This window comes from Symphalangus syndactylus, chromosome 7, assembly GCF_028878055.3.
Source record: "Symphalangus syndactylus isolate Jambi chromosome 7, NHGRI_mSymSyn1-v2.1_pri, whole genome shotgun sequence".
Taxonomy (NCBI): domain Eukaryota; kingdom Metazoa; phylum Chordata; class Mammalia; order Primates; family Hylobatidae; genus Symphalangus; species Symphalangus syndactylus.
In genome coordinates, this window is record NC_072429.2 from 27,188,332 (window position 1) to 27,332,510 (window position 144,179).

The following is a 144,179-nucleotide window of genomic DNA, read 5'->3' on the forward strand; positions in this document are numbered from 1 at the left end:
TTGTGGTTTTAATTTGCATTTTTCTGATGCTTCAAGATGTTGAGAATTTTTTCATAGATCTGCTGGCCATTTGTATGTCTTCTTTCAAGAAATGTCTATTCAGGTCCTTTGCCTATTTTATTATAGGGTTACTTGTTTTCCTATTATTGAGTAGTTTGAGTTTCTTGTATATTTTGGATATTAACCCCTTATTCTATGAATAGAAGGTGGCAGGAGGATGTGAACGGGGACAAGGGAGATGTTTGCCAAAGGGTACAAAGTTTCCATTAGACAGGAGGAATAGGTTCTGGTATTCTATTACATAGCACGGTGACTACAGTTAATATAATGTATTATATAGTTCAAAATAGCTAAAAGAATGGATTTTAAATGTCAGCATCACAAAAAAGGAAAGTTTCAGTAATGAGTATGTTAATTAGCCTGATTTGATCATTCCACAATGTCTACATGTATCGAAACATCACATGGCACCCCATAAATATATACAATTATTATCTGTCAACTAAAAATAAAATAATAAACGTTTAAACTAAGGTGTTAGAAAAAAGAACCCAAAGGGGTAGTGAGATTCAGGAGTTGTCAGATGCTCAAAGGGTCACCTGAGGTGAAGAACTGGAGAATGCCCATGTACTGTAGTAGCTAAAGATATCACTGGGGACCTTGGTGACAACAGTTCAACAGAGCAATGGGGCTAAAGTCAAAAGCCAGTGACATGAGGGTATAGGAAGAGAAGACAGTGGGTGTGAGTCACTCTTAAGGGAGTTTGGATGACAGAAGACAGAAAGATGTTCAACAGCAGCCATGGGGATTTGGGTCCTGACTAGAAACACTTCATCCCTCATCTGTCAAACCTGAGTGTATTTTATCTGCCAGTCACTAAATAGACACACAAGAAATTAAAGCAGTGTCTTGCCTTCAAAAAGCAAGAAGCTCTGCTTTGAAGCTCTGCTCTGAAGCTATTTTCAAACTCGATTTCATGGAACCCTGGGTTCTAGAAACACCATTAGGAGAGGGGAGCAAAGGGAATGCTGAGGTCTTGGGACTGTGACTGCTGTCTCTTCTCTGCACTTAACTTTTTCATGAGTTTCCACATTTAAAATATTTTTCACAGAAATGCATTCTGCGGCTAAGGAGACAAGTTTGTAAAGTGCTGCATTATAGGATGCAGCATTCTACAGCAGAGGTTGGCAAACTTTTTGTCTGTAAAGGGCCAAATAGTAAATATTTTTGACTTTGCAGGCCATATGGTCTCTGTTACAGCTACTCTTGCTGTTGAAAGGTGAAAATTGCTGTAGAGAATATTAATGGCTGTGGCTCTGTTCCAATAAAACTTTACAAAAATAGGGGGTGGACTATAGTTTGTTGACCCCTCTAGATGTTGATGAGGTGCAGCAGGGCTTTTTCAGCCTATTCTTTCTGAAGGTATTTCTGTAAGACATAGCGTACCATAAAAGAGTGACTATTCTGGCCAGTCTCAGTGTTGCTTAGTTCTCAGGATTCTCACCCTTGGCTCTCTGACTTCGGTTTCTCCCCAGCTGGAAGGCCGACCATCTCCCATCCCCCACTGGGGACTGCTAAAATACTAGTCTTTCCACAAGCCTACCTCCCATCTTTATCTTTTTACCCTCGGGTCTATTTTATTCTTCCTCTCAATTTAAAAGAAAGTCAAAAAAACCATTCCTCAAACCAGGCAAAAACAATCTCTAAAAATGTTGGCTGAAGTGAAACCCTGTCTCCACTAATAATACAAAAATTAACTGGGCGTGGTGGTGCGCACCTGTAGTCCCAGCTACTCAGGAGACTGAGGCAGGAGAATCGCTTCAACCTGGGAGGCGGAGGTTGCAGTGAGCCGAGATCGTGCCACTGCACTCCAGTCTGGCAACAGAGTGAGATTCCATCTCAATTATGTGTGTGTGTGTGTGTGTGTGTGTGTGTGTGTGTGTGTATATATATGTTGAAGACAACTCCCTTCATAGAGCAAAAACTCATGGAATGGGTTCTTATTAATAATTACTTGGGGAAGCATCAGCCTTGATAATTCTGATATTATGAGCCGAATGTCACAGCAGAAATCAGCAAACAGAAGAACAGGGCTCCATGGGCCAGGCCCTGACTAGAAGGGAAGCTGCCATCTCCCTGGAAAATGAATTGGAGGCATTAGGAAATCTAGGTCGCGATCTGAGATCTGGAGCTGGGTAATAGGAAGAAGACAGGCCAGGGGAAGGAGGCTTATCCTATGCAGAAAGGAAACACCCTGTTTGCTTGCTTTAGAAAGTAGAGGAGGGTAGGAGATGGTAGAGGATGAAGGAGTCCAGGAATTGGCCATTTGGGAATCAGGCTGTCAGGTATGAGGACCTGCTGGCATGACTTGTGATGGCTACACAGGCTGGGGAACGGGGCCCTTGTCTCACAGTATATTCCTCACTTACCTGGGACAGATGATAGATATTCTTCTGTTGGAATTTCTCTAGGAATGCCTTGATAAAAGTGATAAAAGTTCTGCTTAAAAACAAAAACTGAGACTTGAGAGTGCTGGAAGCTGTAACTGGCCCCTTCATGTGAAATTGGTTGGGGAAAGTCAGCTCGAGCCCTGGCAGGAAGGAAATGAGTTCTGATAGAGGAAGGCGAGCAGAGCGCAAAGGCTTCAGGAGTATGTAGTTGAACCAGGCAGAGGGGAGGCAAAAAGAGTAAATAGGATAGAGGAGAAGGGTGGGTGGAGGGAGGAGTGGGGAAGGAGAGAATCGGGCACCAAGACACTTTTTTTTCAGTGCCAAAAGAAGTAGGAAAGAGGCCTTCAAGTTCACATTCAACTCTGAAACCCCCAACCTTTGTGACTACCATGCCCAGTGACTCCTTCACTTTTAATATGTTAAGAATGATCTCTGGCATTATTACAATGGCAAATTCCCACCCACCTGCAGAGATTCTCAATCAGGAAGGAGACCCAGCGTTTTCCCATTTCCCATATGCAGCTGGTGATTCTGAAAACCACTGCCTTCCCAGCCACAATGACTGTGTTCAGGGAACCAGCCCTTGCACTAGAGCAGAAATCCTTGGATTTATTGAATGAAGGTATTTGGGTCTGGGGATTCTGAGTGTCAGTGTGCCATCATTAGATCCAAGGGAATAAACATACAGCCTCTCTATAAAAATATTGTTACTTCTAACATGTAATGTTTTACAAAGTTATTTCTCATTTGGTCCTCATAACCCAATGAGGTAAGCAAGGCAAGAATTATAGTCCCCATTCTAGAGATGAGGCACTGAGCCTCTCAGAGACATTTGTCCGAGGTCATACGGCTAATAAATGATGGAGCAAAGACTGGACAATGGACCTTCCCATCTCTCATCTGTTATCCTTTCTTTCCATTCCCTGCTTCTCACCCCATTTACCAGAACACTCATGAATGGCAGATAGAGGCCACAGAATGAGCATTTAGCTTACTTGGAGTTGCAATTGGACCTGAGACTTTCAGACTTACTAATATCACATTTTGATGCAGTAGTAGCAGGTTACACTCACCAAGGTTCTTGTTCAAAAATACAGATTTCCTGACACCAGCCTAAATGTGCTAAATCAGACCCTCTGAGGGTGGGATCCCAGAAGCTGTAATTTTATAAAAGCTCTCCAGGTGATCCTGATGTTCAAAGGTTTGAGAAGCAATGTAATAAACTAAGCAAAGCAACCACAGGGACTGCCTAGTTCAAAATCGACTCTCAACTATTCCTGGACTCATTACCTAGGGAATGGATTACTCAGTGTTTACATTCTGCCCTCACTCCCACCTCTGCCTCTAATTCTACATTTTCTCATTTTGGGGGTTCATTAGCAACATCTCTTAAGAGAAGAGAGAAACAACACAATTTAAATTAGTCTTTCAGTTTGGGAGTGCCTCTGATGGTTTCTATAAAGGAGATTGAACTTCTCTTCCCCACCCCCAAATCACGGGTAGTCTGCCAGAAACCTTAGAGAGTAATAGTGTGGTTCTGAAACCTAATTAAAAAAAAAAAATCCTGACTTTCACAAACAGCAGTAGATGCTTCAAATACACCTGGCGCAATGGCTCATTCCGTCAGGGTTCTGCATGCAAAAGATCAACTCGTTCTCAAAATAGAATCTAGAGACACAAAGGAATCAGCAATAGCCTCACGTATTTGTACACAATGCAGTTTAGCTTCTGGTATTTTTATTACCAGTCAGAGTAGGCTTGTCACCATCAGCCATCTGCTTGAGTCACTGCCCGGCTGCAATGGCCATGGCTTTAGAGAAGAAACACTGAAATCAAAGCCCCAGCTCATGGAAGAGTCGCAGAGCGGGGAGTCATCTGTGACCTGCAAATGACATCCTGCAGTATCCTGAAGGACCTAGTCATATTCTATGTCAAGAAAACTCATCTACACACTCGGATCCTTAAAGATAACAGTGACTATGACATCGGATGGAAGCTGTTATATTTGTTCTCATGGAGGTGTTCGATATTTCAAAGTGGTCTCTGCAGTCCCATTAAAATTACAGACTCTTCTACCCCCCACCCCTGCTGCTTTCCACATTCTAATATAGGCTTCTGGGGAAAAAATCTGAGTGAGTTAGCATGGGATTTGTTTCCAGAGAGTCAGAGAAATCCTGACTCTGATTATTGGCCTTACATCCAAGGAATCAGCTTATTTTTTGTCTATTTTTTTAAATCAATATATGAAATCCTTTCATACAGACAGAAAATTTTCTGAATCTGAGATTATTGTTTGACTACCAAGTTAATAAGATGCTTTAAACTCTTTATTCCACATCTAAGCCTGACACCAGAGCTTTAGGAAGCAGAAAACAGCCTCTTGTGTCAGAGGCTGCATCAGTGAAAGTCTATAGCCTAAAATCAAGGCTCTTAAAAAACAAGATAAAAAAAATAATAATTCAACTAGCACCAAAAAGAAAGGTGTTTGGAACTGGGGGTCACCAAAGAAAAACAGATTGGGAAAAATTATTTCGTGATCTGGAAACAATAATGAGTAGGCCCAGAAAGGGAAAAAAGTATGAGTGAAATTCTAATAGGTAAAGGAAAGAACAAATGGCTGGTGTTGATGAAAGTGTAGTCAAACTCTTGCAAATACAGTCCGCCATGGAGAAGAGCAGTGATGATCTCAGAGGGTCTTAATTCATTGTGTAAATGTTCCTTGGTATCCATGCTGTGTAAATCAAGGACAAATTTGGTGGGGGAATATAATGGCTATTTATCTAGAAAACTCTCCCAGGTTTTTGGGAGGAGGTCAAGGAATAAGCAGAGGATAGATCCACTTCAGGGAAATGGCCAGCCTTGTACTAGAAAACACACCATTGACAGAATCTGTCCTCATGCCAAACTTCGAGCCAGGCAAAGAACTTGAACTTGAAGATGGCTGGGCTTGGACCAGCAACTGTAGCTGCTGTTTCTGTGCTTTTCCAGGCCATAACAGCTAGAGGTGATCAGGAACACTTTACACTTGTGTGGCTGTATCCCTGAAACATTGTACAACTAGTTTTCTATCTGTTTTCCTTTGGGGAGGGAAAATACAAAGTCTATTTCAAGCCAACAGCCAGATTTAATCTGTTATTACTATTTCTTTGTGGTAGTCATCAAGAAGCAAAAGATTAGAAGTGCAAAATATCAATTGTGCAATTTTAACTGTTTTCAAAGGAAGACAAAATAAATGTCAGGTCCAACAAGGTCACGTGCCCCTTCAGCAAATAATTGTCTCCACGAGCCTCTTTTGATGTATTGAAACTGAAGTAGATTGTAATGCCTTTCATTTACAGAGGAGAATTTATGCCTGTGCAATATTATATATTTTAGAGTCTAAAGCAAGCCCCCCAGGCATTAGACACCCTTTCTGGGTGTTCATCTAAAAATAGGAATGGCCTTTCCAGCTACCCTTTGTAGAACACTGAAAGTGGTATGATAGAGGTGACTTCTAGGTCCATTTCATAGACTCTCTGACACTATTTCTTTTCTCTTTCAAACTTTCATGTTTTGGGAGAAGGAAGAATCTTGTATTAAAGTTAAGAACATTGGGATATGTTTTCCAACTTGTATCTTAATCAAGACTCTTTGATTCTATGTAAACAGAAACTCACTCAGACCAAAATAAAAAAGAAGGAATTTAGTATAGGAGTAAAGAAATGAAACCCCAGAACATGCAAGGGGGAACACAGGGGCTCCGTGGAACCAGCAATGGCTTTTCAGTGGAAAGCCACTGTGAAAACCAGAGTTACTACTTGTAGCAACTCTATTAGTTTTGTGCAAAAGTAATTACGGTTTTTGCCATTGACAGTAATGTTAAAACCACAATTACTTTTGCATCAATCTAATAATTCTCACCTATTGCAAATAGGTGCAGACAATTGGAATTGATCAGATTTTATCACTCACTATGCCAAAGATGCTGTTCTATAGCCCTCAACCACTGGAGACTAGTGCCTCTGAGTATTAATTCTAAATTCATTGTGGAGAAAATATAATGGACTGAGGTGAGGATCAGTGTCCACCTCTGTTCCAATGACTAGAACAAAGAAATAGAGTTGTGTAGTACAGACATGGCTGCTAGGACCCACCAATGTAATGTGTGGTAGAACTCGAGAATGAAAGGCTATGAGGTACGTAGACACCTCCAAATGCACCTACTAAAATCTATTACTAACTTTTCTCCTTCAACAGGAAATATTGAGGACTGTTTGTGCCCAGTAAATTTTAAGAAGCCCTGGTCTCTAGTCGAGAAGTTGACAATCGAAAGAGGGACCAACACGCGCAAGAAAATACAAGATTCAGGCAGTGTGAAAAGTCCTGTAGAGAAGAATCTTTCAACCCCTGCACTCTGGGCATTTTGGGCTGAGTAATTCTTTGCTGTGGGCTTAGGGTGGGAATGAGGGCATTGTCCTGTGTATTGTAGAATGTTCAGAATATCCTTGGCCTCTGCTCATTAAATGTCAATAGCACACAGTCTTCCACATCAGTTATAACAACCAACTATATCCCCATACATTGCCAAATGTCCCCATACATTGCCAAATGTCCCCTTGGGACATTTGCCCCCTTGGGAGGGGGCAAAATTGCCCCTTGGTGGGAACAACTACATGAAGCAATATGAAATCACAGAAAAGACACTAAAATCAGACCTAGAGATCCAGAAAAGCTACCTAGAGAAGAGGTGCTGAAATGCAGTGTTGACATTTTGAAAGACAAATAGGAATTAGCTACAAGAAAAAGGTTTGCTGGGTTGGGAAATGACAATGGGAACTCATGTTTTCTAATTCACACTTCAACATTTTGTTCACTGCACCAGTGTTTTCAGAGGTGTGTTACTCAGGACACTAGTCCTTCAAAGTCTTCCTAGACATTCAGTGAGTAGAGTTCTCTGATCAATCATTTAGATCCTTCTCTTGGAGATTCTAATGCATCCAATACATTTTACTGTATTTACTGTAAATGTATTGTCTAAAATAAAATGCATTGGAATTGGCTCTGAGAAGTCCTGAGGCAAGGGAATCTTTTTGCAGCACTCTTTGATAAAGAATGTAGGCTTTGGAAAGAGATTCCTTTGATCTGTGTTATGATTCTACCACTGACCAGTGGTATTGTCACAAGATTCTCAGGGTGATGCTTTTCCAGCTGGAAACCTCTGTGGCCAGTGACATCTTTGCCTGAGGTTTGCTCGGGCCCACTGGGCTCATTCTGCCCACTCAGCCTGGCAAGCTGTGCTTGGCTTACACTACTGTCCCGGATCCTATGCCTGCCAAGGGTGAGTGGAATGGTGAGGGGTGTGTGAGCCAGCAAGCATGGGGTCTGGCCACTGCACACAGCCAGGCATGCTGACTGAGGCGGGGCAGGCAGCTCCAGGTGCTGGCGAGGGTGCCAGCTCCCTGAGAGGCTGTGGCTGGACCAGGTATACAGCAAGCAGCTCCCACAGCTGGCACTAGGGAACGTGGTGACTCCCAGAAACTTGGAGATTCCAGGAACCACAGAGCCCCAAAGAGCGTGTCACAGCCCTGGCTTAGGGAGCTCCTAGGCCTAGACTCCCCAAAGAGCCACAGCTCTTCCTTCCTTCGTTTTTCTCTCCTTCTTGCTACCTGCAACATAGCAAGCAAGGGGCATGTTTCAGCCCTGTTTGTGATACAGCTCTTTTAGCCCTGCCATTCTTCGGGTTCCGAGTTCTTGTCCTACACCCAGGAAGAATGAGGCACAAAGAAAAGTGGAGGGTGAACAAGGTGAAGAGGAGCTTTATTGAGCAATAGAACAGCTCAGAGGAGATCTGCAGTGGGTAGCTGCTCTCCACAGGCAGGGTATCCTGATGAGTATTCAGCTCTCAGCAGAAAGAAGACCCTGGAGTGGGTAGCTCCTTTCTGCAGGCAGGTCATCCTATTGAGTGTTCAGCCCTCAGCAGAGAGGAGACCCTGGAGTAGGTAGCTGTTTTCTGCGGCTGGTCATCTTGTCATCTCCCTGAGTCTGGGTTTTTTATGGGCTTCAGAGGGAAGGAAGTATGTGCTGATTGGTCCATGGACAACCATGGGCAGGCATGGAAAAAGCACCATAAGTTCCCACTCTGGTCCACTGGACTGGCAGCCTGGCCTCCAGTCTTTAGGCCTTCCTGGGTTTGAAGGTGGGGCTTCACTGGGTACTCACCCCTTTCTGCCCTGGAGCCTGTCTGGTTCCTGTGGCTGTTCATGGCACCCAGGTAGTTTGTGCTGAGGGGCACCTGCAGGCCAGTGCCAAGCTGCCTTTAGCCCGGCCCCCTGCCAGCCTCCCTCCTGTGCTCATTGGCATCCGAAGTCTAGAGTCAGTGCTGCCCTGAGTGTACACACACCCAGTGGGTTGCAACAATGTCCAAACTCAGCCTCAGCTTTGCTCCGAGATTGGAGCAGATGCCAGGAGCTGGGAAAGGCCAGGCAGTGGGAGCAGGCACTTCCAAGCCTGCGGGGATCACGGGGTGAGCTGTGCCTTCCTGGGCGAGTGAGAGTGCAGAAATTCCTGGGTCTGCAGCCACAGCTTGGGCAGCTGCAGCTGCATCAGGAAGGGTGGGGATCCTGCCTGCTCCTGGCCCCCAGGAACATGAGAATGCCTGGGTCTGGAACCATGGCTGGGCAGCTGCAGCTGCACTCAGGGAGCACGAGGCTCCCACCCTGCCAACTCGGAATAGGGTGGGGTTTCTGCCTGTTCCCAGCTCCTTGCTGCACCTCCCCCACTGCAGATGGCATCATGGCAGCAGCCACTCCAGATGAGCCACTGCTACCGTTAGTATGTCACTGAAAAAGTTATTTAACCTTTCAAACGCTTGGGTTGCTTATCTACATAAACAAGATGACCATAACAGGACCTATGTCATCTGCTTGCTGAAAGGATTAAGTTGGATAATACATCTAAGGCATCTAGCACACTTCTTGTCTTATAAGAGATGCTTAAGTGCTATATGTTTTAAACATAGTATTTCCTCAAAAGAATTTAACCACAGAATTAAGCTTTCATTCTGAGAAATATTTTAGAAAGCTTTGTAGAGCACTCTGAGCCGCTCACTTACTAGAGTCTAACTTTACTTATCTGTGACACACAGAACCCATCTAACTCCTTGGGAGACTCTAAGAATGGGATCGGATAGAAGGGAAAATAGCTCACGGAAAAGAACATTACATGGCATTTGTGGTAGACACTGTGAGGAGCCCAACCAACAGCCATTCTCAGCTTCCTCCCTAATAGAATCCTGATTTTGTTCAAGGAAGTACTTTTTCCGGCTTCAAGAACTAGATCATGGTTGTTTTAAGCCAATCTTAGCAGCCTTTCACTTTTACTAATCAGCTTTTTCTCCAGCTTTACTCATATTTAGGGATGGCTGTGAGACCCAGTTCAGTCTAGTCGTATACAGTTGACCCTTCAACAGCACAAGTTTGAAATGTGTTTGTCCACTTATACATGGATATTTTCCTGACTCTGCCCCTGGAGAAAGTAAGCCAACTCTCTTCTTCCTCCTCCTGCTTGGCCTACTCTGTGTGGCAATGATGAAGATGAAGACCTATGTGATGATCCACTTCCACTTAATGAATAGTAAATATATTTTCTCTTATGATTTTCTTGATGACATCTTATTTTTCTCTTGCTTTATCATAAGAATATAGTATTTAATACATATACAAAATATGTGTTAAATAACTGTTTATGTTATTGGTAACACTTCTGGTCAACAGTAGGTTATTTGCAGTTAAGTTTTGGGGGAGTTGAAGGTTATACACAAATTTCCAACTACATGGAGATTAGTGCCTCTCGCCCCCATGTTGTTCAAGGGTCAACTATATATGCAAAAGTCTGCTGAGAGTCTTTGGGGGAAATAATTTGTTGTGTTTTTTTAAATAAAAGATACAAATGAATGAAGAGTTTGTTGGTGTTCTCTCTTCTTTCTTCCTGCTTTGAACACAGATGTGATGTCTAGGGCTGTAGCTTCCGTTTTATGATAACGAGGCAATGAGCATGAGGACAAAACACCAACAGTTAAGGATGATGAAATAAGTAGAAATATGTTAAATCTTTAGTGCCATTGTTGACCTGATGAACCAGCCCAGGAACTGACTACCTGCAGGTTCCTTGCTAGGTGAGATAATAAATGACTTTATTGTCTCAGCCACTGTTCATCTGATATTCTATTATTTATGGACAAACGCATCCTAACTGAAACAACACAAATATGAGAGCTAATTATTATAACTTTTCTCTAGGAATTCCTTTTAATTTAAAGTTCTGAGTGTCTACAAATTGTGGCTTGACAATTGTAAATCATTGAGGGAGTGCTTGAGACATCCTAGGAATTCTGAACATGAATGGATATGAGGAAAGAAATACTGTTTCTTCCAAGAAAGTCTGAAAAACCAACAAAAATTAATTTTCTTCATATTCTTTTTCTCCACACCATCTATGTTCTTTCTCTATACTTTTTCTGAGGCCAAGGGCCATTGTGCAAAATGATATGTACATTACAGTTGTTGTTTTCTCTGAATTTTTCAGAAAAAATTTTATTTCTACCAGCTCCTCTCCATGCAGCTGACTTCTCAAGCTGCATGCACACTAGCATGAGATGTATACTTATAGAAGAGGCTTACTTCCCCAAGAAGTGTGTTTGTGAATCAGAAATGGAGGCAGAACTGCATTGAAAATAGAAATTTTCCTTGTTTTGACTGAAAATTAGATTTCCTGGATTTTATGTTATTAGATTCAGTTTGCTAGCATTTAGTTGAGAATTTTACACTCCTATTCATGAGAGATAGTCATCTCTTGTTTTCTTTTCTTGTGATGTCTTTGTATGGCTTTGATATTAGGGTAATACTGAGCTTTTTCTTTAAAATCATTAAATAAATACTTAAATTTCTAGAAAATATTTAAATTTTTGGAAGCTTTTAAAGAGACAGTATTAATTCTCCTTTAAATGTTTAGTAGAATTCAGTAGGAAAGCCACCTGGACCTGGGCTTAACTTTGTGGTTAGGTTTTTATTATTTTTATTATTAATTTGATCTTTTTACTTATTATTATAGGTCTAAGTCAGATTGCCTAATTCTCAAGTTTCAGTTATTTCAGTCTTTCTAGAAATTTATCTATCTAATCTAAGTTATCTAATTTATTGGCATACAATGATTTATAATATTTCTTTATAATCTTTTTTATTTTTTCTAAGGTCAGTATTTATATCCTCTCATTTCTGATTCTAGTATCTGAGTCTTCTTGTTTTCTCGGTCAACTTAGCTAAAAGTTTGTCAATTTGGTTGATGTTTTAAAACAACTAGATTGGCATCATCACTTTTTCTCTATTGTTTTTCTGTTCTCTACTTTATTAATTTCCACTGTAATTTTTAGTATTATCTTTCTGCTGTTTTCTGTAGGTTTAGTTTGTACTTCTTTTTCTTAGCGTCTTAAAGTAAAAAGACAGGTTATAGATTTAAGACTTTTTTTCTCTCTTAACATAGGCATTTACAACTATAAATTTTCCTCTGAACATTGTGTTAGCTGCATCCCATAAGTTTTAGTATGTTTTGTCTTAATCTCATTTATCTTGAAGTATTTTCTGATTTTCCTTTTGATTCTTTTTTAATCCACTGGTTATGTAGGAGTATATTTTTTAATTTCCACACACCATGAGTTTCCTAATTTTTTTCCATTATTAATTTCTAATTTCACATGGCATGTGATGTGTCTTGGATTACATTCCTTATACACTTGAGAATAATGTACACTCTCTTGTTTTTGGGTAGACTATTCTGTAGATGTCTATTAAGTCTAGTTTATTTGTAATATTGTTAGGAAGCTTCTATTTCCTGTCGATTTTGTTCCTAGTTGTTCTATCTATTGTTAAAATGAGGTATTAAAGTTTCCAATTATTATTGTTGAATTATTTATTTCTGCCTTTTCTGTCAGTTTTTGCTTCATGTATTTCGTGCTGTATTATCAGGTGCATATATGTTTATGATTGATATATTTGCCTGAACGATTGACTCATTTATCATTATAAAATATTTCTCTGTCTTTAGTAACATTTCTTGTTTTAGTGTCTATTTTGTTTGATATTCATATAGCTACTTTAGCTTTCTTGTGGTTGCTGTTTGCATTGTATATTTTTCCATTCTTTTTCTTTTGATTTCTTTGTATCTTTGAATCTATAATGTGCCTCCTGTAGATAGCCCATACTTGGATCTTGTTTTTTATTCAGTCTGACAATCTTTGCCTTTTGATTAGATTCTTTAATAAATTTACAATCTTATTGATATAATTGATACAACTGGACTCATGCCTGGCATTTTACTTTTTATTTTCTATGTGTCTTGTGTTTTTTGTCTTGCTAGTCTTCCTTCACTACTTCCTTTGCATTAGGTGAATAATTTTAATGAAGCGTTTAAATTTCTTTAATAATTTTTTTTACTATTTTTTGAGTTTTCTCCAAAGTGAATCCCATTGGCATGCCATATACATTTTAACTTAGAGCAATTAGATTCAGAGTTATGCTAGCTTAGTTACAGTGATACATAGAAATGTTTTTGTACATATACAGCTTGATTTCCCTTTTTGTGATATTATTTTCATTCATATTGCATCTTAATGTTAGAAACCCAACACTACATTGTTATAATTATTGCTTTACCATCTGTAGTCATTTATTTTGCCCAATACAGCTCTACTACCACTCATCTCCTTTGTACTGTATTGGCAAACATATTACAAGTATATCACATATCTATATGTTATAGACCCAATAATATCTTATATACATATTATTTTTACATTCTATTTTGAATCAGTTAAGAGAAGAAAAGAGTAAATATGCATTTATACTGTTTTTTATAAGTACAGAACCTTTATCAGTTTTCGTGTGTGTGTGTGTGTGTGTGTGTTTGTGTTTGTGTGTGTGTGATGTATTTGAATTAACATCTGGAGTCACTTGCTTTCAGCCTGAATAACTTCCTTTAGTGGAGAGAACTTCCTTTTGCATAAGGTGGGTCTGCTAGCAACACATTTCTCTCTGTATTTGTTTATCTGTGAGTGTCTTTCTTCTGCCTTCATTATCGAAAGCTAGTTTCGTTAAATATAGAATCTTTGGTTGACAGTTCTTTTCTTTGAGCACTTTGAATATGTTATCCCATTGTCTCTGGTCTCCATTGTTTCTGCTAAGTCAACTTTTACTTTTATTGTGATTCCCTTGTAAGAAAGGAGTTGTTTTTCTCTTGCTACTTTTGAGATTATTTCCTTGTCTTTGACTTTCTACATTTTTACTATGATTCATCTGTTTGTGGATCTCTTTGTGTGTATCTTATCTGGAGTTCATTGAGCTTCCTGGATGTGTAGGTTAGTGTTTTTCAATAAAATGGAGGTATTTTCAGCCACTATTTTTTCAAATAATTTTTCACACCTACCTCCACTGATTTGAGAGCACCCATAGATCTCAATTTCTTCACACTCTATGGCAAGCAAAGTTGATTCCTTTGGGAAGAGAGAAGCAGCCATCTGTAGTGTGGCTTGTTTCTGCCCCAGGCAGAATTTCTGAACCATAGCTTTGGAGCTAGGAGTAGAGAAACTTTAGGAGCTGAGCATTCAGTGGAGGGGGTTCAGTAAATTAAAGTCTTCTTACTTGCTTCTTCTGTCATGGAATCTCCAGCTTACAATCCAAGGCAAGAGCAATCAGGGCTCCAGTATTCTCAGCACACTGTGTCCAAGCTAGACCCTCATTTCATGAGTGGGAAATGGGGTAGAACAAGGGAGCTTCCCAACTCCTTGACCACACTAACTTAGGACTTAGCCATAGTGACAGGTAGCTGGGGGCAGTATGAGAAATGCTGATGTCTTGTTTCTCCTAGGAAGAAAGCCCCAGACAGGGAGCTGAGGGTAGAGAGTGCCTTATGTGTTGACTGCACCAGTCTGGAGTAGAATTTCCACCTCACTGAGTTGGGAGAGAGGATAAAGGAAGTAGTCTTTGTTCAAATATCAATACTTGGTTCACTTTTCTTATTGAATTTTCTTTTCTTTTTTCTTTTTTTTTTTTGAGATGGAGTCCCACTCTGTTGTCCAGGCTGGAGTGCAAAGGCGTGATCTCGGCTCACTGCAACCTCCGCCTCCCAGGTTCAAGCAATTCTCCTGCCTCAGCCTCCTGAGTAGCTGGGACTACAGGTATGTGCCACCACGCCTGGCTAATTTTTTGTATTTTTAGTAGAGATGGGGTTTCACCATGTTAGCCAGGATGGTCTCGATATCCTGACCTCATGATCCACCCACCTTGGCCTCCCAAAGAGCTGGGATTACAGGCGTGAGCCACCACGCCTGGCTCTTATTGAATTTTCATAGATTGTCTTGAATAGACGTTTCTTCATTTGTTATATGCCCTTAGGGCCATTTTCAGAGGCTGTAGATGTTTGCTTTAAATAATTTTCACTGGTTTCACTAGGTGGTAAGCCCACAAAGCTCCTTCCACTGTCATTCAGAAATCAATTTTATGGTCTGCATTTAAGATCTTTTATTTGATAGTTTTAGATCTGTGATATGTGGTACTCCTGATCATTAGAGAAGACTTACACTGATTTTCAAAGAATAACTGATACTATTTCATTTTAAAATTGGTGTTTATTAGTAGAAACTAGACACCTGAATATTTTCATGGTTAATGAGATGTCTGGTTCTACCAGCAGTTCATTTATTCATTCCACAAAGTTATGTCAAATGTCCAGAAATCCCTAGCAATGTTCTAGGTGCTGATGATTCTCAGCTAAATACACACACACACACGCACACACACATGCACACACATGCACATGCACACACACACGCGTGCACACGTGTGCACACACATGCACACATGCACACACATGCACACACACATGCACACGCACACACACACATACATGCACACAATTTTTTTTGTGGTTGTTGGAACTTGAAATCTAGTGGGTGAAGACAAGTAACAAACAAAGAGAAGGCTGGGCATGGTGGCTCATGCCTGTAATCCCAGCACTTTGGGAGGCTGAGGAGGGTGGATCACCTGAGGTAGGGAGTTCGAGACCAGCCTGGCCAACATGGTAAAACCCCATCTCTACTAAAAATACAAAAATTAGCTGGGTGTGGTGGCATGTGCCTGTAATCCCAGCTAATCAGGAAACTGAAGCAAGAGAATCGCTTGAACCCAGGAGGCAGAGGTTGCAGTAAGCCAAGATCGGACCACTGCACTCCAGCCTGGGCGACGGTGAGACTCCATATTAAAAAAAGAAAGAAAAGACAAGACATATATAAACCAGGTGATTAGATAAGATGATAAATCCTATGAAGGAAGCAGGATCACCTGATAAATCTGAGGCTTTCTAAGGTGGTGCCTTAGGAGCTGAGACTGGAAAGACTAGGAATCAGTCCTGCAAAGAACCAGAAAAGAGCATTCCAGGGAGAGGAACGAGTAATGCGAAGGACTCGAGTCAGGAGGAAGCCTAATATGTTGAAGGAACAGAAATAAGACCAGTGCGGCTGGAGGAATAAAGGGGAGAGTGACAGAAGAAAGGCTAGGAAAGCAGACAGGAGCCAGATCCGTCATGGTATAGAGTTTGAGTTTTATTCTAAGGGCAATGGGAAACCATTGGAAGGTTTTAGGCAGAAACATGGGGACAGTGACATGAGAGATACTGTGGGAAGCAGGATTCAGATGTTTAAAATCAAAATTTTCAACACTGACCTCTACCCTCAGTTAAGATTCCACATAAATTTTTATAGGTTCTTGACCCTGTTTTCTAAACATCCTTCTCCCTAATGTAAGTTGATCTATTTCTTCAGTCCACCATCACAGCCAGATGTACATCTGACTTCCTTTTGAATCTCCCACCTTAACTCTGTTTATAGGCTCCACTCTACTCCCAGAAAAAGAATGGCAGGTGTACTTCCATTTTTTAAAGGAAGCCCTCTTGAATTTGCCCTGTGCAACTCAGTTTCCTTTCCCTACTACCTTGTACACCTGTAGCTATTCCTGCCTGTGAAGCAGCTCCCAAATCTACAATTACAGAATGCCTCTCTGGCTCTCTTCCAAAGAAGAGATGTTTTATCCTGGTTTCCCAATGATTGCTGTAGGCTAGAAGTTCCCTAACACTCTGGTTGAGTTTCTCTGACTCTGCCAAGCCCCCAAATCTAGTAGTAAATTCTGTAAAAACAAACATTTAAGTGCTCCCAGTGGAGCTCTGGGTTTGAACAGTTTTCCTCCTGCAAGAAAGCACATCTGCTTTATAGCTTCAGATTTTCCTTTATATGGCTTTCTTAAAGAAAGGCATGCCCTGAGCCAGCATTTTCTCCCTACTCAATCCCATGATTATAGTTCCCAGTAATGGAGGCTGCAGAGTCATGGTTGAGAGTGTGGCCTTGACTTCTTGGGTTCGAGTTCTGGCTCAGCCACTTCACAGTGGGTCTGGACAAGATGACTTCTCAAAGGCTCCCATGCTCTGTCTAGCAAATGTGGATAAAATGATACCAGCCTCAAAGGGCTATTGTGAGCATTGAATGATACAATGCCTTGCACATAGTAAGCACTCAGTAAGTGTTGTTATTATGCTCACGTAGGAAAAAGTGACTAGACCAGTTTACTGACAAAAAAAGATGCATAAACAGAAGGAGAGGGCAAGAGAGAGACAGAAAGAGAAAGCATAAATCACCACATTCTACCCCAGTGTAATGTCATGGCTCTGTCTGGGAACTAGGACAACAGAGTTTCAGAGCAGATGCCAAGGCTGGTAAGAAATGAAATTTAGGGAGGCTTCTGGAAGCTTTGGGATGCAAATCTTACCTCAAGCTGCAGGCAGACCACAAGTTTGGGAAGTGCAGCTCATTCACTCTGTCTAGAAACCTCACCATCATTGTCCTTACCACCCAAAGGGATGGGCTGCATGGGTGAGTGACAGTCCAGACATTGGCTAATACTTATCATATTGTCCAAAGAATATCCTCTATTGTTGGGTTTGGCAGTGAAATTTGGAAGAAGTTATAATGGAGAAATAGCACAAGGAGGCAGATAAAGCAGTAGACTCACCACGGGCACCTGAGTCCTAGTCCTGCCACCTGGGAAGTAGCTGGCAAGAAGATTCTTCAGAGCTCACTTTCCCCTGCTTGGTTAGTTTTCTCGTGTGTATGATGGGGAAGTGAGATAGATAATCTTGAAGGACACCTCTTCAGTTGCAATATTCTACAATGGTAAAGAAGAGAGTTGTCCCTATTCTCTAAAATTCTCTGGAAGAGGGTTATATAGTTTGGATATCTGTGGCCTCCAAATCTCATGTTGAAATTTGATCCCCAATGTTGGATATGGGGCCTGGTGGGAGGTGTTTGGTTCACAGGGTCAAATCCCTCATGAGTGGCTTGGTGCCATTCTCATGGGACTGAATAAGTTAATCACTCTTAGTTACCATGAGAATTGGTTGTTGAAATGAGCCAGGCACCTCCTCCCCTCTCTCTCTTCTCCTCTCTGTGATGCCTGCTTTCCTTCACCTTCTACCATTAGTGGAAGCAGTCTGAAGTCCTTACCAGAAGCAGACGCCTGCACCATGATTCTTGTACAGCCTGCAGAACCATAAGCCAAGTAAACCTCATTTCCTCATAAATTATCCAGTCTCAGGTACTCCTGTATAGCAACACAAATGGGCTAAGAAAGACAGAGAGGAGGAGGGGATTGGGCTACCTGAAATAGGGAATTACATAGAAAAAGCCTTGCAGAGTCTTGAAATTAGCTCCTCATTACTTGTGTTCACCCTAGAAACATGCTGACTAAAATCCTAACAAAAATTAGAACCGCCAGAATGAAAGATAATCAATACCAAATGTTGGGAAGAATGTAGAGAGACTGGCACCCTCATGCACTGTTGGTGGGAGTGTAAATAGTACAACCAGCTTGGAAAACTGTTTGGCAGTGTCTGCTAAAACTGTACCATACAGGTACTGTAAGACCTAGCAATTCCACTTCTAGGATTATCCTCAACAGAAATGCCCATCCATGTGCACTAAAAGACATGTACAACAGTGTTCATGAAGCATCCTATGCACACTGCAAATAGCCCAAATGCCTGCTTAGAATAGAGCAGATAAATCCTAGTATATTCATATAATGAAACACCTACAGCCTTAGAATGAAATGAACTATAGCTATGTGGGAAGCCATAAATAAATTTCATGAACATGATGAGCAAAAGAAGCCAGACATGAACGAGTATATTTTGATTAACTCCATTTATATAAGGCTTAAAAACAATAAAAACTAATCTGTTGGAAGTCAGGAGATGATTACCGTTTGGGGGGGATTAGTGATTAAGAGGGGGGCACTACGATTTCTGCAGTGCTAGTAATGTTCTGTTGCTGTGGGTGCTGGTTGCACAGGCAAGTTTACTTTGTGAATATTAATTGTGCTATATACTTTTGATTTGCACATATGTTGTACTTCAATAAACTTACCAAAAATAAAAGCTCAAATATGCAAGTCATGTTTGAGCTTATTTCCCCTCGAGGGAAAGAAAAGAATCACATTCTTGCAGCAGGTACATATCTCCATGCTCAACCTCGGAGAGTTAAAAAAAAATGCCACTTTTGGCTCTCTATACTGAACTTCATTTGTATTCTCAGTCCCTCTTCTCACACTGTCCTCCCATACACATCCCATTCTGCCAGTAGTAGAAGCAATATCAGTCAAGCCTATGTCTCTCTCTCTCTCACCTCCATCTCTCTGGATTGTGTCAGAGCTTTAGTGGTCCTGTACAAGCTACAGTGAGCTGAGGAGGGCTGATCTTGGTGCCATAGCCTGGCACTCACAGGAGACATGCACTGAGAGGGCCCTGTCCTCATCAACCTCTGGCTATTTGCCTACACATGTCACTGCTTTGTCCTGTTTTCCCATCATAAGACCTCTTCAGCTTTACTCGGTAGACTCAAAACCAAGACCTGACTTGTGCATTCTTCCAAAGCAATGAGAGCTGGCACCCACCTGTCCAAATGTGGCACGGAGGGGAGGAAGGTTGTGGTTACAGAAAATACCATGGGAAAACCACAGGCCAATATCTCAAAGTTACAGTCTTCTCACCTTTTTGTCTGACAAACATGGTGTTCATTTTGGTAGCCTGTATAACCTATTTTGTGAGCAGATTTCCCAAAGAAGGAGGAACAAGAGGCTATTTGGGGTGGGATGGGGTGGAAGGAACGGGCAAGATACAGACAGGGTCAGTGCACTCATTTCCTAGGGCTGCCATAATAAATAGCCATAAAGTGGGTGCCTTAAAATTCATGTTATTCTCTCATAGTTATCTGGAGGCTGCAAGTCTGAAATCAAGAGATTGGCAAGATTGGTTCCTTCTAATGGGTTTAAGGGAGAGTCTGGTTTGTGCCTGTCTCTTAGCTTTTGGTGGCTGCTGGCAGTGCTGGGCATCCCTTGGCCTGTAGAAGTATCACTCCAACCTCTACCTCCAGTATTACATGGCATTCTTCCCTGTGTGTGTCTCTGTGTGTCCAAATTTCCTTCTCTTATAAAGACACAAGTCATTGGATTAGGGCCTACCCTAATCCAATATGACCTCATTTTGACTTAGTTACATCTGTTTATTAGTTTGCTAGGGCTGCCATAACAAAATACCACTAAGTGGGTGACTCAAACAACAAAAATTTATTGTCTTAAAGTTCTAGAGACTAGAAATCCAAAATCAAGCTGTCAGCAGGGTTGGTTCCTTCAAAGGGCTGTAAAAGAAAGGTTTCAGGCTCTCTCCTTGGTTTATAGATGGCTGTCATCTCCTCCATCTCTTTACATCACCTTTTTCATGTGCATGTCTGTCTCTATGTTCAAATTTCTTCTTTTTATAAGGACACCAGTCATATCAGATTAGAGCCTACCCCGAAGACCTCATTTTAACTTTATTATTCTACTTACCACTGTAAAAAGCTTATCTTCAAATAGAGCCACATTCTAAGGTATCAGAGGTTAAGACTCTATATTTTTGGGGTGGACAGATAGTGAGGGGGACACAATTCAACCCCTAATAATCTGCAAAGACCCTATTTCCAAATGAGGTTGCATTCACAGGTCTTGGGACTTAGGATTTCAACATAAGTTGTTGAAGGACACAATTCAACCTAAAATAGTGAACTCCCATGAATCTCTGAGAATTTCCAGAATAATTTCATCATCCCTCAGGTCAGGATATGATTCTAGGAATCCTTTGACTGTGCCCTGAGGTCCCCCAGGACTCCACATGTACCTCTAGCACAGTACTTATTACATCATATTGAAATTTGTGTGACATCTGTTTAGGTTTCTGTCATCAACCCCCCTACACACACTGCTTAGGACTGCAAGCTGCTCTAAGATAGCAACTAAGTCTTATTATTCATCTTTGCATTCTCAGCTCAGAGCCTGGCATAATACAGTGCTAGATGAGTGTTTGTTGAACAGAACTGACTTGTTGGCCTATCACTTACCAAAATTGTCTTGTTTCATAATTTGCCATCAGTCACGAGCAAATAAGCAAGCCAAACATGCTCTTGGATGAGTATTTAAATTATATAATCACAGGCTGTCAGAACTGGGGGGGTAACTTAGAGATTTTCTAATATAAGAGTGGCAGATAACTAACATGCATCTCACCATTTCCAGCTCTGCACCTATGGCAGACATTACTATCTATCACGGCATTCTTTCCCACTGAACTTTGATCAAACTTCAGAATTGTTCTTAACTCCAAAAGATGAAACCAAATACTATTTCTTGGGAAGTTTAACTCCATACCTTCCAACAGATGAGAAAATTGAGAATCGTTATAAGAAAACATATCAAAGATGACCCAATGATGGTGGCAGAGAACTGGAAGCTTCATCTTCTAATACGCAGGGCCATGTTTGCTCTGCCCCATCCCGCAGGTTTTCCAAAATGTTCTAGTAAAACTTGCATCATTGATATATTGCTGCATTAAATGACATTGGCTCACACAGTGAGAAAAATCATACTTCTTATTTTTATTATTTCAATAGTTTTGGGGGAACAGGTGGTGTTTGGTTACTTGGATAAGTTCTTTAGTGGTGGTTTCTGAGATTTTGGTGCACCCATCCCTGCACCCAATGTGTGTACACTGCACCCAATGTGTACACATCTGCCTCCCAACCATCCTCCTCAAGTCCCCAAAGTCCATTATATAATTCTTATGCCATTGTGTTCTTATAGCTTAGCTCCCACTTATAAGTGAGAACATATGATGTTTGGTCTTTCATTCCTGAGTTACTTCACTTACAATAATGGTCTGCAACACCATTCAGGTTACTGCAAATGCCATTATTTTGTTCCTCTTCGTGGCTCAGTAGTATTCCATGGTATACATATATACCATATTTTCTTTATTCACTAGTTGGTTGATGAGCATTTAGGCTGGTTCCATATTTTTGCAATTGCAATTGTGCTGCTATAAACATGCATGTGCAAGAGTCTTTCATATAACGACTTATTTTCCTCTGGGTAGATATCCAGTAGTGGGATTGTTGGATCAAATGGCAGTTCTACTTTTAGTTATTTAAGGACTCTCTATACTGTTTTCCATAGTGGTTGTACTAGTTTACATTCCCACCAACAGGGTAAAATTGTTCCCTTTTCACAATATCCACGCCAATGTCTATTTCTTTATTTTTTAATTATGGCCATTGTTGTAGGAGTAAGGTGGTATCACATTGTAGTTTTGATTTGTGTTTTCCTGATAATTAGTGATATAGAGCCTTTTTTCATATGTTTGTTGGCCAGTTGTATATATTCTTTTGAGAATTGTCTATTCATGCCCTTAGCCCACTTTTTGAAGAGAATATTTGTTTTTTTTTCCAGTTGATTTGTTTGAGTTCTTTGTAGATTCTGAATATTCATCCTTTGTTGGATGCATAGTTTGCAGGTATTTTCTCCCATTCTGTAAGTTGTCTGTTTACACTGGTGATTATTTCTTTTGGTGTGCAGAACCTTTCTAGTTTAATGAAACCCCATCTATTCTTTTTTTTTTTTTTTTTTTTTTGGCATTTGCTTTTGGGTTCTTAGTCATGAAGCCTTTGCCTAAGCCAACGTCTAGAAGGGTTTTTCTGACATTATGGTCTAGAATTTTTATGGTTTCAGGTCTTAGACTTAAGTCTTTGGTTCATCTTGAGTTGATTTTTATATAAGGTAAGAAATGAGGATTCAGTTTTATTTTTCTATGTGGAGCTTGCCAATTATTTCAGCACCATTTGTTGAAGAGGGCATCCTTTCTCCACTTTATGTTTTTGTTGGCTTTGTTCGAGATCAGTTGGATATGAATATTTGGCAGGGTTTTTGTTTGTTTGTTTGTTTGTTTTTGACAGAGTCTCGCTCTGTTGCCCAGGTTGGAGTGCAGTGGCATGACTTTGGCTCACTGCAGCCTCCACCTCCCAGTTTAAGTGATTCTCCTGCCTCAGCTTCCTGAGTAGCTGGGACTACAGGCATGCACCATCACTCCTCTCTAATTTTTGCATCTTTAGTAGAGACAGGGTTTCACCACATTGGCCAGGCTGGTCTCGAACCTCAAGTGATCTGCCTGCCTCGGCCTCCCAAAGTGCTGGGATTACAGGCATGAACCACTGTGCTCAGCTAAGTATTTGGCTTTATTTCTGGGTTCTCTTTTCTGTTTCATTGGCTTATGTGCCTGTTTTTATACCAGTACCATGCTGTTTTGGTAACTATAGCGTTGTGTATAATTTGAAGTTGGGTAATGTGATGTCTCCATATGTGTTGTTTTTGCTTAGCCTTGCTTTGGCTATGTGGGCTCTTTTTTTGTCCATATGAATTTTAAGTTTTTTTTTAAATTCTGTGAAGAATGATGATGATATTTTCATGGAAATTGCATTGAATTTATAGATTGCTTTTGGTAGTATGGTCATTTTCACAATATTGATTCTACCCATCCGTGAGCATGGGATGTGTTTCCATTTGTTTGTGTTATAGATTTATTTCAGCAGTGCTTTGTAGTTTTCCTTGTAGAGATCTACCACCTCCTTAGTTAGGTATATTCTTAAGTATTTTTTTTTATTATTTTTTACAAGTGTTGTAAAAGGAGTTGAGTTCTTGATTTAATTATCAGCTTGGTCACTGTTGGTGTATAGCAGTACTACTAATTTGTGTACATTGATTTGGTATCCTGAAATTTTACTGAATTCATTCATCAGATTGAGGGGCTTTTTGGATGAGTCTTTAGAGTTTTCTAGATATACAATCATATTATTGGCAAATAGTGACCGTTTGACTTCTTCACTGATTTGGATGCCCTTTTTTTCTTTCTCTTGTCAGATTACTCTGGCCAGGACTTCCAGTACTATGTTGAATAGAAGTGGTGAAAGTGGGCATCGTTGTCTTGTTCCAGTTCTCCAGGGGAAATGCTTTCAACTTTTCTCCATTCAGTAGAATGTTGGCTGTGGCTTTGTCATAGGTGGCCTTTATTACCTTAAGATATGTCCCTTCTATGCTGATTTTGCTAAGGGTTTTTATCGTAAAGGGATGCTCGATTTTGTCAAATGCTTTTTCTGCATCTCTTGAGATGACCATATGATTTTTGTTTTCGCTTCTGTTTATGTGGTGTATCACATTTATTGACTTGTGTATGTTAAACCAACCCTGCATTTCTGGTATGAAACCCACTTCATCATGGCATATTATCTTTTTGATATGCTGTTGGATTCAGTTAGCTAGTATTTTGTTGAGGATTTCTTTCATCTATTTTCATCAGGGATATTGTTCCGTAGTTTTCTTTTTTTGTTACATCCTTTCCTGGTTTTGGTATTCAGGTAATACTGGCTTTATTGAATGATATAGGGAGGTTTCCCTCTTTCTCCAAGTTTTGGAATAGTTTCAGTAGGATTTGTACCAATTCGTCTTTAAATGCCTGATACAATTTAGCTGTGGATCCATCTGGTCCTGGACTTTTTTTTTTTGTTCACATTTAAAAGTAATTAATTACTCTTTCAATCTTGCTACTTGTTATTGGTCTGTTCAGAGTTTCTATTTCTTCCTGGTTTAATCTAGGAAGATTGCATATTTCCAGGAATGTATCCATCTCCTCTAAATTTTCTAGTTTGTGTGCATAAAGGTGTTTATAGTATCCTTGAATGATCTTTTGTATTTCTGTGGTATTGGTTGTAATATCTCCCATTTCATTTCTAATTGAGCTTATTTGGATCTTCTCTCTTCTTGGTTAATCTCACTAATGATCTATCAATTTTATTTATCTTTTCAAAGAACAAGCTTTTTTGTTTCATTTATCATTTGTATTGTTTTTTATTTGTTTGTTTCAATTTCATTTAGTTCTGCTCTGATACTTGTTATTTCTCTTCTTCTGCTGGGTTTGGGTTTGGTTTGTTCTTGTTTCCTAGTTTCTTGAAGTGTGACCTTAGATTGTCTATTTGTGCTCCTTCAGATTTTTTGATGTAGGCATTTAATGTTATAAACTTTCCTCTTAGTACCACTTTTGCTGTATCTCAGAGGTTTTGAAGGTTGTGTCAGCATTATTGGTCAGTTTGTTACTGGTGGAGGGTGTCCAGGTTCTTGGCATTTTGGAAAAGAATAGGACAAAATGCACAAACAAAGCAAGGAAAGAATGAAGCAACAAAAGCAGAGATTTATTAAAAATAAAAGTACACTCCACAGGGTGAGAGTGGGCCTGAGCAAGTGGCTCAAGAGGTGGATTACAGAAATTTCTGGGGTTTAAATACCCTCCAGAAGTTTCCCATTGATTGCTTGGTGTATGCTCTATGTAAATGAAGAGGCTGAAGTGAAGTTAGAAAGTTATGTACTTGGTGTATACCCTATGCAAATGAAAAGGATGTTTCCTGTCATAGCTGAAATAGAGTTACAAAGTTATTTACCTGGTTGTAGAAAGTTGGGGTTTTTCCATTTGCTTTAGTTCTAGGAAGTCCTTGGGTTCCCTGCCCCAGACCCTATGCTCCTGCCTCAAGTTCAAAGAATTTTTAAATTTCCATTTCAATTCCATTGTTGACCTAAAGGTCATTCAGGAGCAGATTATAATTTCCATGTATTTTTATAGTTTTGAGGGTTCCTTTTGGAGTTAATTTTCACCTTTATTTCACTGTGGCCTGAGAGAGTACTTGATGTAATTTTGATTTTCTTAAATTTATTAAGACTTGTTTTTTGGCCTATATTATGTTCTATCCTGGAGAATTTCCATGTGCTGATGAAAAGAATGTATATTCTGCAGTTGTTGGATAGAATGTTCTTTTTTTTTTTTTTTTTTGAGATGGAGTCTCACTCTGTCACCCAGGCTGGAGTGCAGTGGCGCACTGCAAGCTCCGCCTCCCGGGTTCACGCCATTCTCCTGTCTCAGCCTCCCGAGTAGCTGGGACTACAGGCACCTGCCATCACGCCCGGCTAATTTTTTTTGTATTCTTAGTAAAGACGGGGTTTCACCGTGTTAGCCAGGATGGTCTCGATCTCCTGACCTCGTGATCCGCCCGCCTCGGCCTCCCAAAGTGCTGGGATTACAGGCTTGAGCCACCGCGCCTGGCCAGAATGTTCTATAAATATCTGTTAAGTCCATTTGTTTTAGAGAATAGTTTAAGTCCATTGTTTCTTTGTTGACGTTCTGTCTTGATGACCTATCTAGTGCTGTCAGTGAAGTATTGAAGTCCCCCAATATTTCCGTGTTGCTGTTTATCTCATTTATTAGGTCTAGAAGTAATTGTTTTATAAATTTGGGAGCTCCAGTGTTAGATGCATATCTATTTAGAATTGTGATATTTTCCTGTTGGACTAATCCTTTTATCATTATATAATGTCCCTGTTTGTCTTTTTTAACTGTTGTTGCTTTAAAGTCTGTCTTGTCTAATGTAAAAATAGCTACTCCTGCTCACTTTTGGTTTCCATTTGCATGAAATATCTTTTTCCATCCCTTTATCTTAAGTTTGTGTGAGTCCTTATGTGTTAGGTGAGTTTCTTGAAGACAGCAGATGCTTAGTGGATTTTTATTCATTTTGCCATTTTGTATCTTCTAAGGGGAGCATTTAGGCCATTTACATTCAACGTTAGTATTGAGATGTGAGGTACTGTTCTATACATCATGCTATTGTTGCCTGAATACCTTTTTTTTCCCCATTGTGTTATTGTCTTATAGGCTGTGTGAGATTTATGCTTTAAGGAGGTTCTATTTTGGTGTAATTTGAGGCTTCGTTTCAAGAGTTAGAACTCCTTTTAGCATTTCTTGTAGTGCTGGCTTCATAGTGGTGAATTCTCTCAGCATTTGTTTGTCTGAAAAAGACTTTCTCTCTCCTTCATTTATTAAACTTAGTTTCACTGGCTACAAAATTATTGGCTGATAATTGTTTTGTTTAAGGAGGCTAAAGATAGGACCCCAATCCCTTCTGGCTTGTAGGGTTACTGCTGAGAAATCTGCTGTTAATATGATTGATTTTCCTTTATAGGTTACCCGATGCTTTTGCCTCATAGTTCTTAAGATTCTTTCCTTCCTCTTGACTTTAGATTTTTGCAATGAATTTCCCAGGTGTTCTTTGAGCTTCTTGTGTTCAGATGTCTAGACCTCTAGCAAGACTGGGGAAGTTTTCTTCGATTATTCTCTCAAATAAGTTTGCCAAACTTTTAGATTTCTCTTTTTCCTCAGGAGCACCAATTATTCTTATGTTTGGTCACTTAACATTATCCCAAATTTCTTGGAGGCTTTGCTCATTTAATTTTTTTTTCTTTGTCTTTGTCAGATTGGGTTAATTCAAAAGTCTTTTGAATTAACCTTCAGGCTCTGAAGTTCTTTCTTCTACTTGTTTGATTTTAACGTTGAAACTTTCCAGTTTCATTTCCAGAAGTTTTGATTGTCTTTTCTTTTTGATATATTTCTCCAGAGAAATATATCTTTTTGATATATTTCTCTGGAGGCTTTTCATCCAAATTCTGTATTTTTTAAAATTTCTTTAAGTTGGTTTCCACCTTTCTCTGGTACCTTCTTGATAATATGGAGAAAACTTAATAATCAGAAGCTTTTAAGAATTCAGAAGGTTGATTATTAAGCTTCTGAATCCAGAAACTTAATAATCTACCTTCTGAATTCTTTATCTGGCAGCTCAGAGATTTCTTCTTGGTTTGGATCCATTGCTGGAGAGCTAGTGTAAGGTTTTGGGGGATGTTGTAGAGCCTTGTTTTGTCATATTACCACAATTACTTTCCTGGTTCCTTCTCAGTTGGGTAGACTGTTTCAGTGGAAAGATCTGCAACTCAAGGCTGCTATTCAGATTCTTTTGTCCCATGGATGATTCTTTGATGTGTCTTCCCCTAGGGATGGGTCTTCCTGAGAGCTAGACTGCAGTGATTGTTATTGCACTTCTGGGTATAGCCACTCAGCCAGGCTACCAAGTTTTGGGTTGGTGCTGAAGAATGTTTGCAGAGAGTCCTATGATGTGATCTGTCTTCAGGTCTCTCAGCCATGGATTCCAGCACCTTCTCTGGTGGAGGTGGCAGGAGAGTGAAGTGGACTCTATGGGAGTCCTTAGTTGTAGTTTTGTGTAGTGCACTAGTTTTCTGGAATGCTGGTTATGCTAGCAGTGAAGTTGTCACATGGACAGACTCAGGACCTCTGGTTCACCATGGTGTTGCTGGCAGTGGAATGAGCTGTTGTTTTCTCCTTCCTTGGAGCAGGGTTGTTCTGTCCTGAGTTGCTGTCATGGCTTGAGTTGGCTGACCTCCAGCCAAAAGGTAGGGCTTTCAAGAGAGCATCATCTGTGGTAGTATAGAGGGGATACAAGCTTGCCCTAAGATGCCTGGAAAAGTGTCTGGGTTTCTCAGGCAATGGGCGGGGCCATAGAGCTTCCATGGGTTTATATCTTTTGTCTTCAGCTAGCAGGGTGGATAGAGAAAGACCATCAGGTAGGGGCAGGGTTAGGCATATCTGAGCTCAGACTCTCCATGGGTGGGGCTTGCTGTGATCACTGTGGGGGATGGGGGGCAGTTCTCAGGCCAATGAAATTATGTTCCCAAGGGGATTATGGCTGTCTCTGCTGTGTAATACAGGTCACCAGGAAAGTGGAGGAAAGCTGGAAGTGACAGGCCTCACCCAGCTCTCACACAGCCAGAAAGGCCAATCTCACTTCCACTGTGCCCCACCCACAGCACAAAGTTTGTATCTGTGCTCACTAGGCAGCTGGTGAGCAGGGCTGAGATCTTGCCCCAGGCTATGAGCCTCCCTGATGAGGAAGCAAGCAGGGCTCTCAGGCCTTGCCCCTTCCTGCCTGCCCACACAGTTGGCTGTGCTTCTGCGCTCATATCAGTACTTCCCATTTGTACCCCTACCCTTGCCCCCAAGATTCTGCTCAGGAAAATTCATGCTCATTCGCAACTATTAGAGTTCAGCTAGGAGTTTCCTTCATTCTGTGGCTCCTCCTCAATTCCACTGGCTGCCTTCCATAGGAGCCCTGTGAGATAATGCTGGAAATAGCTTCCCTAGGCTCAAACTGGGGACCAGGAGTACCTACAGGGCTCTTCCCACTGCTTCTTCTACTGCTATATTTTGTTCAACTCCCTAAATCCATGTCAGCTCTATGTAAGGTTAAATCCTTCTCCCATGATCTGGATTTTCAGGTTCCCCAGTGGGAATGTGTGTTTGGAGGCAGACATTTCCCCCTCACACTTTGGGAATTCAGTTTTTCGGCTGTCTTGGGAAGTTTGCAGTGGCAGGCCGCTGCTTTCAAAGAGTCTGTTAATTCTTTCAGTTTTCCCGGTGTGTTCCCGTGCAAAAGTTCACAATGTGAGTCTCCACATGCTGTTCTGTCCATCCAAGCGAGAGCTGCGTGTTAGTACTGTTTCCTATCCACTATCTTCTGTCTCCAAAATCAATCAAATCATACTCTTTTTCAAACTTTCTGTAAATATCAAAGAAAAACGCTGAATATGATGATGTTATGTCTTCAATACTCTATTTTTGTTTAAAGAAACAGTAGATGAAAGTCCAGTCCTTAGTAGGTTGTAGCATGTGGTTAGAATTTAATATCGTCACAAGGTTTTCTTTTTATTTATGCTTAGGATTACCATCCAATTATGACAATCTTTTCACATGTGGCAGTGATAAAACCTTTCTTTTAAAATAAATTTATTTATATTTTTCAAAAGTCAGTATAAAGAAAAAATATTAACTGAATATGGTATAGGTAGCACACAAATGTGGCAAAATAAAAGATCTGGGAAAACATTGTGTTGCACTGTACACACATCGTTATTCAGCAGTCCTTGCTACTCTCCAAGACAAATAATGCTTCTTCCCTTTTTCTCTACTGGAAAATGATTTCTTTTTGCTTTGTCTCCTGCTTCTTGCGTTTTCCTCCTGCTCCCAACCAGCCTCCTCCTGAGGTTCTCGCCTGCCAGCCCCCACGCCTCCCCAGTTGCTAGACTCTGTCATTTTCAGCATAGCTCCCTCCATCTGCCAAAACCCAGTGCAAGTCTGCCTCTGCATACCATATGGTCTGGCAGACAAGATGGGCTCAATGTTGATTCAAGAGCTGAAAGCAAATCCAGTTTAACCCCCATCCTCCCTTCTTAGCCGAAGAGGAAGCAAACTTTGTTGTCCTGCCTCTTCTATCTTCCAGCCTGAGGAAGGCAGGCCTCAGTTAGCTGTGTGATGCCTGGACCTTCCAGTCCTGGATTCCTGCTGCCTCACTCCTTCACAGGGACTATTCTCAGACTTTTCTGGTTTTTATCTTAGAAAGGAGCATTAGCCAGGTGCAGTGGCACATGCCTGTAGTCCCAGCTACTTGGGAGGCCGAGGCAGAAGGATCGCTTGAGCCCAGGAGTTCCAGCCCAGCCTGGGCAATATTGTGAGACCCTTATCTCCAAAAAAGTAAATACAAATAAAAAGGAGCAATTGGTACTCACTGGATAATCTTTGAGCAAGCAAACCTTCCTCGAGTCAGGAGGAAATAGGCCAGTCAGCCTCCCTCATAGTGCTGGGAAGTGAAGGCCCACAAAGGCTGGCTAAAGACAGAGCATGGACCTGGGGACAGGACGGGCAGGCTGAGGGTCTGCATGCACAGTCTCTGAGGACACTGTCCTAGCAAGTCAAGCAGCTGGCCCTGGAGGTCAGCATCACCATGTACCCTCTCCAAAGTGAGGTAAAGCCACACAAGCCACTGGAAAAAGGAAAAGAAGAGCGAGAAGAAGAGGAGTGAATGAGAAAAGGAGAAGTAAGGGAGAAGAGGAATATGGAGAGGACCTACCTGAAACTAGTTGTAGAGTGTTCTAAGATCAAATAAAAGGCATCCTAAATTATAAGTTGGTATGATTCATTCATACATGAAGGTTCTGTGATGGTAGGAAAAAGTGCCAACTGAGTCCCACTGTGCACTGGCCAGCTTTCATTCAACAAATATCGAGTGTCTGCTATGTGTTAGGTGTTGGAGCCCCAGCAGTGCACAAGATTGACAAGTCCTTGCCCTCATGGAGCTGACATCAAATGTCTTCGTAAGGTCACAGTGAGCACATAGGCATTACAATCAGACTGCCCGAGTTGAAGCTTGCTGTCTTGCACCTTAGCTCTGTGACCTTGAGTACCTACCTAAGGCAGCAAGTATTCTTATCTGTGAAATGGGAATAACAAGAGCCTTACTTAAAGGGTCTTGGTAAGGATTTAAAGATATAATTAATATATGGCATAGTAGGTGTATGGTGGTAGCTCATTTTTTTTTTTTTTTTTTTTTTTTTGAGACAGGGTTTTACTCCTGTTGCCCAGGTTGGAGTGCAATGGTGTAATCTCAGCTCACTACAACCTCTGCCTCCCAAGTTCAAGCAATTCGACTGCCTCAGCTTCCCGAGTAGCTGAGACCAGGTGCACACCACACCACTGCACCCGGCTTATTGTTTTGTGTTTTTTTTATAGAGACAGGGATTCACCAGGTTGCCCAGGCTGTTCTCAAACTCCTGAGCTCAGGAGTTCCACCCCCTTCAGCCTCCCAAAGTGCTGGTATTACAAGTGTGAGCCACCATGCCTGGCCTCATTGATGTTTTAATTTGCATTTCCCTAATGATAAATTACGTTAAGCATCTGTTTAGGTATGTATTTTCTATTTCAATATCTGTTTTTGGTAATGAATCCATTCAAATTTTTTCCCAGTATTTATTGGGTTTTTGCCGTATAACTAAGTTGTAAGAGGTCACAATATAATCTGGACATAAATCTTTAATTAGATATATATTTTGCAATTTTTTTCCATACAATGGCATTGTCTTTTCATTTTCTTAATGGTGTCTTTTGAAAAGAAAAAAATCTTAACTTCTATGAAGTCCAATTTATTACTTTTTTCTTTTATAGGTTTGCTTTTGATAGCATATCTAAGAAATCTTTGCCTAACTTAAATTTCATAGGTTTGTTTCTCACAATTAAGCCTATGCTCCATTTTAAGTTCATTTTCTGTGCATGGTGGGAAATAAGGGTCAAGGTACTTTTTTTCATCTGAAGAACAGAAATAATTTATTCTTTTCTTCATACACATGAAAGAGTGAGGCCCAAGGAGGCCGAGTAAGGAGCCCAAAGTCATACAGCTTAGAGGCAACTGAGTGATAATTGAACCCAGGTCTTCTGATTCCAAATAAAGTGCTGTTTGCGTGTTGCCTCCACTGTCTAAGTGCCCACATTATCTTTAAGATGGTGATAAGATCTAGGTTGGAGCAGACAAACCTCTTTCAAGTTCTGGCTCCATCACTTGCCCTGGGCAAGCTACTGAGACCTATAAAACCTTCAATTAAAAAAAAAATTGTAAAACGCAGCTAAAAAGAATACCTTCACATGAGGTTCTTGTCAGGACTATTTGAATAATACATATAAAGGGCATAGACAGGCCTCGTATTTAGCACGTGCATCATACAAGTCAGTGTGATGGAATGGATTTTTTTTTTAATCTCCTCATCCTTTCCCTTCCCTGGAGCCCAAACCCAGCTCCTTCTAGGCGGCACACTCTAAACTGACACTGCAGAAGATTTGGGGTACACTGAAATAAGAAGCAGACCCTTCCTCCCATTATAATTCACTGGGCCTGTCCTCTGTGAGTTGTTTTATCTCAACACTAGGGCAGTATATTTGTTTAATAGACATTTCACTCTGAAGATGTTTTGGCAATTTCCCCCATCCCTGTCCCCAGGCTAGAGATACACATGGATTGAAGAATAGAAGTTGTGGCAGACAACTTGCAATTGTCTGCAAGATGGCCCCCCAGCATCCCAGCCTCTGATATTCATGCCGTGTGTAGTAATTGCTTCCCTTTGAATGTGGGTGAGATCTGGGACCTGCCTCAAACCAAAAGGAATATGGCAATATGACTCCAATGTGAGTCACTTCTGCGATTACATTACATAAGATTGTAACACTTGTCTTATGAAAAAGGCTCTTGCAGGTTTTGATGAAGCAAGTAGACATATTTGGGAGGTCCACATGGTAAGAAACTGCGTACAGCCTTTTGCCAACAGACTAGAAACTGAGGGTGGCTTCCAGCTGTCAGCCGGCAAGAAACTGAGGTTTTAGTCCAACAGGCCACAGGGAACTGAATTCTGCCAATAACCACATGAGTCCTAAATCCCATCCTTCCCCAGTGGAGCCTTGAGATGAGCTTGGAGTCTGCACTGACACCTTGATTAAAGTCCTGTGAAAGGTCTTAGAGCCAGAGACACTTGGCTAAGATATGCCTAGACTCCTGATCTACAGAAACCATGCAATGGCGAATGCATGCTTTTCTGCAGTCATGAAGTTTGCGGTAATTTGCTATGCAGCAATAGAGAACTGACACAGAAGCCAAGATTAAAAAGAAGCAGAATGCTGGAGAGAAGAGCAGAGAATGTGAAAGATCAAAGCAGAGGAGGGAAGTGACAGGGGCAGGACTCCTTTCATGCCTATGTGAGGTGGCTCCCTCTGTCCTTTAAATATGCTTGGTGACCCAGATGGGAGCTCCAGCAGGCCCATGACTCTTGGGTCACAGAAAGCCCTACCACCACTTAAATAGCAAACATGGTCTTATTTTGGAAGTTAGGATGCCTAGTCCCTTGTAGTAATCAAAACTGGACTGTAATGAGACTTGAATTTTCTCCTTTCTTTCAGGTAGGGCCAGCCTCCTGTCTGCTGAGCAAGTGTGGGGTCATTGTCTCATTTATTTCCCTACTTCTCCTTCCTCAGCTTGCAAATAGTGGCTTCTGGCCTCTCCGCTATTGGAGCATGAGAAGACATGAAATGGGTGACTGGAAAGAATAAGGGAAGCACTTACTTATCTGGAGCTACTGGGAGATGGCTCTGGACTCTAGGCCTGGCAAGGGTGTGAAGCTGGGTCTTCATTTTCTGAAAACTTTGGAGTGACTTCAGTGGCTCTCCTGCTGGATCACCCTGTCTGCTATTCCCCTGATGCAGGCAAAAGTTCCCCCTTATGTGAATTCTTCCCCCTTCTCTCCTTAGCCTGTTTGTTTTCTGAAAGGCCACATCTTACAGGCTTATTCTGTTGGGGGTAACTTGCCTTCTGGCAGAATCTTTCTCCAGCAGGATGTTTTTTAAACAACCCCATGCTAACATTCCTGCTATGGATTCAGCATCTGGTGCCCAGTATTCATGCGCCTTTCGCCTGCCTATAGAGGGGAGATAGTTACTCCTCAACATAGCAGTAGCTCCATTTCCTTCTGCCTTGCCATCTATGGTAGAAATCCTTCAGATTTCCACAGAGTATATCAAACATTAGTCTACCACAGCCATGCCCATGTGCAAGGGGCATACATCAGCAGGCTTTCTGAGAAAGCTCTTTACAGCTGAGGGGAGGGGCAGAACACCCTTCCTTTGACTCATGGAAGATGGGGCTCACAGAATAACAGCAGATACCCAAATACAGTTTGCTACAAATTCTTTTTCAAAATCAAATATTGACGACTTATGTTCTAAAATAATTGTTTTTTGAAAAATTGTATTTTGGTTTATCATCTCCCTTTGGAATTTTGTACCCATCGTGTTTTAGTTGAAATGATTTCAGTTTAACATCTTGTTATGTGATATTATTGGTCTCATGGTCTCCCCAACAACCCACACCTTTCCTCTCTGACTAACTGGAGTGACCAAACCTATGTTACTTTGGCTGTTTGGCAGATACTAGATTCTTCTTAGTACATGTTGATAGCCTCTAGAGGCAGGAGGGGGAGGGGGTGATATGTTTATTTTCCGGCAACTTTGCTCCAAGGTGGTATCTTAATATGAAAGCAAGTCTCAGGCCAAATTCTTCAACCATACACAACATTTTTTAGCAAGCAGACAACCATTTGTATTTTGGGGAAAACTCCCCCTCTCTCTGCCTTTGGGTTCCCTGACATGCCCCTTGCAGGAGTAGTTCCCTCAGAAACAGGTTTCCTAAAAGTATGATCCAAGGCCTCATCAGTGGACCAGCTAGAGGGATCCTCCATGAAGTGGGAGGATGTAGGACCAATGGGCTCCAGAACTTCCACCTCTGGTACCGATGGCTGAACATGCACATTTCTTCTGCTTTATTCATGCAAAAGTGGTGGATCTGGCTACCCCACTCCTAACTGATCTTATGCACAATGAATTTCACCAACAAAAAATTATTTCTAACATCCCATATGCTAATTAACTCAAAAGTATTGATTCAGGTAAGGACTCTTCATATACTAATTAACCACTCATTGCTGGAGTGTTGATTAGTGTTAACTTGCACATATACACATCACACCACTTGTACTGAAGTATTTTAAAGTAAATTACCATGCACACAATACAGCACTAACAGAATCCTGATTTTATTTCAGCTGCCAAGTACACAGCCCTGAGAGATAAATCATGATTGCTCTTGCTAATTCAATCACAATAAACTTGGCTTTTTTTTTTTTTTCAATATACTCACTTTTCCAGCCTTTACTTGTGGTCATAGGTAGTTACATGATGCAGTACTCGTCTATGAAAAGGAAAGGGAGGTGTACTGAGAAGTGCTTTTCTCTCTGACAAAAAAAAAAAAAAAGAGACACATGAGACAATTTCTCAACACTCTGCCTGCCTTTGTTTCCTGTCTTTGTATGTGATCAAAAGAAAATGTGATGGTTTGCAGCTGAGGCAGCCACTTTGCAATTGTGAGGCCTCCAGGATGAGGATGAAAAACTAAAATACTGAGGAAGGCAGAATGGAAAGCCCTGGGTCCTGATGATCTTGTTAAATTATTGTTTTAGTCTGTGTGTGCTGCATTAACAAAACACCTGAGACTGGGTAATTTATAAATAATAGAAATTTATTGTGGAAGTTCGAGATCAAGTGCCAGCAGATCTGGTGTCTGCTGAGGGCTGCTCTCTGCTTCCATGATGGTGTGAGGTTGCTTTGTCCTTACATGGCAAAGATGAAAGGACAGAGGGGCCTAGCTGGCTGTCTTGAGCCCTTTTATAAGAATACTAATCCTATTCACGATGACGGAGCCCTCATTGCTTAATCACCTCCTAAAGACCCTGCCTCTTAATTCTATCACATTAGGTCTTAGGCTCCAAAACGTGACTTTTGTGGGGACACATGCATTCAAACCATAGTAGTTGCCAACTCTCCAGAGTCGGGAGTTAGGAAAGTTCAAAGAAACTTCTGCCTTTATTCAGGAAAAAAAAAAAATAAATATAACTATGGTTTTAGTCAACGCTAGTTAGGTTTTATTATTATTTGCGGCCCAAAGTATTTCAACTGATACATTTGGCCTCCAGAGTAAATGTGTAAGGGAGGGATCTTTTCTAAATATTTGATGCATTAAAATAACACACATGTACATGCATGCATACATACATATGCCCCACTCATACTCCCAAGGCAAAAGACCTACTTTCCTCAAAGAGCCAGAGAACTCAAGTTTTTCCTCCTCTCTCAACCCTTTGAAATTTCCCGTCCCCCAGTGACATTGCTGCTACTTCTGGAATCCATTCACCAGTGGTATAAAGGAGGGATTTTATAAGAAATGAGATGCTCACATCTCAGATTCACCATCCAAAGTTATAAAATCCCTCATTTATACCATTGGTTAATTGTGGTTTCTGCATTGTTGAGATTTGACGTTTAATATTGGAATACATTCTTAAATAAACGTGGTTAGGATATACATCATTTTAATATACATTTCTCACCTTTTTTCTAATGACTTATTACTTGCTGTTTATTTTATGTTTCTCCTAGACTACGGAAGGGATGTTAGACAAAAAGCAAATTCAAGTGATTTTCTTATTTGAGTTCAAAAATGGGTCGTAAAGCAGCACAGACAACTTGCAACATCGAGAATGCATTTGCCCCAGGAGCTGCTAATGATTGACAGATGCAGTGGTGGTACAAGAAGTTTTGCAAAGGAGAAGAGAGCCTTTAAGATGAGGAGTGTAGTGGCAGGCCATCGGAAGTTGACAACGACCAATTGCGAGCAATCATTGAAGCTGATCCTCTTACAACTATACGAGAAGTTGCCAAAGAACTCAGGATCGACCATTCTACAGTCATTTGACACTGGAAGCAAATTGGAAAGGTGAAAAAGCTCGATAAGTGGGTGCCTCATGAGATGAGTGAAAATAAAAAAAAAATCGTCTTTTTGAATTGTCATCTTCTCTTATTCTATGCAACAACAGACCATTTCTAGATTGTATTGTGACATGCAATGAAAAGTGGATTTTTTTTTTCTTTTTCCTTTCTTTTTTTTTTTTTTTTTTTTGAGACGCAGTCTTACTCTGTCACCCAGGCTGGAGTGCAGTGGCACGATCTCAGCTCACTGCCACCTCTGCCTCCCAGGTTCAAGCAATTCTCCTGCCTCAGCCTCCCGAGTGGCTGGGATTGTGCCACCATGCCCAGCTAATTTTTGTATTTTTAGTAGAGACGGGGTTTCACCATGTTGGCCAGTCTGGTCTCAAACTCCTGACCTCACGTGATCTACCCACCCCAGCCTCCCAAAGTGCTAGGATTACAGGTGTGAGCCACCACACCCAGCCTAAAAGTGGATTTTATATGACAACTGGTGTCAACCAGCTCAGTGGTTGGACCGAGAAGAAGCCCCCAAGCACTTCCCTAAGCCAAACTAGCACCCAAAAAAGGCGTGGCTACTGTTTGGTGGTCTCCTGCCAGTCTGATCAACCACAACTTTCTGAATCCTGGCGAAACTGTTACATCTGAGAAGTATGCTCAGAAGACTGATGAGCTGCATCCAAAACTGCAATGCCTGCAGCCAGCATTGGTCAACAGAAAGGGCCCAATTCTTCTCCATGACAACGCCCAACAATGCCCGACTGCATGTAGCACAACTAGTGCTTCAAAAGTTTAACAAATTGGGCTACAAAGTTTTGCCTCATCTGCCATATTCACCTGACGTCTTGCCAACTGACTACCACTTCTTCAAGCATCTTGACAACTTTTTGCAGGGAAAATGCTTCTACAACCAGCAGGATGCAGAAAATGCTTTCCAAGAGTTCATCGAATCCCAAAGCACGGATTTTTATGCTACAGGAAAACACAAACTTATTTCTCATTGGCAAAAATGTGTTGATTGTAATGGTTCCTATTTTGATTAATAAAGATGTCTTTGAACCTAGATATAATGATTTAAAATTCACGGTCTGAAACGTCAATTACTTTTGCACCAACCTATATTATGCTATGACAGCTGAGAAGAAGGTGGCACTTGGAACAAGCTGGGCTTGAGCTCCCTAGTGGCCCACAAAGTCTCTTTTATAGAATTTCTCACTCTCTTCTGCTTCATCTTGCTAGATGAGAGTTGGGCCCTAAAATTTAGGCTGCCCTCATCTCCTCCTCTAACCCACTGCCTTATTCTCCTCCAAAATCCTCTCAGTAGAGGAATTTTGGAAGATTATAGTAATAAGACACATGAGCATTTGGGAAAGACAGGCATATAAGAATTTGGAGTTTATAGGCTAAGTTTATGGGACCTGTGTGCAAATCTGTCATGATGATGATGATGGTACCACTGCACTCCAGCCTGGGTGACACAGTGAGACCTTGTCTCAGAAAAAAGGAAAGAAAAAGAAAAAAGAAGAGATAAGAAAACAAAAGAAAGGGCAAGGAAGGGAAAGGGTAAAGGGATAAGACACAGTGAGAGGAATGAGGGAAAGGGAGAGGAAAAGGTGAGGAAGAGAGGTAAGGGGAAGGGCAGGGAGGGGAGAGAAAATATATGTCAAGTGAAACTATGCAAGGTAGAAATAAGGGCTAAGTGACAAGGACAGGAAGAAACCGCTCATTTTCTTTTCAGCAGGCATCACTGTAACTTCAGGGAGAACATCATTCAAAGTATACCATTTCCCACAGAGTATAATGGGGCTTACCCACAATTTCATCAGTTGTGTTCAAGCTGCATAAAAAGCACAGGAGCCAGCCCTTCACCTGAGGGCACTACCATGCGGTATCATTATTTCCATGACAAACAAAATCTTTCCCAGGAAACAGAACCGAGAAAGTAACTGAAATGTCTGTAAAGTAGTGGGAAATTTAGGGTAACTAAGCATTCCACATTTGTGAGATTGTCCTATTTTGTTATTCTCACCCTAGTGGTGCCTAAGGGTCCTATTTTTAAACAGGGAACCAGAACCAATCATCAGTGTGTGCAGCTTACACGTGAGGTCCAGATGCCTCATTTCCTGGTTCCCGGTACTCACTAAATCAGGAACAAGTAAATTCATTCCCAAGACCAACACCTGAACTGTTCAGCACCCCTCCTCCCTCAGAAGGACCTATCCCTCATCTTTATTTATGTTCCCTGGCTGGGACCTTGGCCCAAGGAATGCCTTGCACCCCCCATCTCTACTGGTTTTCCCTACTCCAATGTAAATGCCCAATAAATATTTTTGCATTTTAAAAAATAGAATGATGTATGAAAAGGGCTAAGCAGAGTTCTTAGAGATATACTGTATCATGGCACTTAATAAAAATTAAATTCTCTTCATTTTCATTCTATTATATAAATTAGGTTATCATCTCTAGCTCAACATTTCAAGGAGGCAGGGAAGTAGAATTTGAAGGTTTCTTGAGTTGGTTGGCTTTGGGCACTGCAGATGAGAAAAATCACCTGCAAGTGTATTATAATTTGATAAATCATTAATCACTTCATTTTTAAACAAAATAGGTTGCTGAATTAATTCATCAGAATCAGACTCAAGAGTTCTGCTATCAGTTAGGATATAGAGGCTTATAAAAGGCCATCATTCTAATAGCAACAAAAATATCAGGTAAACTAAAAAAAAAATCTTATTTCTCTTTAAAGCCATTGAAGATTGCAGATGAAAACAAGATCTAAACAAACTAAAATTCATAGAGGGAGAAGACCCTTCTTGAGTGAGCAGATGGAAGATCATTTCAATTCATAGTGAAGTTGTTGAGTCTGTGGGAAAAGCGAGCCTGCTGCAGGTGGAGGGACTTTGTGTGAAAAAGGAGAAATCAGCCAAGTTTTTAGGAGAGGTGCCTGGGCTGGCATGGTGGATCCGAATCTGGAAGAGCCCTAAAGTCAGAGTTAGCCTTCCCCATCCTCCAATTCACTCCCATGGAAATTTTATTCAAAAAGTAGAATAATCAGAAAGCCTGGAATGAGGTCCAGAACTCAGAGAGAGATCTCATAGTCTTGTGGTGCTTAGATCCCAAAATCCAAAATCCTGCTGAAGGGAAGGGCCTAATCTCTCCCAAGTCATTTGAACCAGAAGTGAACTGAAACTAACTCTACTGTTACTCCAAGCCCCAATTCTATTCAACTAGTTAAATGGATGAGCTCAGCCCCTAACAATTGCTGCTTGTCAGCAAAAGGGTGAGCCGTTTCTGCAGAAAATTATAATCTACTTCAGTCTCTACTGGTCTTTTACATATACACCGTGTCTGAAATAAAATTAAAAATTTTAACATGCAAGAAGCAGGAAAATATGACTCATAGTTAAGAGAAGTAAAAACTTATCAGTAGACTCAGACCCACAGATGATTCGTATGTTGAAATTTTCAGAGAAAAATATTTATTTACAACTATTATAAATGTTTTGCAATTTGGAGGAAAGAAGCGATGGAGAATTTTGGCAAATAAAAAAAACTATTCAAAAGAAACAAATAGCAATTCTATAACTAAAATATACCATTAAAAAGTAAAGTATTGGATGGGCTTAACATTAGACTGGACTAAGCAGAGCAAAGAATTAGTGAACTGAAAGTGAGTCAATAGAAATTATCTCAACTAAAGCATAAGGAGAAAAATAAATGTAAAAATAATGAAAAAATATTAAAGACCTGTGGAACAATATAAACAAACTTAGCTAACATAAGTGTAATTGAAGTCCCAGAAATAGAGGAGAGAGAGAATAATGAAGAAAAAATGTTGGAAGAAGTAATGGCTCCTAATTTTCCAAAATGGATGAAACACTTCAATCCATACATTCTAAAGGCACAGCAAATATAAATCAGAATAAATACCAAAAAAAAAACAACCCACACCGAGGCACATTCTAAGGCTTTTTTATTATTTAAATTTTTATTTTAGATTCAGGAGGTACATGTGCAGGTTTTTTGCAAGGGTACATGGTGTGATTCTGAGGTTTGGGCTTCTACTGATCCTATCACCCAGATGGTGAACACAGTACCCAATAGGAAGTTTTTCAACTTTCCCCACCACAACTCCTTTTGGAGTCCCCAGTGTCTAGTGTTCCCATCTATATGTCCATGTGTACACAGGGTTTAGCTTTCACTTATAAGTGAGAATGTGTGATATTCAGGTTTCTGTTGCTGCATTAATTTGCTTTAGGATAATGGCCTCCAGCTGCATCTGTGTTGTAATATAGAACATGATTTCATTCTGTTTTATGGCTGCATAGTATTCCATGTTGTAAACGTACCACATGTTATTTATCCAGTCTACCACTGATGAGCACATAGGTTGTTTGTGAATAGTGCTGCAATAAATATAATAGTGCAGGTGTCTTTTGGCAGAACAATTTGTTACTTTGATGTATACCTAGTAATGGGATTGTTAGGTCAAATAGTAGTTCTATTTTTAATTCTTTGAGAAATCTTCAAACTGCTTTCCACAGGGGCTGAACTAACTTACATTCTTACCAACAGTGTATAAGTGTTCCCTTTTCTCTGCAACCTCACCACATCTGTTATCTTTTGACTTTTTTTTTTTTTTGAGACATGGTCTCACTGTCACCCAGGCTTGAGTGCAGTGGGAGGTTCATGGCTCACTTCAGCCTCAACCTCCTGGGCTCAAGAGATCCTTCCCCTCAGCCTCCCAGGTAGCTGGGACTACATTATTTTTTTTCTGCATTTTCTGTAGAGATGGGGTTTTGCCATGTTGCCCAGTTTGGTCTTAAACTCCTGGGCTCAAGCAATATACCTGCCTTGGCCTCCCAAAGTGCTGGGATTATAGGCGTGACCCACTGCACTTGGAATTTTTTTGACTTTTTAATAATAGCCATTCTGACTAGTGTGAGACGATATCTCATTATGGCTTTGATTTGCATTTATCTGATGATTAGTGATGTTGAGAATTTTTTCACATGCTTGTTGGACACTTGTATGTCTTCTTTTGAGAAGTTTCAGTTCATGTTCTTTGCCCATTTTTTAACAGGGTTATTCTTTTTCTTTTTCTTGTTGATTTAAGTTCCTTATAGATTCTGGATATTAGTCCTTTGTCAGATGCATAGTTTGCAAATATTTTCTCCCATTCTGTAGGTTGTCTGTTTACTTTGTTGACAGTGTCTTTTTCTGTGCAGAAGTTCTTGAGTTTAATTAGGTCCCACTTGTCAATTTTTGTTTTTGTTGCAATTGCTTTTGAGGACTTACTCATGAATTCTTTGCTTAGGCTATGTCCAGAAGAGTACCTCCTAGGTTTTCTTCTATGATTTGTACAGTTTGAGTTGTTATATTTAAATTTTTAACCCACCATGAGTTAATTTTTGTATATTCCAGAGCTGAGGGTCTAGTTTCATTCTTCTGCATGTAAATGGAAAACCTTAATCATTACATTTATAGGAACAACAATAAGAATTGCAACTGACTTCTCATTTGGAAATGATGAAACATCATTTTTCATGTACTGAAATAAAAATCTCTATCAACCTAAAATCTAGTGAAAATGCCTTCAAAAATGAAGGCCAGATTAAGATACTTTCAGAAAAGTAAAAACTGAGAGAATTTATAATCAGCAGACCTGCACTGTAAAAATATGTATTAAGAAAAATTCTTCAGGCTGAAGGGAGAATGATGCAAATATGTCTATATCTGTAGGTAGAAATGAAAAACACTTGAAAGGAAAAAATGTGTACATAAATATAAAAGGAGATTTTTTAAATTTTCTTTATAAGACTTTGGCTATTTAAAGCATAGATAACAATATATTCTCTGGTTTATGATATGAAATAAAACATATGACAAATAGCACAAAAGGTGGAGGGGGTGGGTAAAGGAAATTATATTGTAGCAAGGTTCTAACATTGTTCATGGATTGGCATGACAATAATTTAAGGTGGACGTGATAAATTAAAGAACAACTATTATAATAATCTCTATATAAGTAACTACTAAAAATAATATGAAGAAGTATAGATAAATTTCATCAGACCAAAGAGCATGTGCCCCACACTAAAAGTCCTGATTTGGGCCTAGAGTTAGAAAATGTAACAGGATAAATAGTAATTCTCCCCTCTGAAAATCGTCTGGTATATGTTTATGCGTTTGTCTGTATCTGACCCATATTTTTATTTTCATTCTTTCTCCCATGCCTCTTTCTTTCATTTTCTCTTTCTTCTTTTTTCTTCTCTTTACTCTCTCTCTCACTTCCCTTCTACAATGTATGCTTTCTGGGTATATTTTTAAAATTTACTTTATGTATTGAATAATGGTATACATTTCTTATCCTTTTTTTTTTCTCAGAGAAGCAAAATATCTTACATTTTCTTCCTAAAAATTAAAATGGATTTTATTTTTTAAATAAAAATAAAATTTTTATTTAAAATTTTAAATAAATTTTAAATAAATTTTTTTATTTAAAATAAATATGGTCCATCCTTAGTTCTTCATGTGAGTCATATTGATCTTTGCTATAGGATTATACGTTAAACTAATGGCTTCTTTCTAAGTGAACTTAAGACTGTGTATGTATTTTTTGAATGGGAGCAAGTTTCAAGCTCTGAATTACAAAAAAAAATTTGTAAATTCTCCTAGCTTCACCTCTGAGTCCATTGCTTTCTGAAAGGTCTGAGTGAAAGTAAAAGGACTAGGAAGCAGAATACCTGGAAGTGGGAAAAAGTCTTGTATTTCTCCAGGGGAGGCATTTGAGACATATTTCAGATGGCTGATTCATATAATTTGAAGTTACAATTGTTTGTTCATTTTAAGCAAGTTACCTGCCCATGCACCCATGCACGTGCACACAAACACACACACGCTTTGCAGGATCTTTCAAGGTAAACAGCCAAATATGTCTTATAACAAATTCTTTCTTGTATATCAAAACCATTACTACCAATATAAATTCGCAGTTTCCAAAGAGAGTTAACTTTGCTTGGCCATCACATTTTCCGTAAACCCAAGGCTGTCCACACTGGTATTCTCTGCAATCAGGAAATGAGCAGATCTGAAAATGAGGTGACCTGCTATTTGGGCAACACACAGGCTGCTGGAATGTTCTTATCTTCCTGGCAAGTTCACTAGGGGAACATTTGACCATGGCCACTCCACAGCATAGTTGCTGTCACTCCAGCATAGTATGCATGGAAGAATCCAAGTGCACAACATGTTTGCCTGGAAACTTGCCCACAATTCATTACCAGAGAGTCCAGTCTATTTTATCTTAGCCAAATTAAGGTTTGAGAAGTATTCGTTTTGTGGTGAGTTCAAATTTCCTGTGTCTTTGACCCTTACTCCTCTCAGAGAACCAAAGTAGAAAAAGCTTAGCTGTTCATAAACATAGCATATAAATTAATCATGATTTGGGTCCTGAGGCTTTTTTTTTTTCAATAGTAAAGGTCAAGGCAAATGCCATGACACAGCCTGTCTTTCTATAATAAACATCTGCTTTCCTAAGAAAAGTTGCACTAACAAAATTTGTCCTGTAATAGTTTCTGTCATTTATTGACTGCTTATTATCTGTTAGACACTGCTGAGGTCTCACAAGATCGTTTCATTGACTCCTCATACCCCTAAAGATAAGCACTACTATGATCCTCATTTTACAAATGAAAAAACTGAGGCTGAGTGCTTAGATCATTTTTACACTATTCTTGATGGTGCCTAGGTTCAAAGTCTAATTCAGATAAGTCTAATTCAGAGTGTTTTTGCCTAATCACTGTGCTCAACCACTTCTCATTTAAAACAAATAAAAAATTATTGAAATGGAGAAAAAGAGTTTAGGAGTTAGAGAGTTTCTTTTATACAGTTTTATTACTTTTGCTGCTCATTATTAGTGCAAAATGAAAATAAATTATAGAACAGTTCACAACTACAAATGGTCGACAAAAGTAAACTCACACTGAGAAACCAATCACTCCTACAAGTAGCAGTGTGCTTCTTTGCTTTGGAAAACCAACTTTTCTTATTTAAGCGATGACAATTATACAGTGATTGTATCAGAACTCTAACGTTCTGCACAGTTAAAATTGTATGCCCTAATTGGTCGATGCCACTACATCTAGCTTGCATTCTGAAAATAAGCTATTGGAGAAATGCCTGTAAATCTAAGGTAGCTTTTTCAGCTATAAATAGGCCAGGAGATATATATATATATATATATATATATATATATATATATATATATTTTTTTTTTTTTTTTTTTTTTTTTTTTTTTTTGAGACAAAAGTATCGCTTTGTCACCCAGGCTAGAGTGCAGTGGCACCATCATAGCTCACTGCAGCTTTGAACTCCTGGGCTCAAGTGTTCCTCCCACCTCAGCCTCCCGAGTAGCTGGGACTACAGGTGCAAGCCACTAGTTCCAGCTAGTCAATTTTTTTTTTTTTTTTTTTTGTAGAGACAGGGTCTCACTGTGTTGCCCAAGCTGTTCTTGAACTCCTGGCCTCATACAATCCTCCCATATTGGCCACCTAAAGTGTTAGGATTACAGGCATAAGCTTCTGGGCTCAGCTACGTCAGATTTTTTAGGGAGCCCCATGTTTATTTCTTGCCACATCTGAATTTTTAAGTTTCACATCATATGGAACAAACCACTGAGCTCATTGTATTGGCTTTATTTTTTTTTTAACTAAATGTCTACAACCATCAGAGAACTGGGAGCATTGTGTCCTGGGAAAGAGCACAGCCATGTAGCCTTTTCCTTATGTCTCATGTCTCATACTGTGCTGGTAGACAGATGGATACTCAGTGTATTAGCAGATTTCTGCTGTAATAATTCTGTGTAGCAACAACCTCCTCCCAAACCTCAATAGCTAACAAAAAAAAAATTCAATTTAATGTTGATAGGGATATAGGCTGCCTGTGAATTGGCTTTGCTCAGCTGGGCTAAGCTAGACTTCAATCTGTGGTTTGGGTTTATGCCTGCTCCGTATGTCTTTATTCCAGGACTCAGGCTGAAAGAGTAATGGTTACCAGGAATATACGCCTTACTCAAAGGTAAAAAGTTTGAGATGTTTGACAGAAACTTGCTGTCTCTTAAAGTGTCTGCTCAGAATTGGTGCATTTTCATTTTACTTCTGCCTATATTCATTGGCCAAAAAACGTCACATAGCCAAGTCCAAGTAAGTAAGTAGGGGCAGGTATGTATACTCTGGTTACTATTGTGACAGGCACTAGAAAGTATATGGCAGAGGTTGTGAGCGTATAATCCTTTACAGAAAGGAATAAAGAGTTGAGAACAATGATTCAATATAATCACACTGAATATTTCCTACAGTATGTTGCTCATCCATTTTTTATAGGACCCATGATATTTTATTGCAATTGTACTTATAGAAATACATAATTCTTCAGCAGACTGTGACTAGGTTTTCACCCATTTCCAGCCCCAAGGACCAGGGCACTGCTTCTCACATTAGTAGATATTCAATAAATATCCAAAGAACGAATGTATGAATAAATACACTTATAAGGCAGCGATTATGAACAAACACAAATTATTTAATTCTCAAAATAAGATTATGCCAAGGCATCGTCTGTTGGAAAGTTGATAAATTACTGGTATAGAAAGTAGTTATCTATAAGAAAAGTCTTATTTTGAAATGTTCCAACTTTGTATCATGTTATCCATTTGCTGGGTAATTATTTATTGTCAACTATGTGCCAGGTACAAGGGTATGAAAGTGAATAAGATAGACTCAATTACTGCCCTCACCAAGCTACTAGGCAAGAGAGACAAACAGGAAATGATCACATCCACGATTATGGAAGTGCAGGAGCACCTGACCCATCCTGGGAGACCAGCAAAGTCTTCCTGGACACCATGACTTTTAAGCTAAGATCAAAATAGTAAGTAGAAAGAGAAGGGGAAGCAAGAGGAACTTTCAAAAAGGAGGAAACCATATGTGAGTAAGAAAACACAAAGGTAAAACCCAGATTCAGATTTAGGTAGCTGGGAGAATGGTCTTATGATGACATTTACTAAGAAGAAATATAGGAGAAAGAGAGTGTATATGTTGGTTAGGGTGATGGGGTGGTGATGGGGTGGGTATGGGGATTTATTTATGAATACTGATGGCTTGGAGATATAAGTGGTACCTCCTGAAAAAGACACCCAGGTGGCATTTGTGTCTGAAAGTCTCAATTTCAGATGAGAGGTAGGAGCTGAAATATAAATTTGTGATTCATCCATATATATATGTGATATAATAAAGAATATATCTGGTCTTTATCCCAGTTCTTGGTGCAAAGATTTTGAAACCTTGAGTAATAACAATGTCTTTGTTATGCTAATGGGATGACTCATGCTGGGTTCCTAAATAGCTTTAGGATGGGGGCTGGTCACCAGAAAGACCAATCCCATGATTAGAGTGTTAGAACTTTAGGCCGCCAGCCCAATAACGTCCAGTGAGAGAAGTGAGGCTGGAGACTGAGCTCAACAACATGGCCAATGATTTAATCAATCGTGATTTGATCAGTCATCACTGATCTGATCAATCAACCATAATGAAGCCCCAGTAAAAACTCTGGAAACCAAAGCTCAAAGGAGCTTCCTGGTTGGTGAACAACTGATGTGCTGAGAGATAAATATGCCTGGATTCCTAGAGGAGAGGGCAGAGAAACTCAGTGTCCTTATCTCTCCCAAGACCTTGTCTATGTGCCTCTTCTGTTTAGCTGTTCCTGGGTTGTATCCTTTATAATAAAACTAATCATGTGAATAGCACTTTCAGAGAGTTTATGAGCTGTTCTAGCAAATTACTGAACCTGAGGGAGTCATAGAAACCCCTGAATTTGTAGCTGGTGAGTCAGTGGCTGACTGAGACTGATGTTTGGTGTCTGAAGTGGGGGCAATCTTGTGAAGGATGTTGTTCTCAACTTGTGGGGTCTGCGCTAACTCTGGGTAGTTAGTGTCAGAATTGAATTAAATTGCAAGATACCCAGTTGTCATCAGAGAATTGTTGTTGGAACAAGGCAGAAATTGAGATCATTGGCTGTTGATGAGTTCACCCATGGAAAGCATATGAGAAGATGATGTAGGGCAGAACCCCAAGAAATATGAGCATCTATGGAAATATTTCCCAAAATGTCATTTCAATACCATTGGTGCTAAATGGAGTTTAGATTATATAGAAGTATACTTTTATTTAATGGCTATGTATTTATTTTAAATGTTTTGAGCCATATTTTTCATATACAGCAAATTGTACTGTTTTTTCCATTAATAACAGTGACATAAAACTTCCTTATAAGGAAATTAATTTGAGTCTATAAAGTGCTATAGTTTGGATATTTTTTCCATCCAAATTTCATGTTGAAATGTGATCCCCATTATTGGACGTGGGCCTAATAGGAAGGGTTTGGGTCATGGTGGTGGATCCCTCCTGAATGGCTTCATGCCCTCTTTGAAGTAATGAGTGTGTCCTCATTCTATTGGTTCATGAGAGTGATAGTTGTTTAAAGAAACTAGCATCTCCTCTTCTCTTTCTTGCTTCATCTCATGACATGTGACACACCCGTTCCACTTTCACTTTCTGCCATGAATAAAAGCTTCCCAAGGCCATATCAAAAGCTGAGCAGATGCTAATGTTATGCTTGTACAGTCTGCAGAACTGTGAGCCAAATAAACCTATTATCTTTGTAAATCATTCAGTCTCAGATATTCTTTTATAGCAATGCAAAATAGACTAACACAGAAAATTGGTATCAAAGAGTAGAGCATCACTATAAAAGTACCTGAAAATGTGGAGGCAGGTTTAGAACTGGGTAATGGGCAGAGGTTGGAAGAGTTTGGAGGCTCAGAAGAAGATAGGAAGATGAGGGAAAGTTTGCAGTTTCTTAGTGACTAGTTAAGTGATTGTAACCAAAATTCTGATGGAAACATGGACAATAAAGGCCAGGCTGATGAGGTCTCAGATGGAAATGAGAAACTTATAGGGAACTTGAGCAAACGTCACCATTGTTATCCTTTACCAAAGAACTTGAAAACATTGTGTTCATGCCCTAGGAATTTATGGAAGGTTGAACTTAAGACTGATGACCTTGGGTATCTGACAGAATAAATTTCTAAACAGCAAAGCACTCAAGAGGTGGCAGGCTGCTTCTAACTACCTAGGATCAGATGTAGGAGCAAAGAAATGACTTAAAGTTAGAACTTATAATTAAAAGGGAAGCAGAGGATAACCACTTAGAAAATTCACTACCTTGCCATGTGGTAGAGAAGGAGAAAGCATTTTCAGGAGAAGAATGCAAGTGGGCTGTGGAGCAACCACTGACTAGAGAGATTCACATGACAAAGAGGGAGCCAGGTGCTAATATTCAAGACAATGGGGAAAAGGCCTTGAAGCCATTTCAGCAATCTTTGAAGCAGCCCCTCCCATTACAGATCCAGAGGCCTTGGAGGAAATAATGGTTTGGGGGGGCCCAAGACCCTAATCCCTGTGCAGCCTCAGGACAGTGATCCCAACATCCTGGCCACTCTGGCTCTGGCCAGAGCTTAAAGGGCTCTAGGCATGGCTCATGCCACTGGTCCAGAGGGCACAAGTCATAATCCTTGGAGGCTTCCATATAGTGTTAAGCCTGTAAGTACACAGAATGCAAGAGTGAAGGAGGCTTAGTGGCTTCCACCTAGATTTCAAAGGATGTATGGGAAAGCCTGGGTACCCAAGCAGAAGTCTGCTGCAGAGGCAGAGCCCCTATAGAGATACTCCACTACGGCAGTGCCAAGGGGAAAAGAGGATTGGAGCCTCCACACAGAGGTTCACTGGAGAACTGCCCAGCAGAGCTGTAGGAACAGGGCTGCTGCCCTCCAGATCAGAGAATGGTAGAACCAATGGCAATGTGCACCCTCAGCTTGCAAAAGCTGCAGGCACTCAACTCCAACCTGTGAAAGCAGCCACATGGACTGCACCCAGTAAAGCAATGGGGGCAGAGCTGCCCAAGGCCTGGGGAGCCCACCCCTCACACCAGTGTGCCCTAGATGTGGGACATAAAGTCAAAGATTATTTTGGAGCTTTAAGGTGTAATGTCTGCCCTTCTGGGTTTTAGACTTCTGTGGAGCTTATTGCCCCCTTCTTTTAACCAATTTCTCCCTTTTGGAATGGGAGTGTTTTACTCAATGCCTGTACCATTGTATCTTGAAAGTAAATAACTTGGTTTTTGATATTACAAACTCATAGGTGAAAGAAACTTGCCTTGAGTCTCAGATGAAACTTTGGACTTCAGACTTTTGATTGAGTTGATGTTGGAACAGGTTAAGACTTTGGGGGACTGTTGGGAAAAGATTATTATATTTTGCAATGTGGGAAGAATACGAGATTTTGGATCCAGGGGCAGAATAATGTAATACGGATATCTGTTCCCTCCAAATCTCATTTTGAAATGTGAAACCTCCATCGTTGAAGGTGGGCCTGGTGGGAAGTATTTGGGTCATGGAGGCAGATTCCTCAGGAATGGCTTGGTGCCCTCCTTGCAGTAATGAGTGAGTTATTACTCTATTAGTTCATGCACAGGCTGGTTCTTTAAAGAGCCTGGTACCTCCTCCTCTCTTTCTCCTTCTCTTGCCATTAGACATGCCTGCTCCCATTTCACCTTCCACCATGAGTAAAAGCTTCTTGAGGCCTTATCAGGAGATCAGCAGATGCAGTTGCTATGCTTGTATAGCCTGCAGAACTGTGCACCAAATAAACCTGGTTTCTTTATAAATTATTCAGTCTCAGATATTCCTTTATGGCAATGCAAAATTAGCTAATACATCAAGTGAGTCAATTAAAAGAAAAACATCAGCAAAAACTGTAAACATGATATTAAAATAACTACACTCATTCCATAAATATTTAATGAGGGCTTATTGTGCAACAGATCTGGAAATCCACTAGTAAACAAAAGACAGAAGTATCCCTGCCCTCTTGGAGTTTATATTCCAGTGGGAAGAACAGAGAATAATCAAGACAAATAAGTAAAATATAGGTAGAATATCAGATTCTAATAAGTTCCAAGAAGATAAAAAGACAAGAACATGGATAATAAGTTTGGAGAAGGAGAGTTGAAATTCTAGATTTCAAGGTCAAGGAAGTTCCCATCAAGAAGATGACAGTTGAGCAAAGACTTGAAGGAGAGAAGGAAGTATGATTTGTGGATATTTTGAAGAAAAACATTCTGGCAAAGGGAAACAGTAAGTGCAAGGGCCCTGAAGCAGGACATGCCTGGAAGCAAGGAATTCAATGTGGCTGGAGAGGAATGAACAAGAGTTTAAGACATGGGGGGAGGCGAGGGCAGCAGTGCAGATCCTGTAGGACTCTGATTACTGTAAGAAAGTTGGTCCTTATTTGGAGTGGGATGTATCAGGCCTCTGAGCCCAAGCTAAGCCATCATATCCCCTGTGACCTGCATGTACACATCCAGATGGCCAGTTCCTGCCTTAACTGATGACATTTCACCACAAAAGAAGTGTAAATGGCCGGTCCTTGCCTTAAGTGATGACATTACCTTGTGAAAGTCCTTTTCCTGGCTCATGCTGGCTCAAAAAGCACCCCCACTGAGCACTTTGCAACCCCTACTCCTGCCTGCCAGAGAACAAACCCTCTTTGACTGTAATTTTCCTTTACCTACCCAAATCCTATAAAACAGCCCCACCCTTATCTCCCTTTGCTGATTCTCTTTTCGGACTCAGCCCACCTGCACCCAGGTGAAATAAACAGCCACGTTGCTCACACAAAGCCGGGGGACCTCCCTTGGGAGATCAATCCCCTGTCCTCCTGTTCTTTGCTCTGTGAGAAAGATCCACCTATGACCACAGATTCCTCAGACCGACCAGCCCAAGAAACATCTCACCAATTTCAAATCCAGTAAGTGGCCTCTTTTTACTCTCTTCTCCAACCTCCCTCACTATCCCTCAACCTCTTTCTCTTTCAATCTTGGTGCCACACTTCAATCTCTTCCTTCTTTTAATTTCAATTCCTTTCATTTTCTGGTAGAGACAAAGGAGACATGTTTTATCCGTGGACCCAAAACTCCGGCGCCGGTCACAGACTAGGGAAGGCAGCCTTCCCTTGGTGTTTAATCATTGCAGGGATGCCTCTCTGATTATTCACCCAGGTTTCAGAGGTGTCAGACCATGCAGGGACACCTGCCTTGGTCCTTCACCCTTAGCGGCAAGTCCTGCTTTTCTGGGGAAGGGGCAAGTACCCCAACCCCTTCTCTCCATGTCTCTACCCCTTCTCTGCCTTTCTGGGGGGCAAGAAACCCCCAACCCCTTCTCCTTCACCCTGAGTGGCAAGTCCCACTTTTCTAGAGGAGGGGCAAGTACCCCAACCTCATATCTCTGTGCCCCAATCCCTTATTTCTGCACCCCAACCTCTTATCTCTGTGCCTCAATCCCTTATTTCCACACCCTGACCTCTTATCTCTGCGCCCCAACCCCTTTCCCGCTTTTCTGGAAGGTAAGAACCCCCGAACTCCTTCCCTCCATGTCTCTACTCTCTCTTTTCTCTAGGCTTGCCTCCTTCACTATGGGCAACCTTCCACCCTCCATTCCTCCTTCTTCTCCCTTAGCCTGTGTTCTCAGAAACTTAAAACCTCTTCAACTCACACCTGACCTAAAACCTAAATACCTTATTTTCTTCTGCAATGCCACTTGACCCCAATACAAACTCGACAGTAGTTCCAAATAGCCAGAAAATGGCACTTTCAATTTTTCCACCCTGCAAGATCTAAATAATTCTTGTCGTAAAATGGGCAAATGGTCTGAGGTGCCTGACGTCCAGGCATTCTTTTACACATCAGTCCCTTCCTAGTCTCTGTGCCCAATGTAACTTGTCCCATATCCTCCTTCTTTCCCTCCCGCCTGTTCCCTCAGTCCCAACCCCAAGTGTCCCTGAGTCTTTCTAATCTTCCTTTTCTACAGACCCATCTGACCTCTCCCTTCCTCCCCAGGCTGCTCCTCACCAGGCCAAGCTAGGTCCCAATTCTTCCTCAGCCTCTGCTCCTCCACCCTATAATCTTTTTATCACCTTCCTCCTCACACCTGGTCCAGCTTACAGTTTCGTTCCGTGACTAGCCCTCCCCCACCTGCCCGGCAATTTACTCTTACAAAGGTGGCTGGAGCTAAAGACACAGTCAAGGTTAATGCTCCTTTTTCTTTATCCCAAATCAGATAGCGTTTAGGCTCTTTTTCATCAAATATAAAGATCCAGCCCAGTTCATGACTCGTTTGGCAGCAACCCTGAGACACTTTACAGCCCTAGACCCTAAAAGGTCAAAAGGCCGTCTTATTCTCAAAATACATTTTATTACCCAGTCTGCTCCCGACATTAAATAAAACTCCAAAAATTAAATTCCAGCTCTCAAACTCCACAACAGGATTTAATTAACCTCGCCTTCAAGGTGTACAATAATAGAAAAAAGTTGCAATTTCTTGCCTCCACTGTGAGACAAACCCCAGCCACATCTCCAGCACACAAGAACTTCCAAACGCCTGCACCGCAGCAGCCAGGTGTTCCACCAGAACCTCCTCCCCCAGGAGCTTGCTACAAGTGCCAGAAATCTGACCACCAGGCCAAGGAATGCCTGCAGCCCAGGATTCCTCCTAAGCCGTGTCCCATCTGTGCAGGACCCCACTGGAAATCGGACTGTTCAACTCACCTGGCAGCCACTCCCAGAGCCCCTGGAACTGTGGCCCAAAGCTCTCTGACTGACTCCTTCTCAGCTTAGCAGCTGAAGACTGACGCTGCCGGATTGCCTCAGAAGCCCTGTAGACCATCACGGATGCCGAGCTTCGGGTAACTCACAGTGGAAGGTAAGTCCGTCCCCTTAGTCAATACGGAGGCTACCCACTCCACATTACCTTCTTTTCAAGGGCCTGTTTCCCTTGCCTCCCTAACTGTTGTGGGTATTGATGGCCAGGCTTCTAAACCCCTGAAAACTCCCCCACTCTGGTGCCAACTTGGACAACACTCTTTTATGTACTCTTTTTTAGTTATCCCCACCTGCCCAGTTCTCTTATTAGGCCGAGATATTTTAACCAAATTATCTGCTTCCCTGACTATTCCTGGACTACAGCCGCATCTCATTGCCGCCCTTCTCCCCAACCCAAAGCCTCCTTCGTGTCTTCCTCTCGTATCCCCCCACCTTAACCCACAAGTATGGGACGTCTCTACTCCTTCCCTGGCAACTGATCACATGCCGGTTACCATCCCATTAAAATCTAATCACCCTTACCCCACTCAACGCCAATATCCCATCCCACAGCACACTTTAAAAGGATTAAAGCCTGTTATCACTCGCCTGCTACAGCATGGGCTTCTAAAACCTATAACTCTCCTTACAATTCCCCCATTTTACCTGTCCAAAAACCGGACAAGTCTTACAGATTAGTTCAGGATCTGCACCTTATCAACCAAATTGTTTTGCCTATCCATCCTGTGGTGCCCAACCCGTACACTCTTTTGTCCTCAATTCCTTCCTCCACAACTCACTATTCCGTTCTCGATCTTAAAGATGCTTTTTTCACTATTCCCCTGCACCCCTCATCCCAGTCTCTCTTTGCTTTCACTTAGACTTACCCTGACACCCATTAGGCTCAGCAAATTACCTGAGCTGTACTGCTGCAAGGTTTCACAGCTCCCATTTCTTCAGTCAAGCCCAAATTTCATCCTCATCTGTTACCTATCTCAGCATAATTATCATAAAAACACACGTGCTCTCCCTGCTGATTGTGTCCAATTAATCTCCCAAACCTCAATCCCTTACAAAACAACAACTCCTTTCCTTCCTAGGCATGGTTACTGCGGTCAGAATTCTTACACAAGAGCCAGGACCGCACCCTGTAGCCTTTCTGTCCAAACAACTTGACCTTACTGTTTTAGCCTAGCCCTCGTGTCTGTGTGCAGCGGCTGCCACTGCTTTAATACTTTTAGAGGCCCTAAAAATGACAAACTATGCTCAACTCACTCTCTACAGCTCTCATAGTTTCCAAAATCTATTTTCTTACTCACACCTGATGCATACACTTTCTGCTCCCCGGCTCCTTCAGCTATACTCACTCTTTGTTAAGTCTCCACAATTACCATTGTTCCTGCCCCGGACTTCAATCTGGCCTCCCACATTATTCCAGATACCACACCTGACCCTCATGACTGCATCTCTCTGATCCACCTGACGTTCACCTCATTTCCCCACATTTCCTTCTTCCCTGTTTCTCACCCTGATCACACTTAGTTTATTGATGGCAGTTCCACCAGGCCTAATCGCCATACACCAGCAAAGGCAGGCTATGCTATAATACAAGCCACTAGCCCGCCTCTTAGAACCTCTCATTTCCTTTCCATCATGGAAATCTATCCTCAAGGAAATAACTTCTCAGTGTTCCATCTGCTATTCTACTACTCCTCATGGATTTTTCAGGCCCTCTCCCTTCCCTACACATCAAGCTTGAGGATTTGCCCCCACCCAGGACTGGCAAATTAGCTTTACTCAACATGCCCCGAGTAAGATAACTAACATACCTTTTAGTCTAGGTAGACACTTTCACTGGATAAGTAGAGTCCTTTCCTACAGGGTCTGAGAAGGCCACCACAGTCATTTCTTCCCTTCTGTCAGGCATAATTCCTCAGTTTAGCCTTCCCACCTCTATACAGTCTGATAACAGACCTGCCTTTATTAGTCAAATCAGCCAAGCATTTTTTCAGGCTCTTCGTATTCAGTGACAGACTAATGGAATATTAAAAACACACCTCACCAAGCTCAGCCACCAACTTAAAAAGGACTGGACAATATTTTTACCACTTTTGCTTCTCAGAATTCAGGCCTGTCCTCAGAATGCTACAAGATACAGCCCATTTAAGCTCCTGTATAGATGCTCCTTTTTATTAGGCCCCAGTCTTATTCCAGACACCAGACCAACTTAGACTGTGCCCCCAAAAACTTGTCATCCCTACTATCTTCTGTCTAGTCATACTCCTATTCACTGTTCTCAACTACACATACATGCCCTGCTCTTGTTTACACTGCCAGTTTACACTGTTTCTCCAAGCCATCACAGCTGATATCTCCTGGTACTATCCCCAAACTGCCACTCTTAAAGTAAATAAATAATCTTTGCTGGCAAGGCTATGCTGAACCTCCTTAGGCATGCTCTATTTAGATGTCCTAGGTCCTCCCAATTCTTAGTCCTTTAATACCTGTTTTTCTCCTTCTCTTATTCTGTTTAGTTTTTCAATTCATACAAAACTGTATCCAGGCCATCACCAATAATTCTAAATGACAAATGTTTCTTTTTTTTTTTTTTTGAGACGGAGTCTTGCTCTGTCGCCCAGGCTGGAGTGCAGTGGCGCAATCTCGGCTCACTGCAAGCTCCGCCTCCCGGGTTCACGCCATTCTCCTGCCTCAGCCTCTCCGAGTAGCTGGGACTACAGGCGCCCGCCACCACGCCCAGCTAATTTTTTTTTTTTGTATTTTTAGTAGAGACGGGGTTTCACCGTGGTCTCGATCTCCTGACCTCATGATCCGCCCGCCTCGGCCTCCCAAAGTGCTGGGATTACAAGCGTGAGCCACCGCGCCCGGCCGACAAATGTTTCTTCTAACAACCCCACAATATCACCCCTTACCACAAAATCTTCCTTCAGCTTAATCGCTCCCACTTTAGGTTCCCACGCCGCCCCTAATCCTGCTCGAAGCAGCCCTTAGAAACATCGCCCATTATCTCTCCATACCATCCCCCCAAATTTTCGCCATCCCAACACTTTACCACTATTTCCTTTTATTTTTCTTATTAATATAAGAAGACAGGAATATCAGGCCTCTGAGCCCAAGCTAAGCCATCATATCCCCTGTGACCTGCACGTACACATCCAGATGGCCGGTTCCTGCCTTAACTGATGACATTCCACCACAAAAGAAGTATAAATGGCCGGTCCTTGCCTCAAGTGATGACATTACCTTGTGAAATTCCTTCTCCTGGCTCATCCTGGCTCAAAAAGCACCCCCACTGAGCACCTTGCGACCCCCACTCCTGCCCACCAGAGAACAAACCCCCTTTGACTGTAATTTTCCTTTACCTACCCAAATCCTATAAAACGGCCCCACTCTTGTCTCCCTTTGCTGACTCTCTTTTCGGACTCAGCCCGCCTGCACCCAGGTGAAATAAACAGCTATGTTGCTCACACAAAGCCTGTTTGGTGGTCTTTTCACACAGACGCGCATGAAAGGATGGGAGCCATTACAAGGTACTGAGCAGAGGACTGACTTGGTTCAACTTACATTTTAACAGCAACATTTGGCTGTGATGAGATGATACTGAACAATTCAAAAGCAGAAGTAGAGAGGCTATAGTATTAATATAGGTGAGAGATGTCAGGGGCTTGCACTAGAGTGGTGGTCATGGAAGTGATGAGGAGAAACACGAGTCTATAAATAGTTGAAGATGAAGGCTGTCTTAGTTAGCTGAGGCTGCAATAACAAAAATACCATATGCTGGGTGGCTTAAACAACCAAAAGTTATTTTTCACAGTTGTAGAGGCTGAGAAGCATAACATTAAGAAACTGACTAATTTGGCTCCTTGTGAGGACCCACTTCCTAGTTTGCAAGTGGATGCCTTCTTGCTATATCTCGGATGCCTTCTTGCTATATCTTCGCAAGGCAGAGAGAGAGAGAGAGAGCACATGCTCTGATCTCCTTCTCCCCTTATAAGGGCATCAATCCTATCATGGGGGCTCCACCCTTGCAACCTCATCTAAACCTGATTTACCTCCCATAGGCCCCCCCTTCACATTGAGGATTAGGGCTTCAATAGACATTTAGGTGGGATTGGGGAGACATAAATTCACTTCATAGCAAAGCCAACAGAATGTGAGGAGTCTAAATGTGGGGTATGAAAGAAAGAATAAGGATTTCAAGGTGATGGCCTGAACAAATGAAGAATGGGATTGTTATTCCTGAATTGGGAAAGATGGTGGATGGAACAAGTGTGGGCCAGGAGAGTTCAGTTTTGGATAAATTAAGTTTGAGAAGCCTTTAGCATATCCAAGTTGTAGCCTGATATGTGCTGTTTTGGTGGAGTATCAGAAGCAAAGGCATGACTACAGAGAGCTCAAGAGAGAAGTGAGAAGAGGAGCTGGGCATTGTAGATAATTCTTGCCAGGAGTTTTCTGTAAAGGGAAGAGAGAAATGGTGGGAAGCAAAAGTGGGCAGAGGGGTCAAGAGAGGATTTTTTTTTTTTTTTTTTTTTTGAGACAGAGTCTTGCTCTGTCACCCAGGCTGGAGTGCAGTGGGTGTGATCTCGGCTCACTGCAAGCTCCGCCTCCTTGTTCACGCCATTCTCCTACCTCAGCCTCCCGAGTAGCTAGGACTACAGGTGCCCATCACCATGCCTGGCTAATTAAAAAAGATGTTTTTTTTACTAGAGACAGGGTTTCACGGTGTTAGCCAGGATGGTCTCAAACTCCTGACCTCATGATCCGCCCACCTCGGCCTCCCAAAGTGCTGGGATTACAGGTGTGAGCCATTGTGCCTGGCCCAAGAGAGGACTTCTTTAAAGCTGAGAGAAGTAGCAGTTGAGTTGTGTGCTGATTGGAATGGTTCAATATTGAGAAACACTGATGATGCAGGTGAAAGGAATCAGAATGTGCCACCCCAAAATGGGCCACTTTTGCACAAAGATTATTTTAAGCTGAAGGCAACTGAGAATCAACAGATGCAGGAAAGTTTTCTGCCCTCCCCTTGTCAGCCTAAAAACAGGGCATACATTTCCCCTTGGGGAAGGTGCCCCCTCATGCCAGGATGACAAGGGCATACTTATCACTGGAGATGCAGAGTCAATACCAAAACAAGTGTGTATAACTAGACCTTACTAAGGCAACCCTTCTTTTCCATTAGTTTCCCCATAGATTTCTTAGTCACTTTTCTATAATTTGTAATCCCTTGAAGCCAAACCTCCTTTCTTTTGTTAAATTGGCATATAAGCCCCTGAATCTAACTGATTTTTGAGTTTCACATCTTTTCTGTGAACTCCTGGACATGGTAAATATTTAATAAAAATTGTACCTTTCCTTCTGTTAACCCCTCCCTTTTTAGTTTGATTCACCGGCCCCAGCCACTGAATCTAAGATAGTTTAAGAAAAAGTTTTTCCTCCCTGACTCGGAGCAAGAACAGAGATGAGTAAAAGATAAAGCATGCACAAAGAGAGAGACTTAGGAGGACACAATCCAGAAGAATGGGGTGCCATGGAGACCAGAAGAGAATTTCTAGAAGGTATCAACTCAAGGAGTTAAATGCTACTCAGAGGCCAAGCAAGATCAAGAGTGAAGACCGGCCAGGTGTGGTGGCTCACACCTGTAATCCCAGCACTTTGGGAGGCCAAGGCAGGTGGATCACAAGATCAGGAGATCGAGACCATCCTGGCTAACACGGTGAAACCCCTTCTCTACTAAAAATACAAAAACTTAGCCAGGCGTGATGGCGGGCGCCTGTAGTCCCAGCTACTTGGGAGGCTGAGGCAGGAGAATGGCGTGAACCCAAGAGGTGGAGCTTGCAGTGAGCCGAGATTGCATCACTGCACTCCAGCCTGGGCGACAGAGTGAGACTCCATCACAAAAAAAAAGGGGGGTGGGTAAAGACATATCCACTGAACCTGGGGACAAATATGTCTTTAGTAACCTCAGAGAGAGGAGCTTCCACAGAATAGTGGAAGTAGGCAAAGAATTGCTGAATTGATCCCTGAATAGGAGGTAAGGAAGTGAAAACAGATTGTGGATACTTCAAGAAGCTTGGCTGTAAATGGCAGGAGATAGATAGAATTCCACTACTGAGGGGCTGACATCAAGTCAGTGGTGTGTTGTCTGGTGTTTAATATGGGAAGGGACTTAGCATCTTTAATATTTGATGTGGTTTGGTTCTGCGTCCCCACCAAAATCTCATCTTGTAGCTCCCATAATTCCCATGTGTTGTGGGAGGGGCCCAGTGGGAGATGATTGAATCATGGCGTTGGGTCTTTCCCATGATATTCTCATGATAGTGAGTGGGTCTCATGAGATCTGATGGTTTTATTTTTTTATTTATTTATTTATTTATTTATTTTTTTTTTTTTTTTTTTTTTGATCTGATGGTTTTAAAAACAGGAGTTTCCCCACACAAGCTCTCTCTTTGCTTGCTGCCATCCATGTAAGATGTGACTTGCTCCTCGTTGCCTTCTACCATGATTGTGAAGCCTCCCCAGCCATGTGGAACTGTAAGTCCAATAAACCTCTTTCTTTTGTAAATTGCCCAGTCTCAGGTATGTCTTTATCAGCAGCATGAAAATAGCTAATACAATATTGATGGAAGATACCAACCAGGACACAGAGGCCAGAAATATACAAGATAAGTGATACTTACTGGAAATCAATTGATCCAAGACAAGGGAGGAAGGGAGGTGTTTAGAACACAAGTGGGAAGATGTGTCCTACATAAGGAGAGTGTGGCTTCTACTGGAATAGGTGTGAAAAGCCTAGTGCAAAGTCAGTACTGCCAGCTATCCCAGTAGCTATTTCCAAACCTACTTTTTAGGCTCAACTGCCCCTCAGGCAGCTACCCAACAGCTACCCAAAGGCCTCCCACCTTCATTGACCTCATTCCAACTACTTCCATTCTCTCTTTATTCTATTGTCCTATTTGAGGCCTGGTGTCCTTCAGTCTAGTACCCCTAATTAGCAAAATAGCTCTACTCATTTGCATTACTTATGCAGCATTTCCTAGAAAGTACTGAAGGTAATATGCTAATCAAAAGGACAGTCTTTAGATCCCAAAACGGAGGTAAAAGCACTATAAACTAATTAAACCTCATCTAGTCTGTGGCTCTATTGCTTAAATCCTGCTTTCCAAAGTAAACAAACAAAACCTATACAGAATGTTATTGCCAGAGGGAGTTCAGGAATCCCCTTCCACAGTCTGTATCATCCCTCCCCACCAACCTCAAATTCTTTTAGCCCAGAGGAGCTAAGTATTCCAAGACCACACAGCTTCCTGATAAGCAATAGTCAAGAACTTCAAGTTACCCTCCAAACTGTTAAAACTTCTTCACCACTTTTACTAGGGCAGTAGAGTGTATTGACAAGAAGACTGCAGTCCCAGGTCAAAAAGCTTGAATTTTTCTTTTTTTGTTGTTGTTGAAACAGCCTCACTCTGCCGCTCAGGCTGCAGTGGTGTGGTGCAATCTCAGCTCATTGCAACCTCCACTTCCTGGGTTCAAGAAATCCTCCTGCCTCGCCCTCCTGAGTAGCTGGGACTACAGGAGCATGACACCATGCCTGGCTAATTTTTGTATTTTTAGTACAGACGGGGTTTTGCCATGTTGGCCAGGCTGGTCTCAAACTCCTGACCCCAGGTGATCTGCTCACCTCAGCCTCCCAAAGTGCTGGGATTACAGGCATGAGTCACCATGTCTGGCCAAAAAGCTTGAATTTTTAGTTTTAAAATTTTAGTTTAAAATTGTACATTTATTTTAAGCATCATACAAATTTTGTACCATCCCCTATATTTCTGTGTTTTGTGTTGCTTTTAATGAACTCACTCTGATTTTGTGTAAAATTGAAACTCCTGGAGAAAGAATCATGTTTGTTTCAAGTTTCTTCTATCCCACTATTTCCATCTGAAAAAGCCAGCACTAGACAGTGTCACTCTTGATAATACCAGCCCATTTTGCATACTTATTTCTAAAAATTACTACTGAATGGAACTTGGGTCTACTTGCCTAGTGCACAAAAAAAAAGCCAAATAATGATACCAGGATTTGCTGCAAGAGAAAGTGAGGCATTTATTGCAGGGCATCAAGCAGGAAGAATCAGGCAGTTGATGATTAGGACACAAACTCCCCCGTGACTTACAAGGAATGGTTTTTAAAGGCAGGGGTATATTTCAAGAAAGTAGAAGTTACAGGGAAAATTATAGCTTGATACACAGTGGTTATACATTTGGCCCAAAAAGGGGGAGTATCTTTGTAACCACCCAATGGGTTCACCTTACCCATTGCCTTGACAGAGCCAATTTATCAAGACAGAGGAACTGCAATAGAGAAGAGCAATTCATGCAGAGCTGGCTGTGTAGGACACTGGAGTTTTATGATTACTAAAATCAGTCTCCTGAACATTTGGGGATGAGAGTTTTTAAGGATAATTTGGTAGGTGGGGGGCAGCCAGTGAGTCAAGAGTGCTGACTGATTGGATTGGAGATGAAATCATAGGGAGTCGAAGCTGCACTGAGTCAGTTCCTGGGTTGGGGGCCACAAGATGAGATGAACCAGTTTATTGATCTGGGTGGTACCAGCTGATCCATTGAGTGAAGAATCTGCAAAATATCTCAAACACTGATCTTAGGCTTTATAATAGTGATGTTATCCCCAGGAGTAATTTGGGAAGGGTCAGAATCTTGTAGCCTTCAGCTGCATGACTGCTAAACCATAATTTCTAATCTTTTGGCTAATTTGTTAGTCCTACAAAGGCAGTCTAGTCCCCAAGCAAGAAGGGGGTTTGTTTTGGGAAAGGGCTGTTATTGTCTTTGTTCTAAACTATAAACTGTAAACTAAATTCCTCCCAAAGTTAGTTCAGCCTATGACCAGGAATGAAAAAGGACAGCTTGCAGGTTAGAAGGGAGATGGATTTGGTTAAGTCAGTTCTCTTTCACTGTCTCAGTTATAATTTTGCAGTGGTGGTTTTACCTTGAAGTGAGAGCTTATAGGTCATAGGTAGATTCTTTGATTTGCAATTGGTTAAGGAAGCAAGGCTTTGTCTAAAAACTTGGGGTCAGCAGAAAGGAATGTTAAGATTTGGCCTATGGGTGTGACTCTCTCCAGGCTCCTTAGGGAAAAAAAAGACAGAACAAAGAATGGCAGTTGGAGTTAAGTCCTCAGTTCCCAATTTTCTGAGGTCTACACACAGCAGTCAACATTTTACATTTGGTGGGAGGGTCCAGATTTCTGAAAAACAACTCAAGAACATATGTTAAGATGTTAGCTTTTGTTTCTATAGGAAACCAAACATCATGTGACTGTAACTTAGTTCAGTGACTATTGTTTACGTTATTATTACCTTCTTGCTTAGTGGGTTATTCACTCACTTCCTTAATTGCTGGTGGCAGGGCAATCTAGGTGCCTAGAATTTCCCTTGAAGGAACTCAAATCTTTCTTTATTTTCATGCTTTGAAGGGGGTGGGGAAATCCAGCAGGTCCCTCTAAAGAGCTTCTGCTTCATCTCACAAGCAGTAACACAACAGTCTTTTATCACTGCTGTTTCTATATGTAATTCTTAACTCCCTATTCAATTATAAAATCCTGTATGCAGATGTACTGGATGCAATGTTTAGTCTTCCTAAGACTCTCATCTTTTTTTTTTTCTAAGACAGTCTTCTGCACCTTCAACCCATTCCACTTCCACATAGTTATGGTGGAAGCTGTCCTCTTAGTACAACATGGGCCACCTCAGGTCACAGCTGATTGACCTGAGTATCTCCTCCACTTCCATCCACACCATAGTTGATTGGTCCAGGGATAGGCACCTGAATTAGGTCAGACAAATCAGAGAATTTCTATAGGCTTGGAGGACCCAGAATGAGGAAGTCTTTTCTTTCCCATGGCCAAAGTAGAGAGAACACAATCAGGAAACATTGGTGGACATTTTTCTACCATATGGAGAATGAGCCCAACATACAATAAAAAGCAGATGTGAGATCTAAACAGAGACTACTGATCTTGCTGGAGTTCTACTTTAGTCTTCTCAAGGCTCAGCTGTGGCCCTTCCTTTCCCATGACTTGATATTTTATTCTGGGGCCAATAAACTCTTCCTTTGCTTAAGCAACTTTGACAAGGGTGTCTGTTACTTGCTACAGAAGGAATTAAATATAGTAGTTCTTCAGAAAGCCTGCGGTGCTGAACAAAGATCAGGGCATTAATAAGTCCTTGTTGATTGCCTCCTTGCCATTTATTGGCTAAAGTCTTGCTGAGAGATACCATCCTCAGAAAATATTGACTGCCATAGACTCCAACCAAGAGATGTAAACCAAGGCAATTCACACCTGCAGTACTTGGTGAAATTCAAGACCACTGACCAGCAGGGAGAAAGAAAGTGAACACAAATGAAGAAGCTTCTGTTGCGAGGGCAGACAGAGTGATGGCTTCATCCCAGAATAACACTGACAAGGGAAAAGGAGCAGGGAAATCATCTGGACCAAGGATCAGAAGACCTATACCTTCATCCTGGATCTACTGCTGGCTCCGTGTGGGACTTTGGAACAACCATGGAAATTTTCTGGGTTTGCGTTTTCACGTCTATGTGTGAGAAAGTTAGAGGAGAAAATCACCAATAAGCTTTTGAGATAGAAAAGCTGAGGCAGCCAGGCACAGTGGTTCACACCTGTAATCCCAGGACTTTGGGAGGCCGAGGTGGGTGGATCACCTGCTGGTCAGGAGTTCACAACCAGCCTGGCCAACATGGCGAAATCCTGTCTCTACTAAAAATACAAAAATTAGATGGGTGTGGTGGCGGGTGCCTGTAATTTCAGCTACTCGGGAGGCTGACGCTGGAGAATTGCTTGAACCCGGGAGGTGGAGGGTGCAGTGAGCCAAGATTGCACCATTGCACTCCAGCCTGGGTGACAGAGCAAGACTCCATTCCAAAAACAAAAAGGAAAAGAAAAGCCAAGACTTTCCCTCCTTCCATGTTCTGAATGTTGTGTCCACCCAAAATTCAGAGTGAAAACTAATCACCAAGCTGATAACATTAGAAGGCAGGGCCTTTGGGAGGTAATTAGGTAATGAGGGTTCTGTCCTTGTGAATGGGATTAGTGCCCTTATTGAAGAGCCCTAGAGAGCTGCTTTGCCCTTCCATCATGTGAGGACACATGAAAGGTGCCACCAATGAGGAACAGGCCCTCCCCAAGCATTGAATGTGCTGGTGTCTTGATCTTGAACTTCCCAACCTCCAGAACTGTAAGCAATAAATTTCTGTTGTTTATAAATTACCCAGTCTACAGTATTTTTTTTATAACAGCACAAATAGACTAAGACACTTCCCCTTTAGTCATGGGGTGCTCTAACACTAGTGCCTTCATCTTAAGGGAGTCATGGGCTCTCATCACAGTCTCTCCATGATGTGCCAAGTCCTGCAGGTAGCAGCCACGGATGCAGATCTACCATCTGGAAAGGGTCGAGAAGGTCACTGGGAAGGTCCTTCCTTAAATGGAGTCTTGGACATCACCAGTCTGGACCTGAGACTGTAGGAGAATCTAGGCTTCCAAATCAAGGCAGCAGAGTGACATGCCTGCAGGGACAGAGGACTGTGCCAGGTAGAAACAGGAGCCAAATGGAAAGCAAATGTCTGCTCCTGTTTGGTGTGTGATAATGAGGGCCTAGAAAACCTATATCTTCTGATTAAAAAAACACACACGTACACAAAACCAGAAATTGCATTGTCATATGAAATCTCATGGTTTTAAAATGTGAGTGTCAAAAACAAGCAAACCCACTGTGAGGGCAAAAACGACACAAAGGTAGCAAAAAAATATTTTTTGACTCAATTTGACTCATGACCTCTGCACAGTATGGTGTATATGTTCAATTATGACTCTGAGTCCCATAATACTTTATCGTATCAATCCAATAGCTGCCGATGTCCCATCTAGGGCCACTGCATAGTATCAGGATCAACATATTAGGATTGCCTGATTTGTGTAAACATAAAGTCTACAGCCTGATGGGTGGGGGTAGAAGAGCCAGCATGCACACTGGTCATATCCAGCAGGGTTTACCAAGTATAAGAGCCCTGAGCTTCCACGGCTTCATGACACTTGCTTCCACTGTCCTGGCACTTGAAGGTGCAGTCTCGGACTGGGAACTCTGGACCTCATCCAAGATCCCATCCTCAGCACTGTTCTAGGTGGCTTCTGAGTGAGAGAGCACCCAGAACTTCAAGCCACACCCACATGAGCCATCACAATACTCTGTATAAGGATTGGGGTGCTGTGGCCTCTTCTCTCCCAAAGGAATATGTATGTGCCTATGTTGTGGTATATCTTAAGAAAATGTTTGGTTTAGTCAGATTAGATAGTTTCATATTGGATAATCTTTTGTTATGTCCAATACTTTTATAATAAATTTGAATCATTTGGAAAGTCCACCACTAGTGGGTTTCCACTTATAAATACCAAAGCCATGCAGCAAATGTAACACGATCCACCGATGGCCTTAGACTTCCAAACTTAAACAATGAGCCTTCCAAAAATGACCAAGAATGTCACCCCAATTCCCAGTTTCTTGCTTTTTTTCTTCTTTTTCTCTCTCTTTTATGAACACAGCTCTATTTCCTGGCTGCTCCAAGGTCAGAAGACCCAAAAGAGTCCAAAGTCATTAACCAAAGTCTTTCTTGTGCAGGGAAAGTGGTAGCCTCATAAGGAGACCAAAAAGAAATGAAGTAGAAAGTCAGGGGTGGGGATGCTAGAATTAGGTCACTCATCTATATTTAATTCTGTTGGCTCTTTATGCAGCTTAACATTTAGTTTCCATTTACCTCTGTTCGTTTTGCTGATAAGGAAGCAAAATTCAGACATTTTAAGTGCCTAGAGGGGAAGCATCTTCCAGTCACCATTTTCGATAAACTTCTTGGACACACAGACACATACCTCAAGCTTAGTCCAGTGGAAAAAGACCTGAGATTTTCGCCACCTAAGTTCCCAGTGTTAGGGGCCCCCAGCTCTCATCATCTATCTTATTGGTTGTCCAGGTGCTTTGTTTTTTGCTTTGTCCTGCCTACAGCCAAGTTGGCACACTGTTACAGTTTCAGTTTGGGGAATGAGGGAGCGTGTGAAAGCAAACTTATGGGAAAGAGCATGTTGGAAGGAATCCTCTGGAAACTTACCCGGATTCCTAAAGGGGAGCCACTCCTGTCCTCTCCTCTGTGGTCAGGGAACACCCAAGGACATCAGCCTAGGCAGATAGTGAGCTGTACAACCTGTGGTCCCAATATTCCGTTTGAAAGGTGTTCTAGACTCTTTTTCTCAACCCAGGGCTGAACACCGTCTAAGAGATGCAGGGATGCATCAAACAAAGAAGTAAGGTAGGAGCCTTACAGCTCAGGAGACCCTAAAATTATCTCCACAGCTTGAAGGATGAAAGGGAGCATCATTCCTACTCTCGCAAGGACAAAAGGTGTCAATTGACACTGTTCAGTGTGGCCACCTTCTTATGAACCAAGGAGATAAGCAGTCCTAATTCTGTTTTGGTCTTTGGTCCCTTTGAGAATGGGATAAAATGTATGAAATTTCTCCTTGCACATACCTACCCATATGTATATAATTTTACATAAAAACTCAGGAGTTCCAGATGCCCCCTTTATCTCATCCATTTATCCCGAGCTGGGGAGCCTTTTATAGTAAAGATAATAATCATCATCTATAAAGCCACTTCTTCCCAAGCTTCCATTAACTAATATTCTCTGCCTTGACATCATTAGGTCAGTGCTAATTTCTTTATGCCTCTTTTCCCAGTTTTCTTCTATCATTACAAGACACTCAACATTCCCACACCACTCCTTATGTCCCAGACTGCAATCCTCATGCAGCTCAGGGGCAGCAGGAAAATGACCCCTGCTCACTCTGCCATTACCTAGCACTGTTGCCCAGCTTCATTTTTTCCAAAGTACTCAACACCACTTCATATCAGTTGTGTTTTACTTGTTTGACCCCATTAGATATAAAGGTACGGATTCCTGTCTGTTTGTGCACTGCTTTTTCGTAAGTACCTAAAAATGGTGCTTGACATGTAACAGGCACTTCATAAATGTTTTTTGAATGAAAACCTGATGACTGGAAAACTAACAGTTATTGAGCTCCTACTATGTGCCAGGCATGCAAGTACTTTTACATACACTATTTCATTTTATCTTTGCAACAGCCTAATGATGGAAGGACTATTATTACTTTAAGTTTACAGACAAGGAGGCTGAGACTTACAGAGGTTATGGAAGGTTCCCAAAGACACAGAGCCAGTGAATGGTGGAGCCAAGATTTAGACCCAACCATCTCACTCCAACATCTGTGCTCTTAAGTACTGAAGTCTTAATGTAGTTTGAAGTCATCACACGAAATATTCTAAATTATGGGTTATTCTGTATCACAGATGGGACGTCTTGACTTCTGTTTTCTTTCTTTTCCTGAGCTGTTTTCTGTTTCCCTAACAGATTAAGAAATAGGCCAGCTGTGGCAGGTCACACCTGTAATCCCAGCACTTTGGGAGGCTGAGGCGGGCAGATCACAAGGTCAGGAGATCGAGACCATCCTGGCCAATATGGTGAAACCCCGTCCTCTACTAAAAACACAAAAATTAGCTGGGTGTGGTGGCGTGCACCTGTAGTCCCAGCTACTTGGGAGGCTGAGGCAGGAGAATCGCTTGAACTTGGGAGACGGAGGTTGAAGTTTGCTGAGATTGTGCCACGGCAATCCAGCCTGGTGATAGAGCAAGACTCCGTTTCAAAAAAAAGAAGAAAGAAAGAAAGAAACCTTACCTGTTACCTGTTTCTCAGAAATACACACACACATACATACCCCATTTCCTTTCATAGCAAAATTGTAATGAGATTTGGAACACTGGACCTTGAATATTTTATTAGAACAAGGATCTCCATGAAACTACACACCATTACTCACTTTCTACCACCCCCACACAAACAATATCCATTTGATGGCAAGTCAGGTTGAAGAAACCCAGTGGTTGCAATTGAGCATTCCCAGCATGTTTGGAATATAAACCGAGGAGCCCAGCACACACTCAGAATGATGCATTGTGCCTGCGAGCCTGCAACAGCACATTCATTTCTCATTCATGAGGAGAATGGGACACTTCTAGAATGGGTCTGGGGCAGGTGACTGGGATTGGACCGAAAAGCAAGCAAGTTGTCAACTTGAAAGGACAGACTCACCTTCTAAAATAGAGTTCTCACTTCTCTAAGAGGCTGCTGGTGGGGTAGAGATGTGAGTGCCTAAATCGCCAAGCAGAAGAAAAAAATCGTGTATGCAAAATCTGCATTAACCTCCACATTCTCATATATACCAACCACGTATGTGCCAAGTAGTCATCCCTTGCTTATTTGTATTAGTGCGATTACTGAAGGTTCAAATTGAAATGAGCCCTTTCTCTTTTCCCCGAAGTCCTGGGAGGGCTTGAAAGGGCCACATTAAGATATTAAAAGTTTCTGATAAAATTCACTCATTTGGTATTCATAGACATGCCAAGAATTGAGAAAGAAAAGAGGAGAAAAGAAAAGAAAACCAGAGCTCTCATTCTCCTGGGGCTGTACTTAAAGTAGAGCAGTTATGCTTTCTAAGGAGCCTAATGTTAGGATATTAGTGCTGAATCAGAGCGAGAGCTGTCATGCTGCTGAGCCATCCAAAAGGACCAGAGATGCAGAAGTAGATGCCCCAAAGCATCTTAGCTACATCAAGTCTGATGACATTATTTTTTTAGTAGGACCTCAGAAGTTGTGTGCCTCTCACTGGTCCTAGAATCTGGGATGCTGGCTTAAATGCAGATTCCTGGGTCTCCTCCTGTGTTTAAGAAATTAGGATCTCTGAGAGTGGGGCCCAGGAATGTGCATATTAACAGCCTCCCCAAGAGATTCTGATGCTCACCTTCATTTGATCCCTGGCCTAGTGAGCACTGCTCTAGATCTCTAGGCCTATAATTGAGATTAAAAGGTTCAACTTGTTACTCTATATTCTTTTCACTTTGGTGATTTTTCTCATTGTGCTAGTTTAAAACCATCTATGTAGGAGTTAGTAGAGATTTTATTAAGAGCTTGGAATTCACAAATTAAAAAAAAAAAGGTAAAAATCTGCACTTAGTATTTACCACAACCTTGCACAAGTTATTTATTTCTTTAAGCCTCAGGCAAGTCGTGTTAGATGTGGAGTGATACTTACCTCTTGGTGTTGTTGAAGGAATTAAATGTGATAAAGCCTGTAAGGTGTTTAGTCCAGTGACTGGCATGAAATAAAATAATGATGAGGTGGCAGTTGTGGTGATACAGAGGCCCAGAGCTGGGGTGAGGGGGGCTGACAGATTCATGAGGAGTCCTGGTCTTCAGAATCTGAGACCTTGGCAAAATAAGACAAGAAAAGGGATGAGTAAGTTCATGTGAGGATGTTTGTCAAGGATGAAGAAAGCACCCTAGGTCCAGCAGCTCTACAAAATATATCCCTTAGAACAAATTCAGCCTGCTATCTGTTTGTAAATAAAGTTTTGTTAGCACACAGCCACACCTATTTGATTATATATGGTCTATGGCTACTTTTAAGCTACAATGGCCGGGTTGAGTTGCAAGACAGATGGTCTGGCCTACAGAGCCTAAAATATTTATTAGTTGGTCCTTTAAAGAAAAAAAGTCTGTCAATCCCTACCCTTAGTGAACTGCCAAGAGGGGCTTTTATTTTACACAGGAAGAGGGGCCCAAGAGAAGAAACTGAATCATGAGGAAGACAAAGGTGCCAGCTATGCTGTCTTGTGCTGCCCAGCAACACTCCACATACACACACTCACACACACAATACACCCCTCCATCACAACCCCCACGTGCCCGGGAGACTTCAAGGATTTGTCCAGTGTTCTCCTTCTGAGGGTTTCTCAGGACATCCATCTTCTAGCCTGGCCAAGGGGAAGGGGCATGAGGGTGAAAGCCACTGTACTTAAACCCAAGCCTGGCCCTGCCACTAGCCAGCTTTGCAACCCTGGGCAAGTCATTTTATCTTTCTGAGCTTCAAGGTCCTCATTTGTAAAATGAGGAGTTTGGAGTTGTTTGAACCATTTACTAATGCTACACATAGCCTAAGTTCAGGCCTCCATTGCAGGGGTTATCTGTCTCAGTGTATCCGTCAGAAATCAAGGAGTAGAGAGGTAAGAAGTTGATTTGGTTACTGGATATCTCTTGGTCCCTTTCCACACCAAGTTTCAGGCTTATACACTGGGAGTGGCATCTTTAATCTCTACCCGGTTTTGGACCTAGTGGCCAGTAAATGAATGTCGATTTATATTATAAACTGAATTATGTCACCTACCAGCACCCCCGCAAAATTCCTATCTTGAAGCCCTAACCTCTAATGTGATGGTACTTGGAGATACGGCTTTTAGGGAAGTAAGGTTAAATGAGGTTATAAGGGTGGTGTCCTAATCTGATGAAATTAGTGTCCTTACAAGAACAGAATACACTAGAGAGCCCTCTCTCTCTGTGAGAGCCATGTTAGAACAAAGCAAGAAGGTGGCCATCTACAACTCAGGAAGAGGGGACACAGCAGAAACTGAACATGCTGGAACCTTGGTCTCAGACTTTCAGCCTCCAGAACTGTGAGAAAAAAATTTCTGTTGTTTAAGCCACCCAACCTCTGGTATTCTGTTATGGCAACCTGAGAAGATTAATACAATTAGATTCCAGGTGTGGTGACTTTGTAACAAATAACATTTGCCCAATCCTTTGCTCAAAGGGCTTCTTCTACAGATGAGGATTAGAAAGAAGTAGCAGTAGACACTGAATATCATTATGGCCACCTGAATCTTTCCATCTCATATAATCTTTCTTTCGCTTGAAGGTTTATTTTTTTAAATGAGAAACAGGAAAAAAAAATGGACCTTGAAATCAAGAGGAATGCACTCTGATCCCTGCTCAATGGTATTGTGCAAATCAAGTCTAGCTTGAGAGTTTGGGGGTTGACCAAATCTTTGGTCAAAAACCTGATTCACCTTTAGATGTGTTACCTTGGTCAAGTTACTCAACCTTTCTGATGGACAGTTGCTTTATCTACAAAATGAGAGTAATATCAGTAATTTACCAGGTCATCGTGAGGATTAGATGCAGTAGAGCATGTAAAGAATCTAGCTAATAATGCCATGCAATCTAATAAATGTAGCATGTGAGAAGGCAGTTGTGCTAGTTATCTTTTGCTTTGTAACAAATTACCCTAAAACATAGTGACTTAAAACATAACTTAGTGACTTAAAACAAAAACTTATTATTTTATAGTTTCTTTGGGCCAAGAATCTATGCATGGCTTAGCTTACTGCCTCTTGTTCTAAGGTTTCTTACAAGGCTACAACTAATGTATTGGTCAGGGCAGCAATCTCACTCGAAGTCTTGACTGGGGGAGGATCTATTTACTCACATGGTTGTTGGCAGATTTGGTTTCTTGCTGTATTGAGGGCCTCATTGTCCTGTTGGCTCTCTCATATTCCTAGCCATGTTGCTTTCTCCATAGGGCAGTTCAAAACATGATAGCAAGCTTCCCAGAAAACTAATAAAAGAGAAAGAGTGTCCAAGATGGAAGCTATAGTTTTTTTGTAACTGAACCTTGAAAGTGATATCCTATGACCTTATACCACATTCTATTCATTAGAAATGAGTCACTAGGTCTAGCACATACTCAAGGGGATTGGCATTATCAAGGGTGTTACCAAGGGCATGAAGATCAGGAGGTGGGGATCCCTGAATGCCATCTTAGAGGCTGCTGACCACAGCAGGGTAAAGTGTGAAGAAGAGTAAAAAACATGCTCTGGAATAAGACTATACCCAATTCTCCTTATGAATGGGATTTCTCTACATGCTAAAATTTATTTTTAACTTTAAAATCAACACTCATGGCACATTTGTGGTCACTTGCAGGTATTCTTAGAGCAGCAAAAAATTTGAGTCACTCAACACAAGCATTCCTAGCTGAGGTGGGACAACAAAGTGATGCTCTGCTTTTTCATTTCAGCTCTCAGCCTGAGAACAAGTATCTCTTTTGTGGTCTATTTAGTGCCCCATTTTTTCTCATTTTTATGTTTTATGATGGTTATTTTGCTGTTTAAAATGGTCCCAAAGCATAGTGCTAAAGCGATCCTAAGTAGAAGGCTGCTGTATGCCTTACAGACAAAATATATGCATAAGAGAAGCATCATGTCGGGATGGGTCACAGTGCTGTTGCTGTAAGTTCAATGTTAATGAATCAAAAGTGTATATTGAATAAGATATTTTTAAACAAAACATAATTAAAACAAGGTTATATATTGATCAGAGGCTCAAAGGAATCTAACCCTGTATTTCCTGTAGGAGCAACTGTTTAGTATTTGCTAATTCAGTGCTCATAGCCACTTTATAGAACATAACTGCCACAAATAATGAGAATTGACTGTGTTTGGGTAAAATCAACTCCACCACTTGCCCAGCTGTGCCATCCTGGGAAAGCTTCTTAACCTCTCTGTGTTTTAGCTTTATTAAGAGAAAAATAGGGATACCATAGGACCTACAGCCAAGGGCTTTGGGGAGGATAAACTGATGTTCCTGGTACAGCAACTGGCACACAGCAAATACTTAATAAATAGGAGATATTATTATAATTATTATTGTCTGAGTTCAGTTTCTTCATGATCATCGCAAATTTTCTGGAAGTATACTTTCTTCTATTCTGGGACAGTATCTGGTGCAGAGTAGGCACTCATGAAAGACATTAAATGAAATAAAAATTCTCTGATCATATTAGGTGGAAGATCTAAAGCTGGAAGAAAGCAAATTCCTGTTCCTGGTCTCTGGATTTGATATTACCATTGTGGCTGGCAGGGGTGGGAGTGTGTGAAACATTATAAAAACTCTCTCATTAGAACCCACATCAAGACACTAAATCCATAGCATTGACAGACTGTTGACTCACCTCCCCCTGGAACCCAGAGAATGCCCAGCAGATGGAAATGTACCCAAGACGAAGAAGCCGTGGTATTTTCCCCATGTCACCAGGCGTGAAGCCAGAAGTGGATTTGGCAGTAGTATGCAATGGGATTAATCATCTGTAAATAAGTCACCTACATTGCCTTGGAGATGATTTTTTCATCTCTAAATGCCAAGTCATCACCATAAGAACTGAGGTGTGACATCCATACGGCCTCTGGGCTTGGTATCTGACCTTGCTTTTGCAAGTTGCTCTCCAAGCTGTCTTTCCTCAAAATGGAAAGCATTTGGGAGCTGTACACTACAGACTATCTCAGGGAGAGTGTGTAGGTGGATTTCAGGGGCTACAACCATTAGTCCTCTCTTAGGAAGCCAGAAGTTATCCAGGAGGGTTATTGGGGGCACAGCTAAAGGAGGTATGCATTGTATCCTGTTTCTTCATGGCATCCTGATGAAGCTGTGTGACTCAGAACCAGTTAATTTCTCTGAGATTTAGTTGTCCTCATTTGTGAAATAGCATCTATTTTGCAAAGCCTATGGAAACTCATCCAGATGAAGGAGAAACTTAAGCATATTCTTGGTGGAGTCGTATCGCCACCTACCCCTTCTTCTCAGGGTTTAGTAATAGCTACTAACAATAGCTAACTTTAATTGAGCACTTATAATGTCCCAGACATTATCTCATCTACTCTCCCCTTAACACTATTGTTATTTCCATTGTACAGATGAAGGAACTGAGACACAGAGATGTGAAGTAATGTTTCCAAAGTCACATAGCTAACAAGTGGGGGAGCAGGAATTTATCCCCAGCTCATCTGACTCCAGAGTCTGTGCTAACGTCTAGCAGCTTCCCTTGAAGATATCTGTATTTTAACAAGGGCATCTTGGAGACAACAAGATATATGCTGGAATTTCAGGTGGAACATTCGGCTAGCGAGAAAGACATCTGCAGAAAACAGGCCCTGCAGCACGCCTTACCCATGATTATCTTCCTCTACTTGAGAGCTGACCACAGTGCAATCAAACTAGAAGTCACGATTGAAAGCTGACTGCCTAAAGTGGGATTGGAAAATTAAACTCACTCATTATTTCTTCCTTCTTAAATAAAGGGCTATGATTAATTTGGTGTATTGAGCTGTGATTAACTCTGAGACTTTAGGGTCTCAGAGTTTAGGGGGCTGAAATGCAGAGGGCAGAAGCCCCCCAAATTCCACAGACCCTCTCCCACTCCCCAGCTTTATTTTTCAGCATCTGCTGGGCCTTGTCACTACTCTTCCCAACGATTTCTGAGCTAGCTACAGAAAACTCCTGTTTTACAGACAAGAAAGTGAAGGCAGAGCAGTTACACGACCTAACAAGATAGAAAACAAGTAATAGATATAACTGGTATTCATATCCAAGGCTGCCTGGCTTCAACATCAGACCTCTCTTTCCCGACATGGTCACCCCAGAAGGCTTCCCTGATGCTGCAAACCTATGCCTTGTGCCAAAAGGCTTCATGAGTCTGGCTGCTACTAGGTGGCAGCTGAAACTGTGGAGTGTGGAGTGTGGCTGTGGAGTGTGGCAGGTGACGGGTGTGCCACAAAAAACAAAATCCTCCTTGGAGACAGACAGAAGATGTGGCCTGGAACACCAGCTCACATGTATTAGGGGCTTAATGTGAGTCGGGTTGTAAGTTACCTTTTATCACACCAAGGAGAGATGGAACTTGAAAGATTCTTGTGCCAGAATTCCTACCTTGGATGTCAACCATAGTTTTGAAGAATGTTTCTTATTCACCTCAAAAAGGTCAACTTATAGGCCAGCACCACAAAAATCCCTTCAAACATGGAATATTTTTCAAGCATTAATACCTTGAGCTGGAAGCAATAGAGTTTTTTTTGTTTTTGTTTTTTTTTTAAAGACATATGACAGATCTGACACCCAACCCTAGGGCAATTTGGTGCCTAATGAACCAAAAATGGCTGCAGCAGCACACACTAGTGAAAGTAGAAATTAAAATAACATTCTGGAAGACAATTTAGCAATATGGATCAAAGAGATTAAAAATGTGTGTAGTCTTTTATCCAGCCATTCTGCTTTTAGGATTGTAGTCTAAGGAAACAATGAGATATATGCACAAATGAATTCATCACAGCATTATTTTTATTTTATTTTTCCATAAGTTATTGGGGTACAGGTGGTATTTGGTTACATGAGTAAGTTCTTTAGTGGTGATTTCTGAGATTTGGTGCACCCATCACCCAAGCAGTATACACGGCACTATACTTGTAGTATTTTATCCCTTGCTCCCCTCCCACCCTTTCCCCCAAGTCCCCAAAGCCCATTGTATCATTCTTATGCCTTTGCATCCTCATAGCTTAGCTCCCACATATCAGTGAGAACATATGATGTTTGCTTTGCCATTCCTGAGTTACTTCACTTAGAATAATAGTCTCCAATCTCATCCAGGTCACTGCAAATGCTGTCAATCCATTTCTTTTTATGGCTGCATAGTATTCATTGTGTGTGTGTATGTGTGTGTGTGTGTGTGTATGTATATATATGTGTGAATATATGTATATATGTGTATATGTTTATATATGTGTGTATATACATATGTTTGTGTATATATGTATATATGTGTATATATGTTTATATGTGTGTGTATATATGTGTGTATATACATATATGTTTGTGTATATATGTATATATGTGTATATATGTTTATATGTGTGTGTATATACCTATATGTTTATGTGTGTATATACATATATGTTTATATATGTGTGTGTATATACATGTTTATATATATATGTGTGTGTGTGTGTGTGTGTGTGTATACACACACACACACACACATATACTTCTTTATCCACTCATTGACTGATGGGCATTTGGGTTGCTTCCACGATTTTGCTATTGTGAATTCTGCCACTATAAACACGCCTGTGCAAGTATCTTTTTTGGATAATGACTTCTTTTCCTCTGAGTAGATACCTAGTAGTGGGATTGCTAGATCAAATGGTAGTTCTACTTTTAGTTCTTTAAGGAATCTCCACAGTGTTTTCCATACTGGCTGTACTAGTTAACATTCCCACCAGCAGTGTATAAGTGTTCCTGTTCACTGCCTCCACTCCAACATCTAATTTTTTTTATTTTTTTATTATGGTCATTCTTGCAGGAGTAAGGTGGTATTGCATTGTGGTTTTGATTTGCATTTCCCTGATCATTAGTGATATTGAGCATTTTTTTCATATGTTTGTTGACTATTTGTATATCTTCTTTCGAGAATTGTCTATGCTTAGACCACTTTTTGATGGGATTGTTTATTTTTTCTTACTGATCTGTTTGAGTTCGCTGTGGATTCTGGATATTAGTTCTTTGTCAGATGTATAGATTGTGAAGATTTCTCCCGCTGTGTGGGTTGTCTTTTTACTTTGCTGACTGTTCCTTTTGCTGCATCGCAGCATTATTTAAAAAAGAAAAATAATAGAAACAATCTACATGTTCATTAATAGGGGATTTATTATATTACCTATTGTGATTAAACTAGACAGGCGCTAAAAGCTCCTGACTTTCCCTCTCAATCTTGTTTCTCCTCCATGGCTCCCCATCTGGTTGACGACATCCTCATCCACGCAGGTGCACCAGGCAGAAACCTGGGTGCTCCTGAAGACCTCTCTATCCTTACTTCCCCTCCCCAATCAGCCACCAAGTCCTGTCTGATACAAATGCTAAAGAGATCTCAAAACTGTCTCTTTTTTCCTGTGCCCACTTGGCACAACTGGAGTCCAAACCATCAACCCCTGTCTCCTGGATACTCTTAGATGCCCAATATCCACCCAGAGTCCCCAGTTCTAATCTCTACATGCTTCTGTAGCTAGAGTTCTTTTTAAGAAAAATCTGATGATGTCTTCCTTGCTTTCCTATCAAAGCCTTTCCATTGTACTTGTGATAAAAGAATTCCATCACACGCCCAGCCAGAAAACCCCACAGCAGGGGTCAGCAAAGTTTTCTGGAAAGGGCCAGATAGTAAATATTTTAAGCTTTGTGGACCCTGCAGTCTCTGTAACAACTATTCATCACTGCCAGTGTGGTGTGAAAACAACCACAGACATTATATAAATGAGTGGGTGTGGCTCTGTTCCAATAAAATTTTATTTACAAAAACAGGTGGTGTGCTGGATTTGGCCCCTGGGTTATTGTTTGTCAACACTTGTCTTGTAGGATCTGGCTTCTATTTTTCTTTCTAATTTCCACAAGGCCGTTTCACCCCCATCTAGTCATTGTCTCCTCATCAGGACCTCAGGCAAGCTGTTCCCTTCACCAGCAATTTTCCTTTCTATTCCCAGCCTGGCCCTACTCTACCCCTCTCGGACTAACACATTCACCCCTGGCCAGCAGTTTCTCACTAGTCTAGTCTCAGCTTCAGAGTTTTTCTTTTAGGTGCACTCCCTACATCCAGGCTAGGTTAGGATGCCCCATTCTTCCCAAAGACTTGGTACTTGTTCTTTGCAAAGCTTGTGAAATTTGAGATTAAATAATTCTTAATGCAGTTGTGTGTTTATATGTCACTTCTGCTAGACCCAAAGTTCTATGAGATAAGGAATTATGCCAATTATTGAACACAACTATATTCTTAGTGCCTGGTATGGTGCCTGACACATACAAAACGAATTAAATATTTGTGGAAATGTTGACTGAATAAATGATCACAAAACTAGAAAGAAAAGGGCCAATACAGATATAATGAAATATTAGGAGATACATGTATAAGTGATTTTTATTTTTTTCTTATACTTTCTTCCATTTCTCAAATGTTTCACAAAAAGCATACATTATTAGTCTACTCAGAAAAATAATTAATGAATGGAGAGAGAGAGAGAGAGAGAGAGCCCTGCTTCTGTGTTCAAATAACCAGTGAAACAAGCCCATTTTTGGCACACCATACATGTTGAACTATCACTTTTCTCTGCTTGTCCAGAGCTGCCTAATAAGCCCCTCCACTTCCCTACATATTGCCTTTACCTGGTCATTTTTCATTTTCTATAGGTCACTTCCTCAGATCCCAGAGCATCTGTGTATCTGGGTACTGATGTGAGTTGAGCCATTTCTTCCATTCCTGTGGCAGATGGGCACTAGTGTACATACACCCACACAGCCTAATTGGCCATCTAGGGCTTTCCAATGCCAAGTTTAGGAAGGGGTTAAGAGATTAACTGCTGCCATGTGAAATGACAAGCACCCATAGTTTCGCAATGCAGAAGCTGTCCATGCAGATAGGAAGTGGGACAGCTAACTTATTTATTTCACTCACCAGTAGCTCAGCTTCCAACATCTGGTCATTTCCATGCTAGGCTGGTCTCCAAGTGGTACACGGGGGCAGCAGGCCACATGGCGACCATGTCCAATGTACTCATCCGATAATTCCCTCTGCATTCAAGAGGAAGCCAATGAAGATGAGACTAATTATTATCTCCAAATAGAGATAGCATTTTGGTCATCTTCCAAAAAAATCTATGTGGGTAGAATAAGGGGGAAGTCAATAATTGACAAAAATATGTGGGTTATGTAATGGATTATGGGCCTACAAAGAAGTAAAAGATCTATTACTGACTTTGATTTTTTAAAGTTCCAGATTAGATGGATATTCAACATAATCATATGGAAAGATAAGCAACAACACAAGGTAAGATAAATAGCAGCCGTAATTGTCAAACAAGTGATAGTGACAGTAAGTGACATGGCAGTCACACTCCTTCCAGTTCTGTGAAAGTCAAGGCCATTACTTCACATTCTTAAATTTCATGGCATATCAGAGTGTCATTGGCTATAAGTAACAGAAAATCCTGACTTAAGTAAGAAAGCAAGTATCATTTCTTATTTCAGAAGTCCAGAAGTAGGGCAGGGGTTGGTAACTTAGCAACTCACAAAGTTATCCTGAATCCTGCTTTTTCCATCTCTTCACTTGGCCATCCATGGTTGTTTCAACCTCATACTTGGAATTAAAATAGCTGCAGCAATTATAGGCATGACATTCCTTTCTTATGGCTTTCTGTTTGGAATGAGGAAACTCTTTTTGGAAATTCTTCAGCAGATTCCCCTAATGTTTCATTAGCTGGAGCTGGATCATTCACCCCATGAGCCAATCTCTGGCAAAGGGACCAAGACGACCCTTGGACCAATTAGATTCACCAGTGGAGCTAGGTGTAGGGTCAGCTTCTCCTGAAGCATGTGGTTGCATGGGAGATGGCTTTTGCTAGGAAGGAAAGAAAATGAATTCTAAGCAAGCAACCAGTACTGTCTACCACTCATGGATAATTTCAAGGTGAGAAACATTTTACACCTGCAGAATCTAGTATTGCAGTGACCTTTCCAGCTTCATCTCTCACTGTATACATCCCCATCACACACCCTAGACCAAGCAGACTGTAATTCTATTAGTTCTTTGAGAGCAATGTGCTTTCTCAAACCACTCTGGAATGAATTATTTCTGTTTCTCAACTTTAGGCTAATCATACATTGCTGTTTGCCCAGAATCGTCCTGGTTTACACTGGTTATCTTGGCATTATTACTAATAGTGACCCTTTTTCATAAGCCTTCCAATTTGGATAAGAACATGAAAAATATTTAGGAAAGGGAAGGGAGGTGTTTGGGATTGGTTGTGGATAGTCAAGGAGAGAAAGGAGTTTAGAATGACTCTCGGGAATCTGACTTGGGAGGTTGGGTAGGTAGAAATAGAAGTCATCAAAACAGGAATCAAAGAGGGGAGATTGTTTTGGAGGATATGTTAATGAGTTAAATTTTGGACTTAGGACATAGCTGGGTACAGATGACCAGGTAAACGTTAACTATGTAAGTTCAGAATTCAAGAGAGAAAGACATCATCTGGTGATAGAAATGTGTGAAATAGTATCACCCTGTAATCCCAGCACTTTGGGAGGTCAAGGTGGGTGGATCACATGAGGTCAGGAGTTTGAGACCAGCCTATCCAACATGGTGAAACCCTGTCTCTACGAAAAATACAAAAATTAGCTGGGTGTGGTGGCCTGTGCATGTGGTCCCCCCTACTTGGGAGGCTGAGGCATGAGAATCACTTGAACCTGGGTGGCAGAGGTTGCAGTGAGCCGAGATTGTGTCACTGCACTCTGGGCAACAGAGCAAGACTCTGTCTCCAAAAAAAAAAAAAAAAAAAAAGCAATATGTAAAATAGCATCTAGATACCTGAAGAAATAGTATCTAGGTACCTGAAGTCATGAATATGAAAGAGATGACCCAGAAGAGATGTGGAATTAGAATGCACCCATGGTAAGAGTCCTGGTAAGACCAACATTTAGAAGTTGTGCAAATGGAGTGGAAGCAGCAAAGGAGACTGGGAAAAACTGACCAGAGAGAAAATTGGGGAATCAGGAGAGTAGAGGCATGGAAGCCCAGGAAAATGAGAATTTCAAGAGGAAAGGAATGGTTGGTGAAGTCCCTAGTGTTACAGAGAGCTCAGATAAGGTAAAGATCAAAAAGAGTTTATTGACATCAGGAATTCATTGGCCACCTTTCCTGTAGCATTCAGAGAACAGCATAGAATTATATTATTTTAGTATGAAAGACGACATCATTAATGACCTAGTTTTTTATGATAAAATGCTCTTTTCATAAGGCTAGTTAAGATTTAGTGGCAGAGCCTAGACTGAAACTGCCAGCACTTGACTCATCATTCATGGAATTGGCCTATCACGTTGTGTTGTTCCTTTCTGTGTGCTGAAACTGTGGAGACTGGTGAAAGTGGGAAGCATGCAGGATCAACACAAATCAGTCTCCAACAATCTGGACTAACAATGTGACTTCCTCTTCTCCCCATCTCCGCTACTGCTGCCTTGACTGCAACCACGATCACAACACTCCTGGACTGCTGCAGTCGCCTCCTAACTGATCTCCCTACTACCTCCAGTCCATGTTCCTCACATCAGCAAATGCATCATAGTACATCTCTGCTTAAAACGCTTCAAGGATGTATATTTTTAAAGTATAATAAATAAATAAATAAATAAATATAATGGCGCTAATATTAACCCAGTGGAATTGTTGTGAAGATTAAATAAAATAAAAATTTAAAAGAAAAAAATGCTTCAAGGAAGCACCAAGGCAGTTCAAAGGGAGAAAGGAGCTGGCTCAGAAACAACTGGATAAACATCTGAAAAAAACAAGAACAACTAACCACTATAATGGCCAAAAATATAGTTCAAAATGAATCATAAGTCCAAACATAAAAGCTAAAAATGTGCTGTTTCTATTTTAAAAACTTAAGAAAGTCACTCACAACCTTGGGAAAGGCAAAACAAAAAGCACTAAGGATTAAAGAAAAAAATCAAGTGGACTTCATAAAAATTAAAAGCTTAATGCTCATCAGAAAACACAATTAAGAAAATGGAAGAGGCTGGGCGTGGTGGTTCACGCCTGTAATCCTAGCACTTTGGGAGGCCGAGGCTGGAGAATCATGAGGTCAGGGGGTCAAGACCAGCCTTGTCAACATAGTGAAACCCCATCTCTACTAAAAATACAAGAATTAGCCAGGCACAGTGGTGCAGGCCTGTAATCCCAGCTACTCGAGAGGCTGAGGCAGGAGAATCACTTGAACCTGGGAGGCGGGGGTTGCAGTGAGCCGAGATTACACCACTGCACTCTAGCCCCTGAGCAACAGAGCAAGACTCCGTCTCAGAAAAAAAAAAAAAAAAAAAAGAAGAAAAAGTCTTAGACTGGGGGAAAATGTTGATACATACATATAAAATATATATTATATATATTTATATTCCAGAATATATAAAATCATTTTACAAATCAATAATTAAAAGACCAAAACCTCAATTAAAGAAACTTTACAAAACACGTCACTAAAGAAGACATATGTAAGGACAGAAAGCAAATGAAAAGGTGCTCTAAGTCATTAATTATCAAGGAAAGGCAAATTAACATTTCAGTGAGATGTTATCTCATACCCATTAGGATGGCTAAAATCAAAAAGGACAGACAATCCTAATGTTGACAGGGGCTTTGGAAACCACTGGAACTCTAATACATTGCTGTTTGGAGGATAAAATGGCACATCTACTTTGGAATACTGTGGGAAGTTTTTTTATAAATATGCACCTATCCAAAAAAAAACAAAATTAGAAGACTTATACCATAAAATTTCAAGACTTACTATTGTAATCAAACAGTGTGATAATGGTGTAAGGATAGACATACACAAAAATGAGACAGAATAGAAGATCCAGAAATAGAATCACTACATACGGTAAACTGATTTTTGATAAAGGTGTGAAAGACATTTAATGAGGAGCAGGATAGTCTTTTCAATAAATGGTTCATGAACAAGTGAATATACCTTTACAAAAATGAACCTCACACCATATACAAAAATTAAAGTGGATCATAAACCTAATCATAAAACTAATATTATAAGACTTCTAGAAGAAAACCTTGTGACCTTAGGTTAGGGAAGGATTTCTTAGACAGGACATAGGCATTAACCATAAAAGGAAAAAAAAAAATGATAAATTAGACTTCAGCCAAATAAAAATAAATTGCTTTATAAAATATACCATTACAAAACTGAAAATACATGTCACAACTGGGAGAAAATATTGGCCAAATATATCTCTGGTAGGGAGATATGTTTGTATACAAAATATAGAAAGAATTTTCAAAACTCATTAACAAGAATGTAATTTTTTAATGTAAAAAGATTTAAGCAGACGTTTCCCCAATCTATGAGAATGATAAAAAAGCATATGAAAAGCTCTTCAATATCATCAGTCATTAGGACAATGCAAAATAAACCAAGTGAGAAAAATGGCAAAGTAAGCATCTTTGAAAATTCCTCTGTAAAAGCAATGAGAAAACTTGCAATAATGGTCAGGATTAACTCTTTCAGAATTCTAGGAATTAACCAAAGTCTTGTGTGAATCTGGGAAGCAGTTATTCAAGAAAAACAGGTGAACCTCATGAAGAACAATGAGCTTTGTGGCATTGTAAGTTGAGCTACTCCCATCCCCATTCTCCAGCTTCACTTTAGCCTTGAAAACTAACAGCCCCACATCACAGTGAAAACCAGCAACCTGGCAGCCACTGGAAGGGGCAGAATACGTAGGGTTAGAGCTCCTTTAAAATCCCACTCCCAAAGAATTGTCATTTGACCTGTCTGGTGGTTCCCTGGAAGACTTCAATAGCAGGCTGTATTTATTTGACCTGAGTAAGAGCGCAGCCAGTGCCTCCCTGGGGGCATTTGTCAGAGATGGTTACTGGCAGCCGCTTATCATCATGGCTGTCTGAGGTACTGGATAAAGCTTGGGCAAACAATTGATTAACCAAAGAGCCTAAAGGGAAAATCTGAGGAATGAGATGTCCACAGGGGCTCTGAAAAGCTCTGACATATTCCTGAATATCTAAGAAGCCATATGCATGGGACAGTGACAGGAAAGGCCTGAGAAGGCCCTAAGCTCTCACTTCTGGCTGACCATGAGGCTCCATGAAAGAGGAAATTGAGGGCTGAGGTGGAGCTGTCACCTGTCTTGCTAAGTGTTCAGAGCATGCTCCTGTATTCACACATAGCTGCTTTGCAAAAACTTGGTGACTTATTTGTTCTAGGCACTTAAGACAATATTTGCACAGTCATTAGCTGTCCAGTAAGCTAATTAACCTGTGACTTCAGTGGCCACCCTCAACAAAGAATGCAGATTTGATAGAATTAGGTCAGTAAAGTTCATTAAACAAACAATAACTACAACAGAAAGCAGCAACAACAACAAAAAACCCTAGAAAGGGGAGAGAAACTGATTTCCAGAGTTGCTGCATTATGTTATTTAAAATATACAGTTTTCAAAAAAATTATGAAATATGTAAAGAAATAAGAAAATATGACCCATATACAGGGAAAAAAAGCAATCAATAGAAACTCTCTGAAAAAGCACAGGCATTAGACTTACTAGACAAATAATTTAAATCAGTTATTTTAAATGTCTTTAAAGAACTAAAATATGCCATGTCCAAAAAACTAAAGGAAATTATGAGACTAATAGCTCACCAAATAGAGACTATCGCTAAGGAGATAGAAATTATGTAAAAGAACCAAATACAAGTTCTGGAGTAGAAAAGCATACTAGCTGAAGTGAAAATCCACCAGAGGGGCTCTACCACATATGTGAACTGGCTAAAGAAAGAATTAGCAAATATTAATTAGCATCTCGATAGGTCAATTGATAGGTCAATTGAAATGAGTCAGTCTGAAGAATAAAAAGAGAATGGAGGAAAATCAACAGAACATCAGAGACCCATGGAATAACACCAAGCATACCAAGAGATGCCGAATGGGAGTGGGGACAAGGTAGGTAAGGGGTAGAAAGAGTATTTGGAGAAATAATGGCCAAATTTTCCGTTTGATGAAAAAAAACAAACCAACAACAACATTAACCTGTATATCCAAGAAGCTCAACAAACTCCAAGTAAGATAAAGCCAAAGAGATTGACACCTAGACAAACCATAATCAAATTGTCAAAAGCCAAATCAAATAACATTCTGCTACACACTAACTTGAATGGTCAAATTTTATTTGATTTGATTTTATATTTTTAGTAGAGATGGGGTCTCACTATGTTGCTCAGGCTAGTCTCAAACTCCTAGGCTCAAGCAATCCTCCCTCCTTGGCCTCCCACAGACTGCTGTGATTACAGGCATGAGCCACTGTGCCCAGCCTGGAATTGTCAAAATTTAAAAAGGTTGTGAGGCCCCTGGAACTCTCCAGCATTGCTAGTGGAAATGTAAAATGAACAGCTACATTGGAATATATTTTTCACTTTCATATAAGTTAACATATACTTAGCACATAACTAAGCAACTTCACTCTTAAAAATCATATTTAAATGTTTATAGCAACTTTTTTCATAACAGCCCCAAACTGAAAACATCCTAAATGTGTATCAACTGATGAATGAATGGATGAACAAATGGTATCATATCCATACAATGGAATACTACTCAGCAATTCAAAGGAGTGAATTAGTAATATATGTATCAATATGGATAAATATCAAAAGCATTATAAGTAAAAGAAGTGAGACATAAAAGACAGTATAACATATGATTTCATTAATATATGAAAGTCTAGGAAATGTAAAACTGTGATGACAGAGAGCAAATCAATGACTGCCAAGGACAATGAGTAGGGGAAGGACATTGATTGCAAAGAGGCATGAGAAAATTTGGGGCATGATATAAAAGTTCCATATTATGATTGTGGTGATGGTTACACACTGCATGTATTTGTCAAAACTCATCAAATAATTTACTTAAAATAGGGTGAATTTTATTGTATGTAAATTATACCTCAATAAAGCTAATTAATTCAAAACATAAAAGGAAATAATAATATACCTACTCTGTGATCCAGCAATTCCACTCCTAGTTATTTACCTAGGAGAAGTCCTCAAAAAGACATATATAGAAATGTTTATAGCAGCTTTATTTACAATGGCCAAAACCTGGGGGCTGGGGGAAGCCCTTCAACAGAATGGATAAGCCAATTACGAACATTTATACAACAGAATGTTACTTAGCAATACAAAGGAATGAACAACTTGGATGAATCTCAAAAACACTATGCTGAGGGAAAGCGAGACACAAAGCAAATACGTAGTGTACGATTTTATTTATATGAAGTTAAGAATAGGCAAAACATATATATGGTGATGGAAATCAGAAGAGTGGTTGCCTATTGGGGGTGGTAATTGATTGGAAAAAGGCATAAGGGAACTTCCTGGGTTGATGGGAATATTCTATGTTGTGACTAGGGAATTTGTTGTAGGGCATATGGACTTATCACTCCTGGTAGAATGGCACACTTAAGCTCTGTACATTTCAGCATATGTAAATTTCATAAACTTCAAGTGATCCTCATTACACTTAGAATAAAATCCAGACTCTATGGAGACCTTCAAGGTTCCAGCCTGCCTTTCCAATTTACTTTGTTCCACACTATCTTTCCCTGACCATCCTCCAGGCACCTCAAGCTCACCCCAGTAATCACAGCCTTTGCATGTGTTATCTTCTTGGCCTGGGTGCTGTCCCCTGCTTCTTCACATGGCTGGGCCATCCTCATACTTCAGGTCTAAAACTAATGCCAGCCTGTCTGAGAGGCTTTTCTTGACTGCACCTGAAGTAGCCCTACTTGGTTGTCTTCGTCCTTAGTTTGTTTCTCTCATAGCATTTATTAATAATCCTTGCTATTTTTTGGTCAATCTACTTACTTTTGCCAGCCCACAGAAGGTAAGTTCCCACCTCCATAAATAGTATGGTTTAGTATTTTGTTGTTGTTGTTGTTGGAGGGTGAAGAGGATGGAGGTTTAAAATTTGTTTTAATTAAAAAGTGACACCCATCACTTTTTTCTCTAAACCTGTCTCAAACACTTTTCATCCCTGTTGGTCCTGACTTTCCAAATTAAACTAAAAGCTCCCAAAGCTAGGTGTTAGATCTATTTATTTCTAAATGGTACTCCCTAGACACTTACATGGTTTGCTTTGATTTGCTACAAAAGCCTTACCTGCCCCCAAATTGTTGAGCTCACCTGCTACTATGTCAGAATATCAGAATCTTCAACCTTAAGGGTCCCTTTCTGAGTCAAGACAAAATATCATTAGAAGACCCTGTGGAAATACAAATATACTCTCAGGGGTGGACTAAAATGTTGTCATTTAGGTATAATGATTGATATGATGTGAAGTTTATGTCCCCCTCAAAATTCATAGGTTGAAATTCTAGCTCCCAAGGTGATAGTATTAGAAGGTGGGGCATTTTGCAAGTTTCTACCCTCATGAATGGGATTGTTTCCTTATAAAAGAGGCCCAAAGAGGCTTGTTTGCCCCTTCCACCATGTGAGGACACAGTGAGAAGTCACCATCTATGAATCAGAAAGCAGGCCCTCACCAGACACTGAATCTGCCAGCATCTTGATCTTGGACTTCCCAGGCCCCAGAACTGTAAGAAAGGCATGTCTGTTGCTTATAAGCTACCCAGTCCATACTATTTTATTACAGTGGCCCAAACAGACTATGACGATTATTAATAACTCTCTTTTACTCTCAAACGTGTCCAATTTTGGATACTAAATTATAAGATCACCCTATCCATCAGGAAATCTCATTGACAGTGGCACAGAGGAGAAGTGAGCCTTGGTGAGGTCCAGGGGACAGCTGTGCTTGGAGGGGAGACAGGTATATAAAGCTAATAGGAGGTACCAGGTGTGCAACAGGAAGGCACAGGAATGGGAAATGGTGGACGACAAAAGGGACTCCAGAAAGGGAATAGGAGATGTTCTGGAACAGGAATCATGAAGACAAACTTTGCTACTTCACAATTTCATCGGGTGCCAGTTCAACCTGCAACACGCACAACCCATTTACCTTTCCTCGAGGCAAAAGTGATTAACTAGCACCAGACTTGTCCAGGAGAAAGTTAATACATTTTAATAATTTATATTCTGCCCATAATCCTTGTTTATTCTAGCAAAGGAGTTAGGGGCATCTATTTCAACACTTTAATTCTTTGAGTCATTTTCCAGTAGTAGCTGAAACTGTGCACAGGGTAAGCCCTGAGGGATGGGCTTAGGGGAAAATCCTCCATGGAGCTGGGTGAGCAATCGTTCTCAGGACAAAATGTTGGCTAGAGAATCCCAGTTTCTTGGTCCCTCAGGGAAAGTTAGTGCAATTCTCATTAATGCTTACCTCAAAGTTCCCTGACCTGACAATTCACAGTATCTCATAAGCAGAGCTGGTCTATAGGGAAAAACTCCTTTTCAGATTTATCTTTCTCCAAGCCTGGAAAAGATTCCCTTTTTTTCTGTCATCTGCTGTCATGGCTGTTGGCTGATGTAAAACTCAGGCTCATCACCAGGTAAAACGTTCACACGTTATTTCCAATCAAGGTCTGCCACAGAGAGGTTGAATTTGCCTTTTTCACCCATTCCCTGCCACAAGCCCAAAGAGCAAAGGCAATGTCACCACGAGCTGTTTGACACCATGCTCATCATATATCATGCCAAGGGGAGAAAAGAGTCATGGTCTCTGTGAACTGTAAAAACTTACACCAAAAATGTGGTCACTTGGCAGCTTTTTGGATTGCCTCACTTTTTCTCGCCAGCTGAGCTTTTCTTCAGAATTGTTTTCCAAGTGGCAGCTTGTGTTTATTCTACTGGGCTTTTGGAGAACTTAGGAAAAGGAAAAATCAACAAAGTGTGGTTATGCACATGGAAAACCATATGCTTCATAAAACTGCATATGTGCTGTGTTTAAGATGTAAAGGAAGATATGCAAAAAGCCACCTGCCAATTTCCCAATTCACCTCGATTAAAACACTCAGAAAGCCCGTGTTCATAGTCAAAACCTACAGTGATGCCTTAAATTTCACACATTGTTAAACCTGAAAGCTGAAAGTGCTATTCAAGGTTGCAAATACCAGTTCCCACAGGGCTGCAGGCAGGTAACAGAAATGAGTGAAGTGGGCCAGAAGGGATGGTCGGTGTAGAACTGGGAGTGAGGGCCTTGCCTTTAGACAATTGTTGCCAAACAAAAACACAAAGAAAGCTAGAAATCCACATTATTTTATGAATTTTCCTCAATTTTTCAATGTTAGTGAATTATTCAGCTTTAGTCTAAAACATTCTGTAAATAATACACTCCACTAAGATTTGATCCAAGGGCTTCCAGTGTGAGACTTCTATTCTAGAACAATTTCACTGTTAATTTTTTTTTTTTAAGACAGCTTCTCACTGCGTCACCCAGGCTGGAGTGCAGTGGCACAATCATGGCTCACTGCAACCTTGACCTCCCCAGGTGCATGCGATTCTCCTATTTCAGCCTCCCGAGTAGCTGGGACTACAGGTGTGTGCCAACAGGTCTGGCTAATTTTTGTATTTTTTTGGTAGAGACAGGGTCTTGGCACGTTGCCCAGGCTGGTCTCAAACTCCTGCGCTCAAGTGATCCACCCGCTTCTACCTCCCAAAGTGCTAGGATTACAGGCATGAGCCACCATGTCCAGCCTCATTCTTAATTAATAATAAAGAAGCTTGAGTAAACAAAGACACTTTCTCAAAGTCACACTGATTGTAAATACCAAAGGTGTCACCAGGGCTCAGCTCTTCTAACTTTTAGCCTGCTATTTTCCTCCTAATTCTGGTTTTGTACAACCTGCTTTAACTTGTAAGGTTTTATATACAGGTATTCAGATGGTCAATTTCATTGTGCTTTTGTCCCGATTGTTTTTCGTTTACGCTTCAAGATCCATTCTGCACCCTTCTTGATCTGTGTTTCAGGAGGCTGGCCTATGTAGACTAGGTCAAAGAACTTCTTTGCTCTCTGGCTTTTAGCTGAGTCTGGACAATGGGAGGTCCCAACAGGAGTTCAGAGGGAAGGTAGGTGGAAAGTGAAAATCGTGTGTTTATTCTCCTTGCTTCTTTCTCATTTCCTTCCATTAAGGGCTTCTCTGTGGGGCTTATTTCTCGGAGTTTCAGTAACGGCACCCTCTCCTTGCCCCTTCAGACTTGAGGGTAGTAATGGAGCAAACATTCATGATGTGGGTCTCCACACGATGCTCTGTCTGTCCGAGTGGGAGCTGCAAGTTAGTCCTGCCTCCTATCGGCCGTTTCCCTCCCACAGTTGGTAGTAGTGGCTCCCTGTGGTTAGGTCCAGGGCTCTATATTGTTCCTTGCTGGTTTCCCCAAACTCTGTGCACACGTTTGTAAACAGTCTCTTCATTAAAATCTCTTTGGTTACCCAGTGGAAGTAACATGACCACCACATGCTTTGCCTAATGAGAGTCTCCCTTAGTATTGAGAAACTTGTCTCCTGAGAAATCCCTCCGTGCTGGGCAAACCAACTTATGCATGAGTCCTATTTATATATTTCTTTTGAATTTTCTGCTTCTTGTATCATACTACTTCTTCTATCTTTAATAATTTTAAATGCTCTTATTTTATAGTCTCATAAAGATATTTCTATTATTTTGAATCTTTGAGGTGCTAATTATCCTTTTGAAGCATTTAGTATCTTCCTTATGATGGTAAATTTCCGGGTGTGAGTCCTTCATGCCCTGATTTGTAAAAATGTCCCAACAATGCAGTTTCACAATTTCCCCTATTATATCCTAGGGGTTTCATAGACTTAAGCAATCTATGCTAACTTATCACTGGTATACATTTAGATACCGTGCCCGTATGTGGCCCAGACCTGGGGTTTTGATTTTTTGGACACAGCTTCTTTTTCTTTTTTTTTTTTTTTTTTAACTGGGGTTCTAGATGGGTGGCAAGCTTACTTGCTTCTTTCCTGGACTCAGATGTGGAGTTTTTGTAGTCACCATCCCACGGACAATGCAACTTTTCAAGGCTCATGGCTTTATGCTGAAGCTCAGTTCTATTTTCCCTACCTAGCAAGGGCTTGAGGCCACATTTCCTGTACCCCAGTGGGTGTTAAATCCCCAACCTTCAGCTCTTAGGGCTTATATCTGGGTCAGAAAATTTTGCTGAAATACCAACTCTCCGTCACTGCCCTGGCTTTGATTTCTCTCTTCAATTCTTGTACCTGGGGATTTTTTTTCTTTTATGCCAGAGTATTTTTAAAAATTCTATTTCTACTTTTTATTCATCCTTTGTACAAGTTTGCTCTGCCATATTATCAGAACCAAAGATCACTTTGAAACACTGAAGTTCATGTCCAGCATAAAGTTGAGGTAAACTATGTGTTCCTGCTTCTGTCTTGCATAGTCACTAACAAAATTCAGCTGACAAATTAAGGCCAAAATAGAGCGAGTCTGAGGGGCCCAGACTTGGATACCTAACGGAGTGTGAGTCACTTCGGATATTAATCTAGCCTCATTTACAGTGATTGGCACCAGGAGGCAAGGTGGAAATGAAATATTCATTGCCCATTCAATATTACCTAATTTGTATGTCTAAGTGTTGACAAAAGAGAAGCCTTTGCTGTCTACTTTATGAGTAATTGTAAATTAATATGCAACCCTGCACCCATTCCAGGGAGAAGAGAATCACTTGGATTTGCCAACTGTTCAACAGCACGGCCTGGTTTTATCTGCAGATGTCACCCATCCCACCTCCCACTGTTGGAAACCAGCAGGAACAGAGAGACTTCCTAAGAGAAGTGCCTTTGGATAATGTCATAGAATCTTGAATCTAAGAATCTTAAATAATCCAGATCAAAAGTAACATTAAATATTATGTTTTAACTTAATAAATGAGGAAGATGAGGCACAGCTTGTATTTCAGGTACAGATATTTCCTCAAATTCTTCCAAGCACTTTTGCAGCACTGCCAAACATTGTCATTTTGCTCCTGCAATTATTTTCTTGTTATGAGGCTTGCTGATATATTTTTTTCACTTGAAAAGTTGTATGGAACAGATCTTTGGATGTTCAATACCTACACAGATATAGTAGGCAGGACTGGCGTGCTATATCCATCACCATGACTTACAGCCCAAACATGGCTGCTTTTTCTTCATTTGCTTAATACATTGGGCCCTGAGTTCTTCATGTGCTTAATACATTGGCCTGAGGTTTCCTAGGGCTCGGTTAGAAAGGAAATGCTCAGGGCTTTGACACATTGCAAATGTCAACTTGAAGTTCCAGACACTTCTCCAAGCACGTAGGCTGTCAGCATAAAAACCAGGGCCCCATAGCACAAAGCAGGCGTCTCCACCATTCCCCAGCCTGGGGCCCTCCCTAGGGAGATTGAACTCAAGTTCAAGGCTGGGAGTGGGAAGCCATCTCTGAATCTAATTTCTTTATTTAATAAAAAGACCAGAGGCCAGTGGAAGAGGATCTCAGAGGAATAAGGCTATGTGGGGGTTAACCACAAGGGAAAAGCATTAATGTAATTGGAAAGAAGAAAATGGTGGTAATAAAACTAGCAAGTATCGTCTATGCCCTTCTCATTCATTATCTTATTTCATCATTACCCCCAAAAAAGCTGTGAGTTAAGTACCATTATTAATCCCATTTTACATATGAAAAAACAAAGGCACAAGCAGCTCAGCAGCAGGTCACATAGCTGGTAAGTGGCAGAACCAGAGTTTGATTCAGACATTCCTACTCTAGAGACTTCAGTCTTAACCACTATGCCTGCTGTCATAGATTCCAAGGAGCATCGTAATTCAAACGTAATGCTTATATGTTCCTTTTGCATTTTCTTAAGTCTGCTCCCTTCTCTTATAGATGTAGGTTTTATTAATAACAATAGTTTCTAAATTTCCCTATATAAAAAAGCAGCAGGGTAAATATTTTACATGAATACATTTTCTTATTTACTCTCACAACCCTATGAGGCATTATTAACTGCTGAAAAAGCTGAGACTGAAGGTTATTAGCCCAAGGTCATACAAGTAGTAAATGGCAGAGACTAGATTTAAACCCAAACCTTCTAATTTCAAAGTCTGAGCTCTCATTACTATGACAGTGAATCTCAAATTTCATACCCGGAGAATCTTTTAGGAAAGCAAACTCCAGGCCTCTATTCACAGATTCTGAATAGTAGGTCTGGATAAAGCCCTGGAATCTAAATTCTTAAGAAAGAGAAAAAAAAAAAAACCTCCCTGGATGACCCTGATGCCAATTGCTTGAGGATTCTGCCTTACCAAACCCTCCCCACCACATTATCACTGTGACTACAATAGGTCAAGCATTAACTGATCAGTTGTATTTTAGCTGTATTTATGCTGTTGCTCACTGAATTTGCTCACTATATTGCAGGTTTCTCTTTCTCCTCTCCCTGCATATCACCCTGAGTATCAAGGCGACTGTGTTAGTTGGGACATTTCTCATTGCAAGTGACAAAATCCAATTAAAATCAACTTAAGTAAAAGAGGGAATTTACTGGCTCATTGGACTGAAACAGCCAGGGGCAAATCTACCTTCAGGCATCATGTTCAAGGAATTCATCTCTCTCTATGTCTCAGTTTGGTTTTCCTTTATGCCTTCATTTTCAGGCCCAGGATCCCCTCAAGAGTTGATGGCCACCTGCAGCTTCAAGCTCATATCCATGTCGTTTAGTGACTCTAAAGAAAAGAGACAGTCTCATTCTCAATTGTTCTGGCAAAAATCCTGATAGGCTGATTTTCATTAGGCTGTCTTAAGTTCTCATTCTTGAACCAAACACTGTGGCTAGAGGGTGTAGAATATTCTGGTTGGCTGAACATTAGTCAAGTGCCCACTTGACTAATGGGTGAGAAGGTCAGCCTGACCATCACCACGTGGATTGAGAATGGCAGACAGGCGGTTCTCCAAAGGGGAGAGGTGAAAGGAATAGAAGGAAAGGATAACAAGCAGGGAAAACTACCAAAGTCCAGCACACTGGAGCAAGATGTCTAATTCCTGGAGCAGAGATGGCCATGTTACAATTTATTCTCCTCCCAGATGATGACCTAGCAGGATATTCCCATATCCTAACTGAATTAGGCTAGCTTGGGGACCCTGAGACCCTGCACTAGCAAAACAAAACTCGGCTTTTTACAAACATTGTAGAACACACCATAGAATTTTAGGGTTGAAAAGGATCTTATCGATCTCCAGTCCAGCCATTTAATTTTGACATTTTAAAAAATCAACAGAATTAACCATTTTGAGTCAAAATTCAATAAACCATTCACTGAGCACATAAGCAAAGAGTGAGCGTGTTCGTTTGTGGAAGTATCACTAGAAGGTTTTGGAGTCTTGGGTTCTGGTTGCAGATGAAGGAGGCAAGTCCCTTCAGCAATTTGGTACCTATCTTTCTCCATCTCAGTGATGTACTATTAGAGTCAGGAGTAGAACCCAAGTCCCCAAGTCTAGGACTCTTTCTTTCAACTCTGCAGTACCTTGTGGGAGGTATCTCCTTTTCTTACCTTGGTTGTATCTTCTTCCCTCTTCACTAAAATTTATGCTTTCCACCCATCAAAAGTTTGCATCACTCCTTCAGCCAGCCTTTAGTGACTGCCCTCCGAACACCTAATTGTAGTGGGGAAGTAGTAATAGATGAGACATGGTTGGTGCCCTCAAATTTACAACATGGGTCTCAAGCTTCTTGAAAACTACCACTTTCCTGCTAGCTCACCCCTTTCTGCATTTTTCCCTAGAGTCTCAACAGTTTAGAGCCCTCTGCAGCCTCTCTCATTGCTCCAAATCTCCTCCTCCTCAGGGATGTTGTGTGGACACAGACTGACTGCTCACTCTCCCACCCCACGGGCTTTGAATAACCTCTCTCGGAGCTCATTCTGCACCATGGACACTGTCTGTTAAAATTTAATGGCAAGTTAGTTAAAAAATGACGCATTTTACTGGCAATTCAAATCAGGTTATTGGGCACCATCTGCCTTTCTTCAAATTAATGGGAAGAAGAAATGGATCCTTTAGGCTTTGTTTATTTTTAGATTATCACAAAGGAACCCAGAAGGCTGCCTCTAGATCATGTTAATCCCCACTGTAAATGAAGCCAAAATATCGGGGAGAGACAGGGGGTGGTAATAAGTGAACATAAACAGGTCTCCATTCACATGCAGAGATTATGGGAAAAGCAGAGAAAAGTGTTCCTGTCTTCCTGTCTTCATCTTGTCATTCCCCTTTCTGGACCAACTGAGGAAAAAAGCCAAAAGAATTATAACCCCAAGGAGGTAGCTGATTGAGACTGCCAGAGTAACATAAGTGTGGCCAGAACATCCTCTCTTCTGCAGCCCCTATCAAATTCAGGCCAAGCTGGTGGTTATGTTTCACCTTTGACTTCAGTTCTGGAGGCAGATGGAACTCCAGAGACCTGGAAAATCCTAGACAGATCAAGTTTGAACTTGATCGAGAAATTCCCTCCACACGGTACCCCTCTCTCAGGCCGACTTTCTAAAACTCTTCCCCTCACAGGCACTGGCCCTGGAAGGCTCCAGTTAAAAAGCAAACAGGTTACCCAGGAGATGAAAACAAGTAACTCATTATCAACTGCTATCCCATCTGCACAGGTTCCCGAGCAGATGGCTGCACTGCCCTCTGAGGGAAGAGCACTGGGCTGAGAAGGGCGGACAGGCTACAGGATCGAACATGAGCCTCCTGGGAGCTAATACGTAGGAAATTGGGAAGTTTCGGGTGGGAGAGAGAGATAAAGACATGGCACCTAGGTCCTAGGGGGCTTGGAAGCAAGGATGGCGTATTGCCCAGAAAAGAGGAAAAGAAAGTGATGGAGAGCTGGAGAAGTCACAGAAAAGGGCAAGGTGATTTCAAATGCAATGTTTGCTACCCTCCAGTATTTTTTCTAAAGTGTGTTGTCTCAGACTGGAAGGAACACCAGAGCATTTGATTTTTCCATCCTTGATACAGTCATAGGTATTTCTGGGGCGGGGGATAGGGGGCGGGGGAAATGGAGGAGGATGTTTATTTTGACAATTTCCAGCAGCAATTATTTCATTTGGGAGCATTTTTTGCAATAGGCTTTAATGCATAATTGTCAAGCTCCTATCGATGTCCTGTCAGCACCTCATAATTATAAAAGTATTTCATCATTAAATGCACTTGAGAAATGCTGAAATCCATACCCTCATTCCTTCTGTTTCAAGTGGTCTTGTTTGCACACACCCAGTAATGGAGAATGCTGTGCCACCAGCAGTGGCAGCTCATTTTGCTGTTGGAAAACTCCACTGGGTAGAGTATTCTCCTTATGTCAAATCCAGGTGGTTCTCAAACTTCAGTGCACATAAGAATCAGCGTAGATTTGTGAAACTTGCCTTGCTGGGTCCTACGCTCAGAGTTTCTGACTCAGTAGATGTAGCGTGGGGGTCTGAGAATTTGCACAGGTGACTTAATCCCATCCATCTCCCTGTAATTTCCACTCTCTCTTTCCTGTAATTCCCACTCTGTCTTCCCTGTAATTCCCAGAATGACCCAGCAAGTCTAATTCCCTTTCCAGTGTGCAGAACTTCAAACACTTAAGCCCAGCTCCCCACTGAAATATAAAATCACAAGGGTAGGGATAGGGCCAGTAATGGTTTCCTTGCCTTCTTCCCAGTGGCTTCAGTGGTGTTGACAACAGTGTGCACACAATGAAAATCTGTTGAGTGCCTGGCACAGAGTCACTGCTATATAATTGTTGCTTGTTATTATTACTTCTGAGGAATAGAAACCTCACAAGACAGAGCTTCCTTCCAGAGGGCTCCAAGATAAGCTGCAAATGCACTCTTACCCTGTCTTCTATGTTTCTAAACCTCAGTAGGGCCTAGAGTCAGACAAAGAGTGTACTTTTGCTTTGGGTAAGGGATTTCTAGATTTTTTCATGTGCAGACTTGGCAGGGCTGATGTTACTTTTATCTCTTTAGAGAATGGGCTTACAAAAAGAGTGACATGGTGGATATTTTCACCCAAGAATTCTCTTACCAAGTGGAAGGAAGTAATGGAATAATGAAACTCAGCAATCGGATGGGAAATGGAAGAGTAAAACCAGTCTCCCGTAGTGGATGTGCTCCAGACGTCCTGGTAGTAATTTACCCTCATATTAAAACCCCATAACTGGAAAAGAGCACAAAAGTGGGCATGACAAGGGCCTAGTGCAAGAGCAGTAGGTTCTTACTCCTGGCTTTTCCAAGGGAATGGATGTTTCTCTGATCTATTTCATCATTATTACCATTCCCACCTTGGGCATGGTGTCCCTCCAGCGATGAAGCAGTTTTGTACATGTAGCTGGCCTCCTTGCCTCCCCAAACCCCTGCGGGGCCAAACAGCTGCAGTTTAAGGGAGAAGAAATAAAAAGCCTTTGAAATGAATCATCCTAAAAGCAACTCATTTTTTGTTTGAGGGCGTAAGTGGGGTATTTGAGAGCTGACTGGAAAACTTCCTTTTCAGAGCCCTTCCTGGCCTCAGGAACAAGTTTTTCCTAAGCCATCCCAAGCAATTGTCTCAGCAAAGAGACAAAACCAGAAGACACTATTTCTATAATTACTACTAATTACAATCTTATGATTCCATTTAATCTCCACATAAGAAGTTCACCAATTGAAGAACAACAGCATTGATCCCCTGTGCCTGAGCCAATTAGATATTTTGGGTCAATCCAGAATGGCTACCCAGCCTTTGCCAGGATGAATTTGTGTTTAGAATTTTATTTTTATAGCCTCCAAGGCATCCCAGATTTTAAAGGGACACTGGAAACCATCCATTTTTGCATGCCTGCTCCAGCAAGATCTGCATATTTCAAAAATCATTAAGAAGTTAATACTGAAGCCCATTTTACTTTTCTCCCCAATAACAAGATTTTTTTTAACATTGAAGTGTTTAGATTTCCCTGAGAAAAATAAAAATGATTTCTTAATACCCTGGAATCTTAATCCAGATAGTCTAGGAGAAAAGAGATTACAAGTGACATCTCAATTTCAGGCACCTCATTAGTCAGGGACTTGATTTCCGATGATTGCTCTGCTAATTGACTCGGAGCTGACTGCTCCTCTCTGGGGAAAGAACTCCATGAATCCTGCTTCCAGACCTCCAGGGGTTTGCAGACTCTTGCCTTTCACCATCTGAGGGTCCCTGGGCCTCGAGAGAAATCACAGAAGCAGTGGAGTCTCTGTCATTTACCTACTCTGAAATCCGAGGCAGGTTATTTATCCTCTGACCCTCCTTTTCCTTGGAGTATAGAATGAAGAAAATGCTGCCAGCCTGAAAATTTGCTGTAAGGATGAGAGCATGTGTTACTCTAGGGCCGGGCACAGAGTCAGTGCCTAAAAAAAAATCGTTTGTTTCTTCAACCAAAAGTTAAGCACAAGAATGGACATGCAACATCCAGGCCCTGTTTTCCTGTCCATTATAATCTGATGGGGAAAACAGATACGAATCAAATAATCCCTCAAATTATTTACAAACAGAGATAAGTACAATAAAGGGAAGGAATGCAATTTTGTGAGAATTTCAGCAGAGCAACTGCTAGCTTGGTGGAGATGGGAGAGAGACTGAGGTCAGGGCAGCGAGGAGGAAAGATGAAGGAAGCAACATTTGAACCGAGCTCTGAGAGATAAGAGGGTGGGGAGGAATCCACATTGCAGACACTGGGAACGGCAGGATCAGGGAAAGAGGCCATTGGAGAGAGCAAGGGGCAGCATGGCAGAAATGGGGCTGGATTAATCACCAGCAATTTTCCATAAGTTATTGGCAAGCTTTATTCCATGTAGGCATACAGCAAAGTCCTTGATCAAATGACAAAGTTTTCCAAGTATATCTTAAGAAAAAACTTTTAATCTTGCTATGAAATAAGACTTGACAGAAATACTTCCTGATTAGGTTACTGATTTCTCTGAAAAGATGCTTAATTTATGTGAAAGGAGAAAAAAAGGAAAAAATATATAATTACATATAGCTATATAATTATATGTAGTACATAGCTAGAAAATGAATAAATGAATGCATTATAATTTGTAATAAGGAGAAGTAAACTTGGAGTTGACAAATGATCTGAGATAGAGGCTCAACCCTGATCACTATTAGCTATATTATCTTAAGCAAATGTGTTATTATTTACTCAGAGTTTTCTCTGTGACAGGCACTGTGCTAAGTGCTTACCCAACATGTACCATTGAATTGTTGCAGCCAGCCAGTGAACTACCCAAAGTCCTCCTTATCATCATCATTATTATTATCTCCACCTCACAGAAGAGACAGAGGCTTCAAAAAATTAAGTGACATGCCCACTTGTACATGTGTAATACATAATAAACTTGGCATCTGAATCCCAGACACTGCCTCCAGAATCTGCATTCTAACAATCACAGCATCATTTGCTCTGTGCAGCCAGAAAGTGGTTCTGAAGATGAAACAGTCACAGAAGACCTTTGTAAAACCCTCAGGGCCTCACTGGCAGAGGCCGCCAGAATAAACAGCTCTGCCTTCTTGCCATGAGACCAGACCCTTTCAGGTTCACTCTGACTCCATTCCAACTATCCAATCTGGGTCTTCAGAAGGAGTTTCCTTAGTAGGCTCCTTCACCTGTCCAGGGACCCATGCGTCCACTGTAATTACTGCCAAAGTACCATATGTATGTGCACAGGGCATTTTTTCTTGAGGTTGGTTACCCAAAATGTTTATGAGCTTCTGGGAAGAGGAATCTTCTCTCAAAATTCTGATTCAATAGAGTTGACTCAAAACAATAAGGGACTGGGAAGTTCAGGAGAGATTTTTAATTCAGTCTGGTCTCAAACAGGAGTCACTTGCTCACTAAATGCTTTAGGTGGGCCCATGATGTGTCAGTCCAGAGGTCCAGCCACAGCTGGAATCCTTTAAGAATTATTTCAGGTTTACTCAAAACAAAACAAAATGAAAAACCACTTCCTTACTCCTTCTTTGTACATTTAGGAATTAAATAACTTGCAGGAAAAAAATTCTAAAACACATTAAACTCTGAACAATCTGTATCCTTCAAGTTCTGTACAGCTTTTGCCAATGTATATTGAAAATGCTTTCGCAGAATTGCAATTAGTATGTACCTTCCCCTTCACACTGGTTTTCACAAATGATACTTCACATAAACATTCTTGTGCATCAGCATGGCCCAGGTTCTTGTTATTTTAATAACCTGATAGTATTCCATTCTGTTAACATCTCTTGAATGCATTTAAGTTAAAAAAAGAAACTCAATTTCTGATCTTTGACACTTTGATTTTTGCTTTAACATTTAAAAAACTGATATGAAAAATGCTAACAATGCATGACTTAAGGGTTTCAGAGGATAGGCTTTGGAATCCAACAGACATGTACTTTGGATATGGGTAGAATCCCGTTTCTACCTCTTACAAGTTATTTGACCTTCAGCAAATCACTCAAGCTGTCTGAGCCCTAGTTTCCTCATTGTAAAACAGGGATAATAGCAATATCTTCCTCTTCAAATTGTTGCAAGATTAAGCAACATAACATGCTTAAAGTGCTTTGCAGAGTGCTTGGTACATGCTAAAAGCTTGGTAAATGATAGTTCTTGGCATAATGGACAGGAAATAGAGAGTTGGACTCACCTAAGGCATTTTCTTTAAAAGGGGTGAAAACGTTATTTTTCCAAGGTTATAAAGAAAGGAAATCAGGGGAAATAAGGAAGTATCTGAATTGACCACAAGTTGGTGTCAATTTACTTGCCAATTCCAAATTTGGGTGTCTGAAATGAACATTTTCAGTCCTAAAATGAGGATAGCATCCTGGGGCTCGTGAACACGAATAAATATATTCAGAGAATAAATACACTCTACATGTCTCTGGCATGATGCCTCTGTTCAGCCTCAACACTGCCCACCCTTCTGCAAAGCAGGTCCTTCCACACCAAGTCAGCCCTCCACCACCACCACCATCAAGGAGAATTTTCTGTCACCTTCGCCAACCGATTGTCTGAACACGTAAGCTAGACAGAACCATGGTAATTCTCTCTTGTCCAACTCATTTGCTTTATAGATCAGAAAATGGGAGGCTTAGGCAGATGAAATGAATTTCCAAGTTTGCATATCTACTTAAGGGCAGAACTGGTATGTACAGAACCTGGTCACTTCTAATCATCAACGCACAGATTTTCTATCGGTCATTTGTTTTTCACCTTGATGATATTTTATTGACCCATGAATCTTCTAGACTCCTATTTACTTGATCTTTCTTTTTTTTTTTTTACTAAAAATAAATGTAAAAGGAAATGTTACATAACTAAACATTAATAGATAAAAAACAGTATTACTAATTAAATGAAAAAAAGATAGTCATAAAATAAACAGCAGACCTACAATTAAATTCTAGTTGAAATGCAATGATCTACCAAAGGATCAGAGGTGGAAGCAAATGCTCTCATCCACAACAAAAGAAATTAGCAAGGGTTCAAGAGGGGCTGCACAAGGATAGACAACCAGCAGTCTAAGATTCCATCAAACAAAAAGCCCATCAAAGTTTTCTTTAAGAGGATAGAAAAGGAATGAAAAAGGAATAACTGCATTGGCTTGGTAGGACAGGTGTGAATTTGTGAAGTACTAGCCTGTGACATCCTGTCTCTCCTACACCATCTCTTACCTGTCACCCATCAGGGAATAGTTCCTGAAACTTTGTGTTTTGAGGTTAATTCTAGGATCCCACAAATCTCTTTATTTCTTTGCTTCCTTTTACACTCTGAAAGCTCTGTTTAAACCCTCAATCTTCGTAAGTAAAGTTGTTCACAGTTTCATTCGCAGATAATCTTAGCTGTGGTTTAGCTTTGTGCATAGGCATTATCTTATTTAATCTCAACAATATCTTTTTAAGTGGAAACGACTGCAATCTCCATGTGAGGACTGACACACAGAGAAATTACTGAAATTGTGTATGTCTTCAGCTGGTAGCTTGGAGTTGCCTGATTCCATACTCTATGCTCTAAATCACTGTGATACACTACTTTCCAGTCTAACTTCAGTTGATTTATTAATAATTTGCTTCAAAAATATTTACTGAATATTTCATATGATCCCATCAATGGACTCCGCATATAGGAATGAGCAAAGATTGATATAATTTAGTCCTTGTCCTTGACTTTTATATGTCATTAATACGTTCAACAAATACTTATTGACCTACTACCAAGTTGTAATCTTGATGAAGAACCAAGAGATATCCATCTGAAAAAAATGCACAAATAAACAATATAATAAAATACCAAAATGTACAGAGCAACTGGTAAGAGTTATGAGCAGGTCAGGAAGGAGATGGAGTGTTGTGGTCTAGCATTACTGCGGAGGGCTACCTAGAAGACACGACCCTTGAAAGGAGGGAGGACATTGCAGGCAAAAGTACAAAGCAAGCAAAGTGACAGAGGAGACACCCAGCATTGAGTGACAGAGACTCCTCTTCTTAATACCTGATCAATTGGCAACAACAACAAAACAAATAAAACACCCACCCAAAGGGCAGCAGGGTCTCACATTTCTTAGCTATAATTTTCAGAGATCAATGATAGTAAACTCTGTGAGGCAAAAGTTCCTCCATTCTTAAGAGTGGCATTGGGTAGAAGGGGAGCTTTCACCAAAGATGCTTTAGGTTTCAACTGTGTGCCTGAGAAAGCCCTGCAATTGGCATGGCCTAGAATATCAACACAGGGGCAGGAAGCTTTCAGTTAGCTTCAATGCGGCAGAGGGTGAGGAAGAAAAAACATACTTATTAGGATTGTTGGTCTCGGAAGCTTTGAGGTACACCAGCGAGGTAGGAGCTTAGAAAATAAGGTTAGCTCCTCGCAGTTAAGTGCCAAGTGCTGTGAATGACTTGGGGCTGGCTCATTATGGACCTATTTCAGCTAATCCTCCACAGGCAACAATCCTCCTCTTTTCTGGGACTGGGGAAGCCTGGGGAAAAACCATTCCTTTTCTAGTCAGGCTTGAGGGGGGAGAGCCATCTTTCTTTAATAAATCTCCAAGCTCAGAGGATTCTTCTTACTGTAGCTAGTGCTAGAAAATGTAGAGTTTGCAGGTTTCTGAAGTGTTCAACACCCATTCTGCCCCTTCCTGATTACACAACAACAATAATAACATGTCTATTAGCCTATCCATTTTCTCTATTAGATGTTAAGTTTCTAGAACGTTACCCATACAATCACTTACCCGTGCATTAATCCAATCAATAACCGAGTGGCTCAATGTACTCACCTCTATTTTAGCACCTATACACTTTATTGTACTTATTTCTATCGGAATCTGGCCCTTACCTGCATCTCCAGCCTCATCTCCCACTACCCAGCACTTAACACTGTAAGGTCCAGCCGCATTGACTCTTCTTCCTAGACAGTGAGCTGGGCCTCCTCTCTCCCACCGTAAGGCATTCACATGTGCTGACTCTTCTGCATGGGCATGGAACAAATATTCTTTTCCACCTTCCTCCATCATCTGATTAGCTTCTACTCACCCTTCAATCTCAAGTCTCGCCCCGCCCTCCCAAGCCCAACTCCCACGCTAGGCCAACTTTTTAAATCCTAGGCAACTGAACATGTGTAGTCTGTAAGCACAATGAGGCAAGGGATCTTGTCTGATTTTGCTTCCCACCAACTAGCATGGTGCCTGGCCTGAAGTAAGCATTCAGTATGTGTTTGTGGTTTGAATAAATGAATAAATGAACAAATGTGGTCCTTTCCCTCGGGGCTCTGTTAGATCCTTCGGGGCCACGATAGCATCTCATATTCTTAGGGCCTTTGCCCCATGCCTGGCATATGAGCACTTAGTAAATGTTTGTTGAATGTGAAACTTCCATGTGCAAGTCTCCACTTTAAAGTACTGTGAAGGGCCACAAATAAAAAGTTACATGAACAACAAAAAGCCAAGCACATAAACATACGGTCCCAAATCTCAGAGAGTTTTCAGCAAAATACAGGAAAGGGGACAAGTACATGATAATCATAACGGTGAAAAGAAAAAAGGGCACAGAAGGAGTACAGACAAACAGCACAGGAGTACAGACAAACGGCACAGAAGGAGTACAGACAAACGGCTAAGGAAGTTCTGAGAAAGGGTACGGACAGGTTTTAGGGAGGAAGCCCTGAGCCCAGCAGCTATTCTAGTCTTTATCTGGAAGCCACGTGTCCAGTGCTCTGTTGGGAAGCACTGTTCCTGGGTCAAACATGAGTAGGGGAGGTGCCCACCTACCACCACTTCACTTTTGAAGCCTTTCTCTATTTCATGAAGGTTCAATGCAGGGCACACAATTTAAAAGCCCGCAGGGGCCGAGAAACTAAGATAACCAAAAGGTGCAGGTTTACTGTGGCCAATTCCAAAGCACATTTCCTGCCTGACAAGCAGAGGCAGCTGTTACTCAACTACTGTCAGTTGTTGTCCTACGAGAATACCAGCCCTGTGTAGTGATTTTTACTCCCCAAGAAAATAAAGAGATCCAGATTCTGAAATGAAATCTTCCAGTTTTTAAATGTTGGCAACTAATTCAACTTTTAGGCTCAAAAAACATTCTTTAGGTCTGTGGATTGCATCCAGACTGCAGACCTCATCCAGTCATGAACAGCTGGCTTACAACCTCTGGCCTAAGCAGATTAGACCTGTGAAAAATTAAAGCCACCATTTTGCAGCCATGTGATTAGCAAATGTTAACAAATCTGATCAAATCAGATGTTGCCAAGGAAGTGGAGCAACAGGAACGCTCATATTCAGCTCCTGGGAATGATGATTGGAACAGCTGCTCTGGAATGCAAATTGGCATTATCTTGTAAAGATAAGGAAATGCATATCTCATTACCTAGCAATTCCATTTTTGGCATATTCTCTAGGGAAATTGTTGCAAATGTGCACAAAGAAACATATATAAAGAACATACAAGAATGTTCATAGCTGCGTTGTTTATTATGGCAAGAAACTAAAAACAAATCAAATGCCAATTAAAAGATTAAATAAGCTTTGGCATAATCATAGAACAGAATAAAAATAACTAAAGTGCTACCAATTAACATGGATCTGGTGTCTTCAAGGGTCAGGTATACCCTTCTAAGTAAGATCTTTCTTCTAAGGTCTCTAAGATCTTCTCATCTCTAATGTGAAACAATCCTAGATATTACTAACCCATTGTTAGTGTAACCTTTATTCATTCAGAAACTATTTACAGACCATCCATATGCCAGATATTCTGCTAGATGCCGAGGATGCTGTGACAAACCAGATATTGCCCCTGTCCTTACAGTGTGGTAGAAGAGACAACGTTAAACAATCAAATAAACAAATAGAGATGTATAAATGGTGAAAAGAACAGGATGCTATGAGAACACAATGGAGGAGGAACATAGCTTAGAGGGAATAGGGAGGAATATAAAGGGTTACAAAAGTCCTCTCTGTAGAAGGGACAATTAAGTTGAGGTCTGTGAAGTTAGCCAGGAAAGGAGAAAAGAACATACCAGGTAGAGGGAATAGCCCTGCAAGGACTCTGAGCATGCAAACAGCTCAACCTGCTCAGAGGGATGGAGAGGAGCTCAGTGTGGCTGCAGCATGGTGCATTCACACTGGAAAGCTTGTTTGCAATAAGGGAAAAGTCTGAGTTCATCCTTCCACCCAATTTTCAAGATGGTTGGCAAGCAAGCCAGAATGATGTACGAAATCTAAATGTCAAAATAAAACAAACTGGATTTAACCCACAGGCTTTCACTATATTAACAAGACATTCTACTAAATTACCAATCAGTTAGAAGGAAGAGAATATTAAGCTCAAATGTTCCCCTTCTGCCCACGCTGAAGTACCAGAGGTTAAGTCCAGACACTCAGAGGATCAGAGTTCATTACCCAAAATATCTTCAGATATTAAAGCTAGACAAATTCATGTGAGCTACTCATCTCCACACAAGAAAGTATTATAACCATTCAATGATGGCTTTTCTTGTGGTTTCCAATTCACAAATTGTTTCCTCTCTACACCATTTCCATATATCTATATATGGGTGTATGTGTGTGTATATGTACTCACACATACACATATACCACATAGACACACAAATATTTCAGAATCTAACTTAAAAGTTTTCTGTCCTTGCTGTTTGATCCTTGGTGCCTTGGCCAGAAACCCCAACTAAGCATAGCTCGTATGCTACAGTTAAACTTTTTAAAATCTTCATCTCTTAGGTAATTATGAATGGGACAGCAACAGGGACTCCTGCAATGGCCCACCAGAGGCTTCACAATTGGCACCAACACTTTTTAGGAACAGGCAAGCAGTATTTTAAATTCAATAATGGTTTTTGCCAAAAGCCCTCTATAACTAATTTTGCAGTCTGAGTCCACAAGACCTATTTAGTGTTTGGCTAAATCTCATGGAACATCTTGTTTCCCTTCAGTTTTTCATTAGTTTGGATTAAAAATAAAAAAGCTAACAAACATGGCTTGCATGAATATTTCCAAATTACACCACACCAGCATTTTCAGAGGTGACCTCACTCCCTTTTCTCCTCATCTGAGACCCCTTAATATCCACAGTCAGTTTGGCAATGCCATCTCCATGCCCTGGAAGAATGTGACCTGACCTTGCTCCCAGCAAAAGATGTGGAGAATGGCTTGTTCCTTACCACACAGGCACTTCGTTTTTATAGTTGCTGTCATCTTTGCAGCTTTTTGATTTGTCAAGAGCTCAGGAAGGAGCATAACCTCACACCAAACAGGTCCCACTTTAAGAGCTCTAAATGAAACTAGCAAGCAAAGAGGGGTGGGGTTCAGGAGATGCATGCAGAATAAAAGCGTCCTAGAACTACGGGCAGATGAATTATCTTGCAGGATCCACAACTGAGACAGGTGTCTGCAAAATTTTCCATGAAAAATGGTTGAAAATACTGCATAATCTGCTTTTATGATTTAAGTGCAAGTGATTGTGCTAGGCACTAGTGTTACTTTGAATGAAGAGGTGAGTTATTGCTTGCAATTATTCACCACCCACATTCACCCATTGCCGTGTAACTTGTGCTTTCTGGGGATTACTTTGGGCTTGGCCACGTGTCAAGCTTTGGTCAATACAATTAGAACAGGCACGATATGAGCCACATGTAGGCAGAAGCTTTAAGAGGCATTGCCAGTTTCTGTAGATGTTTTGCTTCTCCCCCTCTTTCCTGAGAACTGCATGTCCCAGACAAAGGCTGTTCTCTCCACCAGACTTAGAATGAGAAGACACATGGAGCAGAATGCTGCCCAGAACAGAACCACAGCTGACCTGCAGAGGAGCATGAGTGTTATAGGGATGAAACAATAAACGATTGTTGCTGAAAGCCTCTGAGATGATTGGGTATTAGGTTAGCAAGCCTGATTAATGCACTTATTAATGCAGCAAAAAAGACTTGTTCCCTTCTCTTATGGACCTGATGGTCTAGCCAGGGGAGGCACACAATAAACATATAAGCCAACTAATAATTATTGTAACTACTTATTTTTACATTAGGCAACATCTAATTATGTAATATCTCTTCCATTTACACCAAATCCTCTTCCTCATCCAACCACATGTGGCCCTGAGCCTGCTTTCTTCTGGCTATATTCTCTGAATTGACAACTCCATCTATTCCTATAACTTCCAGAAGCACCTCTCTTCAAATGCCCCTCAAATCTACTTCTGTGGATGACATCCAGACAGAAGACCTCAACCATCCAGGCACAGCTGGCTTACGACCTCTGGCCTAAACAGACAAGACTTGTGAAAAATTAAAACCACCATTTTGCACCCACAAGATTAGCAAATGTTAAAAAATCTGATCAAATCAAATGTTGCCAAGGAAGTAGAACAACAGGAACACTCATACTTGGCTCTGGGGAGTGACAATTGGAACAGCTGCTCTAGAAAACAAATTGGCATTATCATAAAAATATAAAGATATGCATAGCTTATTACCTAGCAATTCAATTTCTGCGCATATTCTCTAGTGAAATTGTTGCTATTGTTGTACACATGCCAGATCCATATTTCCAACAGACAGCTGGGTATCATGTCTGCAGGACCATTTGTAAACCTCCACTCACCATGACCAGAACTAAATACATCTATTATCTCTCATGGTTTTTGTGGGCCAGAAATTCAGGAAGTGCTCAGCTGGATGGTTCTTCCCTAGGGTCTATTAATGAGGCTGGTGCTGAAACAGTGAGAGGGGCTGCACGTGTTGGGTCTGTTCAAGGCATTCTCTGTCTCTCTTTCTCTCTCTCTCTCTCTCCCTCTCTGTCTCTCTATCTATCTATCTATCTCCAAGTGTGGTCACAAGGCCTCCCTTTGTGGCCTCTCCATGGATGGAAAGTTTGGGCTTCCTTGCAGCATGGTAGCCTCTGGACTGTCAGGCTGTTTACATGATGACTGAAGGTTCAAGGGTGAAATTGTTCCAGACAGCAAGACAGAAGCTAAGTCACTTCCTGTGACTTTCCATCAGAAGTCATGTAATATCACTTCCACCATGTTCTCTTGGTTACCCACAAATGATTAGCCCTCTCTGAACCAAGAGCAGTGGAACCTGACTTTATGATGTGATGGGAAAGAAGATCCTTTTGTAGCTATCTGTGGATGATACAATTTGCCACACCATCCATCAGATCTTCCTCCCTGCTTCTTTTCTGTGACTGGGACCAAATCCTGACATTTTACTTCCACAGTTGTTCTCTCCTTTCCATTCTCATAATACTCTCTTTAAGAGCCGGTTTAAATAACTTTCAGTATGGGTTAGTGGTGATGTTAGCTGACTCTCACTCCAATTTCTCTTCTTTCCTCTTTACTGCTACCCAGTCTTCCTTCCTAAAGCAACTCCTGATCCTTCACACATCTGCAGAGGGGATGACACATAGTAGGTGCTCTTTAAAGATCGGATTTTCCTGAAAATCTTTGAGGACTCTCCTTTATCTGTTTGGTTAGAGACAAAATCCTTGGTCTGTAATTAAAAGATGTCTATAATATTCATTCATTTGTTCAATAAATATTTATTGAGCATCCACTCTGTGCCAGACATTGTGCTAGGAACTGGGGATAAAACAGAGACCAAGAAGAATAAGCTTCCTGCCTTCACAGAGCTTCTGTGTAGTGGGGAAAAGGGAAACATTCACTCATTCATTCAAAAAATATTTAACATGTTGCACATACAACTGCCCATTCTAGGTGGGAAGGCTTTAATCAATATAACATTAATATGTCCACATTGTGCCTTACTGGACACAACAAATTTAATTTCCTGCTTCTTTTTCTCTTGAAATATACACTCCAAATAAACTAGACTATCAATTTATTCCCTTTTTATTTGCAGAAAGTTTCCATTTCTACATTTTAATTTATGTTGGCTTCTTTGTCTGAAAGTCTCCTTGTTCCTCTCCAATCTTCAAATCTATCTCACATCCTGTATACTATAAGAAATGTTCCACTCTGCTCTCCAATTCAGTGTGGATTCTTCCTCCTTTATATCTTCACAGTGTACAGTCTGCATCTTTCTCAGGCTACTCCTTATGTTCTACTTTGTGTGACAGACAATATATGTGAGTCTTGGCTTCACTACCAGACCACTAAGCCCTTAAGAGAAAGGACTGCTCCCTATTAATCTTTAATGGTCTTTGTTACCTATACTTACTTATGGTGCATACTCAATATTTATCCAATTAGTGGAAAGCCTGGGAACAAACTTGAGAAAATACCAATATATTCTTCTGTTTTAAAACAGGAAATATTCTCAGAGTTGTTTGGTTATAAGTTCTTAAAAATCCAACTCAATTTGGCTTCAGCAAAAAAAGTGGAATATATTGGCGACATAATAGAGAAGCCCCTTGGTAGTTCCATGTCGTTGGGAATCCCTTCTTTCTCTCTGTTGGTACTGCTTGCCACCATGTTGCTTATTCCTAGACAGGGTCTCAGGTGGCCCACCAGGCTTCTATCCTATGAGCTTAGCAACCCGTAACTTACTCTTTGCTAAGGTCCAGGATCAAATGTCATTGACTCAGCTGAGGTCACATACATAACCCTGCACCAATCACTGTGGCCCAGGAATGTGGCCCTCTGTACCTAGAAGTACATCCTAGAGGAGACAGAGGAGAGGTGAATTGTCAAGTAGTGCTGTGAGAAAAGCAATCTGATGGGCATGTGAAGGGTGGACTGATGGCAATGCCAGACGAAAGAGGGAAGTCTAAAACGGCATTTGAACTCTGAGATAGGAACCTCAGTTCACCCTTTTCAGGAAAGATCAGCCAAAGCAAAGGAACAGCAAGCATTCTATCAGACCTAAGATGCAAGTTCACAGGCAGCCTTTGGACAGCACTTACCCTCAGGCCCACAGGCTGTGAGGAAATCATTGGATGGACAATAGAATAGGAGTCAGGAAACTTGAGTTATCTCCTTGGCTCTGTGACTTACTCTCTACATGACCTTGGGCAATTCACTTAACCTTTCTGAACCTCAGGTTCCTCATTTCTAAAATAAGTCAGGAGGGCTGCGTGGTCACTGACTTCCTTTTCCATCTGACATTCTGCACTGCTATTTCTGATCTGAGTATAACTGATCCTTCCTTCATAACAGCTCTGGAATTTACTTCTCCCTGTCTAGTGGACTAGGTCTTTACAGAGTCATTAAGGGTATGACCTCTTTTGCTTACCAGCTGTGGGATTGTGGGTAAATTACCTAATCTCTCTTTGCCTTAGTTTCTTTATCTATAAAATGGGGATAATAATAGTCCCTGCCTGTTTGAGTTGTTGTAAGGATTAAATTAAATGAATGTATGCAAAGTGCTTGGGACAGTATGAGGCGAATTTTAAGTACCACATAACTGTTAGGTACTATCAGAATTATTCACTGTGTTAATTTATGGCTTCTCTTAGGACAAGAGGCTGTTGAAGCCAGGGCATGGAAAGATGGACAGTATTTGACAGATACATTTCTTTGGCCATGTAAATAATTCAGAAATGGTCACAATGATAGTCTCCTTCGGGCTTGAGGAAGGAAAGCAGTGCATTGTGGGTGTGGTGGGCATATTTTTTTCAGAACTTTAAATTAAACTATATAATTTCACAAGTCTGATTATACTTATCAGGCAAGCAGAAATGACCATTTGAAATAAAACCTGCCTGCCCTACATTCTTGCCATAATTATGGATACATTTCATTTGCCTAAATCCATAGTCCTGTCCCTTCAACTAACACTGTAACCGCTGAAGCAAAAACATCACTTATGTTCACCCAGAACCAGTTATATTGTGCCCTCCCTCCCTGAGAACTGCTTTCTACATGCTGCAGGGACAGCAGAGTACTTAGGGACACACACACACACACACACACACTCACACACTTTTTTGTTGTTCCAAAGGCTGAAGTTTCACCAGTTTCAGACTCCAACAAATTCCAAATGAGTCATTTCCCCAAATCCTCCTTGTCAAGTCTTGCCTCTTAGTGCCAACATCCTCTGTGCAGAAAATAAAATAAAACAAGAAGCCATGAAATTGATGTACCTGGCTGGCTTCTAGAAACAACCTCCTTTCATTTACTAGAGTTACTAGGAATTGCTTCCAAAGCCTAGGTACTTATGGTAGGGTCTTTCTCCTCAGTCTTGAGGCTAAGTTCAAAGGAGGTGTGACCTAACTTGGCTCTGAATGCTCAGGGCTTCAGTCACAATAGCAACACACACCTGTGCTTCTGTTTCCCAAGGGCTTTCATTTCTATTACTATATCTGTTTCTCACAACAACCCTGTGGGTAGATATGATTATGATTGCCATTTTATGAACTAGGTAACTGAGGTTCAGAGAAGGAAAATGATTTCACTAAAGGCAAAACAAGTTCATGTTTCAGCAAGACCAAAAACCTGTGTCTCCTCCTATGACATCTACCTCTATGATTTTTCCCAAGAACAACAAATAGGATTTTCCTCATATGCCATTTCTCTTGTCTATTGGTGGTGGCTGGCCAAAGATCTAGCATTGAAAAAGATTATAAGATCACACATAGGGTTGTGATTGATTAGCAGTGTCTAATACAGTACGGGATAAGAAAGTGGTAGCCTATGCACCAGGGGTCTGCCCTACATGGTATCATGATATCTAGATTCCTTAACCTTCTTCTTATATTTCAGCAATCTATCGATCATTATGTCTTAGAAGTATAAGAAGTATATATTTTAGTTGCAAGTAAGCTGAAATACACTTAAACCAAAAAAAGGAGAATGTATTATATAAGAGCATGGAGGTGTCTCTTGAAACCCGGGGATAGGAAGTGCTGACAGTCATCTCCATGGACTGAAACCAAGAAATGAAATGTCATCAGAAACCCAGGCAGAATCTGTCACTTACCTTCTGTCTTATTCTAACTCTTCTGTCCCCCCATTCACCCCACTCCTTCTCTTTATTTTCTTTCTTTCTCTCTCCTCTAACTCTCTCCAGAGACACATGTTCATTTTTATCTGCATCTCTCTGACCACTTGCTCCATCCTTCTTTCTCTGTAGATTGGTTTTCTTTCTTTCTCCAGGCACATGGGACAAGATCAAGAGCTGCACATGCTGATGGAAATACATTTGTGAGTTGCAAATGTAATTGTAACTTTTGTATCTAGTAGCCACATTTAAAAGAAGCCAAATAAAGTAAAATTAATATTAGAAATATATTTTAATCTATATATTTATAATATCATTTAACATGTAACTTAATATAAAAAATTTAATGAGATAGCATTCTGAATTTTTTTTTTTTTTTTTTTTTTTTTGAGACAGAGTCTCGCTGTCACCCAGGCTGGAGTGCAGTGGCGCGATCTCGGCTCACTGCAGGCTCCGCCCCTCGGGGTTCACGCCATTCTCCTGCCTCAGCCTCCGGAGTAGCTGGGACTACAGGCGCCTGCCACCTCGCCCGGCTAATTTTTTTTTGTATTTTTAGTAGAGACGGGGTTTCACTGTGTTAGCCAGGATGGTCTCAATCTCCTGAACTCGTGATCTGCCCGCCTCGGCCTCTCAAAGTGCTGGGATTACAGGCATGAGCCACCACGCCCGGCCAGCATTCTGAATTTTTTCTTTATAGTAAGTCTTTGAAATCCAATGTGTAGTTTACGTTTATAGCATATTTCAATTTGGATTGGTCACATTTCAGATGGCCAGTGTCTAGTGGCTGCCAAACCAGACAGCACAGATCTAGAGTTCGATGTCTTTTTTTTTTTCTAGCAGCCAGCAGGGAAAGGTCTGGCATCTCTGAATCTCCCTGTCAAGCTTTCAGGACATAATCTGATTGGCTCATATTGAGTCATTTGTTCATACCTCATCCCGTCAGCCTTGGCTAGTGTCTTAGTCTATTTTGTGCTGCTATGACAGAATACCTGAGACTGGGTAATTTATAAAGATTAGAGATTAATTTCTCATAGTTCTGTAGGCTGGGAAGTCCAAGGTCAAAGAGATCAAATCTGATGAGGGCATTCTTGCTGCATCATTCCATGGCAGAAGGTGAAAGAGAAGAGAGACAAAGAAAGAGAAAAAATGGGCAAAACTCATGCTTACTATCGGGATCCCACTCCCACATTAACGACACTAATCCATTCATGAGGCAGAGCCTCATGACCTAATCACTTCTTGAAGATCCCCCCTCCCAACACCGTTGCACTGGGGATTAAGTTTCCAACACATGAATTTTGGGCGACACATTCACACCACAGCCACCTGGAAGGCAAGGATCCCATTTTATAGACATGGCAGCCAAAGGACAGGACTGTTCTCAGAGACAAAGATGGAGGACTTGCCTGAGCCTAAAAGACATGTAACACAGTGTTTACAAAAGACTTTTTAGGAAGAACCATCTAGTGTCACCTGCATTCTCTGGAAGATTCCAGAGGTTCTCCATAATCTTGCATTTGGGGGAATATAAAAAGGTTTCACAGGGCAAGAACAACCCAAGAAGAATAGTGTGCTGCCACCTGGGCAAGATAAATCAAGCATGCATTTCTAATTCAAGAAAGACCCAGAGCTGCCCAGAAAGAAGACACAATGCAGGATAAACTCAGTGGTGGATCAGAAGTTTGAGGTGGAGGCTCACTTCCACAAGTTCAAGACTCATCTCCTAGAATTAAGTTAATCCAGGAAGGACAATCCCATGCCGCTTGGGAACCTGCTCTGGCCCTCTGGCCCCCTCCAGGTCTCAGGAGAGAATATTTTTTATGCCATTTGCCAACACCAAGAGCTCCCCTTTATACAGACACATTTCAGTTACACAAACAATTTTTGTGGGAACATCCAGTAATCTCTAGCTTTGTTTATGGAAGCTCTTCAATATGAAGAAGGCTTAAGTCCTTAATGAGAGCAGAGGAAACAGCTGTTCTCTCTTCCTCAGGACACTGGGGCTTCAAAAAGAGTGTTATGCCACTTACTTAGTGAGCCACAACCTGTTTATGAGGTGGACTGTGTTGACTGTCTGTCACAGCTCCTCACCAAACACTTGCTCTTAGCCCTCAGGTAATGGGAGTGACAGAGAAAAATGGCTGCATGGAAGACGGATGCACGGCAGCTACTCTGAGCACAGCTAATGCTGGGAAGAGTGGAAAGGCAAGAAGCTAAAATTCCTGGGAGCCCGTTTCTTTGGCTGAGGCAGAGTCATTAGGTCAATATTTCTCATTCTCAAAGTGTAGAGCAAGGATCACGGTTTTCCACGGCCTAGAAGATAGGATCTAGCCCCTGCCTACCTCTCTGCCCTCATCTTGCAGTTTGCTTTATTCCAAAACTGGTCTCCTTTTTTTTTTTTTTTTTGAGATGGAGTCTCACACTGTCATCCAGGCTATAGTACAGTGGCACCGTCTCGGCTCACTGCAACCTGCACCTCCCGGGTTCAAGCAATTCTCCTGCCTCAGCCTCCCAAGTAGCTGGGATTACAGGCACCTGCCACCACACCCAGCTAATTTTTTTGTATTTTTAGTAGAGACAGAGTTTCACTATGTTGGCCAGGCTGGTCTCGAACTCCTGACCTTGTGATCCGCCTGCCTCAGCCTCCCCAAGTGCTGGGATTACAGGCGTGAGCCACCGCACCCAGCCCCCACAACTGGTCTCCCTTCTATTCTTTGAACATGACAATCTTTCAGAATATTTGCCTGGGACCCTCTTCCCCAGCTCTTTGCATGACTTGCCTATTCTCATAGTTCAAGAATCAACTCAAGTGTCCTTTCTTCACTTAGGCCTCCCTTGACCCAGTCTCCCAGCTCCATGCATAAAGTAGTCTCTTACCCCTTCAGGCCATCCTTCAACGCATCACCTACTTCATCACACTTTTTCCAAGTTGCAATCATCTTCTTTATTCATCTGTTTCTTCATCTTCTCCACTGGAATGTAAATTCCCTGAGAATAAGGACACATCTAGCTTATTAACTTCTGAACTGCAGGGTCCCAAATGGTGCCTGCTACATAAGAGGATCTCAGGAAATACTTGTTGAATATATAAACCAGCTCTCCGGAGTGCCCAGGCCCACTAAATCACATTCTCTAAGAGCAGAGCGTGAAATCTGTTTTGTTTTGTTTTGTTTTGTTTTGTTTGAGATGGAGTCTTGCTCTGTTCCAGGCTGGAGTGCAACAGCGTGATCTTAACTCATTGCAACCTCCGCCTCCCAGATTCAAGCTATTCTCCTGCCTCAACCTCCCGAGTAGCTGGGATTATTACAGGCGTCTGCCACCACGCCCGGTTAATTTTTGCATTTTTAGTAGAGACGGGGTTTCGCTATGTTGGCCAGGCTGGTCTCAAACTCCTGAACTCATGATCTTCCTGCCTCGGCCTCCTAAAGTGTTGGGATTACAGGCATGAGCCACCGCACCTGGCCCTGAAATCTGTGTTTTTCACGAGTGCCTCAGATGATTTGTACACATCCTGGGGGGTGAGAAGTGTACTATTTTTACCTGCCTTGTCAAGAGCCCTGCTTTCACTCTTATCCTAACCTAAAGGCTGTGTCCTGACAGAGACTATGAGGCAAATTAGAGGGAACTTAAGGCTCCTCCAACTTGGTGGCTCAGTTTGCTCTTCCTAGGACTATTCATTGAACAATGACGCATTAGGGGTGTGAGCCGATGAGCTCAGTGAGGCCAAGAACCATGTGAGTCTTCCTCATTGCTTATCACTGGCATGCAGCATAGCACCTGCCATATAGACAGCCCACAATCAACATAAGCAAATGAATGGGCACTGACATGAGTGTCAGGCAGTGTGTGAGATACCAAGTGTGGCAAATGTGCATAAAACTACAAGATGCTCAAAGTCAAGGGGGAAGGCAAAAGTGAAAAATTTAACCTTAGAACATAAGCTAAATGTCCAAGGTTCTGTGGGCTTCATAGTAAAGGTAAAATTCAAGCTACATGTCGTTTTATTTCTTCCGCATGCCCTGGGTAAGTCTGATAACCTCTGATGTCAATTATCTGCAAATAAAATAGTTTCTTTTTCTTGAGATATAGTAGAGAACAGCAGGTTGTTTTTTGGCTCCGTAGTTTTCTTAATAATTGTGCAAAATGAAGCAAGCCTTTCTAGGCCTCAGCTTCCTGCTTTTGTACCAACTTTACAGGGCTGTCTGGAGAATCAGATCAATTCATACACATAAAAAGCCTAGCTTGAGACATAGCAAGCACTCAAAATATGTTATTACCATGTAGTTTTAACACCCTCTAAACACTGTATCTAGCCCTCTTTTCAATGCACATTAAGAAAAAAATGCCTTTTTAAAAATGTATTTTACTAATAGCTAATGCAAAAGGAAGTATCAGTTCCAGGCTCTGTCCAAGTTAATACAAATCCCAGGTTAGTGGAGTCTGAAATTAATTGCCTTTTTTCTCCTTGTGACATTACAATTTAGAATGTAAGTATTTTCTCCCTAGATGGGAGAGGAATTTCACTGTTACATCACAGAGAGCAGTATCCTCATGGCTGCTGAAGTTTTTGTGAAAAAAATCGTATTATAATAAAATGGGCAAGGCAAGATCTTTTGTTATATGAAACTTCAACTACAGTAGAGAAATGTCAGATGGGTAGATTATTGTCCATGCCTTGGAGAGGGTTTGAATCCCATGAAATGAGGGGAGGGTCAGTGGGGTTTGTTGATAATGCTCCATTAGCTAGTATATCTATGGACTTTGTGGTTACAGAAACTACACACCCTGGCTTGCCCATGACAGTCCCAGTTAATGCCCATCATTGTTGTTGAATTAATAGTAACACTTTCTTGCATTCTCAAAACTGTGCCAGTTTGGGTGACAAATTAGATTGTCACCTACTTATGGGTTTTCCTGTCTCTCCAGCAGAGAACCCAAGGCCCAACCTGGAGTAGTAATAATGAACATTATATTTGCACAGCCCTTGATATATACTGGGCACTGTGTTGAACATCCACCATGCATTATTTCATTTATTCTTCCCAACAAGGCTTAGATAAGACTTCTAGAAGACATGGGCAGAGAAAAGATTCCACTGTACCCGTCAACTATATTCAACATAAGAACAACTATACATGCTAAATTAAAATATTTAAAATCCGCGTGCATTTTTGCTTCTTTCCCGATGTGTCATTACAAAATTCGGAACTCAAGTATCAAAGCTGAACTTTTCACATTTTCCTTCTCTTTCTTGCTAGGGCCTGAAGCACATACTTGCTCTACCTGTGTTCACAGATCTAGAACTGCTCACAATAACCCAGCGAGGTGATGTGATTGCATCCATTTTACAGATAAGATACCTGAGGTTTAGAGGAATCATCCCACTGTCATATGCTAGTTCCTCAGTTTTAAAACATCATGCTTAGTCCCCTTCACATTTTAACATTTCTGGAATAAAGATAATCTCACAACAGAAGAACATTTTTAGTGTAGAATTTCTCTCCTGACCCATTTTTATGACTTTAATCATGTATCCTATACCAGACAGCTTCTTAGGCTACAGGACACATAAGAACAGAGAGCTGACCTTCAAACCTGCTCCATCTGACTTCTTATCTGTAATCACTGTGCCACACCGCCTTGAATCAATCTTTATTAAATGTCATTATAAATAAAGAGAAAAATTTTTAGCAAAACTTAAATGGCTGTGCATAGAGATCAAATGAAGAAGAATCCTTACCTCTATGGTTTTTCAGCTTTTCAGCTTCTTTTTAATATTCTGTATGACTGACAGGGGTGGGAACTGGGGAGTGAGGGTTGGGGGTGAGAAGGTAAATCACCAAAAACGTAAGGAGAGGGAAGTAGAAAAACCAAGGCATTGGGGCAAGGGTCCCCAGATTAACTTTTCTGATCTCACTTTGCAGGGAACAGACATTGCATTGTAATTCCTGGTAGACTAGGTCTTACCTGATTTTGACCCTGCTTAACTATTCTGAGCCTCAGTTTCATCATCTGTAAAATGGATATAATTAGAGTTGTTGTAGATACAACTCGAACCAGGTTGGGGATTCTTCCTGTCCTTCCTCTAGAGCATTAGAGGAAGTATTACAAGAAAGGCACTTAGAACAGTGCCTGGCACACAAAAGTCCTTAAGAAGTGTTACCCATTATTATCTGTCATCCCTTCAACCTCCTTTGAGGCCACCACCCATTCCCTCCATCATCCACCGACACACAATTCCCAGCCATGTTAGTTTTCTTCCAGTTATTCTGACTAGCCAAGCTCTTTACCTCTTCAGAGTCTTCACACATGTTGTCCCTTCCTCCTGGCATGCTTTTCCAGAATTCCATCTTTGAAGAGCCAATTCACGTTCATGCTGGAGTCTTAGCTAAATTATCACCTCTTAAGAGAGGCCTTCCCTGATTCTCTCCAAATACAGTCTTACTCTGTCTCTTTCTATTGTATATCTTTGCTTACTCCCTTCCTATCCACTGGAATCTAAAATGGTCTCATTCATTCATTAGCACAGGTACTTATCACCTGCCACTACCAAACCGGGAATATACAGTCTTGCTATTCTTGTGTCCCTGCACCTAACACGTGCCATGCCTGGCATGATAGAGGCTCAATAGAGATTTGTTGAATTGCATTTCCCGAACTTAATAAATGAAAGCCTCAGAATCTAAATCCAGGTCAGTTTATAGCCAGAGGCTCTACATAGAAAGGGAAATGGTTTGTTTTATTAATGGTTTTCTCTCCCACAGGAACCTCCGTTCATCAAGAGCCTGGAGCCTATGACTCGGCATTCCATCCCAGGTGCCTCTTGTGTTTATCTCCCAGTGTGTATGCTTCATAGTAGGATTAGGTTTTCATGCTCATGTATTTAATGATTTGGGTTCATCTGTGACACTCTCAGGGGACTAGGCACCTTCCCATGGACCTTTGCTTGAATGTAATGAAACCTGCCTCAGAAAGCCCTCATTACCTGTGCTGTTTGGGGGAGCCACAGCTTTATTGAAGGTATCACCACATTGCTTCCTGAATCGAACATTTTCAAACCAGATGCTGGTGGGATTTAGGGGACTCGAATCAGGTTGAGGATTTTTCCTGTCCTTAGCGGGGACAGAGTGCAGGGTTATCGACTTCCTTGTTCATTAGAGTCACCTCCAGATCTCAGTTAAAAATGCACATTCCCAGCATCCTACCCCATGAGAGTCTGAGTCAATAGAACTTTTATTACAGATAATAAAAGTTCTATTGTGATATTTATTCAGAGGACCTTTTTTAGCTTCCCATGTGATTGATGCTGGGACAAGCAGCTTAACATACATTATTTGGTTTAATCCAACTAACAATTCTATGATGTAGGCATCACATTTATCCCTCTTCATAGATAAACTGGATATAAGAAAAGTTAAATACTTTCCCCCAGGTTCTACAGCTCATGAGTGGGGCTCCAAAGTCTCGCTACTCCAAGTATGGTCTATGGACCCGCAGGTTTGGCATCCCCTGGAAGGTTGTTAGAAATGCAGGCTCTTGGGCTGAGCATAGTGGCTCACACCTGTAATCTCAGCACTTTGCAAGGCCGAGGGAGGTGGATCACTTGAGGTCAGGAGTTCGAGGCCAGCCTGGCCAACGTGGCAAAACCCTGTCTCTACTAAAAAAAAAAAAAAAAAAAAAAAAAAATATATATATATATATATATATATATATATATATAAAGCTGAGCGTGGTGATGCATGCCTGTAATCCCAGCTACTCAAGAGGCTGAGGCATGAGAGGCAGAAAAATCGCTTGAACCCAGGAGGCAGAGGTTACAGTGAGGCGAGATTGGGCCACTGCACTCCAGCCTGGGCAACAGAGGGAGACTCCGTCTCAAATTAAAAAAAAAAAATAAATGCAGACTCTTGGGCCCCACCTCAGACCTCTTGAATCTGAATCTGCATTTTAACAAGATCCTCAGCTGACTGACATGCACGTTCAAGTTTGAGAACCCTACCCTAGTGTTTCTGACTCAAAGCTGGGGTTCTTTCTCTCCTCTCTTGTCCATTGGTTTTCAAACACGAGTTCCCACAAGAATCACCTGAGATCCATATTAAACAGGTAGTTACTTATCGAAGTTCCACCGTCAGATGTTGTGATTTAGTAGTTCCAGGATGAGGCACAGGAATCTGTATTTTTAACCAACAGCCCAAATGGTTCTAATGTGGGAGGTCTGAGGATCACACTTTGAGAAACACAAGATAGAAAATGCATTGGCCTCGCTTTTCCTATCTGTTGAGAATAAAATAAGATATTTTAAAAATGAGCTTCTAGCTTATAAAGACTCTGCTTTTAGTGGCTGGGTGTAGTGGCTCATGCCTGTAATCCCAACAATTTGGGAGGCCAAGGCGGGTGGATCACTTGAGGTCAGGAGTTCAAGACCAGCCTGGCCAACATGGTGAAACCCTGTCTCTACTAAAAATACAAAAATTAGCTGGGCGTGGTGGCATGCGCCTATAATCCCAGTTACTTGGGAGGCTGAGGCAGGAGAACTGCTTGAACCCGGGAGGTGGAGGTTGCAGTGAGCTGAGATTGTCCCACTGCACTCCAGCCTGAGCAACAGAGTGAGACTTCTGGAGGCAGGAGAATCACTTGAACCCGGGAGGTGGAGATCACAGTGAGCTGAGATCGCACCACTGCACTCCAGCCTGGGTGACAGAGTGAGACTCTGTCTCAAAAAAAAAAAAAAAAAAGACTCTGCTTTTAAGATCAGTTCCCACATTTGTAACGAGGAGAGGAGGGAAAATAGACCCCTCTAAACCTTGAAACTTGGAGGTTGGCCAGGCACCATAATTCCAGCTACTCAGGGGGCTGAGGCAGGAGGATCACTTGAGGCCAGGAGGTTGAAGCTGGGCTACATAGTGGGACCCTGTCTCTAAAAAAAAAAGTTTTAAAAAAATAGCTGATTTTAGTGGTGGATACTGTTAGTCCCAGCTACTCAGGAGGCTGAGGCTGCAGTAAGGTATGACTGCACCATTGCACTCCAAAATGGGCAACATAGTGAGACCCTGTCTCTAAAAGAAGTTAAAATGAAGATTAGCTGAGCACAGTGGTGCATACCCGCAGTCTCAGCTACTCAGGAGGCTGAGGTGGGAGTATCACTCGAGCTCAGGCATTTGGGGCTGAGTGAGCTGTGATTGTGCCACTGCATTCCAGCCTGGGTGACAGATCCAGATCCTGTCTCAAAAAAAAAAAATAATAATAATTTTAATAATAAAACAAAAAAGAAAATCAGAGGTGGAGAAACTTTAAAGATAACTTGTCCATGATCACGTGGCTCATTGGTGGCAGAGCTAAAGCAGTATCCAGGACTGCTGGTTCTTAACATTAAAACACAAATCGCCAAGCATGAAGCTCAGTAGCAGCAGAAGAAGAACAAGTGGCAATTATAAAGCTCTATATGTAACTCAATTAAATCACATAACAGCCCATAAGGTAGGTACTATTATTCTCTTTACACTAATGAGGAAAGTGAGGCACAGGGAAGGGAAATCACCTTCTTACCTAGTAAGTGGTAGAGTCAGGATTCGAACCCAGGCTGGCTTTGGCATTCAGATTTTTAAGGCACTTAGTAAGCAAAGAATAAATAACGGATGAATGAATGAGTGGATGAATAAAATATCAAATGATTGCAAACTGTTCTGGAATACCCTATCAGGTTTTATCCTTCTCTTTGTCTCAAAACCAATGGATTGAAGTGGAAATGCATCACATTCCTGTTAGCATCTGTTTAAAGGGCACAGGAGCTGGAGTCAGACATACCTGAATTCAAACGCAGCTTTTATGCTCATTAGCTGTATAACTTTGGGAGAGTCACAAAAATCTACTTAAACCTTAGTTTTCTAATATGTAGAAGAGATGCAAGGATAGTGGCCATCTCCTAGGGTTGTTGTAATGAAAATAAAACAAAGTCATTAAAAGGAACGATTATTTTAAACACTGCCACATATTTTTGCTGCCATGTTTGGCTTTCAAATAAGCTTGATGTTGTCTTAATAATTGTAAAGCCCCCTGAGGGCAAGGCACTGTTCCTTGAACTTCTTTATCTCTAGGATCCCCTGCTGACTGTATTAATGAGACCTTACTCACTGATAGGGATCAGCCTCGTTGACTGTTGCTGTGTTTACATACCAAGAGAGGGAAGAAATGCTTCTTCAAGGCACAGTTTCTCTGACCCATCCCTCACCCAGTTTCTCCTTTTACAGAGAGAACGCAGGAATGCACAGAGAAACTTCTATGAACAGCAGAAGATGAACTTTGTTTTAGAGAAAAGTTACCTTGAAAAATAATTGAACAAGGCATCAACAGCAGACTTCCCCACCCTGGTTTGTGACCTTGGGCAAACTGGTTTGTCGCTCTGGGTATCTATTTCTCTTCCTGTAGAATAAGCAGGACAATTGTTCAGGTCTCTAAGGGTTCTTGCCTGTATTAACATTCTAATTCTTCGAGTCCTTATTCAATGATTCTCAAATTCCCCACCTACCCCTCTTAAGCTTCACTATGGGACATTGACAGGAAAGAACAAGACTCTCATCAAATGAGAAGTGCATAAAAATTATTAGGTATTATAACATCCATAAAACCATTAGAGCTACTATCTATTGAACACCTACTGTATGTCACCTGCCATATTCACGCTTGCACACATAACCTTTTCAACAACCCTTGGTGGTGGATATTATTGCTCTGATGTTACAAATAGGGAAACTAAGCTCAGAGCATTTAAGATACAAGCCCAAGGTCACATACCTAGTAAGTGGCATGGGTGGGATTTGAATCCATTTTTTTGTGATCCAGGTTACATTACTGGTTTAAAAAGTAAAAGCAAAATGGTAAATGATTTGTATAATATACTACAATTTAGCCAAGAAAAGTGAAGTGGTGAGTACAACTCACACAACCACAGGAAACATTGTATATCTATATCTATATCTATGCAATAGAAAAACTGTAAAAATGTTAAGTGGTTACTTATAGTGGGAGTGAGGAAATTGAGTGGAGATGGCAGAGACTTCTTTTAACATATCTTGTTTTAAAAAGTACTCCCTAAATATCCAAAGTAAAATGAAACGAAACAGAAATTTGTAACCAGTCATTGACATAACCACATAGAGAAGAACTTCTCAAAGTGCTTTAAAGTGCTTCAGCTCTGCTTTAAAGCACAGTTATGTGACTGTACATCCCTACTAAGATATAGCATAAGAAAAAAAAAAAGAACTGGAGAAAACAAATTATTTATAATAATTATACTAATGGTGGTAGTATTGTATTGTTAGCCTGAGATGGCTGTGAATGTAGTTTGGGATAAATCAAATGAATCATTTTGTGGGTGTCATTGAAAACCAGGAATTTCAACATGGGAGAAAGGAAATATATATATATAAGATAGATGATGGTAGCTAAAATCCTGGAATTCTGAATTTCAATAAAAACCACTTGTATGATGCATATCAGTACAGGAAAGGCCTAGCAACAGCAGTCCAGAAGCACTGAGCACTCCTTGTGCCTAGATTGCTATCTCTAAATACCACTTCTCGCTAAGAGAAGTCCAGGATCCTTGGCAAAGTGACTCATTTCATGTCTGGGGCAGGTAATGTGCAAAATGAGCCTGGAGAATCTACCACATCACAAAGCAAGGAAGCTATCAAAAATTACTGGGATTCTGTCAAATGAACTCAGGAGCCAATATGAAGAGACTCCTGCTGGCCAAAAATGAGATAATTTGAGAATTTATAACTTACAAATGATATCTAGTATGTTTAAATCCATGATATTTAAAAACATCTATAGTCACCCTTAGAAGTTGCTGCAGAACCAGCTCATTATTTAGAGAACTGGTGAAAAAAAAAAAAAAGAAGGTAAAGAGTAAATAATTGAAATTAATCATGTTTCTCTATGAGAATTATGCCTCAGCATAATCACAAGAGAAAGTTTCTCTGTATAGAAGTATTCTACCTAATTACCAAAAAAAGGCAGAATATAGAATTAGTCTATCACCATTTTGCATTTCCTAATGAATTAATGCACCTAAGCAACGACCAGTGACTGCTCACATTTCAGAGAGAGACAATCAAATACAGTGCGCCTTCTGCTAGATAAAGAGAGCACCACCGATGAAGTAGCCTTGCCAAAAGAAATTAATTGTGAATTTAATCAAAATTCAACATCCAACTACCGATTGACAGAAAGCACAGGGGACCGGGAATCTATTAAATATCACCACAAAGATGTCATCAGCAAGATCAAGATGTGGGAAACTGCAGGACAACCCACCCAGTATCTTTTCCAAAATACTGGTGAGGAAAATTATTTAAAGAGAGAAATGAGACAGAACCTGTAGATCACAAGGGACCTAACAGATGCAGTAATCAATTACAATGTATGGGCCTTGTGTGGACCCTGATTCAAATGAACGAACAAAAACAGATAACAACAACTTTTTATAAGACAAGTAGGGAAAAGTGGACAAACATCTATTAATTTTTTGATGATATCAAATAATCATATCATAATATACGATACATCATAATTACAAATCCATTTATAATTATTAATATTTTTAAGTGTGATAATGCCATGACTGTGCTTTTTTTTAAGAGCTTTTAGAAAATAAAACTAAGATATTTACCTATGAAGTGATATGCTGTCTAGGATTTGCTTCATAGTAATGCAGGGGGACAGAGGTTGGGGAAATAGATGAAATAAGACTGGCCATGAGCTGATAATTGTTGGAGCTGATGGTAAAATGGTAACTTTTACTAGTTTACTTATAGATAAGTTTGATATTTTCTCCAATAGAAACGGCAAAACCAAAACTCTCACAACGCCACTGATGGAGACTCCTAGATGCATGGCCCTTGTTTGTGTGGCCACCTTGGGACAGCATAGGCTGATAAAGAAACCATGGTCTCCTCTCCTTGATCCTGTTCACAGCCATTGATCTCCAGAGTCATGGTCTCTCTCCTCCCCCGGGGTACGAGCAGTGCAAAATGAGAGGCCTGAGAGCAAGCACCAACATTATATTCTCAGCTGCAGAAATCAATATTCCTCTTCAGAGCCTGAGATGGGAGAAGGCGCCTGGCACCTGGCCTGAACTGCAGCTCTGAGCGCATAAAGCGAGTTGTGTTGGCCTCACTTTCTTTGCCTTTCCTTGAGAGTGCTACAGATTCCCTTTCAGAGCTCAGATGCCCGCAGGTTGGTGTAGAGTACTTACAGATTTCCACAGGCTCCCAGGGCCAGAGGGGCTGACAGGCGTGGAACTGGCCACAGCATAGGGCCATTTCTTTCCCAGTCTTGATGGATCTCCTCAGAGTTTTCTCCATCTCCATATGCATCACCACCACCTGTGTGGTCTACTGCAGAGTGTCCTAGCCAATCTCCCTCCTCCTTTCATTCTCTGCTCCTCCCAACTACTACCTAGCCCTCCGAACCATTTGATTCTCCACATTGTAGTCAAAGTGACTTTTTCAGAGCCCAAAACTTATTAAACCAACCTGCTCTGGCTTCAAACCCATTGCTCTGAGGCTGAAGACTCAGATACTCAATGTGGCTTCAAAGATCTATACCATCTACCCTTTGCTGGCCTTATCCCACACCACAACCCTCCATTTTCTTTGTTCTCCAGCCCCTTGTCTTTCTTGTCACAGAGTTTTTCTCATGCCATCATTTATTCATTCAGCAAGTATTAGTCAAGGATCTGCCATGTGCTAGGCATACATAAACTTAAATAACTTTACTGATTCTTCAGATGTCAGCCCTAGTCCTCCTTTATCAGGTAACTCTCCTCTAACATTCTTGATTATGGCTTTGTCCCCCTGTTTTATGCTCTTCTGGCATTAAGCATATCCCTTTGTAGTCCTTCTACTTACACTTTTAGTGGTGTGGATAATTGATTTCTTCTTCCCACCACTAAACTATAAGCTCATGAGAGCAAAGATTATGTATGATTCTGTTCACCATTCATATCCCTAGGCACCCAGCACTGTGCCTGGCACATAGTAGATTTTGGTAGAATAAAGCTGGCTGTAAATTTTTTTCAACTCATCATCAAAGGATGGAGTCTATTTTGCCTCCCCTTGAATCTGGGGTGGCTCCATGACTTGTTTTGATCACTAGAATACTACAGAAATGACACTGTGCAACTCCTGAGGCTGGGCCTTAAAAGACCTGTAACCTCTGCCTCTGCCTTGGCCACTTGCAGAGTTTATTTTAGGAATCTAGCAGACATCCTGTGAGGAAGCCCAAACAGCTATGTGGAGGGACTCACATGAGAGAGAAACAAGGCCCTTGTTTGAACAACTGGTCTCTAAGTGCCCCACCCAACACCATGAGAAGAAGAATCTCCCATTTAACCCATAAGGTCTTGAAAAATTGATTATTGTTTTAGTACACCAAGTTTTGGAATGCTTTGTTAGCAACCACAGGTCAGCAAAAAAAAAAAAAAAAAAAAAAAAAAAAAAAAAAAAAAAAAAAAAAAAAAAAAATAGAGGTTCAAAAAAATACATGGAAAATCAATAAATAGTCCGTTGTTCTTTGAGTCTTATTCAGTCCGCAGTGCATACATGGAACCTCTACATAATGTTAGAGCCCTGGAAGAGCGTGGTCATAAAATGTGGAAGTCTTCATGGAAGGACTGGAAAAACTATTCAGTCAAAAGCCCAGAACTGAAGAGATCCCACCCACTGGGAAAACACCAATGTAAGGCAAGCAAAGCAGATGGACTGCCATTCGGATGTTCTATGGGGAGCCCTGGGACTCAGCAAAACCACACTCTGCTCTCCCAGGGCTCTCTGCAGGCCCCTGCCAGCCTGCCCCTGGTACCTCTGAGATATGAGGTCCCTTCCATGAGGGAGCAGTCATCCCCAGGTAGGAATTATTTGCTTAAACTCTGGAATTAGCTGATGAGGGTTCAAATCCCAGTTTTCCCACCAGTTTTTAAAGGAATATTGTACCTTGTCATTCAGAACTTTACCAAGGATGGATCGCCATTTGAAAAAATCAGTTCACTATTAGCACCACTGCTGATAGTGTTTACTTCATTCTCTCAGCACACAGGTGTCCATCGGCAACTGGAGCTGCTGCATTCAAGGTGGTTTTACATAATAAGTAAACACATTGATTATTTTGCTTCTAGAATATTGAGGTCTGAACATTTCCTTATTGAAATACACATTATTTTATTATAAATTATTTTTCTTTTACATTTTCTTTATAATAAAGATGAGTATTATACATATTTCAAAGTACATTCTAAATGGGTTATATTATGTTTGCATTTCATTTCACATTAAAGAGAGTTTAAAAATATCAATCATGAAAGGGTACTTTAAATGTAATGGGGTTGGGAATACTCTTGTATTGGAACCTCAGCTGCCTGGCTGTGAGTCACTCATCCTTTCAAATTCTACATCTGTACAAACAGATATAGCATCAGTGCCTGCCTCATAGAGTTGCTATGTGGATCAAATGATAGCATTGGGCTCATGAATGTAACTATCATGATGATTATTACAATTATTACTATAACTAATAATACCAGCATTATCTTCACAGCTTTGTCTAACTGAAACTTGACCTCAGCTCAGTAAATAAGGGCCTTTGTGAACTGACCCCACCCACATCACACCACTAGGGACCCTGTGATCCAACCACACATAATAGCTTGCAATCCCCTGGGTGTTCTGTGCAGTTTCAAGGCCCTAGACTGTGTCATGCTGTTCTCTCTGCCTAGAAGGGTCTTTTGTGTGGCCCCAACCCCTCCCCAATCTTCCTTCAATACTCAGACCAGCTAGCACCTCTTCCAGGAAAGCTTTTCCACCCACCAATCTGACGTCACCGCCCCTCCTTGACCCTCCTGGAGCACACGATGTTTCCTGCACCACTCATAGCTATATTGTAATTATTAGTTGATTTATCCACCTCCCATACTAGACTGTGAATTCCCTGAGAGCAGAGAAGATATTGTTTATGTCTTTAAATTCTGGCACAGCAGCTGGTGCTCAGTAAAATATCTGTTGATTGTTTGAATGAAGTGTGTGAGTGAGTGAGTGAATGAGTGAATGCTACCGCCTCCCTAGAAACCCACTCAAGAGCTAGGAGGCAGCAGGACCAGGCCTGAAATTCGGGTCTTTACACATCCATCCCAGGTGCCTTCCTGTAGTAACCTGGCTCACTACAGTGGTCTGCCCTGATCAACACTGCAGAATACATGATTTTCTTTCTAGGAAGTCTGACCTCCAATTTCAGAATTCCCAGATGTCTCGGGCACAGTATTACCTTTGGAACCATGAGGAGGAGTATACCAATGTAAAAAATGAGAGGGTCTGGGACGTGGCAAAGGCTCTCAGGAATTGTACATCCACTGGTTTATAATACACAGGTAGAGCATCTCTAGTCCAAAAATTTGATATCAAAATGCTCCAAAATTCAAAACCTTTTGAGCATCGACAGGATGTTCAAAGGAGTATTTCAGATTTTTTATTTGGGGATTAAGGATGCTCAGTCAGTAAGGGTAATTCAAATACAGTTGATTCTAAACAACACAGGTTTGAACTGCATGGGTCCACTTATATAAGGGTTTTGTGTGTGTGTGTGTGTGTGTGTGTGTGTATGTGTGTGTGTTTGAAACGGAGTCTCACTCTGTGGCCCAGGATGGAATGTAGTGGTGAGATCTTGGCTCACTGCAACCTCTGCCTCCCAAGTTCAAGTGATTCTCCTGCCTCAGCCTCCCGAGTAGCTGGGATTACAGGCGCACGCCACCCAGCCCGGCTAATTTTTGTATTTTTAGTAGAGACGGGGTTTTACCATGTTGGTCAGGCTGGTCTCGAACTCCTGACCTCAGGCGATCCACCCGCCTCGGCCTCCCAAAGTGCTGGGATTACAGGCGTGAGCTACCACACCTAGCCACAAGGATTTTTTTTTTTTTTTTTAAACCAAATGCTATTGAGAATACAGTATCATGGAATTCTCTCTTCCCAGGGGTTGCCTAATGGGCCAGGAGTCAGGTTGTCAGGTGACTGGTCAGTAGCAACCAACTAACTCCATAGTGAAGAGGTTTGCAGTCTCGGGTCCAAATTTTGGGACCACTGGCAGAGTGGACTTGTGCATACTGGCTTCCTCAGGTCCAGATGCTCCTTTCCAATGTTCATATTCCAGCGTGTCCAGCACCCATTTTATATTCCTGCCTCAGTTCGTACCTGAGGAAGTAGACAGAGCATAGGACTAGGAGTACAAGGACCCAGTTCTAGACCTGGTCCTGCTATTAACCATCTGGTGGCCTTGGGGAAGTCACATAACCACTTAGGAGACCAGATTTCCCATTTGTAAAATGATTGCACTCCAATGTATGCCAAGGTTGCTTCTAACCCTTAGTATTTTATGACCTTGCTACTCAAAGCAATGTCCTCAGACCAGTAGCATCAACATCACTTGAGTCCTTGTTAGAAATGCAAAACCTCGGCCGGGTGGGGTGGCTCATGCCTGTAATCCCAGCACTTTGGGAGGCCGAAGCAGGCGGATCACAAGGTCTGGAGATAGAGATCATTCTGGCTAACACAGTGAAACCCCGTCTCTACTAAAAATACAAAAAATTAGCCGGCGTAGTGGCAGGCGCCTGTAGTCCCAGCTAGTCAGGAGGCTGAGGCAGGAGAATGGCGTGAACCTGGGAGGCGGAGCTTGCAGTGAGCCGAGATCGCGCCACTGCACTCCAGCCTGGGCAGCAGAGCAAGACTCCATCTCACAAAAAAAAAAAAAAAAAAAAGAAATGCAAAACCTCAGGTCTCACCCCAGACCTCTTGAAGTAGAATGTACGTTTCACAAAACTCCCAAAGGATTCCCATACACCTCATGCTGTATGTATCTATTCTGTGCTCTGTGTTACCACTTGTTTAACAGCTGGGCTGAGTCTCTCTCCTCCTTCCAGAAAAGTACTTTTGAATTTAGATAAGAGCTGCTTCCACCTAGCAGACTAATGTCACCCAGAGAAGGAGGAGGGATAGCTTTTTGGATAAGGTTTATTCAACTCCTACCACCTAAGTAAACTCCAAATCAGAGTCTTTCTGTCCTTTTCTACCTTCCTTTCTTCCTCCTTTATCCCTTTCTTTCCTTCTTTTTTCTCTTCTTTTCTTCTATTATTTTCCACTAGAAAAATGGAGAGAGGAAAGAAAAGATCCTGCCATTTTCCAACAAAAGAATTTATCTGCTCCTGTTTCTCCAGCAGCCTTGGTCCCCCTGGGATAATCACTGCGTGTGTGGCCCAAGACCTGCCTACCAGCGCAGCCCCCTGGATGAAGGGAGCAGTCAGCTGAGGAGGTAGAAGAGGCTTTGGAAGTGGGAGAAGGGGAAGCCAGTGAGAGCAGCACTGATAGGGCTCTGCAGGGAGCCAGGCCCCACTGAGCGTGCTTCTAAAAACAAACATTCTGGATGGCTTTTCCTCTTCTCTTGCCAAAATTTTCCTTCTGGGAATGGGGCCACAGGACTGTTGCCCCCATCCTCAGGCAGCCACAGGGGAGATTCAGAGCCCAAAGCTACCCCCTGCTACACGCTGCTGGTATGCCCAGACCCTGATAGATGATGAATGTCTGCTTGTCTTACGAGAAGTCAAAAATTAACATGTGATCTTCCCAGTCCTCCCCCTATCTGAAAAAAGGATTGTGGCTTCTCTTGCTGAGTTTTTTCCTCTTCTGCACCCTTTCAGGGAGGCTTCTGCCATTGTCAGATGGGTTCTTTGGAAAAGGAAAAGAGGAGAAGAGGCCCAAGGACTGGTGATTATGAAAGAAGGCATCTTTTTAGCTGAGTTTTAAGGAAAAAGCATGAGAATAGTTAAATTATGTGAGGGTTGTTGATGAGAGAGAAAAAAATTGATAAAGTATCTTTATAAATTGGTAGTTCCCAAAGTAGGGTTCCAAGACCACTATAATAGCATCATTGTGGTTTGGGAATTTGCAAATTCTCAGGCCCCACCCCAGACCTACTGAATTAGATACCCTGGCAATGGGATCCAGAAATTCCTTTTCATATGCTTTCCAAATGATTTTGATAGCTGCTGAAGTTTGAGAACTGTGCTATAGACTACTATTTTCATAGTGCATGAGAATGGGAGGTAACAGGCAACCTACAGAATGGGAGAAAATTTTTGCAATCTACTCATCTGACAAAGGGCTAATATCCAGAATCTACAAAGAACTCAAACAAATTTATAAGAAAAAAACAAACAACTGCATCAACAAGTGGGAAAAGGATGTGAACAGACACTTCCAAAAGAAGACATTTATGCAGCCAAAAGACACATGAAAAAATGCTCATCATCACTGGCCATCAGAGAAATGCAAATCAAAACCACAATGAGATACCATCTCACACCAGCTAGAATGGAGATCATTAAAAAGTCAGGAAACAACAGGTGCTGGAGAGGATGTGGAGAAACAGGAACACTTTTACACTGTTGGTGGGACTGTAAACTAGTTCAACCATTGTGGAAGACAGTGTGGCAATTCCTCAAGGATCTAGAACTAGAAATACTATACGACCCAGCCATCCCATTACTGGGTATATACCCAAAGGATTATAAATCATGCTGCTATAAAGACACATGCACATGTATGTTTATTGCAGCACTATTCACAATAGCAAAGACTAGGAACCAACCCAAATGTCCATCAATGATAGACCGGATTAAGAAAATGTGGCACATATACACCATGGAATACTATGCAGCCATAAAAATGATGAGTTCATGTCCTTTGTAGGGACATGGGTGAAGCTGGAAACCATCATTCTGAGCAAACTATCACAAGGACAGAAAACCAAACACTGCATGTTCTCACTCATAGGTGGGAATTGAACAATGAGAACACTTGGACACAGGATGGGGAACATCACACACCGGGGCCTGCTGTGGGGTGGGGGGAGGGGGGAGGTAGCATTAGGAGATATACCTAATGTAAATGACGAGTTAATAGGTGCAGCACACCAACATGGCACATGTATACATATGTAACAAACCTGCACATTGTGCACATGTACCCTGGAACTTAAAGTATAATTAAAAAAAAAAGAGAGAATGGGAGGTAAAAAACTAGAGTTCATTTGAAATAATTCGACTCTTTCTGTGCATACTCTGGCTCTAAGACTGGAAGCTGTACATCACCAACGGGACAGGGTTGCACCTTTCTTACTGGTGTTTATTGCCTGGAAGGGTGGTCTGATGCCGTGGATGTTGCCTTGCTCTTGTGCAGAATCACCCTGCAAGAGCCAGTCATCTGTCCCTGAGCACGTCAGCACTGCTGCTTTGAAAACAAATCACAGGATGTAAATAAAGTGGAAGGACCCGTCTTTCATCCTTGGGGGTTTGTTCTCAAGAACTGACATTCTCAAAGCCCTATTTTCATTCAATAATAAACAGTACATTCAATTTCTGCCCCAGACTGCAACTCTACCTTAAACTATAACCAGAACTGGACAGAGGCTGGAGGACTGGAAAGAAAATATATTCTTGTGATTCAAGGTTTCCTAGATCCCACCAGTCTATAAATACAGAGGGGTTTCAGAACAAACCCAGATATTTCGGTTTTGACTCTGCCTTGTTCAGAGAGGGCTGCAGCATCCCGAGCCTACTGCCCGTGTCTCATGAGATGCTCATAAATTGGGCTGACAATTACCATGTGTCATCTGTTCTACAAGGGGTGTCTTTTGCTGGGCATTGCCCTACCCAGTAAGTTCTGACTCACTTAATAGGTTTGGAAATAGTTTAGCAAATTTTTAATGGCCTCATAATATTCCACCACAAGAATGTACCATACTTGGAATACTCAACCCCCCAGTTATGGCCCTTTCCCATTTTTCCCTCTCACAAACAACGCTGCAATGAACATTCTAGTATCAATAATCTGATGTACTTCTGTGAATGTATAAGTAAATTAAACTCTTGCCCATGGGTCAAAGGGTAGATGCATTTATAATTGATTGACATTACCAAAATGCACAGCTAAAATATTGCATCCAGTTATCTGCACAGTAACTGAATAAAAGCCTTTGTTTCCTCATTCATTTGTCAATACTGAGTACAGTCAGCCCTCCATATCTGCAGGTTCTGTATCAATGCATTCAACCAACCTCAGATTGAAGATATTTTAAAACACAAATACGAATAGCAATACAAAAAATATACAAAAATGCAGTATAACCAATTTTTACATAGCATTTACATTGCATTAGCTATTATAAATAATCTAGACATGATTTGAAGTACACAGGAGGACGTGTGTGGGTTACATGCAAATACTACGCCATTTTATATGAGGGACTTAAGCATCTTTAGGTTCTGGTAACTGGAGGGTCCTGGAGCCAAAGTCTTGAGAATCTCAAGGGATGACTATTATCACATATTTTAAATTTTTGCCAATCTGATAGGTGAAAAATGGCACCTCGTTGTCTGGATTTGCATGTCTTTAATTTGATGAAACTGGAACATATTTTCATTCATTTATTGAATATTTGCATTCGTTTTTCTGGGAACTGCCTTTCATATCCTTTGCCCATGTTTTGGTTGGCCTGTTCATATTTATTCTTATTGGTTTGTGTAAGCTCTTTGTGAAATAAGGAAATTATCTCTGTCTGTTTTGTGTGTTACAAATATCGTGTACCACTTTATCATTTGTCTTTTGACTTTGTGGAATTCGCTTCCACAAAGACATTTTAATTTTATGTAGTCACATTTATTAATATTTTGCTTTATGAAGACTGGTGTGATGGGGGAAGAATACGCAATGAGGTTACCCACTTCAGATGGTATTTGCCTGTCCCTTTGTCCTTTCTGAAGTCAGAGACTTGGAGTTGACACAAGGCTGAAACAAGAGTGGGAGGAAGGTTGTACTGGTCCACCTGCTTGAAAGGCTATGACTGGTGCTGGGTCAGCCACTTTCATAGACCCAGAGCAACACTCATTTCACTTTTCACTTTTGGTGCAAAAGACAGTGGGGTTGGTCCATGCTCCTTTACCCTCATAGAGAATTATCTTTCTGGGGCCTCATTACTCTTTCTACAATCTGACCTTGGTGGGGGTCACCCACCAAACAAATGTCATAACTGAATCTCCAAGAGAACAAGTTGAAGTTGCTGTCTTTTTCCTCCCAGGAGGCCACTGTGCTCCTAAAAGTATAGGTGCAAATATCCCATCCATCTCTCCCCAGCATAAAGGAAGGTCCCCTCTTACTACTAATGGAGGAGTAAGACACAAGTCCCTAATTCAACAAAAATGTCCTGGTACAAAATTAATGAACCCACTGATCACCCCTTAAACCTTCCAGAGGAATATGTCAACTTAATTGAATCTCTTCCTGGTGGCACTTCAAAAAATATAAAAAGGGAGGTGACAAACATTCAAGTTCTGTGGGAAAGGACACTTGTGGGCAGGGTGGAGGGGAGATGGTCAGCGCATGGGCACATCTACCCTGCCCCGGGTTCTGCCCCAGGGTCAGCTCCCCTAACTGCTCTCCACTGCCCAGCACAGCCCTGCCTCTAAAAATGCCATTTTAATTTGACTTTTTTTTTTTTTTTTGAGATGGAGTTTCATTCTGTCGCCAGGCTGGAGTGCAGTGGCGTAGTCTCGGCTCACTGCAACCTCTGCCTCCCGGGTTGAAGTGATTCTCCTGCCTCAGCCTCCCCAGTAGCTGGGATTACAGGCATGCACCACCACACTTAGCTAATTTTTGTATTTTTAGTAGAGATGGGGTTTTACCGTGTTGGCCAGGATGGTCTCGATCTCTTGACCTCATGATCCACCTGCCTCGGCCTCCCAAAGTGCTGGGATTACAGGCATGAGCCACTGCACCCGGCCTAATTTGATTTTTAAAATCACACCTATGGCAGTAGCTGTCAGCCGAGAGGTGCACCAGGTGCTGCAGCTGTTCAGATCCCCGATGGTTTGTCAGAATGGAGTTGGTGAGTTGGGAACTCTACTCTACTGCTTTTGGGTGAACAGAAAGGGGGCAATAGAGTTATCAAAGATGGAAAGCTGGCATAACTCACATCCTGCTCATAACCCTGTGCCCATACCCCAGGAAATGGGTATGAATTTTGCTTCTCAACTCAGTGAGAAGAAACGCTGCATTACTTCAAGTCCAATGAAATCTAACTCTTAAGTCCTCACTCACAGGTTGGTGGGAAATTCAGTTTCATTTATGATTTTGAGAGCCCTTCTAGCCCCTGAATTCATACCAGAATCCAGGATCTTATTTGGAGATGAGGTAACAGAAGAAGAGTCATCCTGAGCGAGCTCACTGCTGACACGCCAATGGTTGAAACCCATGGCCCTTTGAAACACGCTGCTCACTCCTGTGCGCTGCTGAGTGTTGCCTGGAAGCTACGTTCCAACTGTGCTCTGAGATCCCACAGCTTTCTGAGGGTGCTGAGTGCGGATGGAGTGTGGGGCCCTGTCAACTAGAGGACTTGCTCAAACCTGGCCGTTTCCTCAGTTGTGGTGGTTTTAAAACACGTCTGCAAACCCTCAGTCCTTCCTCTCATTAAGAGGTGAAGCCTAATTCCTTTCCCTTTGAGTATGGCCAATCCTTGGTGTCATGGGCTAAACTGTGTCCTTCCCCTCCTCTCAGATTCATATATTGAAACCCCCAGTACCTTCAGAATGTGACTGTATTTGGAGGTAGGGCCTTTCAAGAGGTAATTAAGTTAAAATAAGACCATTAGGGTGGAGCCCTAATCCAATTTAACTGCTGTCCTCGTGTAAGAAGAGGAGATTAGGACACAGACACACACTTGGAAGCCCACATGAAGACACAGGGAGAAGATGACCATCCAGAAGTTAAGGAGAGCAGCTTCAGAAAAAAAGCAACCCTTCCAACACCTTGATCTCAGACTTCTGGCCTCCAGAACAGAAAACAAATTTCTGCTGTCCAAGCCGCCTACTCAGCGGTGCTTTGTTATGGCAGCCCAGCAAACTAATGCCCTTGGGGACTCACTTCTATTGAATAGAATGCAGCCAAAATGATGCTGCCTGGCTTCTCAGGCTAAGTCAGAAAAAGGGTGATAGAGCTTCTGCCTAGTTCTCTCCCAAGACACCCACCCTTGGAACCAGGCCACCACACAGTGAGGAGGAAGCCCAGACCCCACAGAGAGGTGTAGGTGTTCTGGCTGGCAACCCCAGCCAGGGCCCCAGCTCTGACAGCCAGTATTAATTGCCAGGTATGTGAGTGAGCAAACCATGAGAGGAGTCCAGCCCTGGCCTTCCAGCCGCCCCAGCTGAGTTGAGAGAGAGACATGCTGTTCCTGCAGCATCCTGGCCAAACTGCCAATTCGTGAGTAAAATAACTGTTGTTGTTTTAAGTCAGGGCATTTTTTAAAGCAGCAGTGGATAAAAAGAACACCCGTCTTGAGGTATCAACAGCTTCTTCTGCTTCTCTAACCTTAAGGAACATTTTCTGTCTCCTCCTCCCCGTTTGGAAAGATCCCATATAATGTCCCCTCCATTTGTCTTCAGTTATACAATATTGGCTTCTCTTGCCAAGGGGTAAGGGTGGGGGGAAAAGAGGTTTATGCCAACCAGTGTTTCTTACGAATTTACACTAATACAGTAATTTGAGTGTTCCCCATACAACAGGCTTTTATGTCAGGTGGCAGGTGAGGTCTGTAAAAGTAAGCAGATTAGTGCATTTTTATACAGTGGTGATGAATAAGTGCAGGTCCCCATTGCCGCCTCTGCTCATGCTTCATGCCAACCTTGAGTTTACATTCAGCACTCTGCCACATCCCTCCAAAAAACCCAATTCCCAAAGCACTGGAGATTAATGCAGACATCACTGAAAGTTGAATTGGAAAGTGGAGAGACGGGCACATTTCCCACTACACAAGAAAACTTTTGGAGTCTACCATAGACATCACCACCTTTTCTTTCTAGTCTTCCCACCATCTATCCCCTCCCCACAGGTGCCCTATCACCTCCACCAGAGAGGTTCCACCTCCCTTCCCTAACTTGCTACACTCAGCCTAATAAAAAATCCTGGGCAGCCAAACAGGAACAGCTTATTGTTCCTGAAGCATGCCCCAAAGGCTTTCAGCTCATTCCAACACACTTCCAAACTCATTTTAGTGTTGTTACTCATGTTACTTGTTTCTGTTTCTTTCTCTTGGAGCTCAAGGAAATTGGCAAGAGTCGCACTGTTTTCTCTTCTCTTTGCTGTGCTGAAGAATGCGACCATGGCAGCCCTCCTCTAAAATTCCCATGCCAAAGTCAACAATGAGGTGGAGAACCTAGAGCCAGGCACCCTGTGCCTGCTGTCCCAATCTTGTGGCAATGGCCTTATCTGCAAATGGCACGCAGCACATAACTCTAAAACAGCAACAAGACAAGGCAAGTGCAAAAGGAAATGCTCCCAGTGTGCCCATCATCATTTTTCTTGCTAGATGGAGGGTATTGGAGTCTATTCCTCATCTCAGAGGTGGGCAAACTGTGGAAATCAAACCAGTGGGTAACACCAGGGATGTAGGTTAGTGGAAGTCAGCCGACTCTCAGAGAGGCAATTACGTAATAATTATAACATTGTTATGTAACAATTATAAAGGGGACTTCCAGACCACTTCTTCTGAGACAGACATCATGCCAAGTGCTTTATACAGTATCCCAATTAATACTCAGAACAACCTTACGAGGCAGGTACCATTATTATTCACATTTCACACATGGATGGCAAAACTGAGGCTCAAAGGTCCTAAGTGCCTTATCCAGGACTACAGAGCTAATGAGGACAGCTGACTAATGAGCAAATGAAGACAGTCCTCTTGTCTCCTAGTCAGTATCAAAGGAATATCAAAGGAATCTGGTCTGAGAAGGCCCAAAAGAAGAGCTGCCTTTTTTTGAGCATGTGCTAACCTTTGAGGAAAGGTCTCTGTGAGGAATATGTGCTCTGTGAGGAATATGTGCTTATCATCCTCATGGAATGAATGAAATGGGTTCAGTAGATGAGTGGGAAGCAATAAGCTTAATAGGATGGATGGAATCGAGAGGGTAGGTAAGTCTGGGAGGTCTGTGAGTCATCTGCATAGGATTGGCAGGTTGCTTTTAAGGTTTCCATTTTTCAGTGGTCACTCTTCTATTTAATATTCAACTAGCAATAGTCTGAACCTCTCCCTTTCCACTGGACCACACCAGTATGAGGCATCTTCAGTTTCCTTCCCCGGTTTTAGTGTCACTCCCTGAAGAATGCTTACTGCTTTGTCCAAATCCCTTCAGGTGACTTTTTGTCATCTTTAGACACTGGGGCTTTGTTTATCCTGCTTTGCCTCAAGTTGGACATTCGAGAACATCTAATGCACAACACCAAAGTTGGCACTTTGGTCAACTTCCCAAAGCTGACACTGAGTTCTACCCCTGAGTGGGGCATGAGGGCCAGGCCCACCTTTTTATACAATACTAGGGGAAGTGATGGTGCCCTTGGCTGACACTGTTTGAATGCAGCAGCCCCAATGAAAGTGTCCATCTCCCACATTACCACACACACACCAGCACTAGGTATTAACATCTTCAACAAGTGAAAAATTGATTGCTTTTAAATTCACATTGCAAAACAAATCTTTTACACTGCAAAGCACAAAACAAGTTCAAGTCCAACATATAACATTAGTTAGAAGGCACACAATCTACATAATGACAATGTTAGGGTTGTCAGGACAAAGACCTTTTTTAAGTACTTGCTAAGTACCAGGTACTCTGATAAACATTATATACTTTAATGACCACCCTATGAGGTAGCTATAGTTACTGTCTTGTTTACAGACAAGGAAGCAGAGGCACAGAGAAACAAAGTAATTTAACTTGCTCCAGGACTTAGAAAATCAGTAACAGAGCCAAGACTGCCCCACTAAGGCAGTGGAGCATCCAAGAGGGACATGTTTGGTGGGCCATAGTCCCTCCTCTGTCAACCACTTTCAGGTGATTCAGGCATATTATGTCCTTCTCCCAGCCTCTGCTACTCATCGTTAAAGTGTTGGAGACTCACCTGGTTGCTGTGAAGACCAAATGGGAACGGGAGGAGGAAAGAGATAAAGAGGAGAGGAAAAGAAGAGAGAGGGAGAGGGAAGGGGAGGGGAAGGAAGGTCAATATCTTTGAATAACAGTAGCATAAGCTGTAAAAACATCCAACACTGATTATTTCCACCAAAGACATTTCTTCACTAAATTCTGGGCAAGCCAGGCCACTGACTATGGATGGGGAACCTAAACCTGGTCACTTCCCATTCCTGGGCACCCTCTCTGCAAAAAGAACAGAGTTGATTATCCCTAAAGAGTCCCTAGAGCTAAAGAATGTGTCATAATGGGGGACCTAGCCAAGTGGAGTGACTCATGCCTATAATCCCAGCACTTTGGGAGGCCGAAGCAGGGGGATTGCTTCAACCCAGGAGTTTGAGAACAGCCTAGGTAACATAGTGAGACCTCATCTCTACTAAATTTTTTTAATTAGCTGAGCATGTGACCTGTAGTCCCAGCTACTCAGGAAGCTGACACAGAAGGATTGCTGGAGCCCAGGAGTTCAAGTTTGCGGTGAGCTATGATTGCACCATTGCACTTCAGCCTGGGCAACAGAGTAAGACCCTGTCTCTAAAAAAAAAAGAAAACTGAGTTGACTCATGCCTTCTTCCTGTTCCCATCACCTGCCAAGCAGCAGATGGGTCAGTAGCCGCCAGCGACACCTGCAGGCGGCGGGAAGCCCTGCAGCTGCTCAGGACGAAGGCTCAGGACTCCATGGTGTTATTAACACTTCATTGAGTTGAGGGAAGGTCTTTGATTTTCTTTAAATCGAAAGTCTGGGGGAGAGTTTGTGTTTGTTAAACAATCTCATGCATCAAGAAGTATAATTCCCAGGAATTTCCACTCTGCTACCTGTTTCGTGAAATGCAGCAAGGAATTTTGTACTGTTCTCTCACAGACACATTCAGGACTGATCTAAATTTCACATGCAGCAAGCAGTGGCCTTCGTTTCATTTTTTAAGAGTAGTATGAAGATATTCCATGTCCCTCAACAAAATCGTCTCTTTCCTAAGCCTGTTGAGAAAGATTTACTTGCTATTATCAATTAATTCCTTTGGACTGGGCTCTGATCTCTTTTTGAAGAGCATTTTGAAAATGCAAACTTTGTGATAGAGATAATCCATTAAGTCTCTATCCCATAGTATAAATGACCATCAGGCTGCTCATTTTAATTATTCACTCTATAAATCTGGGGAAAACACCTCGATTCTCTGTGACTGTTTTCTCAGCTGTGAAGTGGAAATAATGGTGACTGTAAAGATTAGCTGATGCAGCTCACATTAAAGGCACAATGCCTGGCACAGTCAACATGGAAGCGATGGAAGGCATGGTGGTGGGAGTCATAGTAGCAGCAGCAGGAGAGGAGTTATTGTCCACACCAGAAGAGATGAGGAGAAGTAAGACCAGTCAGTACCTGGAAGGGAAAAGGAGTGCTAAAAGGAAAGAAGAAAGAAGACAAAAGTCACCAACTGGGACATTTTGCTGAGAGCTGATCCTGGTGACCACATGGCAAATACAGACAACCAGGACGACTGCTACCAACTCAGCAGGAGTTAGGTTCCAGGCACCTCAGCTCAGACACTGAATTCATTCTCTCTGAATCTTTGTAAGAACTCGATGAAGTAGATTCTACTTATAGCTGTCATTTACAGTTGAGAAAACTGAGCCTCAGGGAGTTAGGGCAACTTGCCTTAAAGGCATACAGCAAAAAGGCAACAGAACCAGGATCCAAACCATCTCTGTCTGGCTCCAAAGCCTAAATGGCAAACTCAGAACCACTGCCCTAGGAACCATAGGCAACATCAAGCAGCTTCATTTCTGCCTATTCCCTGGCCCAGGAGGCTGCAGCGACAGGGTGGGGTGGGGGGTGGTTGTGGGGGTACAGTGCACGTAGCTCTTCTCTCTTCGGAGTCTGGAGATTATAACCTTGCAGCAAGCAGACAAGCCCTAGACCAGGCAGGGCTAGATCTGAAGCCCTGCTATCTGCTTCATTTCATCAGGCTGCTGGCGGCCGAGCACAGGAAATTAAAAGCAACTCATAGATCATAGAGCGTGGCACCCAGTGATCTCAGACAGAATCCATCCCCTTCCCTCCCACTTTTCCTTGTGCAAGGGAATCAGGCTGCCATAGTCGTCAGGGCCCTGGAGGCAAACAAGGAGACCCTGCCCTCGGAGGGTTCCGAGTCTGGGGAGGTAGGCCCTTTACAGTGGGGGTGTGTGCAGGGGTGTGTGTGTGCATGTGTGTGTGTGTGTGTGTGTGTGTGTGTGTGTGTTCTGGAAGGAGACACAGGAAACGGTGGTGGCCTCTGAGAGGGAAACTGGGGTCAGAGGCAAAGGAACGCCCAACTTTTCCATTTATATCAGTTTGTGTGCTTGAACTTTTTACCATGTGTCTATGTTAACTATTTTTACAAACAATACATCTTTTAATGATGAAATAAAATACGGGTCTACATAGAGGATAGACTCCTAACCCACGGAGAAGGGCAAGATTAGAAACAATTTCTGTCAGGTGATACTCTTGAGTTCTAAGGAGCAAAATCAATAGGTAACGAAGAAAGAAGAGGGAACTCCAGATAAAGGGAGCTCAAGCAAAGGCTTGGAGGTATGGGGGCGCCAGGGCAGTAGCTTGGTGTATGGGAAAGGGCCTAGCACTGGAAGATAAAGGACTGGACTCTCAGCCCTTCTCCTTCCTCCTTCATCTGTCAGCGACACACCACAGCACTGCTTAGTTAACTGTAGACCTATTGTGAAATTAATTGTAGAGGTGGGGAGTCATTTCACCTGCTCCACTCTTATGTGTCAGCAGCAACATCTCACAGCTGAGGTACCCTGTGAGCATGGGCATCTGCTAATTCTGCTTGCCTGGCATCCCTTCTTCTGAGTTTTTGGCAAAAGTACCCCCTTTCCTTCCTTGGTCAAGTATCCTCTTATTCTCCTATGTGGTCCCAAGAAGATGGCCGGTCAATCTCCACACCCTTACTCCATGCTACCCCAACCAAGGAGGGTGGGGATGTGACCCAGACTCAGGCCATAGAACTTCTGTTCCTAAGGTTTGAACTTGGTGGAAGCCTCCTTAGCATGGCAAACCGCTGGGCCAATTCTTCCCCATGGGGTTGCCCTGAAGTGGGGTCTACTTGTTCCTGCTTATTGGGACCTGACTATTCAACTTCCCCTTCGGTTCTACGTGCCACCCAGAATCCTCCCAATAGAACACTTCGTTGGCTTTTTAGCCTATCAATTTCTGTTATTTACTACCAAAGAAGTCTGGTGAGTGCCTTTGTTCTTTGAGAGTCAAATAAAAATGTGGTTTTAGACCCCAACCTACACACGATGAACGACCCTCACCCTTCTGGAGAGTTCCTATTCTCTTGCCTTATTTCACTTGTTTCCAGTGAGTTATTTTAGTTTATCGATGGTCTCACCATCCTCTGTGGGCTGTCTTTACCAATTAAAAAAAAAAAAAAAAAACAACTCAGCAACTTTCTTCAACTTTTCTCTGTTCTACCCCTCCCAAATAAAACCCACTTATACAAGGTGGGGTGTCTGTCTCTGTGTGTGTGTGTGTGTGTGTGTGTGTAGCAGTCTTTGATAAAGAGTAAAAAAGGTTTATAGAACTCACACACACAAAAAAGTAAAATAAAAAGTTAGACAACCCTGTTCTTAAAAAGTTTAGCCAATGGAAACTTCAAATTCTAGTTTCTCTCTGCCAGAGCCTCTCTGCATCTATTTCTTCTCTTTCTTGAAACCCCCTCATCTAAGCTACCTATGTTATGCAAAAAAAAAAAAAAAAAATTCTCTCTTTATCACTTTGTCTCCTACCAACTTTGCCCTCAGGATTTCAAGGCAGTCTTCTCCCAAAAGAGAATTCTGGGGCTGGCCCACTACAATGGATTTCTGCAGACAGAAGATTAGAACAAGGCCAAATGATCAGTTGTGGCATCTTTCAGTCATAAGTTCAATGATTCTGGGCACAGTAAGAATGCCAATCTTTCTTTCTACTTTAATTCACATTCAATTAGATGGAGCAATAATCTCTGCAAGCCTCTTTCACAGGGGATGTTCATTTCTCTCCAGAGGCAAGGAGCCCTCTAAGGGAAGGAAGTCATCGAAATTAGAGCCACAGGCTGCTGAGGACAGGGCCAGGGACCAGCAGAGATTCTGGACAAGGTGACTGTCTGGTTGGCACCTGGGCTCTTCCCCTGCTGAATCTTTCTCTTGCAACTTTGTGTGTATATGCCTGGTCACCATACAGTCAGGATCCTGAGGGTGTGAGATCTGCATGGTATTTGCTTTTCATGGTGCCCACCCAAGCAATGATTGGCACTAGATACACAGTGGGTCACATGCTTGTAGAATTAGCTTGTAGAATTACCATATCCACTCCCAGAACCCAGAACATATCCACTCCCAGAATTAGCATATGCTTGTAGAATTAGCATATCCACTCCCAGAACTCACACTTCTCATAATCATTCATTCAACAAACCATATTAAATTACTTCTCTGTGCTAAGCAAC

The 144,179-nt window shown here is 41.5% G+C and overlaps 1 long non-coding RNA gene across 1 annotated transcript; it reads right to left on the reverse strand.

Moving 5' to 3' along the window:
• Positions 1-35,271: 35,271 nt before the first annotated feature.
• LOC134737200 (uncharacterized) lies at positions 35,272-115,568 on the reverse strand. Its single transcript, XR_010121849.1, has 7 exons — positions 115,461-115,568; positions 79,706-80,033; positions 79,092-79,207; positions 72,255-72,383; positions 70,026-70,199; positions 69,026-69,085; positions 35,272-35,485 (listed from the first exon to the last, which is right to left on the reverse strand). It is a non-coding gene; the product is annotated as an uncharacterized lncRNA (long non-coding RNA).
• Between the last annotated feature and the right edge of the window lie 28,611 nt (positions 115,569-144,179).